The 124,485-nt window shown below is 40.7% G+C and overlaps 1 protein-coding gene across 2 annotated transcripts; it reads left to right on the top strand.

Moving 5' to 3' along the window:
- Positions 1-34,463: 34,463 nt before the first annotated feature.
- trip4 (thyroid hormone receptor interactor 4) lies at positions 34,464-121,680 on the top strand. 2 transcript variants are annotated; one of them, XM_004557974.5, is made up of 13 exons: positions 34,466-34,679; positions 35,533-35,714; positions 35,827-35,957; positions 36,736-36,954; positions 37,044-37,122; positions 37,217-37,322; positions 37,480-37,695; positions 37,801-37,930; positions 38,118-38,311; positions 38,427-38,551; positions 39,127-39,218; positions 69,976-70,078; positions 121,369-121,680. In XM_004557974.5, the coding sequence occupies exons 1-13, from the start codon at positions 34,600-34,602 to the stop codon at positions 121,431-121,433; spliced, it is 1,722 nt and encodes a 573-aa protein (XP_004558031.1). In that variant the 5' UTR covers positions 34,466-34,599; the 3' UTR covers positions 121,434-121,680. The 2 variants fall into 2 exon arrangements, with proteins under 2 accessions (XP_004558032.1, XP_004558031.1); XM_004557975.5 differs by lacking the exon at positions 69,976-70,078 and having other exon boundaries at positions 34,464-34,679.
- Positions 121,681-124,485: the final 2,805 nt, after the last annotated feature.

Below are 124,485 nucleotides of genomic sequence, written 5' to 3' on the forward strand. Positions count from 1 at the left end.
TGCCGGCTTTTGCGAAAGCTCGAACAACAGTGCCAGCAGACATGTTAGCCCAAGCATCTACAATCCATTGGCAAATTGTGGCGTAACTCGCCCGGCGCTGCCTTCCACTCTTAGTGAAACTGTGGTCTCCACCGGTCATCCATCGCTCCCAGGCCGCTCGCAGCCTTACTTTGAACGGGCGGTTCACACCGATGTCCAGCGGTTGGAGTTCCTTTGTCAGGCCTCCCGGAATGACAGCAAGCTCACAGTTCATTTGCTTCACAAGTTTTTTCACATCGGCTGTGAGATGGGCACGCATAGAGTCACAGATCAACAGCGATGGTGATGCGTGGAAAAAACCACCTGGTCTCCTTACATACACCTCCCTCAGCCAGTCTTTCATCATTTCCTCATCCATCCAGCCCTTTTCATTTGCCTTAATGATGATTTCTGCTGGAAACTTCTCTTTAGGCAAAGTCTTTCGCTTAAAAATCACCATAGGCGGCAGTTTCTGTCCATTAGCATGGCAGCCAAGCACAACAGTAAAAGAAGACTTTTCATACCCCGTTGTGCGTATCGCTACCGTGCTGGTCCCCTTCTTCTCCACAGTGTGACTCACCGGGATGTCAAAAGTGAGCGGGACCTCGTCCATGTTTGTGATGTGGCTGGGCTGGATGTTTTTGTCGCCGATGTGTTTGCTGCAGTAGGAGCGGAAGATGGCCAGCTTTTCCTTATAATCCGCTGGAAGTTGCTGCGCTACCGTAGTCCTGGTCCGGATGGAAAAATGGCACCGTTTCATAAAACGAAAGCACCAAGACGGACCTCCTTGGAAATGTTCAATGTTCATCTCTTCAGCTAGTGAAACTGCTTTTAGCCGAATGGTGACCGTCGAAACGCTTCTCCCGCTCGCTCTTTGCTCGATGATCCACCGCTCGAGTCTTTCCTCCAACTCGAGCCACCTCGCCTTATGTCCGCGGAAACTCAGCTGCGTTTTCTTGACCTGCCGGAGCTTGTTTTCCAGCTTCCTCCATTTGCGAACCATCGATTCGTTAATCTTAAATTCTCTCGCCGCTGCTCGATTTCCATGTTCCTCCGCGTAGCTGATGGCCTTCAGTTTAAACTGTGCTTCGTAAGCGTGTCTCTTTGCCATTTTCAGGGTTGTTAAAACAACGATGTCCTGCATAATGCACATACCTGTTCTTTTATACAGGTATGTGCGATTGTCCCGGTATATACGATCAACGCCCACACTTCACCCTTTAACGTTCTCATGGTGTTCTTTACTACGTCCTCCTTACAACACATAGGGCGCACCGCGCTATAGGGCGCGCCGCACTTTTTGAAGAAAATCTAAGACTTTTAAGTGCGCCTTATGGTCGTGAAAATACGGTACACATAAATTTTGCATCTGATATGCCTGTGGTAAACTCTCAAGAGACCCCAGAACAGACTGTGTTGGGAAATCCATCAAAGAAAGCTCAATGTCCTTCCATTTTGCCTCAAACTTAGAGTTACACCAGCACACTAGAGGTCTGATCTGGGCTGCCAGATAGTAATCCTCAAAGCACGGTAGAGCCATGCCCCCCCCCGCTCACCAGCCTGCTGCATTGTTGCATATTTCACTCTTGGCCTTTTATTTCCCCATATGAATCTTGAGCAATGCATATCCCACTCCCTAAATTGTTTTGCTGGAACCTCCACTGGAAGCGCTGCAAACAAATATAGCAGCTTTGGGAGGATATTTATCTTTATTGCTCTAACTCTGCTGCCCAGATCGAGGAGCAGCAGACCCCACCTCTCCAGATCTTCATATATCTTCTTGTTCACCCGATTATAATTAACTTCATATAACAATGCAAGGTCTTTTGTCAGCAGGATCCCCAAATACTCCATTTGAGATTGATGCCATCCGAATCTATATCTTGCTACCAATTGTCTTGAGGGGTTAAAAAAGAACGTCAAGATTTGAGTTTTTTGAATGTTTAGTCTATAACCAGACAGTCTGCCATATTCTTCCAGTATTTCCATAAGCAGAGGAATTCCCTCTTCCGGGTTTCCTAGCGCTACCAGCACGTCGTCTGCATACAAGCAAATTTTATTTTCCACATTCCCCGTTGTAACCCCCGTCAATCAAGTCTCTTCCCTGATGCATTGAGCCAACGGTTCAATGAAAAGGTTAAAGAGCAGCGGGCTCAACGGGCAGCCCTGCCTACAGCCACGTTGTAGTGTTATCCGATTTGAGAGGCTTCCATTAACTTTGATCCTCGCTGTTGGAGACATATAAATCACTCTTATACATTGAATAAACCTGTCACATAGCCCAAATCTCTTCAACACATGAAACAGAAATTCCCACCCGACCGTATCGTATGCCTTTTCCGCATCAAGCCCAATGAGAACTGTTCCAGTTTTCCCTTTAAGTATCTGGTCAATAATATGAATGGCCCTTCTGATATTACCGTGTGTTTGTCTGTTAGCAATGAAGCCTGTTTGATCCTCCTCTATCAGCGTGGGCATCAATGTATCAATGGCGGTGAATGCCTACATTTTGTACAAGGCATGTACAGTGTGGACAGGCAAAAGAAGATTGTTTCTGAGTCTTCTAGCTCAGGAACTTCGTTGCCGATTCATGTAGCACAAGAAAATATTAGCACAGACGCAGGCTGCTGAAGCTGCTGCAGCTGTTGTGCCAGGGACTGTAAAGACAACGCAGTGCCAGTGGAATTTACACAAATTTGCGCAGGGCTAGTAAATCTAGTAGTAGGGACTCGCACCAGGGAAAAAAAGGCTCAGTAATTCTAGCGTTAAGGTGTGAAACAGCTGTGTACTGCCTTTTGTTCCTGGAGAAGGTATTTAACTGAGAGCCATGCTAGGCTCAGGGAGACTCTGCTGACCGTTTGTCCCGCGGTCATGCAGGGACTTCATCAAGCTTGGTTGTCTGTTCTTTGTGTGTTTGATTAAAGAATGTTAGCTACCGCTCACCGCTCGTCTGCAGGCTTTATTTAAATGGAAAACTTCCACAACAAAATGGCGTTGTCGACATGATAGTCCATGTGGTCACTGAACAACGGTTTCGTGGACGGGCTGATCACCCCTGAGGGAAAAGGTACCTTTGTCCTACCAGCTGTTGAAGCAAAGGAAATGGAAGAGTCACGGAACCGTGTGTTTCAGTTACCACCGAGATCATCAACTTTGAGGGGACTCCTGCAGATGGGTGAGTTGTAGCTAACTTTGTATACAGTCATGAGGAGTTTTTTGTCTGGCCGAGCCGAGAAGTGCTTGCTGCTCCGGAGTTTGAGTCTCCGGGAGGAAAGTCCTGGGGTTTGAGCCCCCAGGCTTGTGTTCGGTTCCGGTGTTGTGCAAAGAAAAGCAATCTGTCTGCCAGAAAGTAATTGCAAAAACACCAGTCCATCACAGGGAACGGTGGTTCGAGTCCACTGTTGATAATCACGTCTGCACAATACAGTGTGCGGAGTGACGGTATTTTAGCACTTTTCTGCCGAGAAGGGAAGAAGGCCATTGCAGGGGACGCTCTGAATGTAAATATGGGATCTAGATCCAGTAGCGGCGGACGTTTCACCCAGCGGCCAGAGATAAAACTCAATATTTGACTGTATGGTAAGAAATGTGAGTGCAAGTATGTTGTGAGATGAAAGAGAATGGTTGTGTGGGAAAAGTTGATGTGTGTGTAAAAACAGTGAAAAATGGGGCTAAAAATCTTGAAAATTGGGAACAAAAACAAGAAAAGAAAAAAAGAGAGGAGTGTAGAAATGTGTGTAAAAGTTGTTTCCAACTAGCGGGTGAAGGTGGTACACCAGCTCCCCTAGGGTGGACACACACACACAAAATTAGCAGAATTGTTGATAAAAATAAGCAATAAAATAGGAAGAGGGTTTTGTGTTTTTCAATGTAGGGCAACTACAATCTCTCTGGGTTTTTAAGAAAGGGGAGTTCAGAACATGAGAGGGGAGATGTGTTGTTTAAGCAATGAGAAGAATGATCAAAATGTCTCAGTGTGTCACTTGCAGGTGAAGAGCAGACCTGGATCAATTTTCCACGTGCAGCAGTCGGAAGAAAATTATAGGTTCTTATTATAGGGCTCTTCAACTGGTGGGGGAGATTGTCACATCTTGCAGGAGCTTTCCTCTCCTCAGGAGCTCCCTCTGCAGGAGGGGGAGATACAGGAGAGGTGGAGGAAGATCTCAGCCTGGGCGTTTATTGTCTTATGTAGTCTGGAAGATGAGTGGATGGTGGGGTGGGTGCAGTTTTCTCTGTGGTGGGGTTGGGTGGACTGTCCCGGGCTCTGTGGGGCCGGGCGGCGCTGCTGCACTGGGCCCCGGTCTGGATGGGCCTGGGCCCCCTTTCCCTGGCGGGTCGCGGAGTATGGGGGTGCCTACTGGGGTCAGCGGGGGAGCTGGCCCCAGGGAGGGGTCACTTGCCCCTCCCTTCCTTCCCTCCCCATCTCCAGCTGCCTCCCTCTTCCCGCTCCACCACAACCACCCACACATGCAGGGCCTTGGAGTAGGGGTATGTCACCAGGGTGCAGAGGAGGCTACCCCCCCCCTCTGTCCCCTTCTGGCTGCCTCTGCCTCAATTTTATCCCACAACTTAGACATTCACATTACTCACACTCTCATTACACATACATATAGGATCTTGGGGGTGGGCACGATGCACGGAGTCCAAAGTACCATCAGGGTGTACACCCCACCCCTGGCATCGTTGCCCACCTCTCAATTTTAAATACACGTAGACATTGAGGGCTAGCAGGAGGGACCATGCGCTTACCTGCTGCTCTCTGGCAGGTAGCTCCAAGCCCTCCTGGGTTTTAAATGCACCTTAGAACACACATGCATCAACACTACAATGAGCGGGTGGAGGGAGGTTTGGAGTCTTCTCTCACCCCCATTCTCTGCGACCTGCTGGAGCAGGGGGGCCAGGAGGAGGAGTTGGCTGTCCGACTGGGGTCTGGAGTGTGGAGCCTTCCTGCTGCTGCGGAGTCGGGGCGGTCTGCCTCCCCCCACCGCAGGGAAAAGGGAAACACCACCTGGGTCTGGGTGCAGTTCCCCCCTCCAGGGGCGGGGGCACCTAGACCCGGTTTGTAGAGTACGCTTGGGGAGTGTGATCGTGTGTACAACGTCTCTTTATGTCTGTCTCCACGTTGGTTGAGTGTGGAGTAAGTGCATATGAGAGCATGAGGGTGGGAATGGATGTTTGTGTCTGTGTGTGCCTGTATGTCTGTGTCTATATGTCAGGTTGGGTGTCAGGCGCCACCTCTCTGGGGACATCTCAGGCCCTCCAAGGTTTGGAGGCCTATCTCCCCCCACCACCACTTCCCCTGCCAGTGGTGGACCCCCTCAGACATCGGTGCGTTGGTGGTTCTTTGTGTCCGGGGATGGGCGTCCAGGTACACACCGGCTCACTCCTTGGCGGCCGCTTATCGGGGCCTGGAGCCTGGGGCTCGCTCGGGCCACTTCGGAGGTGGGGTGCCCCCGGCCTCTCGGCCTGGGGCTCGGTCACTCAGGCGCAGCTGGCTGCCGGCGGAGCTCACGGGCGCGTCACTGCAACTCCCCCTGGCTTCTGCTCCGCGGCTGCTGAGTGAGCCCTCATCTGGGACTCTCCTCAGCTCTTTCTGGGACAGTGGCGCGGCTGCCCCTCTGTTGGTCTTCCTTGGTCTCTTGTGTTCTGGGGGCCTCTGGATGTCTGGAGTTTTGATCTCCTCCACACCTGCTTCATGCCCTGGAGGACGGGGCTCTGGCCCCCCCACACCCTCTAGCAGATTATTACATGAAGGAACCTTTTAAAAAACAAAAAACAAGCGCGTCCATGCTCACAGGTATACACACGGGTGATCACACCCACAAACTACACCCTTTTTGGCTCCTACCTCAAAGCACACTGTGTTCTGTTGATCTTATGTGCTGCACAATAATGTTTAATATTTAGTATTTACTGTCATATTCCCATATATCATTGTGATGTTGTTTATTCTATTACTCTTGTTCTCTTCTGCTTGCTTTCTTTTTTCTTTCTCAGCAGGTGATCCAGGTGATTGATATATGCATTTTTTTTTCTCTGCCCGTTCTGTTGGTTTTTGTCTTTTGCCCTTCTCCCCCGTCCCTCTTCTCAGCTGTTTCTCTTTCCCTCTTTCTTTCTCCCCTTCTTTCCCCCAGTCAAGTCTGTCCCGTATTCAGCAAGTGAAAATAAAATAAACAATAAAAGGTGAATCAAATGGACCATTACGGCAAGGCTGGGATGGTCAGTTTGGTAAAGTAAATCCGTTGGGCATCTTTCTTTGCCTTTAGACAACAATTCTGATGCAAAAGAGCCAAACGGGACAGGCAAAAAAAAAAAAAAAAAAAGAAAATTATAGGTTAACACCATTAGAAACACTCAAGCCAGGTTTTGGCTGAATTATTTTACAGCTTAACTTCCATGTGTTTGTCACCCTGAGAACACAAGCTCCAAGAATCTCTCCCTGAATACAAGAAATGCAGTTCCAGAACAACGAGATGGATCTCAAGAGCTCACAGCAGTATCCTGAGCAGTGAAGAAAAGGTCCAGCAGCAGCAGCTGTGCAAGACAGCGACAGCAAGGAGAAAAATGGCATCATCATGACTGGATAGATGGAGATGTGCATTTCCAACGAGCTGCAACTTCACTGTGTGTAAATGGACCTTTGAAAAGACTGCCTGAGTTGGACATTTCCCACTTTTGGAGAAAATGGAAAGATGAGACAGTGGAAAACACAGGACAACTGACTCTCACTGGACAAGGGGGGGAGATGAGATGAGACCACAGTGGAAGGAGCCGGGGAGGACATGGAGGAAGGCTGGTTTAGTGTGGGAAATGAAATTTGGGTTTAGGAAACTGGGAAGAAAAAACGACTGCCTTACGTGGAGAATTGAAAAGTGTCTGGACCACTGCAAAGAGGAGAGGTACACAAAAATTACACAAACAGAAAAGTGCATTAATCATACTAACACAAACACACATACAATGAAGCTCATGAAGATCAAACAGTATTTTAAGCATGCGTTTCTGTTACCATCATCTTGTCCGGTTCACTTAGTAGGTTAAGAAGTGATACATAGACTAGTGAACTAGTATTATTTTTGGGGAAGGATGATTGAATCATAGCAGGGGTGAACAGAATGCTGCAGGGGGGTCAGATGAGTGGAGACTAATAGATTATTGAGTTTCTTGTTTCTGATGTGTGGGGGAGGTCTTATCATGACACACATCTGGGTACATGGGAAGAAACTCATCATCTAATAGAATATTGCTGTTGTGCGAGGTGTGTGACTGGTGGATGAAAGTTTTGGGGATTTACTTGGCTGATGCATTTTCTTTTGGTACCACTTTGAACCTGCTAGTTTTGATCTATCATTCTAAGAGAGTACGCTTAGACAAGCCCTAAAACTAGGCCTTCATATTTTTTGATTTTAACAATGCACTTTGATTTTGTGTTTGGCAATTTTCTCTTTTTCAAGCAGGCCTGCAAGATCGGAATCGAAAGTGCTACACAACATGTTGAACAATCGCAAGTGAGCTTCTCCAAAATTAAAATGGGCTCAGGAGAAAGCCACTTATTTGGGACAATCAGAAAACAAGTCCCGGTCAAAAAGGATTCAGCGAGGTAATCCAGTCTAAAAAAATTTTTCTTTTTTGAAATGGCGTCATTGCTGGCAGTGGAAACTTATTGCGTCACGAGAGGTTCTACTGTCAGCAAATAACAAATGGGGACTGACTGGACTGGTCCGGGGAAGCTTTCATTTTTAAATTGCAGAGACCGTGACATGAGGGATATGGAAGGATTGACTGAGGCGCAGATGCAGACCATGACCAGGAGAGAAGGCTTCAAGAGGACCAGTGAGAAGCAGGGACCATCTCCAGGACAACTGACAAACGACAGTGGACTGCACCACTGGGCTTTCAGGAGATTGTGAACAGCAAAACCTTAAAATAAAGTGAAAGAGATTCGGCGTTGAGGAAGACAACTAAGGTGTACGACATGCTCTGCCTTAAATCGTCCGCGGCATTAGAACAGAAACTGAGGAATGAAGAGAGCGTGCCAAGCTCCAAAGGTGACAGCACAGAGGGAGATCAGCGTTGGAATTATGACTCTGTAAATGGCACAGACACCAGGAGCCATGACCGTGAAAGGGAATGTCCACCTAATGCTGTTTCACTTTGCCATGCAAAGTACTTTGACACTCTGGAGAAAACCTTTCCTCTGTATCATTCTTGTTGCCATTTGCACGTGAGAGCTTAAATTGTGGGGAAGATTAAAGATGAACAAATGGTGGTGAGAGAACAGTGAAGTGAGGATACACAGTGTGAAACTCCTTTAAGTGTACAATAATGTTGATGTGATATACAGAATGTCAGGAAAGAAATTCTGGTATTAATGTGATTCTTTGATTTAAGAATCAAAGGGTGGGATTGTATAGGAATTTCTTTTACTTATGTATTAATTACATTATTTTATTGTATGATACCTTGATGCCACTGGATTTTAACATGTCTCACACTCATACAGTAAGACAAATGGAGGGGGTCTAGTAAGGAAGTTGGGGGAAGCAGACAACTCCACAGGACGAGTCTTTTGTCTCTTTGAGGACTCTGGTAGGTAGCAAGGGAGTGTGAACCTTAATGTGTGAAACAGCTGTGTACTGCCTTTTGTTCCTGGAGAAGGTATTTAACTGAGAGCCATGCTATGCTCAGGGAGACTCTGCTGACCGTCTGTCCCGCAGTCATGCAGGGACTTCATCAAGCTTGGTTGTCTGTTCTTTGTGTGTTTGGATTAAAGAATGTTAGCTACCGCTCACCGCTCGTCTGCAGCTTTATTTAAATGGAAAACTTCCACAACAGGCAAAAAAAAGCTTTTTGCTAAAAAAAAAGATTTAGAGCAGAAGTTTTTTGCACTGCGTTTTAAAATGAAAACATATTGCATTTATTTACAATTAAAGACACAGAGCAGAAAGTGTGTTACTGTTTTACATCCACAGACACACAAGAAAAGAAGCAGGCAACATGAGGTCAAGTTATGGCAATTTTATTTGTGTATTTCAGTACATGTATTTAGATTAGTTTTTAAAAGACAAACAAACGTCCCAAGAAGAAGGATGGGGTGAAAGAAAGGTGGAGAGAGGAGGAAGAAACTATTGATCTCCTCAAACTCGATGCTGCTGGATCAGTTCTTTCTCAGCAGTCTGCTCCAGAATCCCCTCCTGTCCTCGGCTTGCTTTTCTTTTGCCTTCAGTTCTTTTAAGGTTTTGTTGAGCTGCTCCTCGGCATCTTTAAATTTTTCTTTCAGCTGCTGTTTGGCCAGTTTCACTTTGTGTTTGAGGAGCTCTTTAGCTTCCTTTTTGTGCTTTTGTATTTCTTTAAGTGCGTCTTTGCAGTCTTTCTTGGTCACCACAGAGCCAGTCATTTCTTTCATGAATGCCTTCACCTCAATTTTCTCTTCTGCAAGTTCTTCTTGCACTTTCATCAGTTCCTTCTTCATGTTTTGAGTGTAACTCTTTGTATCTTCCATTTCTTTCTTTGCTTCCTGTATTTTAATTTTCTCTTTCTCCAACACTTTTTGAGCTTCCAACAATTCTTTCTTCATATTTTCAATCTCATTTTCTGCCTCATGTTTACGTTTTTTCTCCTCTTGAAGTTGTTGCTTTACATGCAGTAATTCCTTTCTTAGTTTTTCAGCTTCAGCCATTACATTTGCAGCTTCTTGTGTTGCCAACTGCATTTTCCTTTTTCCCTCTTCAAAAGCTTCCTGCACCTCCTGTAATTCCTGAATCACATTTCCTGCCTCCTTCATTGCAGTTAGATATTTATTTTTGGCTTCTTGTGCTGTGCTTTTCTCTTCCTCCAATGCTTTTTGAGCTTCCAACAGTTCTTTCTTCATGTTTTCATTCTCATTTTCTGCCTGTTGTTTTCCCATTTTCTCTCCTTTAAGTTTGAGACCCACATGCAGTAATTCCTGCAATACTACCTCAGTTTCAAACTTTGAATTTTTAGCTTCTCCTCTTGATTTTTCTGCCTCTTCTTTTAATTTGACATTTTCAGCCTGTATCATTTCAAATTCTTCTTGCAGGTTAATCAGCTGTACTGAATTGTGAGGTGAAGCACTCGCCGATCCTCTTCTCGTTCTCCCTTGATTCATTTTGGCCTTTTAAACAAAGGAACCAACGTTTTGTAGAGGAGTGAAGTGAAGTTTTTGATGTTTTCTTCGTCAACTGTCGTTTGTCCTGCACAGAGATGCTGCTGTAGATGTGTCTCTAGCTGTGTCTGGATACAATGAACAATGCTGTAACTAAGTGCTTGTGTTGCACAGTTCTACTAAACATTCCATTCCATGCATGCTCCGCCCACATGGTCAGGAATGTCAGGTGCTGCATCACCAAATGCTGCTCCCGTTGCCTAGCAATAACAGCTGTTTACCTTTTGGGGTCTGGTTCATTATTTAATAAAGAAAACATGTCCAAGTATTGGGTGCTGAGGCTCAGCGCATATTCTAGCCTGCTGTGTGGGTGGGCAGCTAGAAATCACTGGTGGGCAACATGAGTGAGGAGAAAACTGGAGCAGCCAAGCAGGGAGCTGCAGGTTGCTGGTTTGAGTCTCTGTTCAGATGCTGGTGTCTCCTCTCTCTGAGATGTCTGCAAACGGTCCCAGATAAAACAATAAGGATAATAAACAAACACGTGACTAAAATAACAATTATGACTCTGATGTGTTTCATGTGTAGCAGGATGGCCTCTATACAGCAGTCGCTGCAAGCATCCACATCGCCACACTTACTTTTCTTTAAGCAGGCGTGCTGGGCTCCTCCTAAGGGAAGTTTGAAACTTCATTTCCTTCATGCTGGTCAACTTTTTACCAAATATTTTCATCAAACCTTCTCCATCACTGACAGGGATTGTTTGGATCTTCACACATCTCCACCAACCCTAAAAAATGAGTCTCACTTTGCTCATATAATGCCAGGAGTGTCTCCATATTTCACAAAAGTCTATGCAAACATGTAACAGTATCCCATATTCATAGAAATATTATTGATATTATAACAAAAGCTGTCACCAACACAATTGTCCCAAGTGCTTTTTTATTAGTTATTGCAAATGCTTGATTGCAGTTCTTGCTAGATGACAAAACCACTTATTAGGTTTAGAAGGAAATGACTTTTTCTACATGAGGTAAAGTTGGAGAGCTGTTTCCCCAAACTAAACGAAATCATCATTTAAAAAACTACAATCTGTATTTACTCTGAACATCTGTGTTAACATTTGAAATTGGAGACATGTAAGTGTAACAAACATGTTAAAACATAAGAAATCAGGAAGGGGCATGTATAGGAATTTCTTTTACTTGTGTATTAATCACATTATTTTATTGTATGATACCTTGGTGCCACTGGATTTTAACATGTCTCACACTCACACAGTAAGACAAATGGTGGGGGTCTAGTAGGGAAGTTGGAGGAAGCAGACAACTCCACAGGAAGAGTCTTTTGTCTCTTTGAGGACTCTGGTAGGTAGCAAGGGAGTGTGAAAGGAAGTTTTTTGCACTGCATTTTAAAATGAAAACATATTGCATTTATTTACAATTAAAGACACACAGAGCAGAAAGTGTGTTACTGTTTTACATCCACAGACACAAGAAAAGAAGCAGGCAACATGAGGTCAAGTTATGGCAATTTTATTTGTGTATTTCAGTACATGTATTTAGATTAGTTTTTAAAAGACAAACAAACGTCCCAAGAAGAAGGATGGGGTGAAAGAAAGGTGGAGAGAGGAGGAAGAAACTATTGATCTCCTCAAACTCGATGCTGCTGGATCAGTTCTTTCTCAGCAGTCTGCTCCAGAATCCCCTCCTGTCCTCGGCTTGCTTTTCTTTTGCCTTCAGTTCTTTTAAGGTTTTGTTGAGCTGCTCCTCGGCATCTTTAAATTTTTCTTTCAGCTGCTGTTTGGCCAGTTTCACTTTGTGTTTGAGGAGCTCTTTAGCTTCCTTTTTGTGCTTTTGTATTTCTTTAAGTGCGTCTTTGCAGTCTTTCTTGGTCACCACAGAGCCAGTCATTTCTTTCATGAATGCCTTCACCTCAATTTTCTCTTCTGCAAGTTCTTCTTGCACTTTCATCAGTTCCTTCTTCATGTTTTGAGTGTAACTCTTTGTATCTTCCATTTCTTTCTTTGCTTCCTGTATTTTAATTTTCTCTTTCTCCAACACTTTTTGAGCTTCCAACAATTCTTTCTTCATATTTTCAATCTCATTTTCTGCCTCATGTTTACGTTTTTTCTCCTCTTGAAGTTGTTGCTTTACATGCAGTAATTCCTTTCTTAGTTTTTCAGCTTCAGCCATTACATTTGCAGCTTCTTGTGTTGCCAACTGCATTTTCCTTTTTCCCTCTTCAAAAGCTTCCTGCACCTCCTGTAATTCCTGAATCACATTTCCTGCCTCCTTCATTGCAGTTAGATATTTATTTTTGGCTTCTTGTGCTGTGCTTTTCTCTTCCTCCAATGCTTTTTGAGCTTCCAACAGTTCTTTCTTCATGTTTTCATTCTCATTTTCTGCCTGTTGTTTTCCCATTTTCTCTCCTTTAAGTTTGAGACCCACATGCAGTAATTCCTGCAATACTACCTCAGTTTCAAACTTTGAATTTTTAGCTTCTCCTCTTGATTTTTCTGCCTCTTCTTTTAATTTGACATTTTCAGCCTGTATCATTTCAAATTCTTCTTGCAGGTTAATCAGCTGTACTGAATTGTGAGGTGAAGCACTCGCCGATCCTCTTCTCGTTCTCCCTTGATTCATTTTGGCCTTTTAAACAAAGGAACCAACGTTTTGTAGAGGAGTGAAGTGAAGTTTTTGATGTTTTCTTCGTCAACTGTCGTTTGTCCTGCACAGAGATGCTGCTGTAGATGTGTCTCTAGCTGTGTCTGGATACAATGAACAATGCTGTAACTAAGTGCTTGTGTTGCACAGTTCTACTAAACATTCCATTCCATGCATGCTCCGCCCACATGGTCAGGAATGTCAGGTGCTGCATCACCAAATGCTGCTCCCGTTGCCTAGCAATAACAGCTGTTTACCTTTTGGGGTCTGGTTCATTATTTAATAAAGAAAACATGTCCAAGTATTGGGTGCTGAGGCTCAGCGCATATTCTAGCCTGCTGTGTGGGTGGGCAGCTAGAAATCACTGGTGGGCAACATGAGTGAGGAGAAAACTGGAGCAGCCAAGCAGGGAGCTGCAGGTTGCTGGTTTGAGTCTCTGTTCAGATGCTGGTGTCTCCTCTCTCTGAGATGTCTGCAAACGGTCCCAGATAAAACAATAAGGATAATAAACAAACACGTGACTAAAATAACAATTATGACTCTGATGTGTTTCATGTGTAGCAGGATGGCCTCTATACAGCAGTCGCTGCAAGCATCCACATCGCCACACTTACTTTTCTTTAAGCAGGCGTGCTGGGCTCCTCCTAAGGGAAGTTTGAAACTTCATTTCCTTCATGCTGGTGAACTTTTTACCAAATATTTTCATCAAACCTTCTCCATCACTGACAGGGATTGTTTGGATCTTCACACATCTCCACCAACCCTAAAAAATGAGTCTCACTTTGCTCATATAATGCCAGGAGTGTCTCCATATTTCACAAAAGTCTATGCAAACATGTAACAGTATCCCATATTCATAGAAATATTATTGATATTATAACAAAAGCTGTCACCAACACAATTGTCCCAAGTGCTTTTTTATTAGTTATTGCAAATGCTTGATTGCAGTTCTTGCTAGATGACAAAACCACTTATTAGGTTTAGAAGGAAATGACTTTTTCTACATGAGGTAAAGTTGGAGAGCTGTTTCCCCAAACTAAACGAAATCATCATTTAAAAAACTACAATCTGTATTTACTCTGAACATCTGTGTTAACATTTGAAATTGGAGACATGTAAGTGTAACAAACATGTTAAAACATAAGAAATCAGGAAGGGGCATGTATAGGAATTTCTTTTACTTATGTATTAATCACATTATTTTATTGTATGATACCTTGGTGCCACTGGATTTTAACATGTCTCACACTCACACAGTAAGACAAATGGTGGGGGTCTAGTAGGGAAGTTGGAGGAAGCAGACAACTCCACAGGAAGAGTCTTTTGTCTCTTTGAGGACTCTGGTAGGTAGCAAGGGAGTGTGAAAGGAAGTTTTTTGCACTGCATTTTAAAATGAAAACATATTGCATTTATTTACAATTAAAGACACAGAGCAGAAAGTGTGTTACTGTTTTACATCCACAGACACAAGAAAAGAAGCAGGCAACATGAGGTCAAGTTATGGCAATTTTATTTGTGTATTTCAGTACATGTATTTAGATTAGTTTTTAAAAGACAAACAAACGTCCCAAGAAGAAGGATGGGGTGAAAGAAAGGTGGAGAGAGGAGGAAGAAACTATTGATCTCCTCAAACTCGATGCTGCTGGATCAGTTCTTTCTCAGCAGTCTGCTCCAGAATCCCCTCCTGTCCTCGGCTTGCTTTTCTTTTGCCTTCAGTTCTTTTAAGGTTTTGTTGAGCTGCTCCTCGGCATCTTTAAATTTTTCTTTCAGCTGCTGTTTGGCCAGTTTCACTTTGTGTTTGAGGAGCTCTTTAGCTTCCTTTTTGTGCTTTTGTATTTCTTTAAGTGCGTCTTTGCAGTCTTTCTTGGTCACCACAGAGCCAGTCATTTCTTTCATGAATGCCTTCACCTCAATTTTCTCTTCTGCAAGTTCTTCTTGCACTTTCATCAGTTCCTTCTTCATGTTTTGAGTGTAACTCTTTGTATCTTCCATCTCTTTCTTTGCTTCCTGTATTTTAATTTTCTCTTCCTCCAACACTTTTTGAGCTTCCAACAATTCTTTTTTCATATTTTCAATCTCATTTTCTGCCTCATGTTTACGTTTTTTCTCCTCTTGAAGTTGTTGCTTTACATGCAGTAATTCCTTTCTTAGTTTTTCAGCTTCAGCCATTACATTTGCAGCTTCTTGTGTTGCCAACTGCATTTTCCTTTTTCCCTCTTCAAAAGCTTCCTGCACCTCCTGTAATTCCTGAATCACATTTCCTGCCTCCTTCATTGCAGTTAGATATTTATTTTTGGCTTCTTGTGCTGTGGTTTTCTCTTCCTCCAATGCTTTTTGAGCTTCCAACAGTTCTTTCTTCATGTTTTCATTCTCATTTTCTGCCTGTTGTTTTCCCATTTTCTCTCCTTTAAGTTTGAGACCCACATGCAGTAATTCCTGCAATACTACCTCAGTTTCAAACTTTGAATTTTTAGCTTCTCCTCTTGATTTTTCTGCCTCTTCTTTTAATTTGACATTTTCAGCCTGTATCATTTCAAATTCTTCTTGCAGGTTAATCAGCTGTACTGAATTGTGAGGTGAAGCACTCGCCGATCCTCTTCTCGTTCTCCCTTGATTCATTTTGGCCTTTTAAACAAAGGAACCAACGTTTTGTAGAGGAGTGAAGTGAAGTTTTTGATGTTTTCTTCGTCAACTGTCGTTTGTCCTGCACAGAGATGCTGCTGTAGATGTGTCTCTAGCTGTGTCTGGATACAATGAACAATGCTGTAACTAAGTGCTTGTGTTGCACAGTTCTACTAAACATTCCATTCCATGCATGCTCCGCCCACATGGTCAGGAATGTCAGGTGCTGCATCACCAAATGCTGCTCCCGTTGCCTAGCAATAACAGCTGTTTACCTTTTGGGGTCTGGTTCATTATTTAATAAAGAAAACATGTCCAAGTATTGGGTGCTGAGGCTCAGCGCATATTCTAGCCTGCTGTCTGGGTGGGCAGCTAGAAATCACTGGTGGGCAACATGAGTGAGGAGAAAACTGGAGCAGCCAAGCAGGGAGCTGCAGGTTGCTGGTTTGAGTCTCTGTTCAGATGCTGGTGTCTCCTCTCTCTGAGATGTCTGCAAACAGTCCCAGATAAAACAATAAGGATAATAAACAAACACGTGACTAAAATAACAATTATGACTCTGATGTGTTTCATGTGTAGCAGGATGGCCTCTATACAGCAGTCGCTGCAAGCATCCACATCGCCACACTTACTTTTCTTTAAGCAGGCGTGCTGGGCTCCTCCTAAGGGAAGTTTGAAACTTCATTTCCTTCATGCTGGTCAACTTTTTACCAAATATTTTCATCAAACCTTCTCCATCACTGACAGGGATTGTTTGGATCTTCACACATCTCCACCAACCCTAAAAAATGAGTCTCACTTTGCTCATATAATGCCAGGAGTGTCTCCATATTTCACAAAAGTCTATGCAAACATGTAACAGTATCCCATATTCATAGAAATATTATTGATATTATAACAAAAGCTGTCACCAACACAATTGTCCCAAGTGCTTTTTTATTAGTTATTGCAAATGCTTGATTGCAGTTCTTGCTAGATGACAAAACCACTTATTAGGTTTAGAAGGAAATGACTTTTTCTACATGAGGTAAAGTTGGAGAGCTGTTTCCCCAAACTAAACGAAATCATCATTTAAAAAACTACAATCTGTATTTACTCTGAACATCTGTGTTAACATTTGAAATTGGAGACATGTAAGTGTAACAAACATGTTAAAACATAAGAAATCAGGAAGGGGCATGTATAGGAATTTCTTTTACTTATGTATTAATCACATTATTTTATTGTATGATACCTTGGTGCCACTGGATTTTAACATGTCTCACACTCACACAGTAAGACAAATGGTGGGGGTCTAGTAGGGAAGTTGGAGGAAGCAGACAACTCCACAGGAAGAGTCTTTTGTCTCTTTGAGGACTCTGGTAGGTAGCAAGGGAGTGTGAAAGGAAGTTTTTTGCACTGCATTTTAAAATGAAAACATATTGCATTTATTTACAATTAAAGACACAGAGCAGAAAGTGTGTTACTGTTTTACATCCACAGACACAAGAAAAGAAGCAGGCAACATGAGGTCAAGTTATGGCAATTTTATTTGTGTATTTCAGTACATGTATTTAGATTAGTTTTTAAAAGACAAACAAACGTCCCAAGAAGAAGGATGGGGTGAAAGAAAGGTGGAGAGAGGAGGAAGAAACTATTGATCTCCTCAAACTCGATGCTGCTGGATCAGTTCTTTCTCAGCAGTCTGCTCCAGAATCCCCTCCTGTCCTCGGCTTGCTTTTCTTTTGCCTTCAGTTCTTTTAAGGTTTTGTTGAGCTGCTCCTCGGCATCTTTAAATTTTTCTTTCAGCTGCTGTTTGGCCAGTTTCACTTTGTGTTTGAGGAGCTCTTTAGCTTCCTTTTTGTGCTTTTGTATTTCTTTAAGTGCGTCTTTGCAGTCTTTCTTGGTCACCACAGAGCCAGTCATTTCTTTCATGAATGCCTTCACCTCAATTTTCTCTTCTGCAAGTTCTTCTTGCACTTTCATCAGTTCCTTCTTCATGTTTTGAGTGTAACTCTTTGTATCTTCCATCTCTTTCTTTGCTTCCTGTATTTTAATTTTCTCTTCCTCCAACACTTTTTGAGCTTCCAACAATTCTTTTTTCATATTTTCAATCTCATTTTCTGCCTCATGTTTACGTTTTTTCTCCTCTTGAAGTTGTTGCTTTACATGCAGTAATTCCTTTCTTAGTTTTTCAGCTTCAGCCATTACATTTGCAGCTTCTTGTGTTGCCAACTGCATTTTCCTTTTTCCCTCTTCAAAAGCTTCCTGCACCTCCTGTAATTCCTGAATCACATTTCCTGCCTCCTTCATTGCAGTTAGATATTTATTTTTGGCTTCTTGTGCTGTGGTTTTCTCTTCCTCCAATGCTTTTTGAGCTTCCAACAGTTCTTTCTTCATGTTTTCATTCTCATTTTCTGCCTGTTGTTTTCCCATTTTCTCTCCTTTAAGTTTGAGACCCACATGCAGTAATTCCTGCAATACTACCTCAGTTTCAAACTTTGAATTTTTAGCTTCTCCTCTTGATTTTTCTGCCTCTTCTTTTAATTTGACATTTTCAGCCTGTATCATTTCAAATTCTTCTTGCAGGTTAATCAGCTGTACTGAATTGTGAGGTGAAGCACTCGCCGATCCTCTTCTCGTTCTCCCTCGATTCATTTTGGCCTTTTAAACAAAGGAACCAACGTTTTGTAGAGGAGTGAAGTGAAGTTTTTGATGTTTTCTTCGTCAACTGTCGTTTGTCCTGCACAGAGATGCTGCTGTAGATGTGTCTCTAGCTGTGTCTGGATACAATGAACAATGCTGTAACTAAGTGCTTGTGTTGCACAGTTCTACTAAACATTCCATTCCATGCATGCTCCGCCCACATGGTCAGGAATGTCAGGTGCTGCATCACCAAATGCTGCTCCCGTTGCCTAGCAATAACAGCTGTTTACCTTTTGGGGTCTGGTTCATTATTTAATAAAGAAAACATGTCCAAGTATTGGGTGCTGAGGCTCAGCGCATATTCTAGCCTGCTGTGTGGGTGGGCAGCTAGAAATCACTGGTGGGCAACATGAGTGAGGAGAAAACTGGAGCAGCCAAGCAGGGAGCTGCAGGTTGCTGGTTTGAGTCTCTGTTCAGATGCTGGTGTCTCCTCTCTCTGAGATGTCTGCAAACGGTCCCAGATAAAACAATAAGGATAATAAACAAACACGTGACTAAAATAACAATTATGACTCTGATGTGTTTCATGTGTAGCAGGATGGCCTCTATACAGCAGTCGCTGCAAGCATCCACATCGCCACACTTACTTTTCTTTAAGCAGGCGTGCTGGGCTCCTCCTAAGGGAAGTTTGAAACTTCATTTCCTTCATGCTGGTCAACTTTTTACCAAATATTTTCATCAAACCTTCTCCATCACTGACAGGGATTGTTTGGATCTTCACACATCTCCACCAACCCTAAAAAATGAGTCTCACTTTGTTCATATAATGCCAGGAGTGTCTCCATATTTCACAAAAGTCTATGCAAACATGTAACAGTATCCCATATTCATAGAAATATTATTGATATTATAACAAAAGCTGTCACCAACACAATTGTCCCAAGTGCTTTTTTATTAGTTATTGCAAATGCTTGATTGCAGTTCTTGCTAGATGACAAAACCACTTATTAGGTTTAGAAGGAAATGACTTTTTCTACATGAGGTAAAGTTGGAGAGCTGTTTCCCCAAACTAAACGAAATCATCATTTAAAAAACTACAATCTGTATTTACTCTGAACATCTGTGTTAACATTTGAAATTGGAGACATGTCAGTGTAACAAACATGTTAAAACATAAGAAATCAGGAAGGGGCATGTATAGGAATTTCTTTTACTTATGTATTAATCACATTATTTTATTGTATGATACCTTGGTGCCACTGGATTTTAACATGTCTCACACTCACACAGTAAGACAAATGGTGGGGGTCTAGTAGGGAAGTTGGAGGAAGCAGACAACTCCACAGGAAGAGTCTTTTGTCTCTTTGAGGACTCTGGTAGGTAGCAAGGGAGTGTGAAAGGAAGTTTTTTGCACTGCATTTTAAAATGAAAACATATTGCATTTATTTACAATTAAAGACACAGAGCAGAAAGTGTGTTACTGTTTTACATCCACAGACACAAGAAAAGAAGCAGGCAACATGAGGTCAAGTTATGGCAATTTTATTTGTGTATTTCAGTACATGTATTTAGATTAGTTTTTAAAAGACAAACAAACGTCCCAAGAAGAAGGATGGGGTGAAAGAAAGGTGGAGAGAGGAGGAAGAAACTATTGATCTCCTCAAACTCGATGCTGCTGGATCAGTTCTTTCTCAGCAGTCTGCTCCAGAATCCCCTCCTGTCCTCGGCTTGCTTTTCTTTTGCCTTCAGTTCTTTTAAGGTTTTGTTGAGCTGCTCCTCGGCATCTTTAAATTTTTCTTTCAGCTGCTGTTTGGCCAGTTTCACTTTGTGTTTGAGGAGCTCTTTAGCTTCCTTTTTGTGCTTTTGTATTTCTTTAAGTGCGTCTTTGCAGTCTTTCTTGGTCACCACAGAGCCAGTCATTTCTTTCATGAATGCCTTCACCTCAATTTTCTCTTCTGCAAGTTCTTCTTGCACTTTCATCAGTTCCTTCTTCATGTTTTGAGTGTAACTCTTTGTATCTTCCATCTCTTTCTTTGCTTCCTGTATTTTAATTTTCTCTTCCTCCAACACTTTTTGAGCTTCCAACAATTCTTTTTTCATATTTTCAATCTCATTTTCTGCCTCATGTTTACGTTTTTTCTCCTCTTGAAGTTGTTGCTTTACATGCAGTAATTCCTTTCTTAGTTTTTCAGCTTCAGCCATTACATTTGCAGCTTCTTGTGTTGCCAACTGCATTTTCCTTTTTCCCTCTTCAAAAGCTTCCTGCACCTCCTGTAATTCCTGAATCACATTTCCTGCCTCCTTCATTGCAGTTAGATATTTATTTTTGGCTTCTTGTGCTGTGCTTTTCTCTTCCTCCAATGCTTTTTGAGCTTCCAACAGTTCTTTCTTCATGTTTTCATTCTCATTTTCTGCCTGTTGTTTTCCCATTTTCTCTCCTTTAAGTTTGAGACCCACATGCAGTAATTCCTGCAATACTACCTCAGTTTCAAACTTTGAATTTTTAGCTTCTCCTCTTGATTTTTCTGCCTCTTCTTTTAATTTGACATTTTCAGCCTGTATCATTTCAAATTCTTCTTGCAGGTTAATCAGCTGTACTGAATTGTGAGGTGAAGCACTCGCCGATCCTCTTCTCGTTCTCCCTCGATTCATTTTGGCCTTTTAAACAAAGGAACCAACGTTTTGTAGAGGAGTGAAGTGAAGTTTTTGATGTTTTCTTCGTCAACTGTCGTTTGTCCTGCACAGAGATGCTGCTGTAGATGTGTCTCTAGCTGTGTCTGGATACAATGAACAATGCTGTAACTAAGTGCTTGTGTTGCACAGTTCTACTAAACATTCCATTCCATGCATGCTCCGCCCACATGGTCAGGAATGTCAGGTGCTGCATCACCAAATGCTGCTCCCGTTGCCTAGCAATAACAGCTGTTTACCTTTTGGGGTCTGGTTCATTATTTAATAAAGAAAACATGTCCAAGTATTGGGTGCTGAGGCTCAGCGCATATTCTAGCCTGCTGTGTGGGTGGGCAGCTAGAAATCACTGGTGGGCAACATGAGTGAGGAGAAAACTGGAGCAGCCAAGCAGGGAGCTGCAGGTTGCTGGTTTGAGTCTCTGTTCAGATGCTGGTGTCTCCTCTCTCTGAGATGTCTGCAAACGGTCCCAGATAAAACAATAAGGATAATAAACAAACACGTGACTAAAATAACAATTATGACTCTGATGTGTTTCATGTGTAGCAGGATGGCCTCTATACAGCAGTCGCTGCAAGCATCCACATCGCCACACTTACTTTTCTTTAAGCAGGCGTGCTGGGCTCCTCCTAAGGGAAGTTTGAAACTTCATTTCCTTCATGCTGGTCAACTTTTTACCAAATATTTTCGTCAAACCTTCTCCATCACTGACAGGGATTGTTTGGATCTTCACACTCATCTCCACCAACCCTAAAAAATGAGTCTCACTTTGCTCATATAATGCCAGGAGTGTCTCCATATTTCACAAAAGTCTATGCAAACATGTAACAGTATCCCATATTCATAGAAATATTATTGATATTATAACAAAAGCTGTCACCAACACAATTGTCCCAAGTGCTTTTTTATTAGTTATTGCAAATGCTTGATTGCAGTTCTTGCTAGATGACAAAACCACTTATTAGGTTTAGAAGGAAATGACTTTTTCTACATGAGGTAAAGTTGGAGAGCTGTTTCCCCAAACTAAACGAAATCATCATTTAAAAAACTACAATCTGTATTTACTCTGAACATCTGTGTTAACATTTGAAATTGGAGACATGTAAGTGTAACAAACATGTTAAAACATAAGAAATCAGGAAGGGGCATGTATAGGAATTTCTTTTACTTATGTATTAATCACATTATTTTATTGTATGATACCTTGGTGCCACTGGATTTTAACATGTCTCACACTCACACAGTAAGACAAATGGTGGGGGTCTAGTAGGGAAGTTGGAGGAAGCAGACAACTCCACAGGAAGAGTCTTTTGTCTCTTTGAGGACTCTGGTAGGTAGCAAGGGAGTGTGAAAGGAAGTTTTTTGCACTGCATTTTAAAATGAAAACATATTGCATTTATTTACAATTAAAGACACAGAGCAGAAAGTGTGTTACTGTTTTACATCCACAGACACAAGAAAAGAAGCAGGCAACATGAGGTCAAGTTATGGCAATTTTATTTGTGTATTTCAGTACATGTATTTAGATTAGTTTTTAAAAGACAAACAAACGTCCCAAGAAGAAGGATGGGGTGAAAGAAAGGTGGAGAGAGGAGGAAGAAACTATTGATCTCCTCAAACTCGATGCTGCTGGATCAGTTCTTTCTCAGCAGTCTGCTCCAGAATCCCCTCCTGTCCTCGGCTTGCTTTTCTTTTGCCTTCAGTTCTTTTAAGGTTTTGTTGAGCTGCTCCTCGGCATCTTTAAATTTTTCTTTCAGCTGCTGTTTGGCGAGTTTCACTTTGTGTTTGAGGAGCTCTTTAGCTTCCTTTTTGTGCTTTTGTATTTCTTTAAGTGCGTCTTTGCAGTCTTTCTTGGTCACCACAGAGCCAGTCATTTCTTTCATGAATGCCTTCACCTCAATTTTCTCTTCTGCAAGTTCTTCTTGCACTTTCATCAGTTCCTCCTTCATGTTTTGAGTGTAACTCTTTGTATCTTCCATTTCTTTCTTTGCTTCCTGTATTTTAATTTTCTCTTTCTCCAACACTTTTTGAGCTTCCAACAATTCTTTCTTCATATTTTCAATCTCATTTTCTGCCTCATGTTTACGTTTTTTCTCCTCTTGAAGTTGTTGCTTTACATGCAGTAATTCCTTTCTTAGTTTTTCAGCTTCAGCCATTACATTTGCAGCTTCTTGTGTTGCCAACTGCATTTTCCTTTTTCCCTCTTCAAAAGCTTCCTGCACCTCCTGTAATTCCTGAATCACATTTCCTGCCTCCTTCATTGCAGTTAGATATTTATTTTTGGCTTCTTGTGCTGTGGTTTTCTCTTCCTCCAATGCTTTTTGAGCTTCCAACAGTTCTTTCTTCATGTTTTCATTCTCATTTTCTGCCTGTTGTTTTCCCATTTTCTCTCCTTTAAGTTTGAGACCCACATGCAGTAATTCCTGCAATACTACCTCAGTTTCAAACTTTGAATTTTTAGCTTCTCCTCTTGATTTTTCTGCCTCTTCTTTTAATTTGACATTTTCAGCCTGTATCATTTCAAATTCTTCTTGCAGGTTAATCAGCTGTACTGAATTGTGAGGTGAAGCACTCGCCGATCCTCTTCTCGTTCTCCCTTGATTCATTTTGGCCTTTTAAACAAAGGAACCAACGTTTTGTAGAGGAGTGAAGTGAAGTTTTTGATGTTTTCTTCGTCAACTGTCGTTTGTCCTGCACAGAGATGCTGCTGTAGATGTGTCTCTAGCTGTGTCTGGATACAATGAACAATGCTGTAACTAAGTGCTTGTGTTGCACAGTTCTACTAAACATTCCATTCCATGCATGCTCCGCCCACATGGTCAGGAATGTCAGGTGCTGCATCACCAAATGCTGCTCCCGTTGCCTAGCAATAACAGCTGTTTACCTTTTGGGGTCTGGTTCATTATATAATAAAGAAAACATGTCCAAGTATTGGGTGCTGAGGCTCAGCGCATATTCTAGCCTGCTGTGTGGGTGGGCAGCTAGAAATCACTGGTGGGCAACATGAGTGAGGAGAAAACTGGAGCAGCCAAGCAGGGAGCTGCAGGTTGCTGGTTTGAGTCTCTGTTCAGATGCTGGTGTCTCCTCTCTCTGAGATGTCTGCAAACGGTCCCAGATAAAACAATAAGGATAATAAACAAACACGTGACTAAAATAACAATTATGACTCTGATGTGTTTCATGTGTAGCAGGATGGCCTCTATACAGCAGTCGCTGCAAGCATCCACATCGCCACACTTACTTTTCTTTAAGCAGGCGTGCTGGGCTCCTCCTAAGGGAAGTTTGAAACTTCATTTCCTTCATGCTGGTGAACTTTTTACCAAATATTTTCATCAAAGCTTCTCCATCACTGACAGGGATTGTTTGGATCTTCACACTCATCTCCACCAACCCTAAAAAATGAGTCTCACTTTGCTCATATAATGCCAGGAGTGTCTCCATATTTCACAAAAGTCTATGCAAACATGTAACAGTATCCCATATTCATAGAAATATTATTGATATTATAACAAAAGCTGTCACCAACACAATTGTCCCAAGTGCTTTTTTATTAGTTATTGCAAATGCTTGATTGCAGTTCTTGCTAGATGACAAAACCACTTATTAGGTTTAGAAGGAAATGACTTTTTCTACATGAGGTAAAGTTGGAGAGCTGTTTCCCCAAACTAAACGAAATCATCATTTAAAAAACTACAATCTGTATTTACTCTGAACATCTGTGTTAACATTTGAAATTGGAGACATGTAAGTGTAACAAACATGTTAAAACATAAGAAATCAGGAAGGGGCATGTATAGGAATTTCTTTTACTTATGTATTAATCACATTATTTTATTGTATGATACCTTGGTGCCACTGGATTTTAACATGTCTCACACTCACACAGTAAGACAAATGGTGGGGGTCTAGTAGGGAAGTTGGAGGAAGCAGACAACTCCACAGGAAGAGTCTTTTGTCTCTTTGAGGACTCTGGTAGGTAGCAAGGGAGTGTGAAAGGAAGTTTTTTGCACTGCATTTTAAAATGAAAACATATAGCATTTATTTACAATTAAAGACACACAGAGCAGAAAGTGTGTTACTGTTTTACATCCACAGACACAAGAAAAGAAGCAGGCAACATGAGGTCAAGTTATGGTCATTTTATTTGTGTATTTCAGTACATGTATTTAGATTAGTTTTTAAAAGACAAACAAACGTCCCAAGAAGAAGGATGGGGTGAAAGAAAGGTGGAGAGAGGAGGAAGAAACTATTGATCTCCTCAAACTCGATGCTGCTGGATCAGTTCTTTCTCAGCAGTCTGCTCCAGAATCCCCTCCTGTCCTCGGCTTGCTTTTCTTTTGCCTTCAGTTCTTTTAAGGTTTTGTTGAGCTGCTCCTCGGCATCTTTAATTTTTTAACTGCAAAATGAACTGATGAAAACAGTACAAAGGTTAAAGTACCACATGTGCTGTACTGAAAGCTGCAGCTGTTTTATTGATAAAGTTAAAGACAAAAAAACAAAAGGATTAATCACCCATGTAACTGTGTCACTATATATCAGCATTAACAGGACCTCAGTTTGTATCTCAGACCTGCACAGCTTCCATTTTAAACACTTGATGTACTCAGCTGCATAAAGAGCACGTTTGAGTTTCTCTAACACAATCAAATAAAACCTAATGAAGGTCAAAGGTCACAGTTTTCACAGTTTTTTGCAGATAGTGTGTTATTTACCATAAAGTGATTCAGAGTTATTTATACCAGAGTAACCAGAGAGGATCATATATTTTTAAATATATAACTTTCTACAGGACTGAATATAATATCGTTATGTAAAAGTCCGGAGCCTCTGGGGAGTATCCAAGTATTTATAACATTACACAAACCAAAGGTCTCCATCACAGTGTTCATGAAATGCTGGGTTTATCCATCTCCTGGGACGGGCCTACGGAGGAGTGCTGAAGATTTCCCTGTGAGGGAGCTGCTGGTGAAGATCATGAGTCCTGCTTGATCAATGCGATGAGCTTCAATGTTCCTGGTGTTTCTTAAATGATGCCTCTTTCAGTGGGTCAACAGAACTTCTGGCACAGGACAGCTGTGATGAAAGAAAGGGAAGAAGTTTCTCCAAACCTCTGGACCCAGGAAACCCAGCTTGGTCCTGATGGTCTCCCTCACTAGTTTCTCTCCAGGGTGAATGTAGCTGTTATACATAATATGGATTATTATTAAATAAAAAGAACAAATTAGACTACACTACTGAAACCTTCTGCTGCTGTTTTCAAAGTTTCCATGTTACTGGGCTGTAGAGATTTAAACAGTTTTAGATCCATTACACTCACAGTCTTAAATGTTAAAATCTCAAAGGACAGCATTATATTTTTGATATTAACAGTAACTCTGGGCTTCTGTGGCGTGTGTAGCCGATCTCATCGCTGTCTAAAATGGATTAAAAAAAAAACAAAAGAAGTGCTGAATCCTTCAATAACACAGACTATTAGAGTAGCAGCTGTCTGTGTGAAGCACTTGCTGCAGGGTTGCGCCATGAATGTATTCAGCTGCCAACAAAAAGCAGGACTCAGTGCGGGCAACTGCCATGAGTCTGACGATGTTGGGGTGAGACAGTCTCCTAATAAAACAGAAACATCTCCGAATAAAAAACAAAAAAATCACATTTCACCACTGTCGCTAGCTAGAATGAATTAGCCAGACAAAAATAGTACTGATTTGGTTTCGTACAAAACTAGCTTTCCTTCTCTGATATGTAACTTTCACAACATAACCGCAACTTAATATAACACAACTGTGGCAGGCTGCATCCTCCTGAGGACCCGGCCTTCGCGGTCTACGTAGGCCAGGTCCTCAGAAGGTCGGGTAGGCTGGAAGTAAACGGCCATGAAATTGGACGGTCTAGCCTTCAGATTAGCGTCACCGCTGTCTCGGTGGAGTTTAATAAACTCAGCCGTCTGCTCCTTGCTATCTAAAATATAACCAGACACTGGCGTAAATTCTCGACTGTCTCATACTTCTGTTTAGTCAGTTTTCTGTTTGACGTTTAGTCAGCTGTGTAAAAACCAAGGAGGAACCCACCCGGGGGATTAATAAAGTTTTATTTTATCTAATCTAATAACTTTAATCTCAGCCAAACCGATTTACTCACGAACAAACAAAACACTGAAAAAAGCCCAACAATAACATTTTTAGGTTGTCTAAGTGACAGTGACTTATATATTACGTTTAACCCGAGCAGCGAAAGTCCGCGGTGATCTGAAAATGATGTGCCGGGAGTTGTGCCGTTCTCGGCGGCATCAGTGACCCTCGAGCTCCCGGCTAGCTATCGAGCTGGTGGGTAGCAGACGTCTCCGAAAACGTCGAAGCACTTTTGCAAATATGCGATATCTTGATAAACCGAGCAGATATTTGATGTTTGCACAGCTACTTTCTTGCCTGAAAATATGTTAAAAGTTTATTTTGTGACCCAGAAAGATTAGTAAGAGTAATTTTAAAACTTAGTAGCGGCCGCCATTGTTGGAAACTGGAGTTTGGCTGGGCCGCGCTATGAATTCTGGGATATGGTAGGCCACGAAGGACACACCCGACCCATCCTTCAAATTCGGGGAAAAGGAGGACGCATTTGTCGGCTGCATTCGGAGGAGTCTACGAATTTGGACAGCCTTCGGTGCGTCGCTATGACGTAATCGGTCTACAAATGCGGCCTCAGGAGGATGCAGCCCATGAATTTGGACACGACCAAAGTTAAACTTGGCTGTATCCCAATTCAGCGTCTGCAGCCTTAAAGGCCGCATTTTAAGGCCAATTACGTCACAGCGACACGACGAAGGCTGTCCCAATTCAAAGGCTGCTCGAAATGCGGTCCTCAAATGCGTCCTTCATTTCATTAAATTTTAAGGATGTGGCGGTGTAGACTTCATGGCCCAACATATCCCAGAATGCATAGCATGGCGGTGGGTGTGGATAATTTTGCCGGAAAAAAAAAACGGCGGAAGAGTGGTGGCCGAAGAGTAAACTTTTAAAAGTAAGTACCGAATATTATGTTACTTATTTATGTGCGAATGTTTAATAACGAAGAACATTAAAACATTACTGTTGGCCACATGTCGGCAAAGTTATGTGACATTAGCGATGTTTGTACTAACTTGGTTTTAAAGCCTTTACTTTAAAATATACGCCGTTCAATAGATGACCTTAATCTTACAGAGAATATGATGATTTCATGGATATTTAAATTAAGCACTGAGACAAATTTAGTAATGCCAACATATTAAAAGAACAATATTTGTCTCTCATATATATATATATATATAACACAGTTATATATACTGTGTCAAAGAAACCTGTCTTTGAGTGAAGATTTAAGGTGACAGGAAATATAAATAATATAAATAAATGCAGCTTGAATCTTTACTGAAGCTCAGTATTTGAAATAGAGTTCATTCACTGCTGTAACAACTAATAATGATTGAAATTATAACTTTAATATTGGCCATATTATATTTACATTACTAAAGTGAGATGACTTTAGTCTCATGAACAACATTAGCTAATTGTTATTTACTAGGTAATCTTAAATGACTGTTCAGTACAGAAGTGAAGCCCAATAATCATGATTTCACAGTCAGCCTCAGATACTTATCAAATCAAAGCTCATGTACAAACAAACAAACGAACAAAAGATTTTCTCCTTCATTTCTGTCAAACAAAGCTGTATGAAACGTTTCCAGCTGTTAGTGTCATGGTTGCTAGGCATCCAGGGCAGCGCGACGGAGGCTAGACCGTCCCATTTCACAAGCCTCTCACTTCCGGCCTTTAAGTACGCGGCTGCGCACTTTAAGGCTGCAGACCCTGAATTGGGATACAGCCCCTTGGCCGTGTCCAAATTCATGGGCTGCATTCTCCTGAGGACCCGGCCTTCGCGGTCTACGTGGGCCAGGTCCTCAGAAGATCGGGTAGGCCGGAAGTAAACGGCCGTGAAATTGGACGGTCTAGCCTTCTGATTAGCGTCGCCGCTGTCTCGGTGGAGTTCTTGAGAACTGAGACCTGACAATTTTTTGTCTGATACCTGACAACTTTTTTCCTGACAACTGACACCTGACATTTATTTGTCTGCTACCTGACAACTCTTTTCCTGACAACTGAGACCTGACATTTTTTTGTCTGATACCTGACAACTTTTTTCCTGACAACTGACACCTGACATTTTTTTGTCTGATACCTGACAACTTTTTTCCTGACAACTGACACCTGACATTTATTTGTCTGCTACCTGACAACTTTTTTCCTGACAACTGACACCTGACATTTTTTTGTCTGATACCTGACAACTTTTTTCTTGAGACCTGACGATGTCCTAAAATGTACACCGTACTCCAGTCTCGGCTAGTTGTATCCCATTTTGGATGGAGAAGTAAATTGAAATCTCCTGCACATATACATGTACCAACACTTTCTGCGGCAATAAGACTGAATATCTCCTTAAAGAACCCTGTACTACTACCAGGGGGTGCATATATATTACACAGCGTGACGTCTTCCTGTTCCATTTTCCCTTTCACCAACACAAATCTTCCCTCTTTATCTTTATGTTCTCCAGTAAACTCAAAACCAACCTTGTTCGGTATCAGAATGGCCACTCCTCTTTTTTTGCCAGATCTATGTGAGGCATAATAAATATTTTTGAATCCCATTCTCTTCCACTTCTCATGTTCTTCCTTTGATATTGCGTTTCTTGTAGAAACGCAATATCAATTTTTTCCCTTTTTAGCTTTGAAACTATCTTACTCCTTATAATGGGATTCTTTATACCATTTACATTCAAAGACAATACCTTATAATACCGCATATGTTCTATGTATTTCCAACTTATTTTCCTGCACCAACATAACAATACTCCCAGCCCTCAGAACACATAATAAACACACATGAACAAAGACAGAACTTGTCTTAACCAAATAAACCAGGTCTTCCATAATGCTGGGCTTACACTGTGCGATTTTTTTTCAGTCGCGCGATTCAGCTCCTACTCAAACTGTACGGTTGACTCGCAGGGGTTAGAAGTTCATAGGTCACGATGCAGGGTCTCACACTATACGGCCCGATGCTCTGATGCAGTGGTCACACTGTGCGTCCATAAAATGAAGGTTATAACAGAAATTCTGTCGCTCGCTCTCCCTCTCTCTCTTTACTCACACAGACACACCACCACCATCAACTTTGCTAAATTGCTAATGAAAAACATTGATCAGGCAGCTGTGATTGAGCAGCAATGTAAATCCAACTATTTTCATGGTTGTTGTGGTCGTGATAATTTTGTGAGGCCACATCGAAAAGGCTCGGATGAGCTTTCCAAAGTTCTACAAGTTGTGCCTCCATCGCTTGTGTCCAGATCACACGCTGCACTGCCGTGCTGCGCCGTCTTTTTCGCTGACATTTGTGTTTGCGCGTGCGCAGTGTGACAAACTGCGGTGACACCCGGTCGCGAGGTGACGACGGTCGCGAGGATTTCAAACAGGTTTGAAATCCTCGCGACCAAGCGATTGATGATCTGGAGCTGGTCGTGGGGTGTTAATCGCGTCTCGTTACCCCACGTATATTATACGATGCACGACGCACGATGAAGGCCAAAATCGGGCCGATCGCCAAAACGGTCGCACGACTCAAAAATCGGCTCAAAATCGGCCAAAAATCGCACAGTGTAAGCCCAGCATTAACAGCGAAACGGGGCCGGTGGGGCACAGGTGTTACTCCTCCGTGCGCTGGAAAACCTTCAGCTTTTCCCGTGCGCTCCCGCGTAGATCAGCTGTATTCCCGGTGTTGTGCCAAAAAGTGATTGTCTGCCAAAAAGTGATTTCCAGTGTTTCTGTGTATTTTTTATGTGTAATATCTTTACGTATGTTCGTAAATAGACTTCGGTGAACAGGGGATACAAAGGGGTTACATAAAGAATTAAAAAATTATCTGTTTTTTAAGTATCTTTACAACTTGTACTTACATTATAACCATATCTGGTCCTTTATCCCCACTTAACATATTTTTACAGAACTATTGTAATATTTGCTGCCATTTCTGCTGTGCTCTTGGCCAACTTACTCTTACAAAATACATTTTTAATGTTAATGAGATTTTTTTTTACTGCATAAATAAAGGTTATATAAAAGTCGCTGCCAAAAACTGATTGCGGCTTGTATCTTGCTACACGAATGTTGTTTGTGGCTCAAGATGACTTTATGTCATCCATAAGGGATGCATTTGACATATGTTTAACATATTATAGCCCAACAAGTTACTTATAGCACTTTAAATATGAGCAATCGCTTTTTGGCAAATACCGGAAATCAGTTTTTGGCAGACAATCACTTTTTGGCACAACACCGGCGCGTCGCGGCCCAACCACGCTCGTCGGTAGCATACTGCTGATCATCTCCGCCGTAATGCCTTTGGGCTTTCTTATGGCCACCGGTCCCACCGTGTATCCGCGTCTTCTTAGATCCCCCGCAGCTTCCTCCGCGCTAATAAGACCATTCCCGAGTCAAAATGAACCCGTATTTTAGCAAGCGGGGTCTGGAACTGGATGGCGTTTTCTTTAAGTACTTTTTTAACCGGGCCGTACTCTTTTCTCTTCATTTGTATGTTTTCGGCATAGTCGTGATCAAAGAAAATCCATTTCTCCTTTATATATGCAGGCTTCTTCCATGCAGCGCGTAGGATTTGTTCTTTAATATTGAACTTTAAGAAGCGCACCACCGTTGATTGAGGGGGCGCCCCCGGCGGCAGCTGCACTCCCAGCGCCCGGTGAGCGCTCTCCATCCCTAGGTTCTTCTCGCTGCCCAAGTCCACGCCGTCCCCCAACTCCGATATCATCATGCTTTCCACATACCTTAGCATGGAGGTGCCTTCTATGTTCTCAGGGATGCCATATATCCGTATGTTATTACGGCGTGAGCGCCTCTCCAAATCCGTAACCTTCTCTTTGAGCTGCCTCTGGTTATCCAGCAGCTGAACAATGGCATCCCTCACTCCAATGTCCCATTTCTCCTTCCCTACCATGTTTCTTTCCATTTCTTCCAGACGTTTCCCCACCTCCTCGATCCTGCTTGTGGCGGCGGTAACCTGTTGATTTATCTCGTGTGTTAACTCGCTCATTTGGGCTTTCATGTCCTCTTTCTAACTTGTTCTCACGAGCGATCCTTCTTCATCTCTGCCTTAAGGTCTTGCATGTCCTCCGCCACTACTTCACTCACCACCTGTCTGAGGGGGCCTAGCGCTGATGTTGTGGCCTCTGCCGCCATCTTCTCGCCCTCTTGCTCGGAGCGTGTTTCATTTGTCTTACTCTCAAGTCGCGTTTCTAAGCTTCGGCCGGGGGCTCGTCCCTTCTTATTTTTATCTCCGCTCATTATTCTTGAGGGGAAAGTCGCTTTTAATGGATTATATTCTTGAATTGCGGATTATTTTAGCTATCGATGCAGGAGCTCCTGTTTATGCTGCTACTCTCGCCACCATGACACCGGAAGTCCCCCACTTTTAATTCTTAACATTTGTACTATTCTAAAAAATAAATAAATATAGGATTTAGATGATTTCCAAATTGTTGCATTTGTTTTATTTACATTTCATTCAGTTTCCAAATTTATTTGGAATAATTGTAATAACCCAATGAAAAGGTACGGAGCCAAAGAATGCAACAACACAAAGTGCAGTGAACACCTGCATGTTTTATATATTCACCAGACAGTTCATTTGGCTTGACATTTGGTGTTTTTAGTTAGTTTTTACTACAAAGTATTATATGTAAATGTTTCCATGGCTAATTGTCTTTTTTGGAAAGTGTGGACAAACGCCAGGCAGGTTATGAACAAGGTGTGGTAGCAGGGTATAAAGGGCTCACAATTAACCAATTTGTTTGCTGGTTTGCTAGGAGAAGCCACTACTCTTCCATAGAGCGGCCATGTTGAGCTCGTAAATGAAAGCTTTGATAAATAAAAATAATAAAACTTGGGCTGTACTAAATCCTGTCTCTGCCTGCAGTGACTGGAGTCTTGATGCTCACTGACCATTTGACACAGAAGCATGATTAGTTGTTAACGAATAAGACCAAAAACAACGTTGCTTCATGGCACAAATCAAATGCAAATATAAAACGTGAAAATTAGAATAAGTGCAAAACTGTTCTAATATGGGGTTGTTGCTGTGGCATATAAAGCATGTTTTGATTGTAATTTATTTAATCAATAGCGTCAAAAACATAAACTAATCTATGGTAGCTTATTAGAGATTGTTAGCTAATTTTAGATTTCATTTTAGATTGGTGGGATCTCGCTAGCTGTGAGCCAAGGAGCTGATGTATTTTATTAATGTAGTTAATTTCCTATTCCCATTCCTGCTCTGGCTGAATTAGGTTGAACTCAAAACAGTCTGACCATCATTTATTTTTCACGCTTTTCTTTCTTTGAATAAAAGATTTTAAAGTAGTTTTTATTTTCTTACTTTGGTTTGTTCAGTCTCATGACTAGATGTAAACGGAAGACCATGAAACAATAACTAAACATGCACCTTATAAGGAGAATGGGACAATAAACAGAGGGAGAATGAAGACATAAATACACATCCAGGATAAGGAGGGGATGGAGAAACAGGCGGGAACACAGCTGGGACTAAACACACATAACGAGACAGAGAGGAAGCAAAACTGAATACACTAAACACAGGACAGAAGACTATCAAAATTCAACAGGAAACAAGAGGCACACACTGAGATACAGACTGACTAAACAGGGAGCAGGGGTAGCAAGAGGCACGACAGGGAAACAAATTAATAGACATGTGAGCTTGGCACAGTGACTTGGGAGACAAAAACACAGATACAAGATTTACTAAACACAAGAGAAGACTAGGCAGTGAGGGAGGGAGAACTATAATCACAAAGAACTGAAGGCAAACCGAAACACACTTTAGACGAAATAATAACGAAGAACCGAAAAACTACAACCTAACCAGAAACTAAATGATCAAATAAGAACACAAAAGTGCAAAAAAACAAAACAAAACACTAAATTTAGAATATTATTTCAGATGCAAAGCAATCCAAAACATAAACTCTGGATCACTGACTCAGGGCCATGACAAATAAAACCTCACAAGTTGAGGACTTACTGTCTTCCTACAGCCAAAAAAAGTGTTCAGTAGTAATCAGTAATAAATAATAAAATTGTAAAAATTTGAGTTATAATACCAAATAATGATAATACTGATAAACTGTAATAACAGTGAATAAAAATCTTAATTACATCTCTGTTTTATTTGGAGTCATTGAAACCAGACTGGTGATGACTATACTTTATAGTCTTGTTATATACTTGTTTTACTAATAATACAGTCACTTCAGGCATAACCTTGATTGGCTCATGTACGATAATAACCTATGCCAGGTATGAGCCTATTCGGTGGAACCTGTCGATTTAAGCAACAGCTAAAGCTTGTGTATTTAAAGTTACTGCAAACCTGCCATCTAGTGATTGAACTCAAAAGTGCAACCAATCCGTATTTCACTGATAAAGGAGTGTTTAGTTTCACTAACACCCGCGTATAATTAAAGAAAGTTACAATTAAAGACAGATGATTTTACACAAGTGTTTTTCCCCCTCTTTCTTTATTTTACTTTTCTGTTTGGTCAGGTGGAACCTTTACACCACAGCATAAGTTGTTTCAGGACGGGATTCTGCCACGTACTCCCGGTAAACGCCAATGTTATGTGCGCATTTGTTTTTTTCGCCGACTGGAAACACGTTTATGCTATAAGTTTGTGCTTGACACGCCGGTCTCTTTGATTTAAACTTGAAGGTGTGGAGCCTGTCATCTGGTAAAAATGTCGGAGCAGTTGTTGCAGTGGTGTGTGGAACAGTTACATCACAAGTTTGGATTGGAGGCGGGTGAAGAAATCGTCCAGTAAGAAAATTTTACCTGCCTGTTATTACTGTCTGCCGTCTGGCTAATTGTAGCATCTGCAGATCAGCTAACTAGTAAGCTAGGCTGCGCTATGGTGTACTTATGTATGTATATGACGTGTCGTTGTCGTTTTTGATACAGCTAATTAATTGTGACACTACAGCTGTATGCCAGTGTATTGACTATTTAGTGGCTCACCGTGAACAAGCTGTTTTGGCTAAAAAGTCAGATTAAACCTTTTTCTACATGACAAGTGTCGAGTGGGACTTTGTGTCTTTATGTATTTTTATTTGTTTTAACTATTAAAAATCTACACACATGGTTTACGTGGTTTACATGGTTAGTGTATGTAAGCGAAACAGTGAACATAGTTTTCTGTTGAGAAATCATAACGTTTTTCATTTGGCAGGTAATAAGCAAATGATATGGACACTAAACCAAGCAAAGTTAGAGTCCACCCATCAGATCAACAGCCTGAAAGCTGATAGTTTATCATAAAGACAGAGATGAAGAACTGCATAAACGTGTACCCTAAAATAAGCAACTTTAACCAATTATATATGAAAAGCTTTTCGTGGACTAATATGGTAAATGGACTGGTATTTATATAGCTACAGTATATATTACTACAAGTTTCGTTCACCCAACCACACACACATTCGTACAAATGCTTTTTTTTTATACCTAAGCTCCTGATATATTAGCATACTTCTAAAATTACTGAAAGACACATATTTTAAAAGTAATTGATAATTAAATGACAGTTCGTCGCTATTTCTGGTCTTTTAAAATGTTAGGCAATGAATTTGTATAGAAACGTCAATAAATGAAGTTGTGGTGTTGTATTTCCAAGATATATTCTATCAATCGAGAAGGCTGAAGAGATTGAGGAATATGTGGGAGACCTCCTGCAGGGTACAGATGGGGAAAAGGGGCAGTTCATTAACGAGCTCCTCAGCAGATGGAAGAAGACTCAAAGACAGGCAGCAGATACCACAGGTCTTTTCATTCTCAAAGAATCTGTTTCATCACCAGGTAAGAAACAAATTTCATTCAGATAGACTACATAAAAGGAACTACAGTAAAAAAAAACGCCTCAGTTGCTCTGAAACAACGTTGATGAAGGTAATTTTTAAAAATATTTTAGATGCACAAGATATGACCCGAGATACCCAGAAGAAATCTAAACGAAAAGGACGCAACAAACAGGAGGTGATGACCGTGAGCCAAGCAGAACCTGTGCCAGAAGCTGTAAAAACCCCCATTGATCTGATGAGGGTGAGTACAAATAATGCCACACTTTTGTTGTCTTCTCACCTGCTTTATGGAGATAATTTGTTACCAAATTGACAGAACTTATAAAATACCAGTCAGACGTTTGGACATGCCTACTCATCAGTGTGTGATTTTCTTCTTTCTTTTGTTTTATTTTAATTTTAAAAAAAATATTTTTTACATTGTAGAACAATATGGACATCAAACCTGTGAAGTAACTTAATATGGTAGTCAGATGGGATGGTGTGTCAATTCAGTGCATTCACAGCCTTTCACAATATCCATATCTAACAAAGACATAAAACTGCATTCATCAAAGCAACGGACGGATTTCCACTGGTGTAATATCCAGTTCAGTAATGAGCAGACTTCTAAAATTACTTGTAACTCTGTTTCTTGTTGTTTAAAGTAGTGGATTTTGCTTTTGCTATTCAGTCATGAAGGGCTGAGTCACAGACATGCTTTTTAATGTTTAATCATTTTTATCTTTTTATGGCCTGTTGATAGAATCTCACTTATGGCATCCCAAATCCTGCTTTGAATAATTTAAAGTAAACTTTGTTTTCTCTTCATATATTCAGGTGATATTTCTGCGTTCTGATACAAAAAAGAATAAAAATAATAAAGAATCCTTAAAAAAAAAAAAAAAAGCGGGATCCAAACTTGTAACTGATATCAATATCATGTTTATTTGTACATGTCCTGTGCCATTTTTATTGTTGTGTTCATTTGTTAAACAGATGTCTTCCTTTCTACTTCTCTTCATTCAATTGTTCTTCAGGCCCAGGAAAATAGTAATACATCATCATCAAAGAAGAAAACAAAGTTTGTCAATCTCTACGCTAAAGAGGGTCAGGACAGGCTGGCTGTGTTACTCCCAGGTCGGCATGCTTGTGAATGCCTTGCCCAAAAGCACAAGCTTATTAACAACTGCATCACCTGTGGCCGTATTGTGTGTGAGCAAGAGGGCTCAGGACCCTGTTTCTTCTGTGGCAGCCTGGTACATATCACTTTAAGTCCTTAGATTGCGTTGTTGTTTTGGGGCTTTTTTTGTCATTCTTCTTGTGCTAAAAGTGTTTTCTGATTAAGGTCTGCACAAAAGAAGAACAGGAGATCCTCCAACGAGACTCCAACAAAAGCCAGAAACTAAGAAAGAAGCTCATGGGCGGTGAGGGTCTTAAGTAGTCAGGACTTATGAAAAGAAACTCTTTGAAAAGATCAACTGGTTTGATACTGTGAGTTTGTTTTTATTTTGGTGACAGACTTCGGAGAAAGAGAATATCTCTCACACCAAGAGGCCACGATGAAGGCTGGGCTGGAGAAAGCAATTCAGCACAAAGACAAACTGCTGGAATATGACAGAAATAGGTATCATAAAACACACAGTTAAGAAAAGAGCTTTACAAGAATGGATAGGTTTACTGCTCTGTGTGCAGTGTTTACACTTTAACAGGACATTTTGATTGCTGTTGAAGATAGTGATGAAAGTTGGTAATAACACTTCACTGCCTCCCTTTAACCCCAGTATCAGAAGAACACAGGTTCTGGATGACGAGTCTGATTACTTTGCCACTGAATCCAATCAGTGGTTGTCACCCAATGAGCGAGAGAAACTGAAGAAAAAGGAAGAGGAGCTGAGAGAGCTTCGCCATGCCTCTCGCAAAGACAGGAAGATCACACTTGACTTTGCTGGTAGACAAGTAATTGAAGAGGGAAACAACCTGAATGAGTATTACAACAAGTAAGATAATCTGACAGCACCTGAATCACAACAGCAATTCCAGATTTATGTTATGTGGTTGTGTTAAACAGCCAGACTTTCTGAAATGTTTCCAATAATTTGCAGGTTGGATGAGACCCTCAAGGCAATGAGCAATGAATCGGTGTCCAAATCACCAATGTATTCTGAAAGAAAGGGTGGACGGCAGGGCCTCAGAGATCTGGTGAATCCCAACATAATGCAATCTGCGCCAGAGGTAACTTGATCCATTCTGAACGTGGCATTTCTTCTTTAATCATTCTTCTTTAGTCATTTGTATTATTTTATAAATTCAAATGAAATATCAGTCAAATCCCTTGAGTTTGCTCTGCACTTTAACCCATCACAAAACAGTGAGCATTGAAACAGACTCTACTGATGTTTCTAACGAATGCCTATTTCAGTGGGTTGATGTTGGAGGGAGTGAAAGCCACAAGAAACCAATGGAGAAGGGAAAGAGTGCAATGGAGGACAAGGGAAGAGAAGAACGACACCGGTTGAGGCTCCAAGACAAAGAGCTGCAGGAGATGTCCGATGGCGGCTGGTGCCTCAGCATGCACCAACCGTGGGCCTCGCTACTGGTAAAGGGCATCAAGAGGTAAGGACTGTGCAGTGTGTGTGTGTGTGTGTGTGTTGTATATATGATAAACTCCTATAGACACTTGGGTTTTGGCAAAGTGTTGTAATATGTGACATTTTATGTGTGTATGCAGGGTAGAAGGACGAACGTGGTACACGTCACACCGTGGGCGACTTTGGATTGCAGCTGCAGCAAAGAAGCCCACCCCTCAAGAAATCGCAGAGGTGGAAGCTATGTATCGCCACATTTATAAAAAAGGTGCAGATGCTGTACAAAGGAATCATATTGTGAATACTAAAAATGTATTTCTGGTTTAAACAGATTTAAATATGGTGCTGCTGAAGATAGAAAAAAAGCTGCTACAAAATATAATGCATGGGTAATGCTCAGGAAAAAATTATATAGAAATATTTATGTTAAAAATGCCCCCAGTAGCTTTGTGTGGGCCCTCTTAAAGGCTGTTGTAACAACATTAGCCCTAGGTTTTGTAATAGCCCCTTTGGATCTTATTGCCAAGCTTTGGCCTTTCTCTGTGAAAGCTGTGAAAGGACATAGTGTCTTTAGGGCATATTTAATAAACTTTTTTATTGCACACAGTAAAGTATTTCTAGCAGAAAAGTATATTTGTTTAAATTTGCTAACAAGCACAACTTTCTTTTCATGGGCATGATAAAATGCTGTTAATAACATGTCATAATGGTATCATAATTTAGCGCTGATACAAGTAATATTAATGCTAAACTGGGCTCTGTCATGTTGCTGTCATAAAGTGATACTGATTGCTTTTAATTCCACACATTGTTGATTGAGTGATCCTGGTCTTATCTCCACAGGGCCCATGTTTCCTAAAGACTATCCCACTGGCTGCTTGCTGGGCTGCGTTAATGTGACTGACTGTCTATCTCAGCAGCAATTCAGGGAACAGGTTAGTGAAAGATGTACTTTTACAACCAAAAAAAAAACCAACCAAAAAGTGAAACTCTCAGGTTTCACTACTCTTAACGTTTTCCTTATGACCGATTGGTATTATGGGTTCTGTTTGAAGTCAGTCGTGGGTTCACAGAAACATGAAATGTCTGCAACTGGATTAAAGATGACAGCCTTCCTGTCATCATTTGTGCTTAGTTGTGATCTAAAGTAGTTGTACATTTAAAGTATAAATTAATTCACTTGAGAAAATGTCAATAAATTCTGGGTTTGTACATGAAAAAGGCCATATATATAGGGTTTATGTATTTGTCCATGTGAGCCTTGGAGACAGTGTTAAAGTGACGCATCAAACACTTAACTTGTATTAAGTTAGAGACAAAGTTTTGTAATAAGTCTTTTCATTCAGAACTCTGTTAAGTAATGACTCAGTTCCAGTTATAGCAAAAAACAGTAGTGGTTGTAAAAACATTGAGACTTCTCATTGTGTTTGAAATGCCCAGTGGATAATTTTGAGTAATAAGTATGATCTCAAGCTCTAGTCCTAGTATGTCAGTACTGTTTAGTGACTGTGTAGTTGGCTGTTCTGTGTAATTGTGAGTAATTTGGTGCAGTGCCACTTTCTGTCAGCAGAGAGCAGACTCCACCCTTTTCACAACACCTCCCTGCCAGTTTACAGTGTTACACTAGGGGCAGTATCCACCACAGAAACCAAATACAAGCTCTCGTTACACCAAAATACCTCCCACCAGAGTGGTGGTATGTACATTTTACAGTGGTACCAGTCTTTGTGTGTATTTCAGATATGTTCACAGGAGAAAGCGATTCTACTTGAAATGAAATCCCCACCCCTCTTAGCTCACACTGTTAGAGTGACTGCGAACATGTGATGTAGCAAATAATGCTGCTGCTCCATTAGTGCCATGGTCACTGTTGCCTTGTAGGACTAATAAACTGTTTACTTGAGCTTTTGCACCTAAATCAGTTGAATTAATTGCAGTGTTACCAGATATAAGCTGGAAAATGCACCCTACTTTCCATTACAGCATTATGTGGAAACAGAGTGGCTCTCCCCATTTGCTGTGAATGGAACACATTTAAACTTAATTGCATTGCCATCTTCATTTGGCTGTTTTGCCCCCGGCTTTGCAAGACACTGCTCGTCTCAAATCATTCTTTTACAGACTATTAAATGTGTGTATTATATGTTATTATAACACTTCACCAAGGAACGTTGTGTTTTTTCCTTTAAATTTCCATCTTTAGGTACATGCCTTATTTGATTACATTAGTTACTTTTTATTCTGTACTCTACACCTCTACCTGGTATACTCCATATATATATCGTAACACACGGATACACTCGCATCCATGTAGAATAGTCTTGTTGAACTATTTAAGTGGGGGAATTCGTCAAATTCTACACATTGCATAAACATGCTCTCACCCAGCAAAGCTGCAAAACCTCTTGCACATGTGCATACATGATCTTCTGCCATCTTTAGTGATAAACAAAAGCAGATCACATTTGGAAACTGCACAGTCTTAAAAAAAAGACTCATACACACAGAAAAGGCAATAATCTGCTTGTGGGTTGTTGTATTTCTGCACATCTCTGCATACACACACAGTATCTCCCTGCATAAAGGCAGTTGTTGTTTTGTTTTTTTCTGAGAAGCTGTGTTTTTGGTTGAAAGAAAAAAATAGCCTTAAAAATGTGTCCTGTTTCATGGTTGCATTCTGACTGCTGGGACCTGTAAATCTAAGGGCTTTCCCCTTTTGTACTCTGTCCTCATTCTCTCCTCCACCACTCATTCCACCCAGGGCTGTAAAATCATGTTTGCAGGCAGTGTGGCTGCCCTTTCATCCTGTGAAAGGGTGTGTGTATGTGTGTGTGTATGTGTGACCACTTGCACAGAGCAGCCATAAATAACACCCCCACCTCACACAAGGCCCCTCAGAAAAAAAGAAAGCAAGACACATGTAGGAAAAAAGTGAACCAACTAGAAAAGAATAGAAAAGAATAACAGCACCAAATGCCTAATGATGGTGCTGAACTGTTAGCTTTTGCCTATTGGAGTCGACATTTTGGAAAAAAGGAAAAGCCATTAATGGTTTAGCGTTTGAATCTTGATTCCTTTTGTGTAAGTAGAAGAGGGCATGTTGTGCTAGTGTATAGTAGCACATAGCTGCACTGCTGGGTTGGGAGAGTGGGTGAGGTGTAGGATTTACTGTCCTGTGCTGGCAGCTGTGGGTGGTTAAAAGGGGGGTGGTGAAGGACAGACAGCCATTATTCTTCAGGCTCTTCTAAATCTGTCTCTTCATGATGTATGAAATATTCAGGGAAAGTGGAATGTGGGAAGATCAGGAGAGCATGAGAGAAACACTACTGACTCACAGAAATGGAAAAAAATGTTTTTATTTTATTTAGCACAGGAGTCTTTATTTCTCTTAAGACAAGATAAGATAAGATAAGATAACTCTTTATTGTCATTGCACAGTCATACATAGTACAGTAGTACAATGAAATTGGAAAAACTGTCCTACGTCGGCACTACATATAACACAACACGACACGATATGACACATCACAACGTAACAAACAACACAACACAGTATATTAACTTAGTATAAAAAAGAAGAATAAGTGTATGTGTATTGCACACTGTTATTATTGCACATTAATTATTATTGCACCTTGTTATAAATATAAATATTATTGTTATCGTTTTAAACATTGTTACCTCCCCCTAAAAAGTCCAGGGAGGTATCCAGTCAGGTCAGCTATTTACATTGATCAGGGCTATTGCCCTGTTGTAAAAGCTGTCCTTGAGTCTATTTGTTCGGGACCTCAGCAGCCTGAACCTCCTGCCAGACGGCAGCAGCTTAAACACCCGGTGTCCTGGGTGTGTGCAGTCCCGTAGGATGCTGCGTGCCCTCTTGAGACAGCGAGTGCTGTACAGGTCCTTCAGGGAGGGAAGAGGATGTCCAATGATTTTTTGGGCCATGTTGATGACCCTCTGGAGTGCCTTTCTGTGTGCTTAAATGTCACTGATCGACGATTCTGTGTCATTGCACTCGTTCCTCCGTTGGGGCGCTATTGCACAACACCAAAACCCGGAAACCCTGCTGACAGACAGTGCAGAAAGACCACCTCAGGCAGAGCAGGATTTCCATCTGCTTGACTTGGACCAATTCTTTCCCTCATTAGAAACTGACTGGTGTATTGATCCGTTCTCCCTGTAATCTCTCACTCCTCCCAGCTTCCCATCCCCCCCTTAGTACTGATAATTGGCCAGCCATTATGATCTGTATTCTGTCTCTCCACTCCTACCCCCCAGTGTTCACTCAGCAATGGGTGGAGATGTATGCCTGACCTGCCTGCTGCAGAGGGGGGTTGGGATAGAGATGGGTATGTTACAGATTGAAAATGGGAATGTTTTTGCTGCAAAAGGCTAAGTGAGATAATTAAGCATCAACAGAGAGGTGCAGCCAATCTGAGCAGCTTTATAGGTGGTAAAAATGTTACAGATTCTTTATGTTGAGTAAAGCTGCTTTAAGTCAAAAGGAATTTCTCTTTTCTTTTTTCCCTTTTTTTTTTTTTTTTTTTACAACACATCCACATATGTGTTCTCTATCTCCACGAAAGCTTCTAGCACAGACAAAGGCACATCAGACCCCATGCAGAGCTTGAATCACACATCTACTTACTCCTGCAGTGAAAAAATTGATTGGATCAATCCACACTCTCATTTAAGGTCTGATTTGTTACCCTGTTTCAAAGACCAGATCACCAGCTGCAGAGATACATGTCTTAGTGAATACAAAAAAAAGGTCTTCATTCATATGATATGACTAAGAGGACAAGAAGTCAAAGTGGGCAATGTGTGTGAGGGAGGTTTGTACATGTATTATCTGAACAAAGAACCCTACACATTTCCTGATGATAAAATATTAACATAGTAATCTGTAAGTTGCATCATTCTTTTTTTGCACAGTAATCCAGTCTGTGGTATCTCAGATAAGCATATGTTTTTGACCTCAGAACTGTTAACGGCTGGTATGTAACACATTTCCCAGCTCACGTACCTATCAGTTAAATGCATATTCGTGACATGACTCGAAACCAACTGTTAAAGTTTTTGTTTTGTTTTTTCTTTTGTCATTAATTCCACTTTAAGAGCAAAGAAATGTACCTTTATTTCACGAATGATTTATTTATTTTTGTTGTTAGACAAGAACAGGCTTTGATGTGTCACAGCAGGAATAACACAAGTTAAAATAATCAGGATGGTGGCTGAATTTCAGTTAGCTTCACTTTTAGGGTATTGATCTTGAGCATGCTCACTGTCACGCTTTCATTACTAGAATAAAGCAAATATTAATGTTAGAAGTTAACGATACTTTGCCGACCTACTGAGTCAAAACTTACATTTGGGTTTTAAAAGGAAATGCAAGCACTGAAGTGAGTGCTAACTCAGGTGAAACTCTTATTTACAGCATAGCATGTAAAGATAAGAAGATTTTATATAAAAAGCAAGAATATAAAAGGATTTTCTTATGGTGTTCATCTGCTGCATGAATAGATATATATGTTATAGTATACCATCAGCATATATGTTTAGTTGACAACAGCGGCATATGCATATATTTATTGTTTGCATCTGAACACTAGTGAGAAAGTCAAAGAGCCATTATACCGCAATAATTAACAGTAATAAATAAAAAAAAAGCACATACAAAATTAAGTAATTCTGGAATAACCCACTCAGCATGACACATATGACACAAAAACAAATCTAAAGTCGGAACGTGGTGTGAGCACTTTTTGACTAGCAGGTTCTTCCCAGCATCTTAGTTCTCCGGAGGATTTAGGCTGCCTCAGTGCCTTTGGCTTCTTCATGTAATCCCAGACTGACTCAGTGTTGATGAGATCAGGGCTCTGTGGGAACCATACCATCTGTTGCAGGACTCCTCGGTCTTCTTGTCACTGATAATTCTTTATGGCCCTCGCTGTGGTATGGTTGGGGTATTTGTCCTGCTGCAGACCTGCTGAGTTTAAGACGATCAGGTGTCTCTCTGAATATACTGCAGTACATCTTTTTCCCCCTTTTACTGAACATGGGTTGCTGAGTCAGATGCTTCACAGTTCAGATTTTACTGATCGCAGACTCATACTGCCAAAATAGCTGAGCGTTGTTCTATGTCTGCCTTTCCCGCTACCTTAATCTCATCTAATCTAATCTGCTGTGCATTGGTCAGTTAATAAAACGAGGCTTTAAGTTATTCTTCACTGTGGCTTCAAGCCTATTTTTGTGGAATTGTGTATGTAATCTTATTCTAGCTCAGTATATATATTATATATACTGCAGCTTGGTACATCTGTGCACACTAGCACATGTGAGATAACTGAAACCAGGCTTATACCACATCACACAGCTGCAAGGCTACAGCCACTTATCTGTTAAAAGAAGTGCTGGTTCCTGTGGAATTCCATTTGTGTAAGCTCTGCCTCTGACCTCCAGAGTGGAGCTCCTGTGCTTGTTAGGCCTGCTGGAAGCTCAAACTGATGCCTGCGTTTCCTTGTGTGGTAATGTGATATTTATATGCTGAAAGCCTTCCTGCCAGCATGCCACACACGCACATACACTCACACTCACAGGATATATTGGATGCATTCCAAAGGAAGGGAAGTCAGGCAATGCTGTTTTTTTTTTTCATGCCCCTTTTCTCTGTAACATTGTGTGAATCCTTAGCAGTGGTTGCTTCCCTCTCTTCCTCCTCTCCTCCCCCCTGCATTATTCCATCTATATTTTTCCCTCTCTAACAGTATGTTTTACAGGTCAGTGCGGTGAAGTTGTGTGTGGATGCAGAGAATTCAGTTTACGCTCAGTAAACAGACATGCAAGCTCATACTCAATCATGCATCTTTGGGTCTTGCTTTTGCTCCCTGCCTCTTTCTGTGCAACCTCAGTCACACACTAACACGCTGACATTCCTCCCCTTCCTCCCTGTTCCTTGCTGGGCAGTTTGCCACGGCAGAGAGGTCAGACATCATGTGATTCTGCAGTGGTGTGTAGAATGCATTCAGCTCTGGGTCCCCAGGCACTGGATGACAACCAACCAAACCTCAGTCACAGGTTTTCCACAGCATGAAAAATACATAGAACCATCTGCCAGACTCGAAATGGCCTGATACACCGTTTAGAATTTCACTGCAGTCCACAGACCACTTAATTAAATGTCACACAGTTTCTACTGTTGGGGAAACTGCCTGTTAATACCCATTTATTATCTCTGCTTCTTCTCTATTTTGTTCTGCTCATTTAATAGGACTTGTTCCTCTCTCAGTATGCTGATCACAGGAACTCGGAACAATGATAAAGCCAATGCGAGAAATATTTCACGCAGCTCCCTTTTGATGGTTTGAAAGACAGCACCGTTGATGAAAATAAGTCAGAATCAAAGAGAGTAACTGAATATCAACTTACTTGAAGTCTTGAATGCAAAACAGGTTCAAATCCTTCTTTTCTCTTTAAAAATGGTGTGATGTGTTTTTGCTCTTTTAAGTCAGAGCTTTTCAACATATTTCTAATCCACAGCAGTCTTTTCCCTTTTTTGAAGAGATAAAATATCAGTGAAGTCCTAGTCGCTTCTAAACTGTAGTCTCCTGGAATATAAATGGTGAGGGTGTACTTAATTACATGGTTGTTTTTAATATATCAATGAAAATCCTCTGTGACCAACTTTGTCCTCAGTAACTGAAAAGCAAGCTCTGTTGGGTTGAGATCAGGTCCCTGATTTAGCCATTGAAAAATATCCTAATTTTTGGTTTGGGTCACTATTCGTTTGCTCTGTGAAGCTCTGTTAGATCAGTCTTGAAGCATCTGGCTGAATCTGAGCAGAGAGCATAGCCCTTACACTTCACAATTCATCCTGCTGCTTCTATCACCAGTCGCATCATCGATAAACACTAGTGACTCGGTTCCACTAGCAGTCATATATGCACATGCCCTTACATTGGTTCTGCCATGTTTGACAGATGATGTGTATATTTTTGATCATAAGCTGTTTCTTTCCTTCATATTTTTTCCTCCTGATCGTACTGTCACGGGTTAAGCTTGGTTTTTTCTGTATAAAAACGTTTTTTCTGGCAGTCTAATCTCACCTTCTTGTTCTTGAGTGCAGTTGGTGGTTTGGACCTTGTTGTAAACCCTTGGTATTTCCATTCATCGTGGTGTCTAATGGTTTAACAATGATTGCTTAACAATTTGAGTGTTCTTGACTTCATTAGATGCTTATTTATTAGTTTAGTTGTTTTCAGTGATCTTTCTGACACTTTGAATCAACTCCAGTTTCTCTATTTACATAAGGCGCACCAGATTATAAGGTGCACTGTCGATGAACGGGTCTGTTTTCATACATAAGGCGCATTAAGCGAAACAAAACAGTCAGATAAGTCAAACTTTACTCAACTCATTCTTCTTGCTTCCTCCACTTCCATACCATTGATTCATTAATGTTGAATTCTCTCGCAGCTGCTCTATTCCCATGTTTTTGCAGTATTTTAATAACTAACCTCGTATTGTGGATGGATTATCTGAGTTGTTCTCCTGACTGAAGTTTGGTCCGTTTACAGCATCCTGTCATGCGATTGCATTTGTCCTTAACCATCGGGAACCCTCACGTTAACTTTTATAGAGTGGAAAAAAGTTAGCGTTCATCCTCCAGCTTCACTGTGTTTGTTATGCTAACATAGCTGTATAGCTAGCGATTACGTAGCACATCATTATATACCAGCTAGTCCAACTTCAGTAACCCTACAAAAGTCACTGCTGTTTAGTTTTCTGTCTTCATTTATGTTGGAAGTGATAGCAGAGCTGTACGTTTGAATTTCTTCAGAAATCTCTCAGTCAGAACATGGTACATCATGTTTAGGTGGAAACTAGCGAGCTAACTTCCTGCTAACTTCTAACTCTGTTAAATGTAATAAATTCTGTTTTCATGGATGCCTGGATGTTAAACTTGTTACACCTGGTAAAGCAGCAACACTGATCATTTTATTAAAGATGAAAGAATTTAGACAGTTTTTAACTCTCAGTGATGCCGCAGTGTTGACTTTGGACGGAGTTTTGGACCCGGGTTACTCCGCGAGGCTCCTGACTACGGTAGCCGTAATGCTCTGACAATCCATCAAGCGGTGCGGCTTCATAGCTTACCAAAGTCGTACTAAAACATTTTTTGGCAGATTTTTGAACACTGTGTACCACATAAAATCGGTTCAAGGTCAGGTAGCACAACCAGAATTCATACATAAAGGTGCCCTGGATTATAAGGTGCACCGTTGATTTTTGAGAAAATTTAAGGATTTTAAGCCTTAAAGTCTGAAAAATATGGTAATTTGTATTAGAAGAGTAAGGGAAGAGTCACAAGTTCCAGTGTCACAGGCTGGCAAGTGTCCATTTACCTTTGAGGCTTCTTGAGTGTAACAAGGTTCTAGGTCAAATTCAGTCACTTGACAGAAATCTGTTGTTTAAAAGATAAAATAAAATAACTGTTGCTATTTTTGACAAGTTGCATTTGCAAATCACTCATTTTGGCTCTGCAAACAGTTTTGAAATCTCAGCTGGAACAGAAACACCATTTTTGTTTTTACTTTATGAAGCAGTGTTCTGGCTCTCAGTTTGTACTCTCTTTGATAATGGCACCAACTGTGTTAAACAATGTTTGCATAAAACAAGACCTCGGTGGATGTTGATGTTGTGATCTGTTATTACCATTGCCGCAGGCAAACTTTACCCCCCATAATAAGCTTTAATGAAGCATAGAATCAATATGTTTGACATTTATCTCCCAACTCCACATCTGGTGTTTGTTGTTGATGCCCCAAAATCGCTCCTCATGAGGCCCGTGTCTGTGCCAATTTTCTGTTTTGGAATGGGAAAATGAATGAAGGTTGTGTGTTGTAGTCAGTAAGTACTTGTGCAAAGTCAGTGGGCGACCATGTTTCCCTGCTACGATATTATCAGGAATCGGAAGAGCTCTCAGTTTAATCATTATTCTTTATGCCTGTTCACATCCAAATGTGAGAACAGGCATTACTTCTCTCATTATGTCTAGCTGAGTTTGAGTGTTTTTGCCAACATTCCCCAGGCATGTCTATGCAATTCCTTCATGTCACACATGCCTGTGTGTGTGTTCACTTGAGAAAAGATCTTTATCCAGCCCAGCCCAACCCAGCGTCAGTATTAACACAAGTATCTCTTCTCAAGAGAGAACCAGAGAGACAGAGAGCGTGAGACTCTCTGCTGCTGCAGGGTCACTGATTACAAACTCAATTGTACTCCACTGGGCAATACGTCTGTTCGGCAACTTCCTGGTAGTGACAAGAGATAAATGGAAAGTAGGGGTGGGCATTTGTTTATTGTAAAAAACAAATCAGTACTTACCCAGAGTTAATTTACAATGGCTTTCTCTGTCTGTTAAAACTGTCTCTTAAGTGTGGATATGATATTCATCGCATGAAGTAGGGATGATCTCATTTCAGTCGATCCAACCTCTGCCGTTTGCCATTTGGCTTCTCAGTTCAGCCATCCTTACAAAGCACAGTCACAGTACAGATAACATCTTTGCCACATGCCTGTTACACAGCGGGCTATTTTCAGACTTGGACTCGCTCCCATCTTGATGGAAATTGATTCTGTATCGGTCTGTACTGTTATGTTGGGTAACCACATCTAGGTTTTCTCCATGTGTCATCCGGAGTATTCGTCAGAATGTCTGTGACAGCTCATCTTTGGTGTATTTGTCTTTGGTGTGTTAATCTCACTCAATCAACATTTTAATTCCAAAACACAGGAACTGTGCTTTTGATATGAGGTGCTGTCGGTTTAAATGGCAGGAGGAGCGGGGTGATTATTTCCAATGAGGCTCTAGTGATATGTGCTGTGGGAGGCAGGGAGTTGATTGCCTGCCCCATACACACCACTAGGTACTCGTGTGTGTGATCAAGTAGAATTTACGTCAAACGTGACACGCCTTCGTGCTCAACTCATCGGCTTTCGGTTTTAAAGCCGACAACATAAAAGTACAGAATTTTCCTCATAATTTAGCCTTAGTAGCCACAGACACTATCTTATTTGAGAAGGTTTTTTAATAGAAAAAAAAGGCAGTTCACTTGTTAATAAAGCTATTATGCAGATAAAATGTGCATGGAGATTTCAGTTTTCCAGTGAAGCTTTCAAACTCAGTTAAAGATCGGTTGGTTTCACTTAAAGTGGCCTGGGTGCTATTGCAGTTGCTGTTGCAGAGGCCCAGGTTGTGCTTAACTGGACTCCTCTGTTAGTATTATTTTTTTGTGTAAACAAGATACTATAGCTAGTCATTGCATTAGGGGTGAAGGAAGATGAAGATGAAAGCATTGATAAAAAGTGTGAGTTTACTGATTCATGCAGTTTCTAATGGAGACATGAAAACAGGGGGGAAAAAAGTAGGCCCAGTGTCATGTTGTTTTATGTTTTTCTTGGTGAAAGAACTGAACAAATAAGATGTATAGTAGATAGATTTTTCTTAATATTTAAAAAAAAGAACAATCAAGGCTGGTGTCATATTAATATAACAAATTTCCCACGTGTGGGACCAATAAAGGTTGTCTTATCTTAATGAGTCATAGAAGTATGTTTGTGCTCTACAGTGTTACTGCTGGAATTATAGAGTGTAGTGAGCAATGGCAGTCAGACGTTTGTTTCTTTAAATCTAGTAACGCAAAACATAAATCTGTTTATGGCCAATCTAGAGGTCTACTTTGTGAGAAAATAACTATTTTCTGACACATGTACATTTAAAGAATGGTAAGTTACATGTAAACTGTTTCCTTGACTGGAGAGGTTTTATCACATTAAGCTCGTTTTAGAATTTGGCCAAAGGCCTTCATAGATTGATCTCCTGTTTCTGTATTTTAGCTTACATCAAGAAATAAATGTATTCTGCAGTACAATGGAAATCCAATATTCAGGAATTTGCAGTGTTACTCCACCGCCAGCCGGGACTGTTTCATTCTGCTGCCTTTTCCTATATTTAGTGATGCTTGTTGGCGCACCCACTCCACAAGCCCTTCTGCCATTGCTCAAGAAGCAAATATGACACGATTTGCTGTTGTTGGCCAACTGTGTGAAGTATTGATTTACATGTCAGACCATCCTTGGAATGTAACCGTTTTTGTGGTCATTGATGCAAGAATATGACGCAACATAATTACATTTTAATAGTGATGTTTTAAACAACACATGGTCTGTGCGGAGGCATGTTATCACCATGAGGAAAGAATCTTTTCTTCCATTTAAAAGATGACCTTTTTTCTAAGAGCTGTTTTGTCAAACTGTTTGAGTCTAGATGTAATAATATTGGAATTTCCTAAAAGCTAAAAGGTTTGTGTCTGCTGTTCAAATAAAGATGCAGTTTTAATATTTAACAGAAAGTTGGATAATGCACAAGACAGAAAGTTATCGTCCAGATTTGTACTCAAATGTTTACTTTGTCTGGGAAAACATAGTTTTATCTAATATGTTTGAAGTTTAATCCATCATAAATAAGTGATATAAGAAGCTGGCATTTACATAGAACATTGTGTAGTCGCAAAGCTAAGTACTGACAAGGTCCTGTTGAGACTACAGAGAAAAGTTATGGCTCTTTGTTGATTTTCTGTTGTTTTTTCATACATTATCTCTGCCAGCCAAAATTGGTACCAGTTAGGCTATATCAAGAGCAGGGCTGGGAAGTAACCAAGTACAAATACTTCGTTTCTGTACTTAAATGGAGATTTCAGGTGTCTGTACTTTACTTTTGTATTTATTTTTCTGACAGCGTTTTTCTTTTGCTGTGTGCATTTTCACATAAATATCTTTTTGTTCCTTACATTTTCAAAACAGGCTAATTACGTTTGGCTTAAGACATTTGAGGGGAGTTGTTGTTTCACATCACTGCACACTTTTAAACATCAAACCGATTTGAGCCTGAACAATAACACAGGAAAGGCAATCCTAATGGTGTATCAATCAATCGCATGCAAAGAGATGAAAGAGGCAAAACTTTGTAAGTTATGCATAATTTATATCGCCATAGTTACAGGTTAAAGTGGGCTGATGTTTTGTTTTGTTTTGTGTAGATGTCCATAAGCCATGGTACCGGTACTTCAGCATCTAGCTAGCCCTATGGAAAAGGAGTGAGAATAAAAGGAGTAAAGTTCTTAAAGTTTAAGTGACAGGTAATTTCAAATGTAACATTTCTATCAGCTCAACAAATATTAGCAAACGTACAAACTTTTTCTGTGCAGTCTGTCGCACACTGTGTCTGTTGATTTCTCTCTAAGATGTAAGAAAGACAGGACACGAGAGACGGGGAATAGAAAAGAGCTTATATTTAAAGATATTCAATTCAGTTCGGTTTTATTTATATAGCGCCAAATCACAACAACAGTCACAACAACAATAATACATACAGAGAAAAACCCAACAATCATATGACCCACTATGAGCAAGCACTTTGGCGACAGTGGGAAGGAAAAACTCCCTTTTAACAGGAAGGAAGCTCCGACAGAATCAGGCTCAGGGAGACTCAGCCATCTGCTGCGACCGGATATGGATTGCTCAGTGGTATTTGATAAACTGGGAATTTAAAGATTCATGTAAAGTCCTGGGTTTGTTTTCAACCAGATCTTGGCTTTGTATATGATGTGAAGTTATGATTTTTCATATTGTGAAACATCCTGCAAAACAAATTAATGTATACATAAATACTTTGTGCTATTTAAATTGGATTTTTCTCAACACAAAACCCCTCGAAGCAGTAGTTGTTGTGATTTGGTGCGACATAAATATAATTGAATTGGATTGAAATGGAGATTGCATGAAAATACTCTGCAGTGTAGTGCAGGATAAACAGGTTAGCTTGTTGTACTCTGATGGATTTAAAGTGAGAACAGCGTGTTGGTCTCGTTCAGAGTGTCTGATGTTCCATGGCCAGAGTTAGGTTACATAAAGTGTAGCAGAGATGAATTTCCATTTTAGCTAAAGAGGCTGAGAGTCAGTGACTGAATTCTAACTTCACACCAACTGTATACTGTCGAGTATAAAACCAGTAAACAGTATACTGGATGGATGGAAATCGGCCAAGACAACTCACGAAACATCTGTTTACATGTGGTTGAATTTAGATGCGTAAATCCACAAAGAGCAACAGCAGATCACATGAAAAAAGAACACTTGAATTGCCATCAGGATATAGTTTCAAGGTCTGTAGGTGATAACTGTCCCTGTATTATTGTCAGCTGCTTATGTGCAATGCAGAAAAATGTATAGCAATTGCCTAATCTTTTTTTTCTTTTTTTTTTTTTCTATTAAAGCAAAAGATAATTCAATAATGCAAAGAAACCTAAAGTATTAATTCCATCTCTTAGCTGTATTTAACCACTCAAAAAATTTGGATTACTTGGAAAAGGCTGTAAAGATATAAATTGAAAAGGGGCTCCTATTCAGCACCCTTGTACCCTCCGTTAGAACATATCAGTCGGATCACCTTATCTATTGTACGGTATAGTACTAACCCATGGGCTTGGAGAAACCTAAAACATGCCTTTGATAAGAATCGAGGGTTCTTTTTGTGCTCCTTTCTCAAACCATGCTTACTGCCAGCTTTGAAGGAAGGAGGGAAGAGACAGTTGTTTCCCACAGAGGCTGAGTGAACACAGATGGCAGGGCTGCACCCCGACGTCAGAATATCAAAGCAAATATTCACCTCAAGAGACAGACGTGTTCATAAACTCCCCAGTTCTTCTCAATTTCCACATTATGAAATCAAATGCCCACTGTGAAGTGGTTTGTTACCTTACTTAAAATACAAGCATTTTTGCTGACAGCACCTGTGTAAAGGAGAGGTGGATTTGTGGCACCGATAAAAGGAGATTGTGGTGGAAAATAAGAAGTTTTAATGCCTTAGATTGCCTGGAATTTTTCTTTGAAGTCGAGGGTTGAAGGCAGACATAGTAATTGTCTCCAGGGGTTCGTGTGTGTGTGTGCGTGCGTGCATGTGTGTTTTAAAGGAAACCACCAAGTAGAAGCGCTTGCCATGAGGTTGTCTGATAATTATAACATCCACTTTTTCCATGTTTGGTACTTGCAGCTTCTTAACTGCACTGTTAAATGCATTGTTTTGTATCTCCACTATATTTTTCACTGCACATTTGAAATAACTCTATTTTTCAGTATTGCCAGAGTCCAGCAGTCATCAAACAGAAGCTTGACTATGAGTAAAAGAGAGGACCCTTTTTCTTGGAAAGTTCCAGCAGTTTGTATTTTTGAGTCTAAAAGGCTTTGACTGTTGTGAGACAGTCTTGTTTTCCTCTTGCCCAAAGGCCTCCGCAGGAGGTGAAGTCATAAACAAGGCTGGGAAAGTGGAACTGGGCTAAGTGAGGAAGTCTGTGTGAATCTCACTGCAAAAACACATGACTTCACTACACCTGTCAGCACTGGAACTGGCTGAAAAGCCTAATGTGCAGCTTGCCCTTTACCAACATTTTTATTTGCAGAGCTGAGGTGTTTGCTTATGAGTCACAAAGGTAGAAAATTGATAAATACCTTTTGCTCCTTAGTCCTTATGGGAAATTTCAATACTGTGAAATTTCAGTACTGGGCTGGTGACACCTTGAAGTTATTTGCATGAAAATAAAAAATGAGTTACTGACTGGCTGAGTTGATTCTTGAGTCAAAACCACAAAACCACACAATTAATATAGTAAAACCGTGCATAGACTTTTGGGTAGAATTGAGATATAGCCCATTTTGCCGCTGCATCTTACTTCCCCAGTCATGGGCTAAATGCAGTTTAATTCACTCTCAGAGTGCTGGAGTTAGGCTTTGTCTGGGTTTACGATGCATTTTCTGTCCAGTGATGACAAAAATATGTTGGCTGCCCCAGGTTTAATGGAATTTCACATTAACGCTGATGGTTTGATTAGAATTGAAAATGAATTTTAACTTAATTTATGGCAAAGTGCAATCTTATGTCTGACCCTGCATATCTCGTGAAACCGGAAGTATTTTTTTAGGGTTTTTTTTTTTTTTTAGTTGAACACTGACTGACACGGGGGCAGTAATTGGAAAATCGTGGCCTTGGTGCCGAGCTTCTAATAATGAGACATGTCTCTTGCGTTGAGGATATTAATAATGTAAAAGAATTCAGGAGCCAGTGTTGGACACTCCTGGATAATTAATGTTCACTCTCTAACTTGACACCAGTTGATTCTGTAGGTGAAGGAGTATGCTAAATTTTTAATCATCACCATGCAACTCTGTGCCTAAGCTCCACTGAAAGAGACTAAATGAGCTGCAGTAGCTGGTATCGGTTTGGGTTATGAGCAAGTACGATCTTAATCCTGTGTTTTGCACAAGCTGAGGGCTTCTCGTTTTAGTCTTGACAAAGGTTTGAGAATTATTGTTCTGTAAGCAAAGGTAAAAACATTGATCGTTATAAGGTGTCAGTTCATAGATTAACTTGCAAGCTGTTCAGTTGATCACATTATTTCCTCTTAAAACAACTCTTACATGGTTTTAACATAGCTGAAAGGATTTGCTGCTGGTACAAGTTAAGTAGTTGAAACCTGGGTATATTTGTCATTGGTAAAAAAGTAAAAAAAAAAAATTTAATTAATTAATTAATGACAGTTATACGTTTATCAAAATAGTTGCTGACAGCCAACTGGGATTCATTGGAAAAAATGGTGGCTGAGAGTCAAAAAGACAACTGAAATGTATGATGTCTGCAAAGAGGCCACAGGCTACACTTACATGTGCTGTGCAATTTGGCCGCTAGCCAAACTCTGGTAGAGCTGTTTACATGTACCCTTGATACCGTGCAGCTGAGTGACTTTGTTACCATGAATAAACCAGTTAACACAATATTCCTATCCACCTGAGCTGTTTAGCCCACAAATGGCTGACCTGCAGCTCCTCCCCTTTGTGAGTGTGGACGCTTCATCTCTTTGCTCTTGAATGCTTTGCTTCTTATATTGATTTTTATTGATTTTTATGCTGATTTTTTCCCTTTTTTCCGTGTGAGCTTACCTGCGATAACTTCTGGGCACTTGTAGATCATTAGGACTAGAGTGTTCTTAACAGAAACAGCAACATTTTATGGTTACCTTGTCCTCAGCGCTCCGTGTGTCTGTGGCCTAGACACAGCTGAAGCCTGATTACAGCGTCTGGGCACCGAGCAGCCTCAATAGCCTGGAAAGGTGCTAACCGCTAGGCTAACTAGCAACAAGATGCCTTCCCTCTCCACAGATGACTACCACAGCCTCCTGCAGAAGATTGCAGTACTGGAGACAAAAATTCATCGCTTAGAAGTAAACGTGGAGGTAAATGGACTGTGTGGAAATGAAACAACCTTGCCTTTGATTCAAAACAATGGCGATGAGCAAGCTAGTACACAGCTAAGGAGCACAGATAACATGACCAAGAAAGTAGACTCTGTGCATTATTATAAATCCTCAAGTGATAATCCCCCCTTAGACTGTCTTGGTGCAAAACCAAGACATAAATCATGTCTCCTGGAAGGGGGATGACGTATCACAGGCAGGGCACAGCGAGCTGAAATCTCTGAAACCGACTGGCCTTCACTTCCTACGAGACAGAGAAGCTCTTCTACCCCTATATACGGGAGGAAACAGGACTGGACAACCGTGAATAGGAAGGTTAACAACAAACCTCCAAAACAACTGAATGTGAAACTGCAGAACAGATTTGCTCCACTATCAAAGGACCCTGGATCTATATCGGACAACCCTCCATCTAAAAGCAGCGAAATAAGGTCTGAAAATCTGTTGAAAAGTGAAAGGCCACAGGGAAAGCTAAAGGCTAGGCCTGAAACTCTGATTGTGGGTGACTCTGCCGTAAAGGATGTACAAAGGATGTGCGGTAAGAACACTAAAGTCCTCTGCTTTCCTAACGATATGGTCAACAACCTGAAGGAGAGAATTCTTCAAATTGCAGATGAATATCCAACTGTGACAAACATTGTTCTGCATACAGGGTCAAACGATGTGTCCAAACAACAGTCGGAGGTTCTGAAACGGGACTTTACTGGATTATTAAATACTGTAAACTCTCTGAATGCAGCTGTATTCATCAGTGGACCTGTACCGCCGGTCAGAGGAGGAGACGAGAGATTCAGCAGGTTGTTTACACTGAATAAATGGCTTATATCAGCATGTGCTGACCACTCAGTGCACTTTATCGACAACTTTAATATTTTTTGGGAACGCAGGCATCTGTTCAAAGCAAATGGATTTAATTTTAACAAGTCAGGGGTGAAACTGTTCACCTCCAACTTGTTTTATTCCATACGTCATCCATCCGTGCTTGGTGCCAAGGCTGAGATAAACGAGGAGTTATCTCATAAAGAGGAACAAACAGTACTCCAAGAACAGACAAAGCCCAGCAGAAACCTTGAGGAGGAGCTCCATTTGCCCCCACCCGGGAAGAGCCTCAGAAAGGAGAGACATCCATGGCATCTGAGGAAGAGCCTCAGAAAGGAGAGACATCTAAGGCAAGAAGAGGGGTCCCTATTTGCCTCCAACTCTCTCAACAACACCAACGACCAGGACAAGGGACCACGACCTTCCCCAGTCCCCCAAACCCCTGACAGGCCATCACCCTCCTCCCCCTCCCTTTCTCCCTCCTCCCCACACCTGAAATTCACTGAGGAGATGATGGAGCGGGTCAATGCTGGGCTCAGATCTACCCCCCGTCCCAATCCCTTTTTGTCCCCCATAAACCCCCCACCAGAGCGGCCAAAGGTTCGCCATCGAGCCCCACCCTCAACAGAGCAATCGAAGTCACATTGCCCAGCCTCGCCCCCCTTAGTTCCTCTTCATGCCCTGTCTCCGCAGTCTGATGCGTGATGTGTGAAGGGTCCGGGCTGTGAGGATTATGGCAGTGATGACTTTTCCCAGGAGAAGCTGGGACCCTGTTTACTAGAAGGTTTTAAAATTTCTGTACTTTTAGGTGACAGGAGACATGTGGCCTGGTCAAAACACAGAGAGCTGCACTCTAAAAGATCTTTAAATATAGTAAACATACCTTGTGTGCCACAGACTGCTCCCAAACACGAGGGGACAAGTAATACCTCTAAAACACTTAAGTTGGCTTTATTAAACATTAGATCTCTAGCTGGGAAAACATTTTTAATTAATGATTTAATCACTGAGCACAGCCTTGATTTTATGTTTTTAACTGAAACTTGGTTGGACCAAAGTAACAGTGGAGCTGTTCTCATCGAGACGACCCCTCCTAACTACAGTTTTATCAGTGAGGTCAGGGCGAGCAGGAGAGGAGGAGGGGTCGCTGTCTTATTTAATGAATCATTTCAATGTAAGCAGCTATCTCCTGGAAGTTTTCAGTCTTTTGAATATGTGGCTTTACAGCTGAAGGCCCCATCCAAAGTTGTGTTTCTTAATGTTTACAGGCCTCCCAAATACTGCACAGACTTTTTTAATGACCTCAGTGAACTGCTGTCTGTGATCTGTGTTGATTTTGACTGTGTAATTATTGCTGGGGATTTTAACATTCATGTGGACAACCCTCGGGACAAAGGGACTAAAGACCTGAGTAACACTCTGGGCAACTTTGGGCTGACTCAGCATGTAACAGAGGCCACACATAATAGAGGACACACTCTTGACCTACTGATCTCCAAAGGCCTGAGCATTTCAAAGGTTACTGTGTCTGATGTGGGCCTGTCTGATCATTACTGTGTTTTCTTTGAAAGTAAAATCTCAGCCCACACAAATATATCAACAACAGTGATCACAAAACGGTGTATAACTGAACACAGTAGTGCAATTTTTAACCAGGTCTTCCCATTAACACCTGACCTGCCCAGAGGGTCAGTCAATGAGCTCGTCAATAGCTTCAATGCTAACATGTTAAATGTAATGGACACTATTGCTCCCATTAAGGTGAAGGTTATCTCTGGAAGGAAAAAGTCTCCATGGAGAAACTCCACACTGGTGAAAAATGAAAAAAGAGAGTGTAGGAAAGCTGAGCGCAGATGGAGAAAAACAAACCTCCAGGTTCATTATGACATTTATAAAGAGAAACTTCACAATTATAATTTACAACTGAGGAATGCAAGGAGGTCCTACTTCTCTGACATCATCACTAAAAACAGCCATAATGCTCGGGTCTTATTTTCTACAGTTGACAGGCTAACAAACCCTCCTGTGTCAGTGGCAGCTGAACTTCATTCGACCATGGCCTGCAATGACTTTGCCAAATTCTTCACTGAAAAAATCCAAAAAATTAGACAAGCAATTGGTACATCAACAGCAGATCCAGGATATGTACTGTGTCCACCAAAAAACTGTTTAAACACCATGAAACAGTTTCAACCTATTAACAGCAAAGACCTGGAGGACATCTTAGGTAAACTGAACTCCTCCTCCTGCTGTTTAGATGTCCTGCCAACAAGTTTTTTCAAAAAGGTCTCAAAGACTTTAGAGTCAGACCTGTTACAGATCGTCAACTTTTCTTTATTATCAGGTGTGTTTCCAGAATCACTAAAAACTGCTGTAATCAAACCTATACTGAAAAAGGACAATCTTGATAAGACACAAATGAACAACTACAGGCCGATCTCAAATCTCCCGTTTTTAAGTAAGATCATTGAAAAAGCAGTTTCTCAACAGCTCAGTTACTTCTTAAAACAGAATAATTGCTACGATGCCTTCCAGTCAGGTTTTAGACAGAACCACAGCACTGAAACCGCTCTGACCAAAGTGTTTAATGACATATGTCTGAATACAGACAGTGGAAAAATGTCAGTCCTAGTTTTACTGGATCTCAGTGCAGCATTTGATACAGTTGACCACAACATATTACTCAAACGACTGGAGAACTGGACAGGTCTTTCAGGAACTGTACTAAACTGGTTCAAAACATACGTAGAAAACAGGAAATACTTTGTATCAATAGGTAACTTCACATCTGAGCAGACAAGTATCACATGTGGAGTTCCCCAAGGTTCCATCTTGGGACCCCTTCTGTTTAACATCTACATGCTCCCACTGGCACAGATTATAAACAACAACAAAATAAACTATCACAGCTATGCAGATGACACACAAATATATATCACAATGTCACCAGGAGACCGAGGCCCTGTACAGGCTCTTGGTAAATGCATTGAGGAAATCAATGACTGGTTGTGCCACAATTTTCTCCAGCTAAACAAAAACAAAACTGAGGTAATAGTCCTTGGCGCCAAAGAAAAACGATTACAGGTCACCAGAGAACTTCAATCTATACATCTAAAAACCACAAACCAGGCGAGAAATTTGGGTGTAGTGATGGATGCAGACCTAAACTTAGAAAAACACATTAAGACAATAACAAAGTCAGCTTACTATCACCTCAAGAATATATCAAGGATAAAAGATCTGATGTCTCAACAGGACCTGGAAAAACTAGTCCATGCATTCATCTTTAGTAGGCTTGATTACTGTAACAGCATCTTTACAGGTCTACCTAAAAAATCAGTCAGACAACTACAGCTCATTCAGAACTCTGCTGCTCGAGTCCTCACTAAGACCAAAAAAGTGGACCACATCAGTCCAGCTCTGAGGTTCTTACACTGGCTGCCTGTCCGTCAGAGGATAGACTTTAAAGTTCTGATGCTGGCCTATAAAGCTCTGAATGGTTTAGGACCAAAATACATCAATGACCTCCTGACCCAGTATGAACCATCCAGATCCCTCAGGTCATCTGGATCTGGTCTTTTATCAGTTCCCAGAGTCAGAACCAGACACGGAGAAGCTGCATTCAGCTTTTATGCTCCTTATATCTGGAACAAACTCCCAGAAAGCCTCAGATCAGCTGAAACACTCAGTTTATTTAAATCCAGGTTGAAGACTCACCTGTTCTCAGCTGCATTTGAATAAAGCACCAAATCCACACTTTAAGCTTAAATTTCAAAACTTACATTTAACTACTGATTTTATCTACTGTTCTGATTTTATCTGTTTTGATTTTATATACTGTTTTGTTTGTTTGTTTGTTTGTTTGTTTGTTTGTTAATTAGTTAGTTAGGTTATTTGCTTGTTTTAATCCATTTTAAATCATGCTTTTTATTTGTTCTTGTTTCTAATGTCTCTGTAAAGCACTTTGAATCACCTTGTTGTTGAATTGTGCTATACAAATAAACTTGCCTTGCCTTGCCTTGCCTAATGTCTATTGATGTAGCCACTAAATACAAAAAGCCAGCTTTTTAATGCAATAACATCTGTTATTATATTTGATGCATTAATAAGTTTGCATAAGTGAATATCAGAACTGATGTACAGGAAGAAAGAGCTGTAAATACAAAATGCTTGGTGTGTGAACTGTAGTTCTCATTGTGAAGGCTGCATTGATACATTTTTATATTTATAAGGAACATTTAAGACATGTGCACTTATTGCTGTTTTTCACTTTCAAACAGAAAAGCTGTTTCATTCATTCCAGTCAACACCTCTTTGTTGCTCTTTCATCATTTTAAGTTTCTCTTAATGAAACTCAACACTTCCTGCAGATGTTTAACAGTAAATGTGATGTGAAAATATTTTTTTCTCCTCAACTGCTGGAAGGTTTTTAATGTCAAACAGATGAAGGCGCGACTTTGAATTAACAGCAAACGACAGATGGTGGCAAATCAGAAAACGTGGAGGATCCCTGCTAAACTACCGGAGTCGTTTTTTGTAAATATTAAAATCGTCTCAGTCTTTGACGGCAGCAGCAGCTAAACAGCCGCACCTCATTGCTGGTGCTTTACTTCAACAGTGATGTAGATCTTTGCTGAAACTGCTGTTGGGTGACTTTTTAGTTTGATGTTCTAGCATTTTTTGTGAAGCGCTTTGTGATATTTATCTTGGAAGGTTCTGTGGAAATAAAATTTTACTAGACTGACATTTTCTGAAGTTGCCCTTTGTCACAGGAGATGGTTCATGTCCGCTACATTCTCACTGGTAGAAATTCGCATTCTACTTTGGTTAAGGATGCTGCCTAAATAGTGTGCAGAAGGCAGGACGCATAACTTGTTCACTGTGAAATGATAAAACCATTACATCTGTACTGTGGAGGTGGTGGGTAAGGAACAACAAATGCCCAATGTCCATCCACCTCCTATAAAAAAAGTAATATCTAGAGAACTTCAGGGCTGAAATGCCCTGAAAAGGGGTCTTTTCATGTTTAACGTAGTTGGATGCGCTTGTGAAAAGAAAGACTTAACCTCGATATAACTGGGGTTTAACTTAAACTTTAACGTTGCATAAACTATCACATCAACTTCAACTTGTCGGCCCTGCGAACGACCGCTGCACCTGGCTCAAACAGTCTCTCCTCCACAGATTCCTCATTTATAAAGTGATCTATGAACCCTAACATTATGGCTAATAGGTGTAGTCTCCCATATCAATGCAGCTTGCCAATATTGAAGAACCATTTACTACCTAAGAGGCAAAGAGTGAAAGCATATTCTTGGTTTTTAACATTAAATTTATTGTTGTAGACAGGGGCAGTACAAAAGTGACCTCCTGCAGACTGCTTTTAAGCTTACATGTACTTGGTTTCCATTTGATTAATTGGTTCTGTCACACACAAGCGCTAAAACTTTACCTTTAAACACCTATTTTTTAAATACAGCTCCCTGGACAGTGTTAAATCTGGTATAGATGTTTATACGTGTGTCTAATTCATGTAATGTTTCATATCCAATCTAGAATTCACTATCAAATTAAACATGTTCTGTCGACTTGTGAACTAATAAATAGAAGAAAATATCAAGGGCCATTTTCTGCTGAGCTGATTATTCAAACACAGAAGAGAAAAGCGATGTGTGAACATCTTTAGGGCTTCATACCTTCGATGACAATCTTGCCAACACAAATAAGGCTGCATGCCAACTTTGCGGGGAGAAAAAAAACAGGTTACCTTACTATGACAACAAAAGTCTATGCTCATGAGTTTGCCACCCAGTTTATTGGCAGTGGAGCGGAAATTAGTGCATTTCTGCATAGAGAAATGGAGCATTGCCAGCTTTTCAGTCTTATCTGAGCACCTATTGTTCTCAGTTGTTAGAAGCTTGTAAAGAAAAATTCCATTCATCGCTGATAAATCAGATTTACAGGCACTGCTATGCAGCTCATCAGTTACAGATTTTAGGATAGAGACAGAAGTAGAGTCACATTGTAAAAGTCCAAGTAGCACCAATCTCAGTGATTGCTTATTGATAGATCCTTTAAAATTATTTTGAATTTATCACATTTATGTGGGGGTTTTTTTCTTCATTAATGAATTTTTTGAAACAGAAATGTAACAAGACGGCATGAAAACAAATTGGCACCGCTCATGATGTCATTCAGTTAAAGCAGGAAAATGTACAATTGTGTGTCTGTGTTTGTGCAGTCATGTCTGTGCATTTTGTTGTCTTTGAATGTCTGTGCTGCCTGCATGTGCTCTGTTCCTGTGTTGTTCGGCGATGGAAAAACAAATAACACACTTAGTGCGTGTAAAAGGCTGAAAAGCAGTTTGAGTACAAGTTTCCTCGGGGCAGCTGCATTTGTTGGCGGGTTAATGAATGCCAGAAACATGCTTGTGTTGTTTGGGGAACACAATAGATTAAAGAACGATTGGCAAAGGATTGCTGTTGCATACAGTTCCCAACAACACCCTTTCACCTCCCACATGTAGCCCATAGCTCAGAGACAACCCATCTGTTTCTGCATTCCCAGGGTGAAACCAGCCTTGACAGAACTGGCTAAGCAGTATTTCAAAAGTGTCCTCTCAGGGAAGACGTAGTTGGTTTTGTGTAGTTCCCTATCAATCAGAGTCTCCGCCTCTGTATTCTTATTATCTGTCTTTCTTCCCGAATCGTATTCCTCATTTTTACTCTCTGGTCCCCCCCCCCCTTCCCATTCCCCTTATTCCACCCTCCTCATTTTTAAAAGCCACATGCTCCCAGCCCGTCTGGCTCAGTTGCACCCTGCCAATGAAGGGCTTTTTATTGGGCTGAGATTGAGTGCAGCCAAGCAGGGCCTGGCTAGGGCTGAGGTAGGGGCCAGCCTCGCAGTCCCCCAACCCCTCCCCCTTTCACTGCACAGCCCACTCCACATGCCTGTTCTGGTCTGGCCCTGTCGCCCAGAAGGAGATTACTTGTCTCTGCTGCCCTTAATTGCCGACAGCAGCTGAAAAGAGCCAGAGAGAGGGAGAGAGACATTGTAGAAAGAGGAGAGGGAACAGTGTTGGCTTGTTGAGCTGTTACTTGACAAGCTTGGGCTTAAAGGTTTGTGTTCCTGCTGTCAAATCCTGACTCTGTTTTAGCTGTTTTTATTAAGATGGATGTTGTTTACTTAAATACCAATGCTAGCTCATGGTATTTGGACTGTATTTTGAATAAATAGTACAGTATATCGAACGCAGATGACTTGTTGAGGAAGGAAAGCTGATAAAGTACGCATGTGAAATATAAAACTCATAAACCTCAGTCCATGTTACATTAATATAAAGATGTGTGGTAAGAGCAGTGGGGTCACCGTGTCCTCTCACTGCCCTCTAAGCCAGTGTTATTCTTTTATGGCCAAAGGCTTCCTTCCAGCAGACCCTTTTTACTTTTTCCAATGAACTTGTGAATTTCATATTATTGCACTTGGTTATTGTTGAATCCCCTCCGGCTTGATCCCAGCAAATTAAATAGTGGGCAGTTTATTGAACTGGCAGTCTCTGAAGAGGCTGTGATGCTTTATGAATTTTTCACCTCTTCATTTTGCTGTTTAGTATGTTATATCAGCCTTCATTCAGCTGTGCTCCTGTTAAATATTTTGAGTCCATATTTGCAGCATGTTGCCTGCTTAACTCCCACACATCGCACTTCAGCATGTACTTCCAAAGCATTGCAGTATGTCTAGCTTGCAAATACAAAGATGTTTCAGTTTGTTGGAGCCCTGTTTTTTATCCCCTGGCACAAACAAATGATTAAACAACCTCTGTGATGTTTAAATACCCCCCTTTTTTTTTGTACACCGCTGTGCATGAAAACAGTACGCCAACATATAACAGACCTGACATTGTCAGCTCCTTGCTACAAAAATGGAGTCCATTCCGATTGAGCCCACATGTGAAAGATCAGAAAAATATTGTGTGTGTGTGTGTGTGTGTGTGTGTGTGTGTGTGTGTGTGTGTGTGTGTGTGTGTGTGTGTGTGTGTGTGAAGGAACTCTTGGTTGCCTTCTGTGTGCTCTACGTAAAAGCCATCTTTTACCTAATTCAAAAAAAGCATATTTCTAATAGTAGAAAATTGTCTCAATGGAGAGCAATCCCCTGTTTCCATTATATTTGTCAAAAAGCAACTCTGGACATCATCTGTTTAAGCAGTTAAATGTAAAACTGCCATCAGGAAACATCTGAGGGGGAGAGTGTGGTTGCTGGCTGTTGCTAATTAAGAAAAAAGTGTATGATGCTGTACTGAAAGTGTCCTTGTGATTATTTTGGTTGCTAACAGGTTGCCATGGATTGCCCGTAGCGTGGAAAATGCAGACTTGTCTACAACCAGTAACCTGATAATCGCAGAGAACTAGAGAAACAGTGAACATGCAACTTTTATTTTGAAGGTGAAATTTCTCACTCTCTGGCTTGGTTCACAGCTTTACATTTTACAAACATTGCTTAGTGTTTACAGACAACATTGTGTGCTGTCAACTACTAACCACAACGCTCGCAAGAAAGTATTCTGTGCACTACCAGTTTTTCTCAGCAACCACTACCAACTCGTTCGCAAGGGTAAAATATGCATTCCTAACCAGAGGTTGCCAGCTGTCATCAACTGGTCTCTAGGTCTATGTAACTCATGCTTTTGCCTGCAAACTATTGGGCGAAGATGTATATAGAAGGATTTAGGAATTACTTGGTGTGTTGTACCACTTGCTCAAGAAGCTTGTGCTTTAATTTTGGTGGGTACAATTCTAGTATTTCATAATTCTGTGACTTAGCAGTGCCAATATCTGTGTGTGGGTAACACCATATAGTTTATGAATGCAGGTGGCTATCAAAGCTTGCTAACCTTAGCTGATATCTTAACAACCTGTCATCCAGATATTATCATTTGTGTCTCCAAAAAAAGAAAAACCAAACATGGCATCAGTTAAGGATACAAAATGTGGAGTCCAGAACCTTCTGGGTTATTAACATCACACCAGAAAACTTTCTTCCATGTTGAACACATTAAGCAAAGCAAAATGGCTGCAGTTAGTAGCTTCAAATGAACTGTGAAGATGTGAGAGTGACATCATTCTTGTCTCTGAGGGGGAAAAAAATAATAAGTACATTTCCCAAAATGTCAAGCTGTTGCTCTAAGAGTGCTAACCAGATGATTGAATTATGCACACTCAGTCTGATCCACAGCTAGGACAGTGGAGCTGCACTTTTGTTGAAACACTGGCAAGAATTATCATCAGTTGTCACGCCGACAAGGTCGAGGTGTGTTTGCATCCACCTTTTCAAAGCAGCGTGGAACGCAGCCATGCAGCGGACGTGCACTCCGTGCGACGTTTGTGACAGAGCGGAAGCGTTTTGTCTCACGATTGAGTAAGCCAAGTAAATTAGAGATCAACTAGTGATACACAATTCGAGCTGAGGCATTTGAATGCAGCTGTACACACAGGCCCTCAGATCTCTCCCCATGTCGAACACATTAGGCAGTCTACCCAGAATGCCCAAGGGCTGTAAGCATGACCTACCATACTAACAAACTGACTCACTAACGAACGAGTGTGCCACTGCGAGGTCACGTGACAGTCACCCACGGTGTTTTCGTGTAAATTCACTTAACAGTTTCCTAATTCAATACCTGTGTTTAACTTTAATTGTATTTGTAAGCAGGTCCACTCAGACTACATTAGATCCTTCCTGATGAATATGGAGGGCTTTAGAAAACCTTCTTGTCACACAACCACAACGTTTCGTGCCCTTTTGATTAACGTGGAATGGAAACAATTAAGTGGGGGAGGTAGTGAGGCAAAGCAGCACATTCAACAGCTTTAAATGCTAATTAGCTAATGGAGGATGAAAGAGCAGGCAACTGGCAGGGTCTCACATGAGCACACTCGAGCACTGGCTGCAGCTAGGCTCGTTTCATCTGAATTCAGACCACCACCATTTTGTTTCCTTGAGTACAACTGACAATACAGCCATCTTGTGTAACGAGAGATTTCTCTTTTTTTTTTTTCCGTAATGATCTTAAATGCCTCTGTGCTTCTTTCTTCCTTTTGAATCTTCTCTTATTCCCAATTTTTATCTCTCACTTCTTAGTTGTGATATATTCTTCTTTTATCTGCCACGTCTTATGTAATTATTCGAAGATCACAGAATATTCTCACAGGCGTTGAAGTCAAGTATAGTTTTTCTTTTATGTGCTTCTTATGCTGCAGGCAGCCCACTTATACACAGAGATAACTCTTTTCACTTGTGGCCCAAGTCACATTGTTCATCATGCTGTTAAAGTGATTTTTTTTTTAGATTATTGCTCCTTGTAGTCTTACTCAGACAAAAAAGAGCAGCGTGCCTGCACAGTACTTTGCATCTGCTGTGTGAGAAAGTGGTGTGTTAACAATGTTAGAATAGCGAGGAAGACTACCTTTCACAGGCTCCATTATTGAAGGATTTTGGAGCTTGTTTTCCTGTTAATGTGATAATGACCACTGCAAGCATGATGAATGCGCTCTCTTTCTTCTATACAGTTTTATTTTTGTCTTTGTAGCAGCATTTCACAAAAGTGATCTCAAGGAACTTTGTATTGTTGGTAAAAAGCTGCAGTATTAAGCCATTTTCACACATGCAGTGCAGCCATGAAAGTCTTGCAGAAATAACCTGATGAACACAAATGTTTAATGTAGCTCCGTCAGACATTAAACGGCCTTTAACCTGCCAAGTTCGTAGTCCGTGCAACTGATGTGCACAGATGAGAGCGTGCCTCTAGGCTAAAGTCTGTTGTGTTTGCAGCTAGTGAGTGGTTGTCCTGTGTTCTGCCTCCTGCACTCTACCCAGGCAGCTCTGTCGCCTAGACTTAATGGATTTTGCAAGTATAAAAGTGTAAAGTGAGGGAAGGGTGTGTAAAAGGCTCTTCTTATGTTTCAAGGGTTTTAATGTGTTTAAGAATCATTTCTTGAATTTTTTAAAATTGGCGTAAATATTGGACTTGGAGGAGCTAGTTAGAGTGATTTGTTTTCTGATGTTCACAAATGTCAAAGGGAACAAAATTATGAAGTTAAAAGTTTCATGTCCAAATAGTTTCGTACATGCAATAACACTATAACTAAAACTAAACAACAAAAGGAATATGAAAACCCAAAAAACTGACAATACTGATTTTTGGTGCCTTTTGTTTTCACATGGACGATTCAACCATAAAGCTTTAATTGTAATTGGTCTCCTCAATGGAACCATTACAGGAAAATAGTTTGGCAGGATTTAACTGAGACTAAGAAGAAGTTTCCTTTGGCTGCTGCTTACTTCCTGATATAACAGTGTCTCTTCCCAGTCTCAAAACAGGGATCTTCCATGTGTTAGGTGAGTGTGTTAACCACTACTGGTAGGGAAATGTTGCTTACTTTGATCCCGTCATAGACAGTAAAAAAATTAATTGTGTGTGGACCCACCTACAAATTTTCATTGATTGTTTGTTCACAGTCAGACCCTCCTCTCCTCATCATATTCAGTTTTTTGATCACCAAGATGGCGATGGCTGAAGCGCTTATCTCAAGGCCTAAGAACACAATTTCAGAAACCCAGGAGTGACATCACTGTAGCTACGTCCATCTTTTAAACCCCACTTAGTAAGGTTGTTGCATGAGCGTAGGGAACGCCTAACTTCAGAACTCAGCTGTATCGAAGGATATGATGAAGTCCAACTGTGCAGCGTTTGAAGTTTTTGCTCTTTTAATTTGTTATATAACTATTTGTGGTTGTGTGCAAAGTGATGTATGGGCAGACTCTAATTGGAGGACTGTTTTCTAAATCTTCTAAAGTAGAAAGATGGAGTTTGGAAAACAGTCCTGGTCCAGTAGCCAAATTACACATTAGTGATGTATTTCAATTTCCCTAAGAATGATGATTTACAACCATCCTATATCCACTATTTAATATTCCATATTAAGGAACCGTAGGTATTTTATATATAGAGATTTTTTTTAATGAAAATTGCTCATTATTATTTATTAATATAATTTATTATCATTTGGTTTTGTTTTATTTTTCTGTATGCTTCACATTTAAGTTTACTAGTTCACACCACAAGACCAAGACGTTCTGAATGTGCCTAAGCCATCCCATAAACAAATCAAAGAAATGAGCTCCAACACCTGTGCTTCTGGTAGTGAAGGAACGTCTTTGGCACACAGGAATAAGCTACCAACAATTTCCATTGTTGGTTTTGATGTATCTCCAACCTCGTCCCCTCGTTCCCTCCGCCTTGTTTAAAACCTGCAAAATTACAGATAATTTTGTTCAAGGACAGTCAGGAGAATTTTCCAATGGGGGAATCTAATTTAATTGGAATCACTGTGTCATTTGCCATAGGAAGGGAGCAATCAAGGGGCTCTTTCAGGAGTGTTTACATATTTTATCACTCAGCCGTGAGTGAGATTCAAGTCGACATGGGGTTTAATCAGAAATAAGCATCTCTATCATCTGTCCTCAGTTTGCAGGGACCTTACAGATAGGTTGCAGACTCTGTTGATTTCCTTTAAAAGCCCCAAATTTGTCACAACCTTCAGTGCTCCTTTGAGGGAGATAGAGAGGCTGTGAATAAGAGAGGCTGTGAATAAGAGAGGGGGGGAGGAAAAAGCATGCTGTCATGAAAAGAGCTGCTTCCTGGCTGGCTAGATGCAATCATGGGCACTATCTGATAGTGCTGGAGGAAATTGGATGAGCTGAGAACTGTTGGCTGCCTGTGATGGGAAAGATGACTCCTTTGTCACTGTGTCAGTCAATTCCCTACTCTCACCTGAGAGACTAATCAATAACAGAGGGAGAGAGAGGTTTTCTCTTGTCTCTTGGCCTCTGTATGCTGTGGGCTGCTGTCACTTATAGGCTGTAAAACGCCCACTCTTACACAGGAATGTGAGACAGATAAATATGTTATGGGTGTGTTTTAAATTCGATGCATTTCTGTAGATGTGGAAGAATGTGTTTGATTTTGAAATTCGAATTATTCCTTGTTCTCCTTATTAATAAATGAACACAAACATTGTATACATGTTCCTTTCTTTCTTTCTTTTTTAAATTGATATTCATTATTTTCTGTTGAATAGTATGTGCACACAACACTGCGTCTGAAAAAGGAATTTCTTACCGGTTGTCATATATTTTGAGTCGTCTTTACTGCTCACAAGTGCTGCAGCTGCTCTCATTAGCGACTGCATCATTAGTTGTGCAATTATAGTGCATAAGACCCAGCGAGACTCATAACTATCAGTTGCTGTCAGGCCCGTAGTATTACATCAGGCACGGAGGACAGTTTGCACGACGTAGGCGTATAAACAGGGACTCGCTGAATGATTCATAACTGTAACGCTGTCATGAGCGCCAACATATTTTCTGTGCACAGTATTGACATGCTAGTCCTGTGTAAGACGATGCTAAACTGTTCTTTTCATTATCCCTCCCCCCACCATCCCTGCAGTTCCCTGATACCTGTGAGGAGTCTGCTTCTCCATTCGTCTTCATCTGCACCAACCCCCAGGAGTTGCTCGTGAAATTCCCCATGAAAGGGAAGCACAAGATCTGTAAGTCCTGCTTCTTTCATGTCCGGGGAAGTGGAGTGGATGAAATTAGCCTGAGCTAACTAAGAATTGCTTTCTTTTTTTCTTCTTCTTCTCCTTTTTAAAAAAAAATCATCTTTAGTATGTATGTTTACACCTATTCATAAAAAAGACAGGTGAAAGTGATAATGCTACACAATTCACAACTACTATATTGTCATTAATAAAAACAAAATTACACACATGGACACAAAGCTCTCACACACACACACACACACACACACACACACACACACACACACACACACACACGCAGTTTCTCTCTGAGAGCCATCTGTAAAGACAGGATTTTGCTGTCAGGTTGCCTGGGGGACTAACTAGGTCTGGATGTGCAATGTTGTTGCTGTATTGTGTGATTTATAAGAGAGCTCAAACACATTTTCCCTCTGCTGCCATAGCTGCTACTGCAAAAATGATGTACCTGCAAGCTCCTTTGTTAATATTTCTAAACCCTCTAAAGACTTGAGAGGATTGTTTATGCAGCTGTGCCTCTCTCAGATCGTTTGATATCGACGGAGAATTCTTTTTGAGATTCTTGAGGTAAAATGTAGCAGGAGCCATGACACCCCCCCCCCCCCCTCCCCCTTTTCCCTACAAAACTGGATATGATCGCCTTGTCTCGGTTTTTGTGAACATAATGAGCAGTTAAAAATGGCTTTGGAGGTGTAGCTCAGACCTGAACATCAAAGGATTAAATGAAATTCTTGTTAAGTAGGATGTCAGCAGGTCTTAAAGAAATTATTACTGGTCTGGAGGGTTTTAAAAGTCTACTTTTTGTACTGAGTACTTTTAAAGCTCTTTTTTGGGGGTTGTTTTGTTTGTCTTTCACAATTCCGCACTTTCCTGCCACGTGAAGTGGAAAAAGGCTCGTGTACGCCTGTTCTTTTATTTTAATTTTCACATTTCAGTGAACCTAAACTGATGCTCTTGAATAAAAGGTCGAAACGTGCTGACACGTTGTTATAGGCTTGCTGATGTAGACGCAGATTGGAAAATCTGGTTCTGCATTATTTAAACTGACTGTAGGTTGTTGTTTATGAATCAGCAGTTTTCTTTTTATTGGTGAATAAATAAATATGGCTTTGTTAAAGTTCCCTGCTGGAAATTATAACCACTAATAGATTATATTTTCTTAATTTTAACGGTACCTGGAGCCAAGTTTTTTTTTCCTGCTACAGCTGCATGCACACATTTGTGAACAGTCTGAAATTGCTAATAAAATATAACCTGAGCTTCGTCCAAGAAGATACGAAACCAAACTCAGAAGACAGTCATGACAAAATGGCCAAAGCATGTCAGGACTTGGATTTAGAGATTTGTATAATGTAGATATTTCCTGCACAAAAGTGAGGAGGAATATTTGTCCTAAAAATCTTTCAGTTCATCGATATTTTTGGGACGTCTTGATTGAACAGACCTCTTTGGGTCATGCTGCAGTTTTTTTTTCTGGTTTTATTCTGCCGAGGTTTGTTCTCAGCTTCATCCCATCTTACTACCTTGAATTTCCCTCTGCTGCTCAACACAAATGTGACTGTTTTCCATTAGAAAGATGTCTTCAGCAGCTGCCAGCAACTTGTTGAGGTCTTTTGCTTGCCCCAGTTTCCTTTAATGGCCTTTTTGCATGCTGTTAACAGTATTTGACTCAAGCAACTTTTGCTCCAAGCTGTGCTTTATTCAGAGAAAAAGCAGCCTGCGTCTTTTCCATTTTATTTGTTCCGTCCTTAACATCCGTCACTGGATGTGTGTGTCAAACACTGAACGTCGCAGGTCTGAATAATAATCCATCACCACATCCTGCTTCTTACAGAAGACACACACTTTAGCAAGCCCTTAACCTGTGCTCTGTTTTAAGACGTTACGATTCTGTTACCCATAAAGAAATGTCTATTAGGTTAATTTTATGTCGTCATGTCTTTACCTGCTGAGATATTTGACAGTGTAATAGTCTGTCGTCAAGGTCCCTTCCTGCTTTGTTCCAGCCAACGCCTAATTTGCGATATCTAGACTATCTAAACAGTCACAGATGTTTGATGACTGTTTAGTCCAGGAACATTAGCACACTTGATCTGCCTTATCTCAAATCATTTTCAAAGACCCAATAAGTTATTTACATTAATATAACCTAAAAGGGGCACAAACATCAGGTAGTATCAAATAATGTCAAATAACAAAATGTAAGTACACAAAAGTTATTTCATCGTTTACAAGATCACTTTACCTCTCTCCTAATTACATTTTCTCCTTGTTTGCAACACAGAGTATTAAAGCCACACATTACTGGCTCATGTTATACTCAGTGTAACAAGATGCTCCCAGCTGTGCACATTAGCTCAGTATTTTAAATTGGTTATCTTGACCTACACAGTCCCACTTGTGTTATCCTTCTGTCACCAGCTAGCTTTTCACTCTGCCGTGCTCTTGCTCTCTCGCCCCTTCTTCTACCTCAATTCCCACCACATCTCACGGGTCAGGTCATTGCCGCTCATCTTAGTCGGCGGGGTTTAGCACTAGTATTTTTATTTTTTTGCTCCTCAAGCAGTTTACGCTGACAAGGTCTGCTTGTCACTGTTATTGCCGGCTATGTCACACCTCATCACAATGAGCAAGAAAAGGGATGAACAGCTTTTCAAACAGCAGTGCTGCTGCTGTCTTACATAATGGTTAAAAATTATTTCTAATAAACTATAATGTGCTGCAATGTGTCATTCTGTATATAAAAATGAATTGTTGAAACTGATGGATGGACTCTGCTATCAGTACTGTGGAAATATAGCTTGAATGAATGTCAGCCGGCTTGCAAAGGCTGCTTTTCTTTCTAAAGATTCCCATTTTTTAGGAATTAACTGCTGAAATTTTCTGCCAGGCTCTGTTAGGGTTTATGTTGAAATATATGTGCAACATCTATAGTCCCTTTCATGGAAACAGTAGTGATCCCATCCTATTACAGCTAAAACAATTAAATATTATCATCTTATTGCCGTACAGGATTTTTTCACCAGGCAGTGGTCATTTAGTTCTTCGTCACTTTTGTGCTCTTGCCTACATTTCATGTGATTAAAATGCTGATATTTGTCATATCTGCAGGCCACATGGCAAAAGCTAGGGCAAACCTAGCATATCCAAATACTTGTACACAGGAACGATATTGGATACGATAGCCGATACCCAAATCAGAGATTGAGATCGAATCGAATTCTGCCCTTTTCTGCAGCCAGTTGCATTACTTGGTATGTGATGGCAATACGAGATGCAAACTCAGTTGATTAGTCATTACCCTGCGGAGGAGTCTGTGACATTTAAAATGATGTACAGTCAAGACTCACTCATGTAATAAGGGATGTGCATTAAGGTTTATGGTCACATCCTGTGTACATTTGTATCTGTATGTGTGCGTCTTTGTGAGCTGAAGGTCCGTTTGGGTTTTGAAAGCTATTTGACTCTGTGACATGAATCCAGATTTCCTTCTCCTATACCTCATGTAGATAACCTTCTCTCCCCTATGTTTTTTCTAAGCCTGACATCCTCTGAAGTGGCTACGTACACAGCGCTGGAAAAGTAAAACACAGACCATATGCCGCTCTACTTAAGACATTTAACCATACAATGCTTGATAAATCTAATATTAACTGACAGGGGCTTGTCTTAAACACTTACATAAAATAACCCAGACGTAAACAAAGTAAAGGATGTGAAAAGCAATCATAATGTTCACTGGGTCATAACAGCTGGCTGTATTTCAGCATTATAAAAAGAAATAGAACAAATGCCACTGAACAGTTTATTATCTCGTAGCACTCAAGGATCCATGCAGGAAATCTGTGTTCCTGCAACTGAACCTCAAGTCAGTTGGATTCATCACAAATAGCCACCAAACAAGACTGATTTAAGAATCGTAGGTGCTGTAGCCTGCTGGAGATCTGAACTATTAGTCTGCCTGCTTTCATGCACAGGTAGTTTGTGCCCTTTATTATCTTAAACTCTCCATCACGTCTTATATTGTCAGATATATTGACTGGACTGCCTGAAGCTGCTACTTGAGTTTTTGCAGAACAAAGTAATGAGATACAGGGTTGACCTTCCTATTATGATGCATCCAAAAATGTAAAATTCAGTTGCTTTCAAGCAGGAGTACATTCCCAGTGTAACGCTCCATGAGTGAATCACATGGCTTTAAGCCTTTGTCTAAGAGTTCTCAAATAAGAGAAAAAAATGTACAAGCATTCCTATATTCATCTGACTTGAGCAATGATTTAGAAGTGCAACAGTTGAGGATCAGTGTACAGAATCATTCATTAGCTCCAGGCAGCGAATGCCTTGTGTTTCCATCTTGCATTAATTTGCTTGCTTCAAAGAACCGCTGGCTGATTGTGCTACAGTGTGTATTTGTTCTACTGGGATTCTTGGACTTTTATTCAGCATACTATACAGTACTGTGCAAAAGTATTTAGCCACCCCTCATTCCTTTGTACTTTGGTTTAAAGAAGCAAAATATATAGTATTTATATTGCATTGGTCTTGAGCAGTAGCTCTCAAGGCTTTCTGAAGGTGTTTCAGTTATTCTTTGGACATTGGCTGCTCTTTCACTTCATTTTCAGTCAGTAATTTTTTGTTTTTCCACTTAACACTGACCTATGAATCATTCAAACTTGAAATAGACATCTAACTAAAGTACGATTCACTGTTGTGTCTGCAAATAACAGGCAACTAACAACAAACCAATTTTAATTTCTGTCTTTAGGCACTGATGCAAAAACACATAATTTGTTCCCATTTCTTTTGTTGAGTCAATGAAAAAAAATAAAACAGTTTGACAGGCTTAAAATGGTATTTTTGGTCTAACAGGATGAACACTTGACATGTCTCAGCAGGGTGTCCTTTAAACAATTGGACGAACTGGACAAAAGAATTGGCGACGTAAAAACTATTAACAGCATATGAACAATATCTAAAAGTCATGTCCTTAAAAATTATGGAACAATCCAGCAAAGACCTGACACGGGACCTGAGACATGCATCTGGCTCTGGAGTTGATCCATCTATTGAAGCCTCATCAGAAATTATGAACACAGATGATCCACCATAAAATACCATCTGAAAAGATGGCATTGGTTCCCAAACAAACTGCCAATGCAGTAAAAATATACCTGATAGTGTCCCACTGTTTGTTTTTCTCTCAGTCCTGGATTGGCCTCCCCAGAGCACCGTTGAAGCGGTATCGGATCTTCTTGACAGAGGGCAGAACAAAAGGCAGCCATACAAAGAAGAGCTTTTAATGTCCTACAAGAAGCCTGGAGAACTATTCCTGAAGACTACTTAAACTTAAATACTCAAATATTAACTTTTAAGCTTGCTGGAACTGTATAAACTTTGTTTTTGTGTTATGTCCCACATGTTTCCCTTTTTCTAGCAAAATATATGAATTGAGGGAAGGTTCCAGTCTTTTGCTTAGTATTGTATGATGGAAATAATTCATTTGCACATAAGCTACATATGCAAATGAATCTCTGTAACCACATGCAGTGTTTTGGACAGTACAGAACCAAAATGCAATTGTTCCTTATTAGAGATGTAAATAATAGTCCTTTAACAGCTTTTAAAGAGCTCTTCATTCACTTTCCACTGAACATAGAGTAACTTGTGAACATATGACTCCACTGAGTACTTTGTGAACAAAGCTTATCTTCTGCTGCACAGATTAGTCACACTGATGGCTCTCCAGCAGATACAATAGAGCTCTCTTTTGTTCAGGTTTCTCACGACAAGAAAGGAAGTCAAGGGTATAATTGCCAAGATGAGAAATTCAGCTTCGACACCAGGTCACGATGGAATCTCAAGTAGTGTAATTCATTGACATATATAATCTGAAAATCGCTGGAAACTGGAGTCTTTTTTTCCCCCCCGAGGACCTCAAGGTTGACAGTGTAGTTCTTCTTTAAGCCTGAAGTGCCGCCAACATTTTCTTTCATCTTTTTTAAAAGCCCTCTAAATAGTTGGAAAGCATAATATCACAGCATTACTTTTATGCTGACATTATACAATAAAGCAATTTCGCCAAAGTATTTAGTAATATTTTTCTCTCCAGTGGACCATTGATAGAAACTATGATCAAGATGTTAACTTAAATTGTTGAATGCTGATGAAAACATGCACTCTTGAGAGATGTTATTAATAATTATAATACCACTGTTAGTTATGCCTTTGCCTTTCCTTATGAGAAACAACCTTCTCATAAGGAAAAATCAGTGGTTTTCCAGTGATCGCACTGAATTCTTTCCAGTTGATTGACAAATAGTTGCATCTGATCACCAGACAGATTGCTAACACGCTGTAATCAGTGCAACTTGTCCATAAACTGTCTGTTTGCAGACAAGCTGACCTGGTATTTGCATTATTATTGCAAACTATTTTTTTAAGCAATCCTTTCAAAGGCAGTGAGCTTGTAAGGCTATTTCCTGTCTGAAGAATTGTGCTTGCAGCACAATGGATGTAGCACTAGATCCTATTGGATGTCTCGAGTAACTCGTGGTTTCAGATAAGCTTACATTAATCACTCTTGGAAAGGTCTAACTTGGTATTTCTTTGTCAGCAGGGAAAATTAAATTACTTGAACACACGTGCTGTAAAACACTGCTCGGATAATGATTAGTCCATCAGTTTACCTCTGCCAAAAACACAGGTTATTGTTTATTCCTTTTCTCTCCCGTGTTGCCTTTTATTTTAGAAGAAAACACAACACAGTTGAGGCTTCTCAGTTTACTCTGCCTGTAATCAGTTGGGTTTTTTATGCAGAGGACTTTCCATTCGTAGTAAGTTAATACAGCTCAGCTGCACCAGTGTTGTTGCTGAGATTATAAGTTTAACTACTATTTTACTTCTGATATTCAGTTAAGTGAATTGTATTAGAGATGGTACTTCGATTAACAGTGTATGTAACACTATCCCACAGAAACGCATAATATCCCAGTAACACACAGACAGTACTTTGTTGTGTAGTAGCTCCATTGCATGTTTATCATATGATTTGTCTCCAGGTTGCTCTGTAAAAAATGCAGAACCTATTAAGTACTCTTGAGGGAATTGCTTAAAGCAAAGAAATCCATATTTACATGTTCTGTGTAACAGCCACAAGCCCGGGGACTACACATCAAAAATACACATTTCTCATTATTTATTTGCTAAACATTCAACATCTCACTTCCTGCTCTTCTTTCAGTGTGATTATAATTTTCTGTGTGCATACATTATTGAGCTCTTGCAATATGTATAGCCCATAATCACTCAGTATGGAAATCACACAACATATACCCTGAGAAAATACTGCATCTTAATTTTGTTCTACTAACCATCAGCTACACTGTTACCTTGTGATTACCGTTTTTGTTTTAAGTGTGAAATCACTGCACCATGGGATTGCAAATTACCTAACAAATGTCCATCTTTTCTCTTGAGATAGTCGTGATTTTCTCTTTTTTTCTCTCTTCTGTTTCTCCCTTGTGCTGTTCTTCTTCTTCTGTCGTCCACTGCTGGGAGACAGAAAGAGGTTAGAGCAACGGAAGTCCTTTTTTGGTTATTTATTCATGGATTTTCCATTTAATATTCATGCCTTTCTCAGGACTATCTGGGTGCAGAAGAGAATTTGCTGCCTCGGAGGCTGCAGGGGCCAAAAATCGGGTTTCAGCTCCAATGAGCCCAGCAGATGAAGGGAAAAAAAAGAGAGAGAGGGAGATAGAGAGGGAATGAGCAAGTGGGGTTTCATGTGTTCTCTAGTAAATGAGAGGCAGGCCTTGAAGGTGACAGGCTGTGTTTATTACTGATCTGTCAGCCGGTTAATGGGGAGAGTAGAGGAGAAGAGAGAGGAGGGAGCTGAGCTGCTGAGTAGAGACCAGAGCACACAGACATGGGAGCCAGAGAGAGCCCCAAGCAATAAACTTTGCCATGCTAGATCTGCTTGTCCTTACAGATTCAGTAACAACACTCCTGCATGCTAAATTAGGAACTGTAAATAACTGAATGAATAACAATGTGTTTTTGCATTGTTTTAAAATTGGGATGTTTCAGTAAATGAACACTGGCAGAAAGCTCTGCGATCAGTCGTTTCCAGACTATACTTAGTCAAGACTTTACACACAGAGGAATGTGTTAGCTGGCATCCAAGTCAGTATGAAGAATGAAGCATGGCCTTCTTTTTTTACTTGTGTTGGGAAAGGATTACGCGTTTTTTCTTTGCTCGTCTAAACTCACCTGACCTCCACGTATGTTTGACATGTAGGTCTGCACTGAGTTTGGTGAGCATCTTTTGCCACCTCTTAACTTTATGAGCTTTCAGGGATTGATTGTTATGCTTGTTATGCACATTATGATATTACAAAAGCCTAACAGACTACAGTGATAGTGATGGGAGATTTTACCTAAAATCCATATTACAGTGATGTAACCGTTACATAATTCACTACAAAATGGGTTTTAATGTGTATATTTTTACATTTTTACAGTGCAATAAGAAAACAAAATTGACTTTGAGCCCAACTAAGTATTTATTTATTTACATTTTGGCTTAGTATCTTAAATAGATTTGTTTTACACCCCAGTTAACAAAGGTTATGAGGATACACTAACTGGGCACGATAAGGCAGCTACAGTAGTTGCAGATTGGCTGACTGCCTGCGTGAAAGATTTAATTTATTGAATATATCGACATGAGTAAAATTAGGTCGGTTAGAAAGTCATAATGTTGATTAATGGAGTTATTTGATTAATTGCCCAGCCCCAGTGAAAAGAGCGAGCGATTCGTCTTGGTGCTGACAGGATATTGAAAGGATGTCTTTACATTTTGAGACACGATATGTTGAATATTTTTTTACTATGTTTGTTTCCCTTCACTGAGTTGAGTAAGGGAAAAGATGCTTTGAAGTAGAAGCCAGATCTTGGTTTGGAAAATTAACTAAGAGCGTATTTTAAAAAAAAAAAACATTTTTAAATATTGTGTAGCCCCAGCAGGACATGCTTTGCCTCGGAGCTTTGTAGCATTTGATTGCAGTTGAGCTCAGAGGTTTTATCAGCTGCCCTTCGTAATGAAACCTTCTGGCTTTATATTTTACTAAAGGGTGAAAAGGCAGTGTAAAGAAATTTCTCTTTGTTGTAACAAGAGATTTGTCTTTTCTTATCTTAACAAGCATTGTTGCCTTTATCAGACGCCGTTACAAAATACATATCAGTCAGCATTTGACGTGCTACTGCTGTCTTTAGTGTCACGTCGCTGTGTGTGCAGCATCCTTTCTGTACAATTCATATGGCTGTTTTTTTTTGCTACTGTTATTTTAATCTTTACAGTGAATGTGTGAACACACCATATGTGGCACTGGTTTGAACAGCTTGTATCCTTGTCTGTGTGATAAAGGCATTTGAATATACTGCACTGTGTCCTTCATCGAGATGCATCGAGTAGTTATAGATTATCTCTGGATCAAGTTCTGATGGTATCTGAGAGGGTGACACTTAAAAAAATTAGTTTTCTCATCAGGTACGTGGCAGGCGGGAGAGTAATACTTGTACCTTACACTCAATTCCAAATTAGAGGTTTTGTAACCAAATTATTTTAATGCTACAAATAGTCTTCACTTTTTTCCAGGCGAGAAGGGAAAAAATAACAATTTTTTTTTCACATGGCTGCTTGGCTCATCACACAGTTGGTTTCAATCTTACCTGCGGCTTACAGAGAACACAGCTAATTATTTATGCACAGTCTACCCAGATCCAGGGTTTCAAGCACGCGGCTACTCATCGACTTAACAAAGCAGCAAACTCAACACACTTTCTTCTGTGTCTCCATTCGTGTGCAGCATTTATATTACTTGGTGAACACACTATACATTAATAGCACCTTTTTCTAGCTGCATTGTAAATATATAACACTCTAGTACAGATTACTTATTGTGAAATGTATAATTCAAAAGACCGGTTTAAAACATCTGGCCTTCTTCTCCATTTAAGCTCCACCTTTATGTTGTGTGCCCTCAGTTTTGTGTTTTCATTCCCACATTTCAATCGGTGTCAGCACGGTGGGGGATGGGGGGTAGAGTGCAGATAGATGTGTTTTGCGATGTAATCAATGTCCTTGATTAGTGAGCGATTACTCCTGTGTGTGTGTGTGTGTGTGTGTGTGTGTGTGTGTGTGTGTGTGTGTGTGTGTGTGTGTGTGTGTGTGTGCATGAGCAGGTATGTGCACGCACATTTGGCTCTGTGTTTGTGTTGAAGTAATTACGAGCGGTCTGCTAGTTAGCAAGACTGCAGTTGGGCTGCGGCCCTGATTTTGTTTATTTGTCAGTTAAGGAACTAAAGATCAATGGGTGGATTATTTGCACAGTTCGAATAGCTGATCGAGGTGAGGATGTTAAACTAGACATGGCCAATAAGCTGTTGGTGAGTGTTTACCTACCCAGCTATGTGTTTTTACATTTTGATGTTGCCATTTCGGTCAAAGAAAACATTTGAAGAAATGAGTTTGAACATAACAGGAACTGTAATAACGCTGTCTAAAATTAGAGCTGATCCATTTTATCTTAGCCAGTTAGTAATGTATCATAAATCATGAAGAATTAATGAGTGTATTCAGCTGTTTGCCGATGTTGACCTTGCTTCACAATAACAGCATCAACAGTGAACATTCAGCTGTGCGAGATGTGGTCAAATTAAGCTTGTTTGATTGGGGTCACTGTAAAGGGAGAGTCAAGGGAAATCAGTTTTAGTTCAATTATTTAAATATATATATATGTTTAAAACTCAACACTCCCCTTTAAGCAAGCATTTGGCTACAGTAGGAAGGAAAAACTCCCTTTTCACTTAAAGGAACCTCCAGTAGAACCAGCTCAGGGAGGGGCAGCCATCTGCTGCGACCAGCTGGGGGTGAGGGGCTGAAGACGGGATAAAAGACCCACTTTGGAAAAGAGCCAGAGATTAATAATAACTACTGATAATCTAATGATTGCAGAGTGGTGTATAAACACGTCGTAATCTCATCAATGAAGTAGCCTGAAAACATTTAAAATTCTACTTTATTAAACTTCCCTTTTTGAGGTGATGAAACTCAATATATATTTAATAACTTGAGCCATTTTTTAAAATAAGCCCCACATAAAAGTATATTTTCAGACTACTTTTTTATTAATGATCTAATTTAACATTAATATTATAGCATCCAAATGTGGTGTGTCAGGGAACTTCCTGGCATGCAGTAGAAAATTATGGATGTTAGCTAGAATATTATGCATGCTCTCTGATACTGATCTGTACTGTGCCGGTCCCATTATGCTGGCAGTTCAAATGCTGACTGTGTGTTTTATTTCCCCTTCATGTCAGAATAGCAAAGCTGTAACGCTATCAGCGAATTGGGTAGCGGGATTAACTGTCAATCTGCTAAATGAAGAAAGGAAAGATCTCTAAAGTATTGCTGATGGTTGTCAAGAGTCAGTAATCACTCCTAATAAGGCTCTATGCATGAATAATGATTCCATTTAAATAGCTGTAATTGCGTATTCACTTTAAGATGTTAGTTAGGTTACTCGTGCCTGTCTGAAGTAATGGAATTACAGGGATACTTCGTTTTTGTGTAATTAAAAAAAATCTAAGCACTTCAATTCACGTATAAGTGTAGGTCCAAGTGCACATATAGCATATAATTTACCCATTTCCTTAATTGCTTTTTCCAGTTTAGGTTGCAGGGAGGCTGGATCCTATCCCAGCTATCAAGGGTAAAAGGTGGGGTACACCCTGGACAGGTCAACAGTCTATGATAGGGCTAACACAGAGAGACAAACAGTCATTCACACCCACGCCCACAACTCCAGCCAATTTAGAGTCATCAGTTAACCTAACAGGCATGTTTTTAGACATGTTTTTAGACTGTGGGAGGAAGCTGGAGAATCAGAAGAGAACCCACCCAGACGCAGGGAGAACATGCAATCCGACTTCGACTCATGCCAAATTCTGGAGGTTTGCTATGTACGGAATTTCAGACTTATGAAATCCATTTTGTTAAGAGGTTTTTATATTGTCAAATAAATGAATGCATAAAAAACGGAATGTACTTTTTAAGAGTAAACTGTATGTGTTATTAAATGTTTATATAATAGTCTTACAGCAGCGTTAATATCCTGGGTCTCCCTGCAGCACTTTGTAGCCAGATGTTATTATATTGTTATGTTTATGTTAGGCGCCCTTGAGAGAAATATTGCGTTACCTATTAATGTAAAGACAGACTTGTGAAAAGCACAGTGGTATTAGTGTAAACACTGACACTCTGCTGCTACAGAGCTATCAACATTTCTTTCAAAGCACATCTTAACTAATGTGATCATCTGACTGCGCTTGCGAGAAAACATCAGCAGCGGTAATTCCCCTCAGAGGCGGCTGTCAGCTTTCCATCATCTGTCACTGTTTTCACTTTGCCTGTTTTCGAAAAAGCATTTGATTCTTGTAGTTTTCCTCTCGCTCTGAAAAGAAGCAGACAGATGTAATAGCCATTAGCCTCGGGGAGAGACGGCACAGATGTGTCAACAAGGCTTGACTTTTACAGTCCAAGTGAAGTCTGAGCAAACAGTGGCTGTGTAGAGGCCTGTGTGGTTGAGCAGTGATCCAGGGACACGGTTGCACGCCGTTGCCCCGGGACTCCAAACAGACCGTGACTCTAGCTCTCATTATAAGAGTGGGTCAGACCACCCCAGTACGGAAAATAAATAATGCAGGGGAAAACCTGAGTGCTGCCACCTCATGACAACATCGATACAACCTCGTCCTTCACGGAGAAGTGCTTCAGCTCTTTATATACTCCTGCTGTGAGCGGTATTTTTATACTCTCTGCATTTTGCTGCTTCTGAGAGCGTTTATTTTCTGATTATCATCACACCTAACTAATTTGTTGTGTCTATGAAACAACACTTAGAATTTCCTCACGTCCTAATTGATATTTTGAGCTTGCTTAAACTGCGTAACCCCAAAACACACAGTCTAAAATTGCATATTGCAAAGAGAAGAAGCTAATTTGTAATTTACTAGCTGGAGTAATGCAGTTGTTGCTTATTATTATTTTTTGTTAATCGATTCATTGTTTTAAGCTCTGGTATCAGCATGTGTCTGCTATTTGGCAGATCTAAATATCTGTCTTATATTATCTAAATCCGCTCATTTCATCTTCTCATTCTTTCTCATGGCCTCCAAAAATCCTTCAAAAAAGGAAAAAATATCCAATTCTCTATCTTAATTTGATCTCAATTTCCTGTAGCTGTTGCAATGCAAAGTCTAAGATGAAAGAGTTGAAATTCTAATTAAGCTGTAATGGCAGCAGCAAGTTGATATCTTTCCTCCTTCTACATTTCTCGCTAGTCAGTCCTCACCCTCCATGTATGTTTAGCTTGATCTCTTCAAATTTATTTCCTACTTTGTAACCAGAGGCAAGAGCCCTTGACTCGCTGCCCCCACAGCCGCAGCCAAGGCAGCCATTTAAGTTGTGATTAAAAATTAATGGTTGAGTGAGAGGCAGCAGAGAGGGAACAGGGGAGGGCAGAGAAAGAAAGACACAATACTTGAGCATGAGGATCGGCTTTGGAGAGGGGAACAAGCCCGAGCTGCAGCTGCTCCCTGATAGAGGGCTGCAAGGTCTTCTCACAACTCTGCTGTGTTTAACTGCTCTGCTCACACCCCACCATGAATATTGCATTACCGCACTATAGGGCTCCTTGTGTTACCCCCACTGAGTGCTGAGCAGTTGCGGCCACGGTGCAGAAGCATCCGAGTCGAGCCGGCCCCCACTGCGAGAGGGGCCTCCACATTTTGTTAGACACACCACACAAACCAGACCAGCTTTCACGCCACATAATTGGCAGACTGATTCAGAGAGAACCCTGCCTCATTACATGTCACAAGCAATTATAATAAGTGCAGAGACAGAAATATTTGCTGACATTTAAAACCATTGTTACTGTTTTCCTTTGCCGTCAGATCTTTGATGAAGCTTGGGGTTTTTTCCATTAGTATTATTTCTAGTGACTGAGCAAAGGAAAGCAGAGATTTCAGGAAACGCCAACATTCAGCAGCCGTAGTTATTGAAAATGGTTTTATCGTGAAATGTTTTAGCTCTCTGTTAAAAGAGAGCTTTCTGAGCAAGGTCAGTGAAATAAAGGGCAATCAACTGGAGCCTTGGCTAGCAATCTTGGTGCACCAATCTTTCTCTCTGGCCATTTCTTTAAAAGCTAAACAGAAATACCATGGGACCACATGGGGTCCTGACCTTGACTACACCAGATGATGAGTAGTGACACTTACATCAGGGCCTGGCCTTTTCTTCCTTCTGGCCTCGTTTTCAATACCGTTTCATTACAGCATTTCTCAGAGTGCATTACCCACTAGTACATGAGCTCACTTCAGCACAGCCAGTGTTTTTCCTGTGCAGTATAGCCTCTTTAGGATTGCAGCTCATAGTGTTTAAAATATAATATTTATATATCCACAGTAGTATACAAAAGCCTTGACCCATATATTTTACCAAGAAAATAGGAAATAGTATGTGGAAATATAATATTTAAGACAAAAACAGAGTTTGTACAATTCGAACAAGCTTCAAAGTCACTATTTAGTAGAATCTTTTTTCTTCAACACAGCTCGAACTCTTATTCAATTTTCTTGTCATTTCTTTAAGTTCTCTTCAGGATTAGTTTACCAGGCTTCTTGATTGGCATTCAAAGCTCTTCTTTTGATGTTGTCTGCCTTTTTATTCTTTTTTAATAATGTTACATTATTGGGGAGGCCAATCCATGACTAATAGTGTTCCATTGTCTACCGAGGTATACTTTTACTGCACTGGCAGGGTGTTTTCGATCATTATCATGCTGATAAATGAAGGCGTTGCCAATCAGACAATTCCAATTTGGTATTGCACTTGGATCAAAGTCTGTTAGCTTTTGTCTGCTTTCATAATTGCATCAATTTTGACAACATCCCCAACGCCACTGTCTAAAATGCAACCCAATGGCAGAGCCTCCACTGTGTTTTACAGATGGACGTAGATGCTCACTGTTGTACTTGTCTTGATCTTCACCATAAATACATAAAATGAGAGTTTGAACCAGAAATGTGACCTCTGGATTCACTACCCCAAAGGACATATTGGCATTGATTTTCATTCAAGGTCTTGTATTTTTTTTTTGGGGGGGGGGGGGGGGGGGGGGGCATACCGGAGCTTTTTCTCCATGTTTCATTTTCACTGAGACCAACAGTAGATACAACTGAAGGGTTAGATGTATCTCTTAGGTCCTGTGTCAATTTTTTTTTTCATTTTTTAAGGACATAACCTTTAGATACTAATCTAGTATAGGTAGCTTTTAGGCCTGCAGCTTCTTTTTCTTTTAGTGTTTTTGTTTTAGCTAATAGCGCTTTAGGAATCAACTTGGTGGTGCAACAATACTATTTTGTGTCTGTCAAACTGCATGATCTTTTTTTAGATTCAGCTAAAGAAATGGGAACAAATTTCATGTTTTTGTGACAATCTGCAAGCAACAAAGTGACTAAAGATACACCACAACAGTAGTTCTTCCTTTGAGTTAGGTGACTGTTTTATGCCTGAATTATTCGTAGGTGGGTGTTAAGTTGCTTAACAAAGACTTTCTTCTGAAAATGGTCACGTACAACAACAACATCGTTGAAGAACTATTGCTCAAGACCAGAAATGAGGGGTGGTTCAAAACTTTTAGTAGTAGTGTGATGCATGTGCGTATCTCCAAATAGATAACCAGCACTGGCTCTGGTTACCTCTGACCTTGATATTGTACTTCTGACAGTTAGAGATATCTTTACTTTTCGAGGTTCGTGTGTTTCGAGGAGTACACACAGCAAAACAGGCACTCAGTGGTAAGTAGAGAAAATAATACAACCTTAAATAACAGCGGAGACTCTCAGTCAGCGACGATGAAAAGTCCATATAAGGTAGGTGTATAACATAAAAACCAAAGTGTTCTTTTTGTTTTTGTCTGACAGCAGAGGAAGTGTCAATAAACAGGTTATAGGCTGCATTCCAACTTACCTTTTTATCTTGTTGGCGTCTTTTATTGTCGCTTTTGTTTTGTCTGCTTAATGTATTCAACTCCCACATCTATTGATTCCTTTTGTGTGTTGCTTGTACAGTTGTATTAACCCTAATAGCTGCTAGAATTTCTTTTTCAGGCATATTCATATGGCAGCTAAACATGAGCATCTTACAGGAATAACGCTTTCAAGTCTTTGAGTCTTTTCTCCCAGAGAAATAGGCTCCTGCTCTCAGGCGATGTTCTCTGGCACCGTAGCATAAAATATTGTTCTTTTCTCGATCGTAAATCAATAATGTGACTTTGAAAATGTGTTCAAATCATTATGTACTCGTGAAAGAAGTTCTAAATTGTCTGTAAATATTAGAGAACATCAGACTAAATCCTCCACTCTGTAGAAGTCGTTTGTTACGTAATCTCACTGCGAGCGCTGGTGCATCTTTCTTTTATTGTTGTGCAGAAAAGCAGTGTACAGAAAGGTGTCTAATCTCAGCAAGATTGAGGTATGGCACCAGTGAAAGTGGATGTCATCTCAGACTGTCAAGTCTAAGGTGTAATCAGATTTGTAAGATGCTCTTCCCACCTCCTCCTCGTTGTCACCCACCTTCTTGTTGCTACACTCTGTTCCTTCATTCCTTTCCACACTTCTTACATAATTTGTTAATTCTGTCCCATTTCCTCTGCTGCTGCTGCCATCGCTGTTCTTGCTCTAGGTGCTATTTGCAATGCTAATGAGGCGAGGCAGCAAGAAATGGTTTGTGGGGAAAAGAAGCTGCCTGGAAACACGGTGCAGTGGTGTTATGGCTCACTATGCCACACAGGCAATATTCTCTTGGCAATATATTATTGCATACATGTTGTCATCATGTAAATTTTTACTAGATCTCATCGCATGATATGAGAGTGGTCACCAAATCTACAACCTCTTGAGTGATCAGTTTTGTAATGAGGTGTGGAAGTGCAGTACCAACGTTTTGTTTATGCAACACAAGAAATAATGGCTCATTGAAAACTCCAGCATACATCCATAATCTAAATTATTAATAATGGGAATGATTTCTCAGTCTTAAAATTGGTTGATAGTTTATTCAGGGAGACTAAAGTATGCCCGTTTATAATGAGAAGAAATCTCTACAGTGTCCTTGGTGTCTGCTGGAATAAGTAAGGTAAAGAATCGCTCCATTGGCAAGTTTAGCAGCTTTGTATTCCCATCCATCCGTTACTGTGAATGAATGAAGTCCAGGCTCTAACCTAAATTTTACGCCTTTCTGTTCCCATCATTGTGGCGTGCCAGACGAGCAAGCAAGGAACCACTGGTTAATTTCAACCCATGTCACCACCAGGCACCTTTCAGTAGTGAGCTCCCCACTTATCTGCCTCGTGTCTGCGTGATTGAAATTACAGTCATGGCAGCAGCAAATGCAAGTAAATGGATTATTGAGCAACTGTAAGTGGCTCACTCTACTGAGCTGGCTGTGTGTGCGCTCTCTGGCCAGACATGAAAAATCTAACAATGGCAATCTGCTGCATGTTCCAGAGTACAGAGGATACTTCTTTTGTGTGTGTTTCAAATCTCACACACAGATAGATAGATAGGTAGTAGGGGTGCAACTCGTATCGATATTGAACCGTTCGATACAGTGCTTTCGGTTCGGTACGCATATGTATCGAACAATACAAAATTTTTAATTTATTTTATCAACCTTTCTTCTGACGATGCTGTCTGTGTTGAGAGCTCAGTGGATCTGCGTTCGACTACTCCGCCTAGGCTGCACTGTCGAGCGCAGATCCACTGAGCGCAGCGCAAGCTAGCGAGATAGAAGCTAAGCTCGTTGCAACATGGCAAATTGAACCTCCCCCACCCTCATTCAGATCTGGACTTGGGAACTATTTTGGTCTTCATGTGACGTATGACCCTGAAGGTAAGCGCGTCATGGACAAAAGTAAAACAGTATGTCGGATGTGCCACGCAATGCTCAATTACATTGATGGGAACTAGTGTGTTAGCGCAGTTTGCTCGCTAATGTGTTGACGCAGTCCAGCCCCACGCACGGGGCGATCCGTGGTAGCTCGTTAACGGAGATTTGCAGTGTTGTGGCGTTAACGTCATTTCAGATTAACGCTGACAGCACTAGTGGGAACACAACGAATATGACTGCACATTTACTCCGACATCATCCTAGTGCAAAGACAAGTGGAAGCAGACAAAAAAGTTTCGGGTGTGTTCATTGTGGTGGGGCCAGGTTTCACAATGAACTCACCCAAAACTCTGGCTGATTGGGACCCACACCCAGTTTCACACCTTGGCTCAGGCGATTAGAGGATCATCAGGGGGTCTTTTTGTCCCTCTGTGGGGGGTTACTCCCACTAGGTTTATATCTGGGACTCTCCACCATTTGACCTTAGAACTGAAGAAGCTTCTCGGATGAGAGGTGAAACGTCTTCAAGCAACTTAAAGAAGTCCAGACGCTTTTCTTTGCAAGCTCCTTTGAATTCTGTGTATCGTTGCACCCCTTATAAATAAATAAATAGATAGATAGAGAAACATTGTTCTTAGATAGAGAAACATTGTTCTTTCTTAGGACCGTGATTGGACAGTAAAATGATGTTCCACTTGTACTCTCCCAAACCAGTACTAAAGTTACAGCTGGTTACAGAGATAAATCACTTGAAAGCCCTCAATGAATCAGTGAAGCACCACATAAGACTGTAAAAGATGCTTCTGCCAAACTGTGCTTGTGCATTTCAAATGAGCCATATTTGAGATAGGGATGCACTGATACAGCTTTTTCCACTTCTGATCTAATGCAGATACATTTACTCATACTGACTGTAGCTCTGATACGTTTTAAATGAGTAAGCTGTAGTCCTCACTGTGCCTGGACGTCATTCTTTATGTGGAAAGCAATATCAGACTTTACTTAGACATCATTTTCATGACTTTATAAGGTAAAATAAATACATCCAAGAACACAATTTTACTGAACTGGTATTTATTTATAAGATTATAAATTATGACGTGACAAAATGAATTAAAAATAAGCTAATGTATTCACTGGATTTATATCCACTAGTGTCATTTCAGCCCAGTGTGAGTTTTTAGACCATAGCTGTTATTTACAGTAACGCTAGGTTCTCCTTTTCCTCTCAGTGTGAGTGCACGCATCTCCTTTTACTCCATACTGAGCACACACAAAGCATGTGAACTCCATGATTTCATGAATAAAGAATCCCAATATAAGGGATAATAGCAGCATACCATTTCCCTGGGAACATAACTTCTTCCACAGGAGCTATACACTGTGATATATATTGTTTGCTGTTGGTGAATAACATAAACACTAACTGTCGAGGGAAAAGTCAAGGGACTAAGTATCGCATTGGAATACTATCTAATAAACTTTCAACACTTGTTTTGTTGGGCTCCATGATTATGGCCCTAATGAGTCTCACAATTATTTTAATCAGTATTGGGATCAGAATCAGATCGAGAATTATTCGTCACCATTGTTGACTTTGGTAACAAAAAGATGTTTATTGCTTTTCAATTTTGTTGCATAAATGTGTTTTTAACGTAGCGTTACTCGTACAGACTAGTCCAGGAGACTTGGAGATGCACGCCGCAGGGAACAGCTATGATTGGAGCATGCAGGCACGTGTTCGGGCACTGATTTATGAAGCGCTTGGTTTGCTTTCGCTTTGCGGTCTTTTGGTGGAGCACGCATTTTTAACATCACTCGATCACGTTCGTTTTACTGTGGAAAGCCGAAATTGTGATCAAGATTTCAATCGATTCATTGTGCAGCCCTGCTTTATTGCACCCAGATGCTGCGTGTGTGTGCTTTACATCAGTGTGGTGTTTAGTTTATCTGTTAGACTTGTTCATGTCAGTTTAAATGTTAAAAACTGTCAACAATCTCACTTTTGGCAAAGCCAGTATATCATTTTTGTTGATCTGACCAAATTGTCTTATCTCATTTTTTTGTTCTTTCTTTGATTGTTGTGTAGGGCTTAAAAACAAAAGTGTAATGAACTGGATGTTTGTACTGGGTACGCTAGAACGAGAGAGGAAAGGAGGGAGATAGTGGCAGTGAGGGTACGATGGTACATTTACATTATTGTAGCAGCGAGTGGATTATGGTCTGCGGACTGCGCTTGAAAGGAGGATTAATCTTACCCCTTTTTCTGAAGAATAACAGAGTAAAAAGACTATTGATTTTGCTTGTATTTGATTATATTTGCCTTCAAGCCTCCTTGGACTCGCACAGCTTGATCGATGTCAGTTTTGTTTCTGTATGCGTCGTGCACGACTCCGGGGGTGCTTTCATTGCCTGTGGTGTGTCTGTGGAGTAATGTGAGTTTCTCTTCTATGCTGTTAGTTTGTCATTAAACCTACGATGGTGGTTTTTCTCTTCATTTATTCAGTCAAAATTAGAGTCAGCAAACTGTTGCTTATACACATCCAGCAGTTATCAAAGCACTTTGCCATTCATGTGGAAATGCTCCGGTCTCCCAGGGGTACTCTGTTTTTGAAATGGCTGTCTCCACTATGTTCCCTAGCTTGTCACTTAATCTGCTGGCCTGTCATTTGATGGATAATATAGAGTATACAGTGGGTTTTAAATCTTTTTTTCTAACACCTAGGACTGGAAATTATGAATAAACTGAAACTAAAGTCACTAGACAGCGTAATAGGCAGCTGAATCTACTGGAACTGATGGGCCATAAGTACAGGTGACCCATTTCAAATGGTTTTCACATTTTCATCTGACACCTTTTCAATAAAAACATTCAATAAAATATCAAGCTTAGTCACTTGAAATTGTGGCTACATTTAATATGAAGATCTAACACTGTGATATAATATATTAGAGAAAAAGTATAACAGATTCCCTTTGAGCATTTGGAGCCCTAATAGTAGGCATTTATCATTTAATGTGTCTTCTTTTTTCTTTTTTTGTGATATTGATGTGTATGTGTATCGTGCTAGTTGAAAAATTGCTGCTTGCAATGGTGTAAAAAAAATGAGTAGAAAGGAAATAAAAGATGGAATATGTGAACGTGTTCTAGTCTTCAGAAAGATCTTTCTAACATAATGAATGTCAGGGTCCTGGGTCTCCTGACCCAGCGTTTTAGTTCTTTGTGATTTTTGTATTATTGTACTTGGTGTGAGTTTCTATGGTTTCTAGTTTCGATCCCTTGCCCTTCATGTTTCTCTGTCCCCTCTGTTCTGTGTAAGTCTGTGTCTGCATGTTTGAGTTCCCCTCTGTGTCTCTCGGTTCTTAGAGTCCTCTGCCTTATGGTTTATGTCTCTGTTTTTCTTAGTTGCTGTCTCCACTGTGTCAAGTTCGCGTCTCTGTGTGATCCTTCCTGTTTTACTTTGTAGGTCCGTGTCTTATGTGAATGTGTCCTGCTTTGCTTGTCTCGTCAGTTCTAATTTCCCCCAGCTGTGCTCTCCTTCTGTGTCTCATTCTCCTCGTTACTTCCCAGTGTATTTAGTCCCTGTGTTTCTCTGAGTCAGTGTTGCGTCGTACCCTCAACAAGCTGTGTGTGTTTTGCCTCCGTGTTACCAGTGTTTTGTTTCCAGCTCTAGCTCCAGTTCAGTATTTCTGCTTCAGTGTTTTAGTCCACCAGCGTTTTTGTTATCCTTTGGTGAGTTTAGTTTAGTAAGAGGTTTTCCCAGCAATAAAGCTGCGCTTTAAGTTGAACTTCTGTGTCTGAGTCCTGCATTTTGGATCCACCACTCCTGCTTGCCTGCCTGCCACACAGCCAACCATGACAGAACGACGCAACCATCAAATGGATCCTGCGGACTCACGGTCTCAGTATCTCGCGCAGTTGTGGAATTACTGCCGGGAGGTAATCCACGCTGAGGACACCCCCAAGAGACTCCTTCAGGTGGTCTTTTTCGACAACTTTTTGTCTTCCACCCTCTGCACAGCTGGTTTTTTGGACATTAACGGATTAAAACAATTAATAACAGCTCTGAGAGCCAGGATTTGCTTCGAACTGTTTGGCATGGGCGGTCCAGGCAAGGTAGAGTCAGCTACCCTCCTGGAAGCCCTCGCTGCCTGGTATTCTCAGCATCAGCATCTGTTCCCATCAAGCTTTATCACTAAATCATTCCATCCTCCCTTAAGAGAGGGACTGCATCCTCGTTGCCTTCACCCCAGTACACCAGTGTCACCTGTGTCTCCAGCAGCTCAGCTCCCAGTGTCGCCTGCTCAGCAGCCACTCTCGGCTCAGGCTCCTGTGTCGCCTCTGTGTCAGCCAGTGGCCTCCATGACTGCTGGCTTAGTGATGACTTCTGCTGGAGGGTCCGAGGGACCGCTCCGGCCTTCGTCTCTAGTCTCCGCTGGAGGGTCCGAGGGACCGCTCCGGCCTTCGTCTCCTGTCTCCGCTGGAGGGTCCGAGGGACCGCTCCAGTTTTCGTCTCATGTCTCCGCTGGAGGGTCCGAGGGACCACTCCAGCCCTTGCTTCATGCCACGTCAGCTGGAGGGCCCGAGGAGCCCGTCCAGCCTCATGCCACGTCAGCTGGAGGGCCCGAGGATCCCGTCCAGCCTCATGCCACGTCAGTTGGAGGGCCCGAGGAGCCCGTCCAGCCTCCTGCTGCAGCTTCATCATCCTCGTCTGGTCCAGCTTCATCATCCTCGTCTGGTCCAGCTTCATCATCCTCGTCTGGTCCAGCTTCATCCAAGTCTTCGTCCTCGTCTGGTCCAGCCTCATCAGAGCCTTCAGCCTCGCCAGGCCCAGCCTCCGTGTCTTCATCCACGCCTGGTCCAGCTTCTGCCTGTGCCCCGCCTGGTTCTGCCCCGTCTGGTCCTGTGTCCACCGGGCCTCAGCCAGTACGCTTGATACTGGAGCGCCGCCGCTGCCTTCCGCGCGGCCGGCCCCCTGAACTGCTCCGTCGTCTCCTTCGTCGCCGCCGTTGGCTTCCGCACAGCCGGCCCCCTGACCTGTTTGGCCTCCTGTGCTGTCGGCCCCCTGGCCGGCCCCCTGAACTCTTCTGTTTTGGCCTCCTGTGCTGTCGGCCCCCTGGCCGGCCCCCTGAACTCTTCTGTTTTGGACTCCTGTGCTGTCGGCCCCCTGGCCGGCCCCCTGAATTGTTCTTTTTTTTTGGGCTCGTGTTTTGTTTTGGGGCTTTCTTGTGCTTTGGTGTTTTTGTTTCGTGTGCTCTCCTTCTGTGTCTCATTCTCCTCGTTACTTCCCAGTGTATTTAGTCCCTGTGTTTCTCTGAGTCAGTGTTGCGTCGTACCCTCAACAAGCTGTGTGTGTTTTGCCTCCGTGTTACCAGTGTTTTGTTTCCAGCTCTAGCTCCAGTTCAGTATTTCTGCTTCAGTGTTTTAGTCCACCAGCGTTTTTGTTGTCCTTTGGTGAGTTTAGTTTAGTAAGAGGTTTTCCCAGCAATAAAGCTGCGCTTTAAGTTGAACTTCTGTGTCTGAGTCCTGCATTTTGGATCCACCACTCCTGCTTGCCTGCCTGCCACACAGCCAACCATGACAATGAAAGAGCCAGCAAATACGTGACTAAGCTTTTATTAACCTCTAAATAATCTTCCATGCTTCCATATTGGGTGATTTAATCAAATGTCAGTCCAGAAATGAAAAATATTTCATTTATTGTGCTGTGGGACCAAGAACACCTAAACACGTGGATGGTTAAGGGGAGTTTGTGGTTTAGAAAACTCCAATAAAATGTATATTGCTTGATGATAGCGGAGGCAAATATGGAAAGATGTATGATTTGAGATTTGAGTCAGCTTCTAGTAGAAACAGTGGCAGTGAGGTCTCTTAAGCTTACAGGAGTAGGGAAGGAAGTGACTTTTTTTCTCTCGCTTCAACTGGCTCTGCAGCTTTTCACTGTATGAGCTTTTAAGTCTTTATCGCTCTCTTTCTCTCTCTGCCTCTTCACACTTCGCCTGAGAGCACCTGAGCTTTTAGGAAAGGACACATATATATATACACTCTCACAGACACACAAAAGACATACACACCAACTCCAGCTGAGCTCCCCTGCTTATAGTGGTGTTACGACTGCATCTTCCTCCTTCAGCTGTGGAAATAGCCTGATTACTGATGGCTGGGAATGGATTTGACCCAACACCGTCAGGTTGGCTACTGAAAAATATCAGTCAATATAATGTTGTTAAACTACATCTTTATGTCTTGTCTTTCCTTCTATATATATGGACACATTTGGAGTAGTTTTTCCAGTTCTAAGCAGTGATGCCAAGCTTAGTTAGCAAGTTGCATCCATACACTTTTTTGATACACTGCACAGATAATCCCTAAACAAATAAAAAATTAGAATTTTACTCACTAAAGATAGACCACAGATCTTCTTTTTTAAATTGCTGTTGGTGCTGTTAAGAACAAAACAAGCCTTATTACTTTATAGAAAATGTAATTAAAAATGCTCCAAAAGAAAACAACACTGCAAACATTGAACATGGTAGAGAGGAGGGGTACCAACGCCTAGCTAACTACCAGCCTTTTCGAAACATTAGTCAACTAAAGCTGCCGCACACCTGAAACCGATAACTTTGACCTTTTAGTACAACTGAAATTAGTAATTTATCTAAAAAAGAAACATGGAGCCAGTCTGGAGTGGCTATTTCAGGAACTGGTGTGTTTTGTGTTTTTAACCCTGATGGTTGGTGTTTTCCTTTCATGGTGATGTGCACCAACTGCCCCTTACTGATGTTTGTTTTGTCATTTTTGTGGATTCACTTTGACACCAACAGCAAAATTCAAAACCTGACGTTCTGATTAGAAAGGCTGGTCTTAATTAGGTTTTGTATTTTGTGTATTTTAATAAAGGAGGTCCTAACTATATAAGCCCAAATCATTAAAAAAAAAATTCACTGAAGTATGCTTCAGTGTAGGAAATAAAAGAAGAATTGCCAGAGCATATGTGACAAAGACTGCTTCTGAAACCATTTCCTCCTCTGCTGTCTGCACTCACATCAAACAGAGCTGCTTCCTCAAAGGTCAAAATCAGCTTTGCATCGCCTTGCTACTGTGAAATCTTTCCCTTTTTATTTTATGGTTTAGTTACGTTAAAGCAAATGTGAAACAGTGTCAGATTCACAGAGCAGCCAAAACAGAAGGGCAAGAGTTCTCTGAAAACTTAAACGTATATGTGTGAGTTCACACAGCTTAACAGTTTTGACAGATGACACTGAACGAAATGATCACAGAAGGCTGAAATAATACAGCATTTTATTATAGACTGATAAAATGTATGAAGTTCAGTGAGGACATGTGAACTAGAATATTGGCACACAAATTGATTCAATAGTGGCTGAGCTGTAAAACTAGGGGAATCTCATAGGAGAAAAATAGAAGCGCATGATTGAAATAGTCTGATTTTTAGATTTGTCGCTTGCTAGTCCAGCCTTACACCCAGTCGTTCTCTCATCTGCACCCAATTCCCTCAAACACGCTGCTTCTTCTTCCTGCTAATTATCGAGTGCACTGCCTTATTCCTCTAGCAGCTTGTTAAGCTCTCCAGGAGCACAGTTGACCCACTTTACATGCAGACCTGTAGGCTAAAGCCCCGCTGATTACTCCTTTTTTCTCTTTCCTAGTGAGCTCCACAACACTCTATATATTAGACACAAAACCTGCATTTGAGGCACAAAAAAGAAAAAAACTGCAAGGGGAAAGCGCAATGATATATAGCCATATTGTTCATAGCAGAGCAGGTTTGTTACAGTGTGCTGTAGACATAAAAATAACAAGAGAAAAAAAAGGCACAAGCACTCTAATGTTTGTAAGTGCTTGTGCCAAATGCTTCTGTAATAAATCACTGCAAAAAAAACCCTTAATGCTGAGGTGCAATGGATGAGGGACAATTATACCATGCCCTGTTTTTTCTTTTCACAATGCATTTTTAGGGTAGCAGATAGGGCTGTTCGATATAACGATATATATCGGATGATGATATAAAAACGTCTATCGTTTCATTTTACGCTATCGTTTGTTTTGTGCTGTCGCAAAATAAACTGTTTACGGCAATAATTTTTCATCGTTTTGATGGTCGCTGTAGTGGCTATATTAATTTCCTAAAGTTCTCTCTTTCTCTTATATTTTATGTAACCACACTACAGATGGACAAGCGCCTGTTTTTATGTGTTGTCGTTAGCAACAACGACGGTAAAACCATCACGTGTCCGCTTGTTTATTTTCCACATAAACCTTTCACAATAAAGCTCAAGATCCTGTTGAGACTTTTCAAAATAAACTGAATCACATGAAAGAGTATGCAGAATATGATGATGAGAAGCAAAAAAGGAGCCGTCAGGTGCTAAAACATAAACCTTAGACTCAAACGTTAGAACAGGCTTTTCCCCGCAGCATGCCGTGTAATAAATACTCACAAAGAAAACGGCGGCCTTTACAACTTATGTCTAAAAATGTGTAGTTTAAAGCATCGCTAAAACACTCGACTCCAGATACACGATGCCCAGCTGGAAACACTTCACCTTACCCAAGATTCACAGAATTTACAAAAAATGTAAAAGATTTTGTGATTTATATCGTTATCGGCTGATAGATGTTTTATATCGGGTTATGAGATTTTGGTCATATCGCACAGCCCTAGTAGCAAATATTTTATGCTACTGTAGAATAAATTAAGTTAAACTCTGGTGATTCATAGCTAAGATTTGAGGCCAGTTCATGGTTTCCAAGTCCTCGAGCTTCTGCGGGTTCGCAAAAAGAGAATTTCTTATTTGCTGAAGTAAAAAGGTCTTGGGATGTCCCAAAATCTGTGACTGCAAAGGCTTGGCAGCTCAACAAACCACTAGAAAAAGCCCACTGGATGCTCATTTCACGTGCTGTATGTTTACTGTATGTTCTGTGTCCCATTTGAAGCTCTTATTTAGACCACCTCCAACTTGTTGCCTTCCTGTTTTATGTGTACTCGCCTGCATACACATATACCACTGTAGAGCAATAGAAGTGTCTGCGATCATTCACCAGCATGCAATAAACATGCACTGGCCTTTAATTTAGTTTCCACTTCAGTTATGATGCACAACCCAGTGGATGAAGCAGCTGTGATCCTGCTGGGAACTGAACTAAATAAAGGTGCCATAGAAAAGGTCTAACGCTGCCTGTAGTTGATTCATCCACCATCGAAGTGTTTTATTCATGAAAGCATTAACGTAAGTCAAATCTGTCGTTCAGTTTTAATAAAGACTCTTCATTCTTCAATGTAAGCAGTAATTATCTTGTGATGGACATGAACCTAAATTGTATTTATAGACATTAAATTTCTGTGGCCACACGGGCATTAAAAGTAACTGAACTAAATCACAAATGTGACATTTTTATGGCTGGAGACACACCCTTTACCCAAAACACATTTGTGGCTGTATTGCACTGCTTTGATCCAAGTGTGGCATTCCACTGTTTAAATGTTGAGCTTTCATTCCAAATAACAAGTCTATCATTTTGCATATTTGCTGTAGTGAAACAAATTGCTTCAAACTTTGGTGCCTGACACCATTTAGTTGGGTAAGATACATCTCAAATGGCAACTAATCTCTGATATATATATATATATATATATATATATATATATATATATACACACATATATATATATATATATACACACATATATATATATATATATACACACATATATATATATATATACACACATATGTATATGTATATATACACACATATGTATATGTATATATGTGTGTATGTATATATATATATATATATATATATATATATATATATACATACACACATATGTATATGTATATATGTGTATGTGTATATATGTGTGTATATATATGTGTGTATATGTGTATATATAAGTGTATGTATGTGTGTATGTGTGTGTGTGTGTGTGTGTGTGTGTATATATGTGTATATATGTGTGTATATATATATGTGTGTATGTATTAGGGGTGGGGGAAAAAATCGATACTGTGTAGTATCGTGATATTTTGTTTGCTAATAATGTATCGATACAGGGACAGCAGAAATCGATATTTTGTTACAAAAAAGTTTTTGTGGACTGGAACATGCTCTAACTTCAGAGCATGTTGATCCTTTTTCTGAGCAAGAATCCTGACACTGTCCAAATGTGTTTAACTTTTTTTTGGCAGCAATAAACATGTTTTATTTTAATTAAGTTTAAAACTTTTTTATTTAATGTAAAATTATATTTTGTTTTCATTTACTTTCAAATTCTTCAGTTGCTAGTATGTATGTGTATATATATGTATGTATATATATATATATATATGTGTGTATATATATATGTATATGTGTATATATGTATATGTATATATATACATGTATATATTAGGGGTGCGACGATACACAAAATTCACGGTTCGGTTCGGTTCGATACTTTGGTGTCACGGTTCGATATTTTTTCGATACAAAAAAATGTTCATGCCTTTTTAATTTGTCATTTATTAAAATTATAAATATATATTTTAACTCAAAAGTACAGTTTTTAAATTTAATGTTGCTGAAACAACAAAGTAATAAAAAAATAAATCTATCTGATCGAGAAATCACTCATCTTTGGAAAAGAGAGTTTATTACAGAGAAATGGCTCTTTCCAAAATAAAAGCTATACTATCCGCTTCTTCTGGGCTATATTCTCAGCAGCATATTAAACATATCAGGTCCCCGTAAGGAGAATCATGTGCTAACGGCTGTCTAAATGACTCGGGTAAAGTTTGTACCATGCGTGCTTGTTGTTTTTGTCTGCTTCCACTTGTCTTTGCACTAGGATGATGTCAGAGTAAATGTGCAGTCATATTCGTTGTGTTCCCCACTAGTGCTGTCAGCGTTAATCTCGTTGAAATGACATTAAAGCCACAACACGGCAAATCTCCGTTAACGAGCTACCGCGGATCGCCCCGTGCATGGGGCTGGACGGCCAACACGTTAACGAGCTAACTGCGCTAACACACTAGTTCCCACCAATGTAATTGAGCATTGCGTGGCACATCCAACATACTGTTTTACTTTAGTCCATGACGCGCTTACCTTCAGGGTCATACGTCACATTAAAACCAAAAGAGTTCCAAACGCCAGATCTGAATTAGGGTGGAGGAGGTTCAATTTGCCATGTTGCAACGACAGCTTAACTTCTGTCTCGCTAGCTTGCCCTGCGCTCAGTGAATCTGCGTTCGATTACTCCGCCTAGGCTGCACTGTCGAGTGCAGATCCACTGAGCTCTCAACACAGACAGCATCGTCAGAAGGAAAGTTGATAAAATAAATTAAAAATTTTGTATTGTTCGATACATATGCATACCGAACCGAAAGCACTGTATCGAACGGTTCAATATCAATACGAGTATCGTTGCACCCCTAGTATGTATGTATGTATGTGTGTGTGTGTGTGTGTGTATATATATATATATTTACATACACACACACACACACACGTATGTATGTGTTGTTCACACTAGAAATTAGATATTAGATTTCAAAAGACAAAAAAAAAATCTAAAGTAAAGCACAGGCAGCCCATTTGAATTCGAGCTAATCTCTTGTACTCCCCTTCCTTTGCCACTAACTACATCAATATTTACACATCAAAGTAAACAGAGACAACAGTGCATCTTATTAGCACTGTGAAGTAAATATTAGTGTGCCCATCATGCTCGGCTCAGGCACAATAAAGCCTGGAATATTCAGCAGCAATTATAAAAATGCTTGCTCTGCTGATGCTGCCCGAAGTCCCGTCTCAATGACGCTTCCTTTCTGAAGGTTACACCATGTCCAGTGGAACTGAGGATCCCCCATTAACACCGCTCCCTGTAAACGCATCGAGTCGTTTTGAAAATTTCCATCATTAGCCTTACCTCCTCTGTGCCTCCCCACCCCCACTCTTAAAGAAAGAAAAAAAATCAATAGCATCTGCTACCCTACAGTTAAGCCTGCTTCGTTGCTGAAGGAGACAAACTGAGGGGGAGCTAAATTGATTAAGTATCCGTCTATTTTTAGAGATGATCCTCAGTTTGTCCACGTTGATGAGACAGTAAAATATAAAAGATGATAAATGCATTCACACTCAGGATTTCTGTATAGGTCATTATTTGCTGTAACTTTGCGATAAAATAAACATGAGCGTGTAACCCGTGCCTGCCGCAGCTTTTGAAATGATGATGAAACGGTGTCGGCACGCCTGGTGTCTGTTCACTGAGCGTTTGTCACATGTCTGCAGTGCTTGTGGGTAATTAGCATGTGACACGGAACATTGCTAAACTAACAAATGATGCAAATAACAGAGCTAATTTCGTGTTGTGGCATATTTGCCATAATTATCGACTCCGCCCACCTCTGCAGCCACCCGTGCGCTACTGAAATGTTAGACCCTTTAAGTATAATCATCATACATGTGACAGCAATCTGTTAATCAGCAAAGGGCTCTTACTTCCTTCAACCCTGTGTGCTCCCTCTCTCAGCTGCCTCTCAGTTTATTTGCTCTCCATATGTTTGAAGTGTTCCTTTGCATGAATTGCAGAGGGAAACAGTGGTGGAGGAAATGTTTGTATATTTACCATATGTTCAAATAACACCACACATTTCCCCTCACTGTTGGGAGACGTTGGGGCCACGATATTAATGAATCTTGCACAGAATATGTGCACACCTTATTTTTGCACCACTGTGTGGATATATTTATTTTTGGATGGATTTGCCGGCGTGCCGAGTGTCAGCCTGCACACGTGAAAATAACGTAGCTCAATTTCCATTTTTATGAACAAGCCTCTGTCAGGGAGACTGATGGAGAGAGATCTGCTGGATCAATGTCATTCTGCCTCAGGCATGCCAGGGAGCTTGTCCACTTCTTTAGACTGTCTTCAGCATAGTCTCACACACACAAGTACTTACACCTTGATATTCATACTCCCATTTTTCACAAGTTCACATTCTTCTCTCGCTATCTCTAGCACGTGTGACAGGTCCATACGCAATTTCTCAGCTGCGTAGACACTCAGCTGTAACCTTGAGTTGAATGATCGGTTTAACCAGACTGGAGGGATTCCTGATATTAGAGATGGGCGCTCGAGCTCAGTCGTGAAATGAGTTCAAACTTGACGCTAAAGCGTTTGTAGATAAATGCGACTAACAGGGTTGGTCGCATTTAAAGCCTCAACTGTTGTTGTTATTGTCAGAACTTCTCCTCTCACCCACACATTAACACACACATGCACCAGTTGGTGCAGGCTTTTGTCCAAAGTAGTAAGAATTATGTGCAGTGGGAGTGTGAAGCACCAACCCTGGCAGCGCCTGTGCTCTTCTCTCCCATTTGAGCCGTGCAGCACCACATGGAGCACACAGATAGATAAATCCTCGAGCGGTGTAAGATTAATCAGAGAATGATGGTGGCTGTTAGACAATGTCAGGCAAATAAAATGTGTTCCCCTGATTCTTGTTGATGGCAGTGCAAGAGCACAACTTGCCAAATTAAATCCCCTCCAGGCTCTTTTTGATAAACAGCATGAAGATAGTCTGGCAAAGTGTTAGGTCTTTGAAATTGTCTGTCAAAAGAAATAATTCATCCCCGTCAAATGTCTTGTCTCAGACATTTGAAGCAGAGGGTTTTGTTCCACTCACCTACTGAGGATTTTAAGTATTTGAAAGACGTCAAGTGTGCTGCAAAGAGCTTCATGCTAACATTATGCAGATATCATATAATCCTGTGAAAGGACCCCGGAGACACATAGTGTGATACTACAAATAAAAAACATAAGGATATTAGGTGTAAAGCTCAGCAGCTAATGCACAGCCTATTTGCCCATATTGCAAAAAAAAAAACTATAATGGTATACATGTTACTAAATTATTTAGTATAGTGCATTAACATATCTATTATCCGAGCAAAATCAATAATGTACTTGTGTTCTCTCTGTCCATTTGCTCCTTGTTGTTGGTCAAATCCTCCTCAGTCAGAAGAGAAACACAAGATTCATAAATGGTGCAGATTTATGGAACCTCTAAGACTGAACCCTAACCCTGCTCTGAGAAAAAGTAATGAAAATTAGAAAAGGTAATTACTTGTTCTGCAAAAACATTGTTTAATGAACTTAGAAGAACTTGTTTTCTTTAAGTGCAAGGCTAGCTCTTCATCCCTTTATTCTACACAAAGCTGATTTTAGAGATACTGCACAAGCATGAGATTGACATCAGTGTTATCATCAAACTCTTGGAAAGAAAGCCAAGCGTCATGCCCCCCAAAAATGGCTTAATATACCGATATGTATACAGAGTATAGCTCCGTCTGCCTATTTATACAGTGAAGGAAATTGCATTTGTGGGTTGAGCCTCTGTTACCCCAGGTGCAGACAATCAGGTGCCTGATTAGCACTTTTTAGCGATGAGCCCACATTCTGCCTACAGCAGCTGGATCACAGGGTTAAAGTGTGGACAAGATACCGAGCTCAGAACAAAAGGTAGTAGCAGAATAAAATGTTTGGCAACGGCAAGTTCTTCATGGGTGTAACCCACATACTCAACTCTGCTGCTCAACCCACAAATGCAATTTACTTTACACCATATATATATATAGATATATATATCTATATATCTATATAGATATATATAAACACATTGGTGTATATATATGAATAGTTATGTCTCTGAGTGGCAGCAGTGAATGGCCTGCCTCACCGGTTCCTTTCCCTAGAGATGAGTCTTGTACTTGAACTGACTGTTAAACAACAGGCACTACTGTACATCACTGTGCAGGAACAAAGCAATGCACAAAGCTTCCCATCTCCTGACCTTAAATCTAGTGTGTGTGTGTGTGTGTGTGTGTGTGTGTGTGTGTGTGTGTGTGTGTGTGTGTGTGTGTGTGTGTGTGTGTGTGTGATTGTGTTCCTTCCACCGTGTATCAGAGTATGTGAGGAGAGAGTGCCTGCAGGGGTGTCAGCGGAGGTTTAAGATATTCAGCTTGCTGTCAGCACCGACACATTTCTCCCTCTGCACCGCTGCACAGATATGCAAATCCAGCCTCCTCAGAATGCAGAGCACCAGATCAGCTTCAATTTATTCCATTCTGCTCTCTCTGCACTCACCCTCCCTCCTTCCCTCTCCGCTCTCGCCCCTGTCTCTTTCTCTCCCCGTCTCCTCCTCTTTCTAGCTGTCTCCATTCTGTCTTTGGTTTTCTGTTTGGTCTTCTGTTCATGGCATATGCCCTCAGTGAGGAATTGAGGGGGGATTTATTCTGAGCAGCTTCCAGCCTAAGCTTGATGCAAAGAAGCACATCATTCTTTCAATCTAGTACAACAAGAGGAGCCGGATTGCTTGATTGTGTGCGTTTAAGTACATATATTCTCACCTGTGCATGCATGCTTGGATATGTATGTTTTAGCGTTAACGACTGTGAGCGTTGTGCGCATGCAGCAATCTACCTCTCTTTCGCTTAGTTAATTACCAGCAATATAACAGCAGTGGCCTACATTGCAAGTGGTGAAACACAATTAGTCAGTTGCCAAGCCGCTCTCAAAAAGGCTATCTCACCAACACACAGTGTCATCAGTAATCTAGTCTCAGCATAATCTAAATGCCAATGTCTATCCTCTGTGATCCATCCCCATCCCGCACTACATTTACATTCTAATTAGATGTGGCCAAGGCCGCTTTATAAGGACCCTCTTTAATAACATGGCTGTATTCACCTTTTCAGAGTCCCATTGCGGCTGTAGAAAAGTAGGCTACACTTTATATTTTGTCCCTTTGACATTGTGGCTAGTGAGGATTTAAGTAGCTTTTCAAAGCCCTTGGCACATGAGTGTGTGTAGCCTGACAAGAGGTTTTCGTGTCTCTAGAGCATGAATTATAAAAAGAATTGTAAGAAATGGAGATGTGGTGTCAGCGCAGGCATAAAATGATAAGACTATACACATCGGCTCCATTTTGTCCATAATTAGGCATAAAGAACATTTAATTGTAGTCCCTGCAGAATCAGTTATATTATTTATTTAAGTAAGTTCTTGACTCTTCTTTCTAATAATGCCAACAAATTTAAACTGGAATTAAAGATTTCATTAGTAATCTGCTGGAAGCTCATTTTTAAATTCGGTGATTCATTTCTTGACCCATTAAAAGTTGTTTAAATGTTAAAAATCTTTATATGAAAGCAAAACATAGCATTTTCTCCTTTGCAAAAAACAAAAGAGAAAAACAGGTTTGCATATTTTCCACAGTTTTTCTTTCTCACATGAAAGTATACAACGAGAAATAGTACACTTAAGTCATAGTCGGAGGTAAAAGACTAAATATTTAGCAGCTTTTTAAAAAAAAATACATCAGTGATTGCTTTGCTTACAAGTTATTTCAAATTGTCCAAAAAACATTATTTTAAGTTATACATACATCAGATATAATAAGATTTTTTAAAGTTGGGGGGAAAAACTCCCAAAAACCAAATTCTTTGGTTTGTTTGAGATCGTGGTAGCACTTGGCACCGTATTTTCACGTCAGTTTAAATAGTGTAGGTTAGATAAACTCCCAGTCTTCTCTCAGCTTCAGTCTGGGGCTTTAAGAGAAACATGGAGCCTTTTAGACACATAATTGTGTTATCCTTAAATTAACACTGTCTGTTAATGTTGCAGACGGGCAGGACATGATAACATTTGCTGCCCTGCTCCAACATTAGTGATGATTATACCGACAGCTAATGTGGCTACTGGGGTAATTGCTAAAAGTTAAATGGCTAATGTTAATGTGAGTGCCGGCCAGGTTAACACTGATGAAAACTCTTCAATACTTCATTGTTGTTGAGACAGGAGCTTTACTGACCTCTGAAATTCCTCCTCCAGTGCTGCCAGTGTTATGAACATTAACTACTTAATTTATTAGTGAGGCAAGGTGCGTGGCTCTCTGTCTGCAGCAGTGTCATGTGAAGTTGTGTGTCAGCTGGAAGAGGCGACGACAGCACTGTTTGTATCGATGTTGATGTGAATGAGTATCTAATCCAATCGATTAGTGTTCAAGCTTCACTTTTTCTTTCACACTATTCGAAAAAACTAACTTTAACATTTAACCAGTGAGTCATCAAAACATAAACTGGGGTTGATCTAATCAGTAATTCAACAAATTGTTTCCCTTTTTTGCTAAAACGAAAAATCTCAAAGAAACATCTGAATCCATTCACTGTATCAGTCTGGCCTGCTTTCACTGTTAGCATTTAGGTGTTTTTTAGCAGCTCTTTTAATATGAAAATTGTCCTTCCTAATTTGCTGTGACTTGACAGCTGTTTAAACAACGCGCGGTGACAGGGCTTTCAGAGTGTTTGGATATAGCTGCCTGTGTTGGTGTTCTGGTGACAACGCATTGCTCTAACAAGAGAATTTGATAGAAGCTAATGTGAAAAGAATAAAACATCTTCTGGATGACTGCCCTCATTTTCACTCTTGTAAATGCTCTCTCAACAGTGGCAAGCCTGATTTCCATTTTGAGCTGGCAATAGGTGCTTTCACCAGCTGTGGGAGAAGATTGGTGGTTTTCCTTCTTAACTGTATTTCTAATTACAAAAGTCATGTTTAAAAATGAACAGCAATGTCCTTCTTGGCTTTGAAGTAAAATTATTCGACACACATCACAGCTCGTTTTGAACCAGTTGAAATGTGATGTTAGTGTCTTCTGAACAGCACAAACGGTAAGAGGAATTTCTGCTCTCGTCAATTAGTGAGTCATAATTTTGAAGTGCTGTCATTTTTCCAAATCGCTATTACACTTTGTTTTACTTTCTTAAAGCGACAGACCACTCATTACCTGTCCTTATCTGGTGTAGCGGACATGACTATGAAGCTGCAATACAATAATAATAATATGTCATATTGGGGCATTTGCAGGTAATGACCAGCAGTGTTTTTATCTATTCAGTACTTCATTACACTTTGATACTCCTGTTATTTAAGTTTGGAAATCGTGATCACTGTCTTCAATTTAAATATGATATATATATATATATATATATATATATATAATATAGTCTGTATTACAATATGACTTCTTTGACTTTATTAGTACAGAAATGCATTTCTTTTGTATTTCTGTAAGCCTTCACATGTCAACAGCAACCGGGCTTAGCTTTCTACATGTAAAGGCTTAATCAAAGGTGGAAACATTCACAACCTATAAAAGGTGTTTGTAACTTTAAGAAACTGATTTGGTTTTTAATTCAGCTATAAGAAAAATGGGTGGTCCAATATGGCTTCTAAATTCTTCGTTAGGTCTAATATGACCTTTATAGATTACAGTGTATAGTGATACAGTGGAAATAGAAATAAACAACAGAGAATAATTATCTTCACATAATACATCTCATATAGCTCATGGTGTCCCGTATTTTTCAGACTATAAGGCACATTTAAAATCCTTAAATTTTCTCAGAAATCGACAGTGTGCCTCATTTATGAATTCTGGTTGTGCTTACTGACCTCGAACCGATTTTATGTGGGACACAGCGCTCACAAATTTGTCAAAAAATGTTTTAGTACGACTTCGGTAAGCTATGAAGCTGCACCGCTTGATGGATTGTCAGAGCATTACAGCTACTGTAGTCAGGAGCCTCGCGGAGTAATCTGAGTCCTAAACTCCGTCCGCTTCAGGTCCCAAAGTCAAACGAACACTGCGGCATCACTGAGAGTTAAAAACTGTCTAAATTCTTTCATCTTTAATACAATTATCAGTGTTGCTGCTTTACCAGGTGTAACAATTAAGTTTAACATCCAGGCATCCATGAAAACAGAATTTATTACATTTAACAGAGTTAGAAGTTAGCGGGTAGTTAGCTCGCTAGTTTCCACCTAAACATGATATAGCATGTTCTGACTGAGAGACTTCTGAAAAAATTCAAACGTACAGCTCTGCTATCACTTCCAACATAAATGAAGACAGAAAACTAAACAGCAGTGACTTTTGTAGGGTTACTGAAGTTGGACTAGCTGGTATATAATGATGTGCTACGTAATCGCTAGCTATACAGCTATGTTAGCATAGCAGACCCATTCATAGACAGCGCGCCTTATAATCTGGTACGCCTTATGGTCCGAAAAATAAGGTATTCTTTAATTTAACCAGTTGAACCAGTCTGTCAATTTAAATATATAATGAGTAGCTTCGATAAAATTCTAACTGTGGCTCTTTCTTGTAAAGCACAAAGCCAAAATGGTAAAGTTGGTTCAAGTGAGTAAATTTGAAACTCTAATTTGTTTAAGCTGCATCTCAGGGTCTTTAATTTTCTCTGGGATTTTAGTCGAAGATTAAAGAAGACATTAATGCTTAGACACAGTTCTGTGGGGGAATGCTAAATAGATACATAAAACACAGTGAGCCCCTGTCAGTGATCTTACAATTTATTTATACTTCAAACAAGAAGTGACACAGTCTGCAGAATTCATTTTATTTTCTTCTGCGGCACTCATGTTGTCTCCAGCTGACTTTCCTTTGTTTCCTCTTGCGAATGAGAATCAGAACCCTGTGGCCCTGACAATATTATCTACTTGAAAGGAACACATAATAAAACCATATGCTTTATTTCACACCACATAAAACCTCAATAAAGCTCACTCCAAAAGGCAAAACGAAGTGATTAAAAAATCGAAATGGAATTGGTCGAAATTTTTTCCAGAGCTTTCGTTACCAAATTCAGAGCTGTGTTTGCAGACTCCTTTGTCTGTTGGTGATTAAAGGAAATAAGTTATTGTGAAGTAATTCTCAATAACAAACAGCTCTGCAGCAGGCACAAACTTACACTGCCCACACATGCTAATCTGTGACGGTCTGATGGTGTTTTCTGGAGGAACCTGCTCAATCTTTTGTGGCACATTAGCCAGCCAGCTCTCAGAAAGTAACAAACCTCATTACAGGCTCCCCTGTAATTGTGCTTGAAAAACCGGCATTATTATTTCATTGAAACCAGCGGCGTTAAACTAACGACGCGTCAGTTAGACAGGTCAGGCGTCAGCAGTGCTGTGGCAAAGTAGGACATGTAATGCACGCCTTCCAGAAGGAACATCCATCTGCTCATTCACTTTTATCAGCAGGATATGAGGTGTGAGCAAATACCAAACAAAACAGTAAAATTCTGGAGAAAGAAAAACACTCCTCTGAATCTCTTCTTGTTCTTAACAATTTGCCATTTGGTGTGAAAGACAGTTGCAAAGTTTGTAAAAGGAAAAATGAACAAGATGAACTTCATTAATGCGTAAGCTGTTACAACACATGTTTGGTTGCTCAAAATTCCTTTGCAGTCACTTTTTCTTGTTCTGTTTTGTGACAGTAAAAGGTGAAGAAGAGCTTTTATATCTTTTATCGAAGAAGTGTAAAAGATTTTTAGAGGCGTTCGTAAATTGTCATACCAGCACACCAGATTCATCACCTGAGCTATTTCTTTATTTTGATTTAAGCTACATCCACACAGGGAACAGTTTGCTACTCGTGCATCGCTTTGAAGGTGACTGTCAGCTCCCACTGGACTTTCCAGGCTCCAGTTGCCTAGGTAACCCTGTAACATACTACACTACCTTGTCATATGTCAATCAGTGATATCCTTCGCTGTCATTGGTAGTCACTTCAATCGCTCACCTTGAAGCTGATAACAGATTAGCTTACACGCCCCTAGTGTTCGTTTTATGTTTTTCATGTGTGTTTGCCACTTCACTTACTTTTTGTTTACTTTTGTTTGTGTGGATGCAGCTAAGTGTAAAAAAATGTGTAGTAGTCTCAGGCAGATATAGAAGTTTTCAACTTTGAGAATATATATTTTTTCCACGGCAGTATCGCCTGCAAGGCATCAAATTAAACATTATTTTCATCAAATGTGGAAGAGCAAAAAATTAGTGAATGTTAATTTCCTGAGCTAATTTGGCTCCAAGCAATTCCTGAAACTTTTATCATCTGTCTCCAGAGGTTTGAATAGATGCAGGGAATTTGAAATTCTTTGTCTGACAGGATTTAAGCTCGGCTCTACTGGTTGTCCAGTTTATCAGAAGATTAAGCTACATTTTGGACGTTCTTTATCATTTGTCTTTGCTGTGCGAATGTAGACGAACGGGGAAGGAAAAACAATCACTAGAACCACGATTACATAAAGGATGCGTCTAATGAGAAGCTTGGAACAGGTTGGAACATGTTATAAGATTAGATCAAGATAAGATGAACTTTATTTATCCCCAAAATTGGGAAGTTATTGCGTCACATCAGGCTAACTATTAAACATATCATATTACAAAAAAGCAGACAGCGACTTGGATGAGGAGGAACCAGGTCATATGAATGACACACTAACAAGCAGAATGAGAGAAGATCAATGAGATTTAAAGCACAGGGAACAGCTGATTGGCTCATCAACGGCAAGCAAGAACACAACTAGACCAGAGTGATGATAATAGTTTGATGTAAAGTAATTTCTGCCATTAGTAAAACTTTAGGAACAATTCCTTTGTGCTACAACAATATTCATATATCATAATCGCACATTCCCGAGCATTTCTCTTTACTTGCTAACAGTTACATGAACCTTTTTGAGCTAACGGGTCTAAAGCAAGGACAAGAATGTGTTAAAATTAATAAATGTATTCCTAAGATCTAAGCAGACACATTTGTTTTCTTATAAAGATAGCACTCATTGTATGCTAACGTGCTAAAAAGGTAACTGGCTTTCAGAGCTCCTCAGACTCCTCAGATTGAAGTTACCCTGTGATACATGCGTATCCAGTCATTTGCCCTTTTCCTAATAATTTCCAGGGACAGCTTCTTAAGAGTTTTTTGTGTAAATGTCTTATAAAACGTTGCCTTGCAAAATTTGTACTTGATATTGTAAATTAGTAAATTATAAAGTCTTTATTAGGGACTATATCAGTGTTGGCAATCTGTATTTAAAAAAAAAGAGGCCTCACTTTTTCCTTGTTGGAGGAGAAAACAGCTGCTATTGAAAAGGCGATGTTTTTGTACTTAATTCAGTGTGAAGTTTTTAACTATGATATCACCTTAATTTGAAAAGACGTTAAAGTGAAATGTGAAATATGCAGCATTGATGATGAGTACTCTTTGTCGGACAACCCTGAAAGCTGTGAAAACTGAACCATGGTCTCGTTTTCACACGCGGGATCGCCTCCGTTGTGTAATCAATATGTAGACTGTGTGGCACAATTGTGTCAATGTTACTTCAAGCTCACACTGTTAGACTGATTACTCCCAATGGGCCTCTTTCCCTAAAAGTAATGACACTTTTGTATTGTTCAGTTTTGGGGGTGGGTTAAAACTTGCCATTATTACAGATGTTTGTGTAGACGTCTGCAGAGACTCCACCTCTGTCTCAGTTTAGTTTAGCTCATTTTTGCTGAGTTGTAGTTTGTTTGAAGCAAAATTCTGCTATAAGACATTTTCCAAAGGCCAGGAGAGTCGACAGATGTCTTATCTCCCGATGCAGCCCTTTAACGACGAAGATGTTAGGATTCAGCACTTTCAGTTTTTGTCTGCTTATCTTGAAGTTTGAACTGTTAACCTGTGGGGCCAGACGGATGCCGTTCCAACCGTCTACTTTCAGTTTGTCAGAGGATGTCTTCATCACTCAGTTTGTAACGTTGAGAAACTGACAGTCATGCTCGCTTTCCGCAGAAGCTAGCCAGGTTTGTGTTTGAGTAAAAATGGGAAGAGCTCCAAACTGTTTTTATTTTTTTCCTCCAAATTCCTCACATTGCTGCTTTTGCTACTGTTTATGTTTGCAGGTGAACTGTAACACTTTTTTCAGTGCCGGCAGCGACTGAGTTGTTCTGCTTTCAGAAAAGAAGCAGGAGAAGTGAGACTGAAATTGAAAACAATTTCCGAACAAAACCAGGACTGATGTGCAGCGATATTCAGGTTCCCCCTTCATCTTTTTACTTTAGGTTTCTGTATCAGAGTGACACAGCTGGTAGTACACAGACATCCGTCTTTGTTCTGTCAAATGCAAGAAATTGGAATTTAGACTCACCTTACAATGGCAGTCAGTTTTTACCCTGCAGCTTTAAAAATTAATATAAACTTAAGAGCTCTAACATGAGGGAATGCTCAGTATTTATTTTTTTTGCTTGAAATGTTAATGGAGCTGTGTGATTGTGGATGACTAAGACTGGCCACTGGCAAGTTTGAAAATTTACAGTACTGTGCAAAAGTCTTAAGTCACCATTCATTCCTTTATATTTTGCTTGGAGGACGTACAGCGTATAAGGAAAAGCAAAGTTTGTACATTGATTTTGAAAGTCAGCATTCATTCTCTAACAAAGCCTGAACACACTCCTGATTACTGTGGATCATTGCCACATTGAAAAATGAAGGGGCTGTTTGATAAGATCCCCAAAACCACTGCCTGAAATGCAGACCTGAACCATTACAGAGCCTCCACCATGTTTTACAGATAGCTGTATATACTCACTGTTGTACCTTCAGACATATTGAAGATGATTTAAATCAAATTTGGATTCATCACCCCATAAGACCCCATTGTCTCTTTTGGCCCAGATCTTGTCTAATTCAGGGTATTTTCTCCCTGTTTCCCTTCTATAAAGCCAACCTGAGGTCCTTTGTGATGATTAGATGGATAAGATGAAGGGCCAGATGTACCTCTCAAGTCTGTCAGGTCTTTCCGCTTTCTTAAGGACATGACTTTCAGAAACTGTTTACTGTTCTGCTATAGATATATATTTTTAGGCCTCCCACTTCTGTTTTTTCCACAGTACTGTATGTCTACTTATAACCAGACTCTATACATGTACATGGTGCTTATGAGTTCCAGACTGGGGTTTTTAAAGACATACAAAATTGTATTACAGCAAGATCGCGAAATTATTTAAACTCTTTATTTATACTTGTTCTTACAATTGAAACTACAGCACAACATTGAAGAAGAAAAGGTAAACGGAGCAGTAACAGAGTCTGAGCTCTGTTTTGTGTGGGATTTTCGAAACACCGATATGAATGAGCTATCATCATGTCCTCACTGCTCTACATTCTCCCACCAACCAGCAGCACCTTTGCTGTCCCTGCCTTGTCAGACACTGGTTCTCTAGCGAGTTGTGACGAACTGTCATGTGCGTGACTAAACCGGCTCAGCAGCCCGCTGTTGGTTGGAGAAATCACTCAGCCATTACGGCCCCTCAGTTTCTGTGAAAACAGCTTCAGGCAGGAGATTTGGACAGACCAAGAGATAGAGAGAGACTGTTTTCACTGCAGTGGGAAGCATGGTTGATGCGTCTCCCTAACCCCTTGCAAACAGCATGCCAACACAAGTCTGAAACAGCACCTTCTCTATCCACTTGTAAATTCACCAGCTCGGCAGCACAGGAAGGGAATGTAAATTAGGTGTGACTAACAGCAAGATGGGAATCCAGGCAGTTTTTCCCCTCCTCTCTTGCTGTTCTCCCCTGGCTACTGAGGGCTTTGTACACATCCACTTTCCTGCAGTGCTGCAGGCTGTCAGCTTGGTTTCACATGCAGAATGACTTGAGCTGGAGGTGCATAAGCTGAGGCCAGATATGGTAAAGAAGATAAAAGGGCAGATCTGCTGAACTGGAGTAGCATGAAAAAGGCTACAGGATTTGTGATTAATTGGGTGCCCTTTTTCTCCTTCTTCAAAAGCCACTGGACCAGCGTCATACTTACTGAGATATGGGAAACACCACTGCCATTTTTGACTTCCCTAAAACATTTGAGCTTTGTTAACCAGCTCAAATCATTTATGTGTGATGCAAAACCCAAAAATCAGCCAAAGATGCAGTCAAAGAAAAACAGCCAGGCAATGACGGAATTATAACAACCAGATTGAAAACTATTAAAAAAAATAATGTTCATTGATCACTTTCTGGTGCGTGAGTGCACTTACAGGCTGCACTATTTTGGCCCAAATCATTGAGCAACAAACCATTTCAGTGATCAAGCAAAAATCCCCTCTCAGTGCAGGCAGACGCAAGTTTGCCCCTCGTAGCGATGCTGGTGACTTTTCCTTTTTCATATCTGTGTTGTTTGATTGTGATCAAACAACAGTTTCTCGTAAACCCAGTGCAGTTCTTATCTGGCACTGTTTATCCATTTGCTAAACCACGATAATTTAAAGGAAAGACACAGTTTGACATCTTCAAGTTAAAAATTGAAAGAAAAATTAGGACTTTTTTTGTCATGTTAGTCTAGAAGTTTTTAACTCTTTGATAACATAAAGTAATAAAGGAGAATTTTGGACTTTACCCTGGATAACGCATTGGTACCTCGCACATGTTCAAATCACCTTGCGAGGCAGCTGGATTCGATCACATAGATCACAAGAGAGTCCTTCATCCCAAGGCTCTAGCTCTGTGTTTGTGGCTGAAACCCGGTCAGTACAGTCCAGTCAGCTTTCAGTGAGGAACTAGTGGTCAGTCAGTTCAGCCATGTTTTAGGCGCAACAGCAGATAAAAAGGTTCCTCCAACCATCTATTATTGTAACTTGCATTTGGCTGCAAATGACTTTATGTGGGAACATCTTACAAAAATGATATCAATTGGCTAATGATAAACTTCATAGAGTTCAAAGTTACTCAAACTTTTGGATTATTTTTGATTTTCCTGGCTTCCCGCATCGTCTGGTTTATTTCGTTGACGTCTCGCGTCAGGGTAACATTCAAAAAGAGGGCTGGGACTTTTTATCTTGCATAAAGTGACTTAACAAATGGGTTACTACTAACGAGTTCAGCAACATTTAAGCTCTTCAAATGGTCCTCTAAGAAGCTAGATTTAAAAAAAATCCAGTTTAAAAATTGTATTTTTGTTTTATCCTTTGTGCTGAAAACATACAAAACTGTGACTCAGAAACAAAGATTAATATCCAACCATGATTTCTGTGTACAGTCACAGCCCCGCTCTCCAAGCACTATGCCTGTCATAGACTCTGCACTGGTTATGGTGAGATCCCAGTGGGGAGGAGATACTGTTGAAGGTGTTATATTCAATCACAGCGCTGATGGTTTTCCACTTTCCTTTTCAGCGGTGTCATCGTTTGTAGGCATAAAGTAATTTCCTCTTGTCAAACTGTCTTCATAAGGTGTGTCAACATGTGGTTAATGTGTATATGCATAGCTGTTCTAAGGTTTATTATTCAGGTGCACTGGGATCTGTGTGTAATAAAAAGACACAATAAGAATACCAAAATCAGCCTTTTTTTTTCTATCTTTGAGTGCGTAGGCAGTTACTCTCACAGAAAGAGAAACAGCAACCAGCCAATTATTCTTGCGATTATTATTGCAAGGGAGCGGATGGGCCTGCATGTTATTGATGTCAGGAAGGATGTCAATGGACCTCCATTTCAATCCAATAAATACTCTTTGCACTGCTGCCCCTGGATTTTCAAGGGGGGTTATGCAAGAGTGCTTTCCATCGACGGTGAGCCGCGTTCTCCCATTGCGCGTAATGGGAATAGTATGCACGCAGTCATATTTGTTAATACGTAAGGAAAGTATCCAAGTGCGGTGCGTATCTGTCTTTCTGGCACAGTATGTTTTACAGGGCTGATGATGGAGCTGGCCCTCTGCAGACAATCGGTGCTTATTTTATGGCCTCCTCCCCAGCTGCAGCGTGTGGGCAATAAACCTTTCTCCCGCAATCTCCAAACAGTGCAGCAATCAATGGGAAATTATCTCAGCCAATCGATGGGCCAGGCTTTCTGTTCCTCCCTCTGTCTACCTCTCCTGCTGTCCTCCTGTATGTATCCCCTTTCCCCCGTACACCCACCCTCCCCCCACACTTCTCCTCCTCATCCCTTCTGTCTCATTTTTGCTGTGTCTCTGTTTTTTCCACCCACTCCCTCTCCCCCAGCCCCCTCTCACTTGCATTTCCTCTAGCTCTCTCAGCTCTGCTGCGCCTATTTTGAAATGCGACAGCTCAGCAGCTCCATTAACAAAAGTCGCCTTCACACATGGAGCATGTCACATTACCGGACTGACTTTCCTGTTGAATATGAGAGTCGAACTTGTTGTGAAGCCCAGCGTCTGTGCTCCTTGTTGCCGTCCTTGGTTTTCTGTGCCCAGTTGCATATAACGATGTTATTTTTCCATATTTCGCTTCAGGGTGTATTTTAATAGGTTTACAAAATTGCCACTTCTCAAACTCTCAGACTAAGTACCAAGTGGTTTCCAACAGCTAGTCTAAAAGCAAAGTAAATACCGAAGGGTCAAAGAGTTTTTAGTTTTTTTAGACTTTATTCTTCAGATTAACTCTTGAAGGTACTGATGAAAAAATAACTTTTTGAAAAGGCTGAACTGAACAAAAGAAACAGCTTTCATTTTCCTGATTTTATAATCACTATATTTATGTAGGACAGCATGGGGGCAAGGTGATTAGCACTGTTGAAGGCCCTGGGTTCAAATCCACCACCACGCTAGGTGTAGAGCTGTTCTCCCTGTGTCTGCGTGGGTTCTCTCCGGGTACCCCGGCTTCATCCCACAGTCCAAAGAGGTGAGGTGAATTGGTGTTCCTAATTGCCCATAGGTGTAAATGGTTGTGTGTCTGTCTTGGTGCATTCCCGAATAAGGTGAAAATTCTGAGTTCCCAGTCGGAAATCTTTTGTGGAACTCAACTTGGAAAGTCGAGTGGGAAATCCGAGTAGACCATCATACCCTGAGTTAGCAATCCAAGATGCTGACACTGAATGTAAACAGTTATCTTTGGATCTGTACTCCCACTGCTGTGTATTTTCGACTGACTTGATAAGTCACTGAACACACTGACCAAGCTTGATCCGTGAATGCGTTTTTTTAAGCACAAAATAGAAGTATATGCTGTGTTGCTAGGGTTACGTGCATGGCCCTACCTTGCCAAGAACCAAAACAAGTCCTGGAAAGCACCAACTCTGGAATGACGTCATCTTGAGTCCCAACATCTGAGTTCCGACTTATCTAGAACGCATCACCTGGGTTAGCCCCGCGACGGACTGGTAACCTAGCCAAGGTGAACCCTTCCTCTCGCCCTGAGGTAGCTGGGATAAATATAAATATATTTGGATATATTTATATTAACACAAGATCAAATGAAGAGCTCTCCTCAGCTCTACAGAGCTTTTCTTTGATATCTTTCCCTAAGAGTTTTGGTTTTCTCTCACCTTCTCTTATCAGAGGTTCTATCACAGCACTCTACTGTGCTCAGAGAAAAGGCTTTTGAAAACAGATTTAAGCTGTTTGGCACATCCATTTTCACACAAACTCTGGAGAATATTGGGAGAATCGCAGCATTACATTTCTAAAAGTAAATTTTCAGCGCTGCTTCAGACTCATTCTTACTGAGAATTCTCCTTTTGGGTGAGCCGAGGCGACTGTGGACACAGCGTGTGCAAGATGAAGCACAAAATACACCCATTCACCACGAACTGTCTAATTAGGTGAAGTGTTCTCTCGTGAGCACAATTTGACATCGCAGACTGTGAGCTTGGTGGTTAAAGCTGTTTACAGGTCTGAAACTGTCTTTGGTAAGTGGAACATAGCAGAGCATTTATCAGCCAAAGGGCTGGATGGACTCAAAAACAAAGTGAAGATTGAATTGACAGTGACCAGGTGCCTGTATTTGTAGTAAATGCTAATCCTTCTCCGTGTCTGCTGGAGGTGAGGTGTGAATAGGACCTGTTTGCCAACACATTCACCATAACACCTTCAGGAGGTGATATGTCAATGCCGCGTTGTCACCTTGTTGCACTGAACTCAGGTGGCTTAAAGATTCATTAATAGATCCTCCCGAAGTTGAGACCTTAAGACGATCTCTGCAGCTTAAGTGTCACGTAAAGAAGCCCACATTTGAGTATTGGAGCTTTTTTGAATAACCTGCCGTCTTCGACCTACTACTGGTTGACTCAACTGTTCACAAAATAAATTAAAATGCAGCACACTGGCTGTCCTTAAAATTGCATAACTAGTCATTTTATAAGGAAACCCAATGCTTCCCACAGATTGACCTCTTTGGGGTGCGGTTGGGTGGTTTGTGTTCATCAGGCTTCCAGATATTTGGAGTCAGCCAGCATCGCTCCATCTTTGGTTTTAGATGAATTAACACAGGTTGGAAAACTGTTGTTGTGGGCAAAGAGTTTTAATCAGCTTGAGTAACTCTGCCTCGTCTCTTCTGTTAGTGTGCTACGTGCTCTGCTCCATCCCTCCCCCTCTCATACACAGTGACAGCCATAGACTGAAGTCTTTGGACAGCAGAGGAGAGAAATTAGCATGACTATGCAGTACTGTGAAAAAGGTTTGAGTCACCCCTCGTTCTAAACTTTTTGCTAGGAAAATGGGAAGTAATTGAGGTGCAGTTATTTTTTTGAAATGTGGAAACATGCATGCTAATGCAGCATATAACACAAAAACAGAGCTTGTACAAATTTAACAAGCTCGAAATTCAGTATTTGGTGACAGCCTGAGCTCTTTTAAGCTAGCTTTCTTTAAGTAGTGTTCAGGGATATTTCTCCGGGCTTCTTGAAGGACATTTAAAGCTCTTCGTTGGATGTTGGCTGCCTCTTGTTGTGCTCTCTGTCAAGATGATCCCACACTGCTTCAAAAAAGTTGAGGTCCGGGCTCTGGGGAGGCCGATCCAAAAAGACTGATAGTCTTTGTATGATTTTTAATGCTATGGCAGTGTGTTTAGCATCATTGTCATACTGAAAAATGAAGCTTTTGTCAATCATATGCTTTCCATTCTGAATTCATAATTACATAAATTACATAAATTTTGACAAGATCGCCAACACTACTGGCTGAAATGTAGCCTAAACCATGACAGAGCCTCCATCAAGCGTTATTTACTGTTGTTACTGTTGTTCCTCTCTCTGATCTGAATTTAAAAAAATAAAATTCTTTTGCTTAGTTGTCTGCCATGTAAAGACACAACACTGGTCCAAAGAAGCAATTTGAAAGACTTTCAGAAAGCCTGGAGAACTGTATGTGTTTTTCATTATGACTAACAGGATTTTATGACCTATCACTTTTAGAGGGTGTCAGGGTGGGGGCTTTGTTTTTACGTCAGGTTGCCATTGTCACCGAGACAAAGTAACATGGACAGTCTAGTTAACGAATGCTTCAAGTGCTTGTTTCGATATCATGTTTGTTTCAGTAAAAATATACACAAATGTCACTGTGTCAAATTGCCAGTGGCGATTTTTCCTCGATTTTGATCCCAGCTGTCACTCACACAGCACTAAAAGGAAGTTTTTGTGATTTTGTTTTGTTTTTTTAAAGGCTGAACAAGTCAGAGAAGTTGAAGTGCTAGAGAACCCTTCAGGGAAAATAAAGTCTGCTTACGCTGGCACAACACCGCTCTGACTTCAGCTCTTCGGAGTTCAGCTGCCATCTCGATATTTTATGGTTTAGTCATTGCGCTCTTAACATCTAATATTTATTTTCCTCCTAAAATACATGCTACAATATAACCACTCTTAGACCTCGTCTGCTGGATGGCTCAGAAAAGCCTTTTTAACTTAGGCTGCGTTTCTGTGTGGGTGAATGTATCATTACAGTAATCTTGGATAACCTTTTGGCAGCACTCACCTAACAAAATTCCAGGGGTGTTTCCACACCTAAGCAGCACTCGCTCCTGGCAGAACAGACACACACTGACAGCCATTCAGAGAGGTTTGGAAATGGTGAGCAAACAGCACTTCTCCTTAACACCTTATTTATGCTGCTACTACCCACAGAGTTCAGCCATAACATGACAACATGAAAAGAAAGCATAAGTGACAACCACCGCCCCTGCCTGTCACACTTGTATAATTTTTTCCCCCTGCCTCAGCCACCGGGTGGGGGGAAAGCAGTTAATGTCGTAGTTTGACAAACAGGAGGCTTGTGTGAGGCTGAGAGACACCGGGTTATTATTTGCTTCGCAGTAAGAGACGGGGTCAACAAGGGGTATGGAAAACCGGCAGAGGTTGTCCTGTGCAGAATAGGGACAGAGCAGTAGACCGCGGGCTGTAATAGAGAAATTCTGAATGTGATGAAAATTCGGAATGCCGCTCTGACAGATAACAAGTTGCACTCACGATAGATTAGGAGGTCAGCTCCGGTCAATGGCTGCGAGAGTTTTTGTTTACGCGCCATAGCTACAAGCATTGGTTTAAATAGCAACTCGATAAAATCCCTCTTCAACATTCTCAGCTGTTTCATCGGTGTAAACAGTCGCAGCAGAGGTTCCCATGAGTTTGGTGAGCAACAAGTTGTAACCGTGGATCTACAACAAAAGCGGCTGCCTGTGTATGGTTTTACAAATAGAAGAGCATTAATCAGCAAGTTTGTGCAGGTGCTGCTTCAACTACCAAATCCAAAAGATTACCAAGAAATCCTTCACTGATGCATTCTTGGCAGATTGGAAGACATGCAAAGACATAAATTTGTAATATTTATTTGTTACTACTGACTTTTCATATTTCCTGATTTCCATTGACTTCCTGCTATTCTGTTTGCTACTGATATAAATTCTGTCTTTCTGCTGGAGATAAGACTGTTTGTGCAGATGGACTTAAGCCAAGCTGGGTGTTAGAGGTGTCACACAAGGATCAATATTAGCCTCCTTACTTTTTACTGCACACATAAATAACTTTTATTTTTCTGCACACTGCAGTATCCAGTTTGTATGCCGACTGTTATGGCAGTGAGGATACAGGAGTTGTAGAACAAAATCAACTAAACCAAGCTAGTGCTGCAGGATCAGCTCAACTAATTGCATAACAACAACATGATAATGAAAATTTCCATTAAATTGTCAGATGATGTGGTTCTCCAGGCTCATCCCGTTATTTTCCTCTAAGCTCCTCTTGGGCTATCTTAGGCCTGACTTAGCTGTTGTAGAGCCTACGATGCAGCCTTGCTAATTGGCCGCTCCTAGTTGTGGTCTTTTTCTTTCTGGTTCTTACTGTCTCTCTAAAAATGCAAAACCTGTGAAGGCGTAAATGCACAGAAGGAAATGACACTGCTGAGCAGGTGAACCACAGTAGTTTTGCTGGCAGTGTCGACCTGACATGTAGTTACTCGGGATTTGCACGTCAGGTTACTACCCGAAGAAGTCTGAATTAGTCATCAGATGAAAAGATCTTGTGCCAGAGTTGGCCAGGCTTTTTTTTAAATGTAATTTAGCAAAGTCTAATCAGTCCTACCTGTCCTTGAGAGCTGTGCATATTGAGGTGAACCCTCAGTATTTACATCCTGACGCCTCGTCATGATTGTACACCAGGGCAATGATACGAATCGCTTCTTCTCTTTCTGACGTGTGATGTGAAGGAGGTTTTCTTAACTGAGGAACCAGTAATATGACCATGCACACCAGTGGTTTTGCGCTCTAGTGAGCCTCAACTTTTCACTTTACATTCGAAAGATCCCCACTTTGAGACCAGGAGGAGACACAAACAAGCTAGTGTGATCAAGACCATATAAATGTTAGGGTTGCATCAGGAAAGACATCCAGTGCTTAAAAAAAAAAAAATCTCTGTTATACATCCAGATGCTCATCCACTATGGCGACCGCTTGGAAAATAATGGAGCAGAGCTGAAAGTACCTTCTTCTGTTCACCTGATCGTTTGGAAACTCCAGAAGTTTTCTGCTTGTTTTTTAATTGTTTTTTGTTTTTTAGCGTTGTGACGATTTCTGTCAAGAGGGCCGATCTTGATCTTTAACCTACACAGGGTTTAACTGTCCAATGAGCCTTTAAAAATTATGAGACTATACAAAGTGGCTTTAATTCTAAACAGTTATTACAATGTTTATATTAAACCAATTGAATTAAAGCGTGACTGGTTCATTTTAAATGCACTGTGGTTGTGAAAGAGAGGATTATAGGAAACTCCTTTACATTTCAGGTAGTGTTAGATCCATACACGTACTCCTTTTTATCAGCTTTGTGTGTTTAGCCATCGTTGCTGTTGAATTATACTGAATCCAAATCAGGGCTGTATATGTATATTAAAAGGCTGTGGGCTAATCTCTCTTTGTCAGTGAATAAAAGGTCTCCCTGGTCTTTTTTCCTCATCATCTCACTGTCTCCGTCTCTCTCTCGGCTTGTCTTTGTGCATCTACCCGAGTCCGCCTGTAATCAGCAGGCCTTGAGCTCTCAGAAAGGTCACCCTGTCCCTTTGATGGTGTTTTGATTCATCCCTTCCTCTTTTCTCCACTCCCACCCTTCCCTTTCACCCCCATTTTTTTCTCACAGGGAAACTGGAGAGCCACTACCACCAGGGTGCCAAGAAGGGACTGGTCCCATCAGCTGCAGATTGACTGTAAAGGAGAAGCTGAAGAGGACAAAAAAACCAACTTCTTTCCCCCCACCGCTATTTTTGCCAGGAGTTTCCAGAGCTGACATATTATTAGTATCAGTTTGGTCTTTGTTTTGAATTCCTGGTATCTGTATTTAATTAATCAATCCTGGTTAATTGTATAGAATACAAAATTGTACGATTACAACTTTTGTGAATGCATAAATAATTTTCTTTCTTGTTTTAATTAAAGAACGCGTTTGGCAAAATGGAAAAAGACTCTTTTGAAATGTTTCAATGATGCCATTTTCTCAGGGTGCAAGAGATCATTTTCTTTTTTTAATGTTTTTATTAACCTGTCTGGTTAAATGAGGTGACAGGGGAAAAATGAGTTCAGCTTTATTTTTAGTTGAGAGCATAATAACCACAGGAGAAATGCGGTTCATCTCTTCTCAACAGAAGCAAGCCTGTCATTACCCTTCTCACACCTAAAGCCTCATCTAGACCAACAATAGCAGTGTTAAAAAAAACACACATACACAGAGCCCTCTCATTAATTTCAATGAAGCCGTTTCATTGGCACAGCAGGAGGAAAGGCAGAAAAATTGATCATGTTCCTGCAGCGTGATCTAACATCACCCAGCAACACACTGATTAGACTAATCAAATATACAGCTGGTCCACGCGCTGTAAACTTGAGCATTGTGTCAGTTACTTTGTTTCCCCCGCAGTCTTTAAATGCACAGAGAGAGTTATTGCTGCCGCGATAACCTTTCAGAGTCCCTCCTCAACCCTAAACCGCCGTCTGATAAGCCCTCAGACTCGGCAACTCATTCAGCTGCTCGGATGGTATTTCGTCTCCTCTGCCGTACCTGCAGCAACATGCCCGCATGGAGGAAAACCCTTGGAAGCAGGGGTATTTTCAGTCATAACACCACAGATTAGCTGGCCTGTGTCTGTGCTCCCAGCTCACCACACGACTTTAAACTAGTTTTTAAAGATTTTTCCCCAAAGTCAACACCTTTTTTTTTTTCCTTTTCAGTTGATTGAACGATAAAGGTAAGAATTTCTCGTGGATCTGGTCCGTCGCACATCTTCTCTTGCTTTAAAAAAGAAAAACACCAAATCTCCAGCGAGCCTTCCAGACCTGCATGCTCAGACAACTACCACTGAAATCATTTGTTGAGTTTATATTCAGGCACACATAAAGTCTTTGACACCTCTGTTATTAAGTGCTGCTGTGACAGGCTCTGATTGATATTTCTGACATGCACATTTCTACCTGCTCTTGAGCTGCTGCGTGTTTACTTCCTTGCAAATGTGTTGAGTGGCTCTTTGACTAAGCTGTTTCTTGCCCTGGGGCGTATTTCACTGTGAAAAGCATAGCATGAATCACCAACACACACACACACACCCATCCCGAGTTGTTATGTTTTCGCCTGTGCCTGGCATTGTAATTCTCCGTTGATTAGCTTAGATTTACTCTTGTTTGAGTTGCAGATTAGCTACAACTCTCTGCTCCACTTCATTCAGAACGAGGAGGCATAATTGCACCAACCCTCCCAGTAATCTCCCACCCGGAGAATGTAAGAGGCCTCTTTTGTAAAGTTTCTCAATAGGTGTTTTTTCAAGAGAGGTTGCTTAAGAATTTACTATAGTCATCCTGCAGTGAATCAACGATGACAGCTACTTGCCCTGTGGGTGGCCTTTTCTTCTGTCTTCGGGATCGGGGACATTTCTTCGGATGAGAACAGACATCCAAGTTCACATAAGCAAGGGCTCTGTGCTGCTACGCTGCACAATTAAGCGCATGCAGTTTTTACTAAGCCTCTTTAGATAAACACCATGAGATCATATGCTGTTGGTTTTTCGTGCACAAAAGATGATGCGATGTGTGGAGGAAATGCTCGAGGTGATCCATTTTATATAGTAAACCTGACACGAAGTCGGAGCCACGGTGAACTGCAACAGATGAAAGTGCTGGCAGCAAATCATCCGGATTTTAAAGTGTCTGTAAAGTGTTTTTTCTCAAAGCATTTCTAAACATGCTAGTTTTCTCTAGAAAGCGTGACTTATTTCTATTTCCACACAATCACAAAACTATTTTAGTGAGTGGGGGGGGGTCAAGAACTGGAGAAAAGTATCATCAAGAAATTCAAAGAACAGACAAAACCAGACAGAAGCAAAAAGTTTCAAAGATCCTTGATAAAAAAAAAAAAACTAATGATACCCCAGAACCCTGAACGGGACTGAACTGTGAGGTTGCATACCAAGAAAAACTTCTACAGAAGAGACCCCCTCAAGCAACTTGAACATAATTCAAAATACAAGTATGCTGAGGACAACCTGGAGAAAGATTTTGCGTACTGGAAGCTCATCCTTTGGTCAGATGAGACGACACTAGAGCTGTTTTGCCACAGAGAGGCTGTTTGTGTTTGAAATAAAAAGGGAGCGGTGAACAATGCAAAGAGCATCATCGAAGCGAAACGTGGTGGGGGTGTTATGATGTGGGAGTGTTTCAGTGCATCTGGAACTGGGAATCTCGTCAAGGTGGAAGGAATCATGAATAAAGAAGGATATGTGAGATTCTGAAAGAAAACCACAAGTTTCAGCAACAAAACTGTGTCTGTGTTGTCGCTTTGTCTTCCAACACGACACTGACCCCCAACATGTGTCACTCCTGGTCAAGAGCTACCACCAGAAAACCAAAGTGAATGTTATTGACCGGACTGTCAAAGACACAGGTTCATACCAGACCATTGAATTTGGAGGAGATTGAGAGATTCGCCAAATAAGAACGGGCTGGGATTGCACAGGAGATGTGTGTCTGACTTTTGTCACACATGCGTATCCTTGTGGTTGTTTCCTAGCTAAGAGGATACACAAATGACTGTTAGCATCAGGGGAGTTAATCATTTTGTCTCTGGTAGTTTTTGTGAAATTATTTTGTTTTCAAAGTAACATAATGTCAGTGATTCAGCTTCTTCATCACACACCAACCACCCTGCTGTTAATTCTGCTGGTGAACAAGGGAGAGGAACTAATCAGAGTAGATGAAGCAATATAACAAGCAT

The sequence above is a fragment of the Maylandia zebra genome, linkage group LG1 (genome assembly GCF_041146795.1).
Source record: "Maylandia zebra isolate NMK-2024a linkage group LG1, Mzebra_GT3a, whole genome shotgun sequence".
NCBI classification, from domain to species: Eukaryota; Metazoa; Chordata; class Actinopteri; order Cichliformes; family Cichlidae; genus Maylandia; species Maylandia zebra.

Bases quoted from the DNA above. Each gene is read 5' to 3' on its own strand.
- trip4 (XM_004557974.5), top strand. From the start codon at position 34,600: ATGTCGGAGCAGTTGTTGCAGTGGTGTGTGGAACAGTTACATCACAAG. The intron at 37,123-37,216 runs GTGAGGGTCTTA...TTTTGGTGACAG, and splicing joins AAGAAAGAAGCTCATGGGCG to ACTTCGGAGAAAGAGAATAT. The intron at 38,552-39,126 runs GTGCAGATGCTG...TTATCTCCACAG, and splicing joins TCGCCACATTTATAAAAAAG to GGCCCATGTTTCCTAAAGAC.